The sequence below is a fragment of the Anomaloglossus baeobatrachus genome, chromosome 1 (genome assembly GCF_048569485.1).
Source record: "Anomaloglossus baeobatrachus isolate aAnoBae1 chromosome 1, aAnoBae1.hap1, whole genome shotgun sequence".
Classification (NCBI taxonomy): Eukaryota; Metazoa; Chordata; class Amphibia; order Anura; family Aromobatidae; genus Anomaloglossus; species Anomaloglossus baeobatrachus.
Window position 1 is genome coordinate 918,076,240 of NC_134353.1, and position 144,179 is coordinate 918,220,418.

The window sequence follows — 144,179 nt, forward strand, 5'->3', positions numbered from 1 at the left end:
AATGTAATGTATCTACACAGTGACTGCACCAGCAGAATAGTGAGTGCAGCTCTGGAGTATAAGGCTCTGTGCGCACTGGGAAATGGAATTTTCTTGAGAAAATTCCGCATCCTCTCAAAGATTACCGCACCCGCGGTAAAAAACCGCGGGAAACCGCACCCGAAAACCGCATGCGGTTTGCCGCGGTTTGCCGCGGCTTTACCGCGGTATTGTTCGCGGTATTGCCGCGGTTTTGCCGCGTGCGGGTTGGGATGTGCTTTATTGCATTCAATGCAATAAAGCACATTGAAGAAAAAAAAAAAAAAAAAATACATTTAATTCTGATAGTAGATAGACAGAAGAATAGATAGAGGGATAGATAGATAGATAGAGGGATAGATAGAGGGATAGATAGATAGAGGGATAGATAGATAGAGGGATAGACAGATCGCTGCATTTCCCACGGTCGGCAGTGAGTTCACATTACCGGCCGTGGGAAATGACCGGTAATTACCTCTGCTGTCTGCTGCATTCAGCCTGTGTCTGTGACACATCGCGGCTGGATGTTAGCAGCGCAGGACGCAGGAGCCGGAGCTGTGTGGATTACGCCGGAGCTTTGTTTGGGAGGGGTTAATAAAATGGTGAACGAGGCTTGTTGGTTTTATTTAAAATAAAGGATTTTTCGGTGTCTGTGTTTTATTCACTTTACTTACGGGTTGATCATGTCAGCTGTCACATAGACGCTGCCATGATCAAGCCTGGGGTTAATGGCGGTGGTCCCCCATCACCATTAACCCCTTGTATTACCTTGTCACCACTGCTACACGGTGGCAAGAAGAGCCGAGGACACGCCGGCAGTGCCGCATAATGCATGCGACAGTCCCGGGGCAGCTGCGGCTGATATTCTCGGCTGCCGGAGGGGGAGTGAGGCGGGGGACATTACCCCTGCCCCTCTCCCTCCCCAGCCTGAGAATACCGGGCCGCCGCTGTGTGCTTACCTCGGCTGGAAGGTAAATATACAGCGGAGCCCACGTTCTTTTTTTCCTATATTTCCGTTTTCTTTCTATGTGTGTTCTATGTGTCTGTGTCTATGTGATCTATGTCTGTGATGTGTTCTGTGTCTGATGTGTGTGTGTGTTTACTCTCTGCACGACTTCCTGTTCCTGTAATGACATCACTTCCCTGCAAAACCGCAAGCAAGTGATGTACATTACCGGAGGTAAACCGCAAAATACCGCAGGGAATAACGCAGGAAAATGCAGTGAACCGCACAGAATTTGCTGCCTGCGTTATTCCCTGCGGGATTTCATGATTAACATTGAGTCAATGGAGTGAAATCCCGCAGCGATGTGCGGAAAAGAAGTGACATGCACTTGTTTTTGCTGCGGGATTCCCGCAGCAAAACATGCAGCTGTCAAATTCCGCCCAGTGCGCACAGGATTTTTTTTCTCCATAGGATTTGCTGGTGATTCACTGCAGAGATGTTATGAACATTTTCTGCAGCGAAACATGCAGCAAATCCGCGGAAAATCCGCGGCAAAATCCGGTAAGTGCGCACATAGCCTTATACTGGATGTTACTCAGGATCAGTACAGGATAAGTAATGTAATGTATATACACACTGACTGCACCAGCAGAATAGTGAGTGCTGCTCTGGTGTATAATACAGGATGTAACTCAGGATCAGTACAGGATAAGTAATGTAATGTATGTACACAGTGACTGCACCAGCAGAATAGTGAGTGCAGCTCTGGAGTATAATACAGGATGTAACTCAGGATCAGTACAGGATAAGTAATGTAATGTATGTACACAGTGACTGCACCAGCAGAATAGTGAGTGCAGCTCTGGAGTATAATATAGGATAAAACTCCGTACAGGATATGTAATGTAATGTATATACACAGTGACTCCACCAGCAGAATAGTGAGTGCTGCTCTGGGGTATAATACAGGATGTAACTCAGGATCAGTACAGGATAAGTAATGTAATGTATGTGCACAGTGACTGCATCAGCAGAATAGTGAGTGCAGCTCTGGCGTATAATATAGGATAAAACTCAGTACAGGATATGTAATGTAATGTATATACACAGTGACTCCACCAGCAGAATAGTGAGTGCTGCTCTGGGGTATAATACAGGATGTAACTCAGAAAAAGTACAAGATAAGTAATGTAATGTATGTACACAGTGACTGCACCAACAGAATAGTGAGTGCAGCTCTGGAGTATAATACAGAATATAACAGGATCAGTACAGGATAAGTAATGTATGTACACAGTGACTGCACCAGTAGAATAGTGAGTGCAGCTCTGGAGTATAATATAGGATAAAACTCCGTACAAGATATGTAATGTAATGTATGTACACAGTGACTGCACCAGCAGAATAGTGAGTGCAGCTCTGGAGTATAATACAGAATATAACAGGATCAGTACAGGATAAGTAATGTATGTACACAGTGACTGCACCAGTAGAATAGTGAGTGCAGTTCTGGAGTACAATACAGGATGTAACTCAGGATCAGTATAGGATAAGTAATGTAATGTATGTATACAGTGACTGCACCAGCAGAATAGTGAGTGCAGCTCTGGAGTATAATACAGGATGTAACTCAGGATCAGTACAGGATAAGTAATGTAATGTATGTACACAGTGACTGCACCAGCAGAATAGTGAGTGCAGCTCTGGAGTATAATACAGGATGTAACTCAGGATCAGTACAGGATAAGTAATGTAATGTATGTACACACTGACTGCACCAGCAGAATAGCGAGTGCAGCTCTGGAGTATAATACAGAATGTTTTTTCCTTGTGATACAGCCTGTTTTCCCTCTGATGATAATGATATAGCATCATCTCGTCCTCTGTTTCTACAGTTACTATCGTTTGCTGTTTCTGATTGCCTTCTGAGCCTGAAATGGCTGATTTTTAGGGGTTTTCCCACAAACAAAGTTAACTGTAAAGTTGATTTTGATCAATAGATCTTGGAATAATAATAATTTCCACAATTGGATGTGTTTAAAAAAATAATGTTCCTGTGCTGAGATAATCTTATATATGTGTTCCTGCTGTATACTGTGTAATGGCTGTGTCTGACTGTACAGGAGCATGGTCTGATCATACCACATCTCCTGGACAGGGGACGACACAGAAGAGAGTATACAGATAGCACAGAATGGGATTACTGCTGATTCTTTTTGTAAGGTAAAATGTTTCCCTGCCTGTTTTTACAAAAATGTTTTATCTCAAAGAAAGAATAATTTGTGATCCCGTGCTGTAATGTTTGTGTTCTTTTTTACGATCAGACCATGCTCCTGTACGGTCAGACACGGCCATTACACAGTACACAGCAGGTACACATTTCTTAGATTATCTCAGCACAGGAACATTTTTCTTTAGCCATATTCTGTTGTGATAATTATTATTCTAAGATCCATTGATTACAATGAACTCTATTGGTGTGAAAACCCCTGTGATTGATGATTTGTATTACAGTGCATTTTATGTGTCCCTACAAAGCATGAGACCATAGACATAGGGAAGCGTCATTTCCACTTATCATGTACAGATTTTGATCATTAGCTTTTCTCTATCGTTTCATTGGGGGACACAGGACCATGGGGGACACAGGACCATGGTTATGCTGCTGTCACTAGGAGGCTGACACTAAGTAAACATAAAAAAGTTAGCTCCTCCCTAGCAGTATACACCCCGAGCCGGAGGCGGGCTCAGATCAGTTTTTAGCTTAGTGTCGTAGGAGGCTGATGTGGGCCGTCTCGGCCCCCCTCAGCCATGTATGTTTTTGCGCTTTTTTCTTTTATTTCGGCGCCGCTCATCGCTCTCATACCTGTCGTCTTCTTCTCTGCAGGTATTCGCTTCACTCATTCTCCGCAGCCCCGTGGGTACCGCTCCCCAGGGTCGCAGGGGCTTGAGACTTCGGGCCCTCTCCCCCGTCCGTCCCCGTGGTACCACTCCCGGGGGTGCGCGTGTGGGCAGGTTGTTTTGTGGGCACCCCTGATTCGCCCTGAGGTATCACCCCAAAGGGCGTACAGGGGAGTACAGCAGGGATGGATCCTCCGCAGCGTGTGTGATAGATGGGGCCCTGTCACGCTGCATTCTCCTGGAGGCGGCTGTCTACCCCCATCATGATGTCCACTACCCTGCCTTCAGCACGCTCTCCCCCGGAGCCTTCCTGGACGAGCAGCGCTGTTCACAGGCAGGGCCAGGGAGCCCTGCCTGCACCGCATCCATCGCTGAGCCGGCGCCGCCGATTGCAGGTAGGACCGACTTCCCTGCTCTTTCCCCCGGCCCTCTCCATAAATTTAGTCCCCGGTCTCGGCCTAGTCGCTCCTGCGTCCTAGCCACGCCCCCGCTGCAGCGCTATTGGCCGCCGGTCGTCTCCCTCTGTATCCTCCCACTGCTCTGCCTCCTGGCTGATGGTGGGGGCTGTGAATCCTCCGGTTTTTTCGCGCCGGAATCCTGCTCCTCCCCCAGCCTCCTCCAGCGTCCCCTCACCATTTTAGCCTGCCTCTGGTCCCCTGAGGCTGCAGCGCGCCGGCGTTCTGATTTTTCTGGCCAGCTCATTCCTGGACTCCACTTCTGGACTGGTGGGCAGCACGCAGGACCTGGGTAAGCTCTGCTCCTAAGGAGTAGCCCTCACTAGGTAGCATTCTCTGAGTTTAGGGACGAGTTAACCCTCTCCTGTCTCCTTCCTAGCAGCCACCAGGGAGAGTACCTGTTTGCACCATGCCTAAGGCTAAGCCCACCCAATCCAAGCAGGCCCCCTTTGCACTATTTTTTGCATGCTCCTCCTGCAGCTCCAAATTTTCCCAGGGTCAGGACGCCCCACTATGCTCTGTCTGTTCTACAGACGCGCAGCCTCCGCAGAACTCCGCGGCCGACGTTTCTGATACCGCAGACGCCACAGCGCCATATGCTGCAGGGCCCTGCGTCCCGCCCCCCCCCCCGACTGGCTAGCGTCCCTGTCCCAGTCCGTAGATTCCCTCTCTGAGGCTTCTCGGACCATCGCGCAAGCTCTACGCCTGCTGCCGACGCTCGCCCAGATTCCCGCAGACCCGGCGCAATTGCCTCCGGAGCAGGTGAGCCCCGTTGCAGGGTCCTCCTCTGCTGCTCAGAAACGGACCCGCCAGGTCTCGTCCTCAGACTCTTCCCAGGTTTCACCTTCATCCCCAGGTCCAGACCGTCAGTCCTCCAGGGAGGCTTCTGACTGCTCCGAGGATGATTCCGATGTGGTACCCCTGCAGGACTCAGAGCAGGCGGCCGATATTCGGCACATGGTAAATAGCCTGATAGAAGCAGTGAACCAGACCTTGAAGGTACAGGTGGACCCAGTCTCCTCCCAGAGCACCCAGATCTCCTTTAAGCGGGTGAAGCGGGCCCAGAACACATTCAGCGGACATCCAGAATTCGCTGAGTTACTGCGCAGCCACAGGCAACAGCCGGACAGGGTATTTACCAGCGGTAAGTCCATCGATTTGCATTATCCCTTTCCTGAGGGTCTTCGAAAGGATTGGGCAGGTTCCCCTGTGGTCGATCCCCCAATCTCCCGCCTGTCTTCTCACACAGTCCTTCCACTCACTAACGGTACGTCTCTCAAAGACCCTACGGACCGTACTATTGACAGGTTGGCCCGTTCCACCTTCGAGGCAGCGGGCTCATCCCTCTCTCCGGCCTTCGCCTCGGTTTGGGTTGCGAAGGCCCTGATGTCCTGGGCGGACACGCTACGCTGCGGTCTCCGCGCCATTCCTGCCAATCCGGACCTGGTTCCCATCGCCTCGCAGATTTCCCTCGCGGGTGAGTACTTGCTCAATGCAGCCCTGGCGTCTGCAAGTTGCGCGACCCAGGCCGCCAGCAACAATGTGGCCATCCGTCGAGCCCTTTGGCTCCGGTCCTGGAACGCGGATGCGGCCTCTAAGAAGTCACTAACTTCCCTTCCCTTCCTAGGGGAGCGTCTCTTCGGAGATAGGCTGGACCAGCTGATCTCCGATGCAACGGGAGGAAAGAGTACATCTCTCCCCCAATTGCGCCCCAAGCGCTTCCAGAATCGGCGCCCCACCGCTCGTTTCCGGCCCTTTCGCAGCTTCAGCTCCAATCCCCAGCCGCGGAAAAGCCGCTCTCCTCCGCGAGACAGGAAGACCCCGTCATTCAAGACCAATCCCGCCTGGCGTTCACGCCCCCGCCAGTCCACGAGATCCTCTTCTGGTTACCGCCGTCGTTCCTCCAAGTGACTCGCGGTCGGCGCGCAACAGCGCCAGACTTGTGGGAGGGCGTCTGTCTCGTTTTCAGCATGTGTGGATCCCCCTGACCGCCGATGCCTGGGTCAGAGAGATCATCACATCAGGCTACAAAATAGAATTCGAGGCAAAGCCACCGAGACGTTTTTTCCTATCTCGCCCTCCCGAGTCTCCCGCGCGGGCTCGCGCGTTCTTTCACTCCATAGACTCCCTCCTCCGAACCGGAGTCGTGGTACCAGTCCCTCCCGCAGAGCGTTTCAAGGGGTTCTATTCCAACCTTTTCGTGGTCCCCAAAAAGGACGGCTCTGTCCGTCCCGTCCTCGACCTAAAGCTTCTGAACAGGTCGGTGAGACCTCGGCCGTTTCGAATGGAGTCACTCCGGTCCGTCATCGCGTCCATGGAGGTAGGCGAATTCCTGGCATCGCTGGATATTCAAGACGCCTATCTTCACGTCCCGATAGCCACCTCTCACCAACAGTTCCTCCGCTTTGCGATAGCGGAAGACCACTTCCAGTTCACGGATCTTCCCTTCGGCCTCGCATCCGCACCCAGGGTCTTTACGAAGATCATGGCTGCTGCCATGTCCGTCCTGCATGCCAGGGGTGTCATGGTCATCCCGTACTTGGACGATATGTTAATAAAGGGCTCTTCCTTCGAGGACTGTCGTCTTGGGGTTCAGGTCACGATCGACACCCTTTCACGGTTAGGGTGGCTGATAAATCGGAAGAAGTCCTCTCTGATCCCGGCCCGTCGGATCACCTTTTTAGGCATGGTATTCGATACCATCCAAGGGCGAGTGTTCCTCACACAGGAGAAGATCTCCTCCCTACAACGAGGACTCCGCGCTCTCCGGCGTCAGCGCCAAGTGCCCATCAGGTTCGGCATGCGAGTCCTCGGTCGTATGGTGGCGGCGATGGAAGCGGTACCCTTTGCACAGTTCCATCTCCGGCCCCTCCAGCTGGCCTTGCTGAAGAAGTGGGACAGATCTCCCTTTTCTCTGGACCGCAGGTTTCATCTTTCGCCGGAGACCCGCCACTCCCTCCGTTGGTGGCTCAATCAGCGCAACCTCGCATCAGGGAGGTCTTTCCTCCCGCTCCACTGGAAGATAGTGACCACCGACGCCAGTCTCCAGGGCTGGGGAGCAGTGTTTCGACATCACACAGCGCAGGGCCGATGGTCACCGAGAGGGTTGCCTCCAGATCAACATTTTGGAGATAAGAGCCATCCGGCTAGCCTTGCAGCAGTTTCGGCACCTAGTACAGGGTTGCCCGGTCAGGATCCAGTCGGACAATGCGACGGCGGTGGCGTACATCAACCACCAAGGCGGCACAAGAAGTGACGGGGCGATGCGAGAAGTCAAGAAGATCTTGCACTGGGCCGAGTGTCATCACTCCCTGATCTCAGCGGTACACATCCCAGGCGTGGACAATTGGGCGGCGGACTTCCTCAGCAGGGAAGGCCTCGCCTCCGGAGAATGGTCCCTCAACCGGGAAGTCTTCAACCAGATCTGCGACAGATGGGGAGTTCCGGACGTGGACCTAATGGCCTCCCGGTTCAACCGTCAGGTTCCGCACTTTGTAGCGCGGTGCCGCGACCGCTTGGCTTTAGGAGTCGACGCCCTCACACTGTCATGGAGCCAGTTCAGTCTCCCGTACATCTTCCCTCCGCTCCCTCTAATTCCGAGGGTCCTCAAGAAGATCAAGGCGGAAGGGATACCGGTCATCCTAGTGGCTCCGGACTGGCCCAGGCGAGCATGGTTCGCGGAACTAACTCAGCTCCTCGCAGACGCTCCGTGGCGCCTTCCAGACCGTCCAGATCTCCTGCAGCAGGGACCTCTCTTCCATCAGAACTCACAGGTCCTAAATTTGACGGCCTGGCCATTGAATCCTGGGTTCTAGCTAAGGCTGGTTTTTCCTCAAGAGTGATTCAGACAATGATTAGGGCCAGGAAGCCATCTTCATCAAAGATTTACCACCGCACGTGGAAGGTCTTCTTCAGGTGGTGTGAAGAGCAGAATATTTCTTCTCCTCTCGCCTTCTCCCTTCCTTCCCTATTGGCATTCTTGCAGTCAGGCCTAGATGCGGGTCTCTCGCTCGCAACACTAAAAGGCCAGATATCGGCGTTATCAATCCTGTTTCAGAAGCCACTGGCCGCTCGTTCACAGGTTAAGAACTTCATTCAGGGAGTGGCCCACCTGGCACCGCCGTACCGTCGGCCTCTAGAACCGTGGGACCTTAATCTAGTCCTAGGGTCACTTCAGGGCTCCCCATTCGAGCCCTTGCGAGAATCTTCCCTTTCTCACCTGTCTTGGAAGGTGGTGTTTCTTGTTGCCATCACTTCTATTCGCAGGACGTCAGAGCTGGCAGCTCTCTCTTGTCGTTCCCCCTTTTTGATTTTTCACCAGGACAAAGCGGTTCTCCGGCCAGATCCCGCTTTTCTCCCAAAAGTGGTCTCCCCGTTCCATCTTAACGAGGAAATCGTCCTTCCGTCCTTCTGTCCTGGCCCCTCTCACAGCTTGGAGAGGTCCTTGTACACCCTGGACCTAGTGCGGGCACTTAGAATTTATGTCTCCAGAACCGCGCCGTTCCGTAAGTCAGATGGTCTGTTTGTTCTCCCTTCTGGTCCCAAGAAGGGTGAATCGGCATCCAAGGCCACAATTGCCAGATGGATCCGTTCCGCCATATCAGAGGCCTATCGGATTCGGGACAAGTCTCCGCCGCGGGGGGTAAAGGCGCACTCTACCCGCGCAGTGGGAGCATCTTGGGCGATTAGGCATCAGGCGTCGGCCGACCAGGTCTGCAAGGCCGCCACCTGGTCTAGCCTGCACACCTTTACTAGGTTCTACCAGGTTCACACCCAAGCATCGGCAGATGCTATTTTTGGGAGAAAGGTCTTGCAGGCAGCAGTTGCACACCTGTAATAGGGTGGCAGCATTCAATTATAGTGCAAGCCCGCCGAGGGAGGTTGTTGTTTTTTTTCCTCTGCGGGTTTTTCGGTATTCCCACCCAGGGACTGCTTTTGGACGTCCCATGGTCCTGTGTCCCCCAATGAAACGATAGAGAAAGTAGGATTTTTGTGTACTCACCGTAATATCTCTTTCTCTGAGTCTTCATTGGGGGACACAGCACCCACCCTGCTTGGTTTTTTGGTTGATTCAATTGCATTTGCCTGCTATTTTTTCAGTGGTCTTATGTTCATAGACCTCTTGTTTGCACGGCTGCATTGTTTTTAGTTACAACTTGTGTTTATGTATGGTGATTCTGGTACTCCTCCTACTGCTTGTGCACCAACTGATCTGAGCCCGCCTCCGGCTCGGGGTGTATACTGCTAGGGAGGAGCTAACTTTTTTATGTTTACTTAGTGTCAGCCTCCTAGTGACAGCAGCATAACCATGGTCCTGTGTCCCCCATGGTCCTGTGTCCCCCAATGAAGACTCAGAGAAAGAGATTTTACGGTGAGTACACAAAAATCCTACTTTTATCTTTGTCATTGTCCTTACAGCAATGGATGAACATGTACAAACCCATCACGTTCAGCCCGCTGCAGCTGTCCGAGGAGCCGGACTCTTTCATCAACAAACTGGACCCAAACAAGATCTTCAAGAGCAAAAACAAGACCCCAGTAACCAAAAAGAAATTGCCAGGACCCCCCACAGGGTATCCGAAGAATCCTCTGTCTTCCGCCAAAAAATCAGAGCAGTCTGGTATGCCCCGTAAGTGACCATTACCTGCCCCTCACTATGAAGGACTTTAGACGGTGGCAAAATAGAGGTGAGTATATAGATTCTCAGTTCCTGGGTCCAGCAGCCACATTAGTAGTCCATGCCTACTGGACGAGGGTCCTACAACCTGCTTCCTACCTGCCGTAACCCCCAGGGGTGCTTCTGATTTGTAGCCCCAAATCAACGTCTAATTTTTTTTATAGTGACATAGCCATGATATCGCGCCCCTACAAATCAGAAGAGGCGCCAGGGATTACAGCAGGTAGGAGGTGGTTCGAAGGCCTCCCGTCTGTTGGGCATAGACTGGGTCGTGAACGCGGACTTCTGACATAGCCACTGAGCCCGGGTCCTGTTAATCGATTCACCTGACCCTATGTCTGAAATGATCACTAATTCAAATAAAAATGGAATTTCACTACAAAGTTTTAGCATTAAGAATCAAAGGGTATTTATAGGGTTGTGGGTTTTTTGTTTTTACCCCTGACTTATTGTTAAAACATAGATTTGTCAGTAGGTTTTTACTACCTCATTGAGAGCACATAATGTAGGCAAAGAAACCCTGAATCCAACCAGGTATCACTTAGTTTCCTGGGTGCAATGGTTCTGAGACACAGTCAGAGTTTTTAGAATTAGTATGTAGCAAAGCTGAGAAAGCATTGCTGAACTCTGTGCCGTAAAACATCACAGCATGCTGCCTTCAGATAACACAGCAAAAACCTGCTGACAGATTCCCTTTAAATCCTAACATTTTGGATACCAGCAGTCATCACTAGTTGGAGCTTAAAGTTAATTACATAGTTCTTTTTAATCAATAGATCTAATAATAATAATTCCCACAATTGGATGTGTTTAAGATAATCTTATCTAAATGTAGAACTGGTGGAGGAAGGTTGAACTAGATGGACCTAGGTCTTTTTTCAACCTAAGTAACTATGTATGTAACTATGTATGTAACTATGTATATTATATACAGTATGTGCGCCTGCTATGTACTGTGTAATGGCCGTGTCTGACCATACAGGGACATGGTCTGATCATACCACAGCTCCTGGACCGGGGAGGAAGCAAAAGAGTATAAAGACGTTACAGCATGGGAACGCAAATAATTATTTCTCTATCGTTTCATTGGGGGACACAGGACCATGGGTTATGCTGCTGTCACTAGGAGGCTGACACTAAGTAAACATAAAAAGTTAGCTCCTCCCTAGCAGTATACACCCCGAGCCGGAGGCGGGCTCAGATCAGTTTTAGCTTAGTGTCGTAGGAGGCTGATGTGGGCCGTCTCTGCCCCCCTCAGCCATGTATGTTTTTGCGCTTTTTTCTTTTTTTCGGCGCCGCTCATCACTCTCATACCTGTCTTCTTTTTCTCTGCAGGTATTCGCTTCACTCATCCTCCGCAGCCCTGTGGGTACCACTCCCCAGGGTCGCAGGGGCTTGAGATTTGGGGCCCTCTCCCCCGTCCATCCCCGTGGTACCACTCCCGGGGTTGCGCGTGTGGGCAGGTTGTTGTGGGCACCCCTGATTCGCCCTGCGGTATCACCCCAAAGGGTGTACAGGGGAGTACAGCAGGGATGGGACCTCCGCAGCGCGTGTGAATCGATGGGGCCCTGTCACGCTGCCTTCTCCTGCTGGGGGGCTGCTTCCCCCATCATGATGTCCACTTCCCTGCCTCAGCACGCTCTCCCCCGGAGTCTTCCTGGACGAGTAGCACTGTACACAGGCAGGGGCAGGGCGCCCTGCCTGCACCGCATCCGTCGCTGGGCCGGCGCCGCCGATTACAGGTAGGACCGACCTCTCCGGCACCTTCCCCCGGCCCTCTCCATAAATTTAGCCCCCGGTCTCGGCCTAGTCGCTCCTGCGTCCTAGCCACGCCCCCGCTGCAGCGCTATTGGCCGCCGGTCGTCTCCCTCTGTATCCTCCCACCGCTCTGCCTCCTGGCTTATGGTGGGGGCTGTGGATCCTCCGGTTTTTCGCGCCGGAATGCTGCTCCTCCCCCAGCCTCCTCCAGCGTCCCCTCGCCATTATAGCCTGTCTCTGGTCCCCTGAGGCTGCAGCGCGCCGGCGTTCTCACTCTTCTGGCCAGCTTACTCCTGGACTCCCTCTTCTGGACTGGTGGGCGGCGCGCAGGACCTGGGTAAGCTCTGCTCCTAAGGAGTAGCCCTCACTAGGTAGCGTTCTCTGAGTTTAGGGACGAGTTAACCCTCTCCTGTCTCCTTCCTAGCAGCCACCAGGGAGAGTACTTGTTTTCACCATGCCTAATGCTAAGCCCACCCGACCCAAGCAGGCCCCCTTTGCCTTATTTTTTGCATGCTCCTCCTGCAAGACCAAATTTTCCCAGGGCAAGGATGCCCCACTATGCTCCGTCTGTTCTACAGACGCGCAGCCTCCGCAGGACTCCGCGGCCAGCGCTTCTGATACCGCAGACGCCACAGCACCAGATGCTACAGGGCCCTGCGTCCCGCCCCCCCCGACTGGCTAGCGTCCCTGTCCCAGTCCGTAGATTCCCTCTCTGAGGCTTCTCGGACCATCGCGCAAGCACTGCGCCTGCTGCCGTCGCTCGCCCAGATTCCCGCAGACCCGACGCAATCGCCTCCGGAGCAGGTGAGCCCCGTTGCAGGGACCTCCTCTGCTGCTCAGAAGCGGACCCACCAGGTCTCATCTTCAGCCTCTTCCCAGGTTTCACCTTCATCCCCAGGTCCAGACCATCACTCCTCCAGGGAGTCTTCTGACCGCTCCGATGATGATTCCGATGCAGCACCCCTGCTGGACTCAGAGCAGGCGGCTGATATTCGGCGCATGGTGAATAGCCTGATAGAAGCAGTAAACCAGACCCTAAAGGTACAGGTGGACCCCGTCTCCTCCCAGAGCACCCAGGTCTCGTTTAAGCGGATGAAGCGGGCCCAGAGCGCATTCAGCGGACATCCAGAATTCGCTGAGTTACTGCGCAGCCACAGGCAACAGCCGGACAAGGTATTTACCAGCGGTAAGTCCATTGATTTGCATTATCCCTTTCCTGAGGGTCTTCGAAAGGATTGGGAAGGCTCCCCGGTGGTCGACCCCCCAATCTCCCGCCTGTCTTCTCACACAGTCCTTCCACTCACTAACGGTACGTCTCTCAAGGACCCCACGGACCGTACTATTGACAGGTTGGCCTGTTCCGCCTTCAAGGCAGCGGGCACATCCCTCTCACCGAACTTTGCATCGGTTTGGGTTGCGAAGGCTCTGATGTCCTGGGCGGACACGCTACGCTGCGGTCTCCGCGCCATTCCTGCCAATCCGGACTTGGTCCTCATCGCCTCGCAGATTTCCCTCGCGGGTGAGTACCTGCTCAATGCAGCCCTGGCGTCTGCAAATTGCGCGGCCCAGGCCGCCAGCAACAATGTGGCCATCCGTCGAGCCCTCTGGCTCCGGTTCTGGAACGCGGATGCGGCCTCTAAGAAGTCACTAACTTCCCTGCCCTTCCTAGGGGAACGTCTTTTTGGAGATAAGCTGGACCAGTTGATCTCCGATGCAACGGGAGGAAAGAGTACATCTCTCCCCCAATTGCGCCCCAAGCGCTTCCAGAATCGGCGCCCCACCGCTCGTTTCCGGCCCTTTCGCAGCTTCAACTCCACTCCCCAGCCGCGAAAAAGCCGCTCTCCTCCGAGAGACAGGAGGACCCCGTCATTCAAGACCAATCCCGCCTGGCGTTCACGTCCCCGCCAGTCCACGAAATCCTCTTCCGGTTACCGCCGGCGTTCCTCCAAGTGACTCGCGGTCGGCGCGCAACAGCGCCAGACTCGTGGGAGGGCGTCTGTCTCGTTTCCAGCAGGTGTGGATCCCTCTGACCGCCGATGCCTGGGTCAGAGAGATCATCACATCAGGCTACAAAATAGAATTCGAGTCAAAGCCACCGAGACGTTTTTTCCTATCTCGCCCTCCCGAGTCTCCCGCGCGGGCTCGCGCGTTCTTTCACTCCATAGACTCCATCCTCCGAGCCGGAGTCGTGGTACCAGTCCCTCCCGCAGAACGTTTCAAGGGGTTCTATTCCAACCTTTTCGTGGTCCCCAAGAAGGACGGCTCTGTCCGCCCCGTCCTCGACCTAAAGCTTCTAAACAGGTCGGTGAGGCCTCGGCCGTTTCGAATGGAGTCACTCCGGTCCGTGATCGTGTCCATGGAGGTCGGCGAATTCCTGGCATCGCTGGATATTCAAGACGCCTATCTTCACGTCTCTATAGCCACCTCTCACCAACAGTTCCTCCGCTTTGCGATAGCGGAAGATCACTTCCAGTTCACGGCTCTTCCTTTCGGCCTCGCATCCGCCCCCAGGGTCTTTACGAAAATCATGGCGGCTGCCATGTCCGTCCTACATTCCAGGGGTGTTATGGTCATCCCGTACTTGGACGATATGTTGATAAAAGGTTCTTCTTTCGAGGACTGTCGTCTTGGGGTTCAGGTCACGATCGACACCCTTTCACGGTTAGGGTGGCTGATCAATCGGAAGAAGTCCTCTCTGACCCCAGCCCGTCGGATCACCTTTTTAGGCATGGTATTCGATACTACCCAAGGGCGAGTTTTCCTCACACAAGAGAAGATGTCCTCCCTGCAACGAGGCCTCCGCGCTCTCCGGCGTCAGCGCCAAGTTTCCATCAGGTTCGGCATGCGAGTCCTCGGTCGTATGGTGGCGGCGATGGAAGCGGTACCCTTTGCACAGTTCCACCTCCGGCCCCTCCAGCTGGCCTTGCTGAAGAAGTGGGACAGATCTCCCTTTTCTCTGGACCGCAGGTTTCATCTTTCCCCGGAGACCCGCCACTCCCTCCGTTGGTTGCTCAATCAACGCAACCTCGCGTCAGGAAGGTCTTTCCTCCCGCTCCCCTGGAAGATAGTGACCACCGACGCCAGTCTCCAGGGCTGGGGGGCAGTGTTTCGGCATCACACAGCGCAAGGCCGATGGACACCGCGGGAGAGTTGTCTCCCGATCAACATTCTGGAGATAAGAGCCATCCGGCTAGCCTTGCAGCAGTTTCGGCACCTAGTACAGGGTTGCCCGGTCAGGATCCAGTCGGACAATGCGACGGCGGTGGCGTACATCAACCACCAAGGCGGCACAAGAAGTGTCGGGGCGATGCGAGAAGTCAAGAAGATTTTGCACTGGGCCGAGTGCCATCACTCCCTGATCTCAGCGGTACACATCCCAGGCGTGGACAATTGGGCGGCGGACTTCCTCAGCAGGGAAGGCCTTGCTTCCGGAGAATGGTCCCTCAACCGGGAAGTTTTCAACCAGATCTGCGACAGATGGGGAGTTCCGGATGTGGACCTAATGGCCTCCCGGTTCAACTGTCAGGTTCCGCAATTTGTAGCGCGGTGCCGCGACCGCTTGGCTTTAGGAGTCGACGCCCTCACCCTGTCATGGAGCCAGTTCAGTCTCCCGTACATCTTCCCTCCGCTCCCTCTGATCCCGAGGGTCCTCAAGAAGATCAAGGCAGAAGGAATTCCAGTCATCCTAGTGGCTCCAGACTGGCCCAGGCGAGCATGGTTCGCGGAACTCACTCAGCTCCTCGCAGACGCTCCGTGGCGTCTTCCAGACTGTCCAGATCTCCTGCAGCAGGGACCTCTTTTCCATCAGAACTCACAGGTCCTAAATTTGACGGCCTGGCCATTGAATCCTGGGTTCTAGCTCAGGCCGGTTTTTCTTCAAGAGTGATACAGACAATGATTAGGGCCAGGAAGCCATCTTCATCAAGAATATACTACCGCACGTGGAAGGTCTTCTTCAGGTGGTGTGAAGAGCACAGTATTTCTTCTCCTCTCGCCTTCTCCCTTCCTTCCCTATTGGCATTCTTGCAGTCAGGCCTAGATGCGGGTCTCTCGCTCGCAACACTAAAGGGCCAGGTATCGGCGTTGTCAATCCTGTTTCAGAAGCCACTGGCCTCTCGTCCACAGGTTAAGACCTTCATCCAGGGAGTGGCCCACCTGGCCCCGCAGTATCGTCGGCCTCTAGAACCGTGGGACCTTAATCTAGTCCTAGGGTCGCTTCAGGGTCCCCCATTCGAGCCCTTGCGGGATTCTGCCCTTTCTCACCTGTCTTGGAAGGTGGTGTTCCTCGTTGCCATCACTTCTATCCGCAGGACTTCAGAGCTGGCAGCTTTCTCTTGTCGTGCTCCCTTTTTGATTTTTCACCAGGACAAAGCGGTTCTCCGGCCAGATCCCGCCTTTCTCCCAAAGGTGGTCTCCCCGTTCCATCTTAACGAAGAAATCGTTCTTCCGTCCTTCTGTCCTGGCCCCTCTCACAGCTTGGAGAGGTCCTTGCACACCCTGGACCTGGTGCGCGCCCTTAGAATTTATGTCTCCAGAACCGCGCCGTTCCGTAAGTCGGATGGTCTGTTTGTCCTTCCTTCTGGTCCCAAGAGGGGTGAATCGGCATCCAAAGCCACAATTGCCAGATGGATCCGTTCCGCCATATCAGAGGCCTATCGGATTCGGGACAAGTCTCCGCCGCGGGGGGTAAGGACGCACTCTACCCGTGCAGTGGGAGCCTCTTGGGCGATTAGGCATCAGGCGTCGGCCGACCAGGTCTGCAAGGCCGCCACCTGGTCTAGCCTGCATACCTTTACTAGGTTCTACCAGGTTCACACCCAAGCATCGGCAGATGCTAGTTTTGGGAGAAAGGTCTTGCAGGCAGCAGTTGCACACCTGTAATAGGGTGACAGCATTTAATTATAGTGCAAGCCCGCCGAGGGAGGTTGTTGTTTTCTTCCTATCTACGGGCTTCGGTATTCCCACCCAGGGAGCGCTTTTGGACGTCCCATGGTCCTGTGTCCCCCAATGAAACGATAGAGAAAGTAGGATTTTTGTGTACTCACCGTAAAATCTCTTTTTCTGAGTCTTCATTGGGGGACACAGCACCCACCCTGCTTGGTTTTTTGGTTGTTTAATTGCATTTGCCTGCTATTTTTAGCGGTCTTATCTTCATAGACCTCTTGTTCGCACGGCTGCATTATTTTAGTTACAACTTGTTTTATGTATAGTGATTCTGGTACTCCTCCTACTGCTTGTGCACCAAACTGATCTGAGCCCGCCTCCGGCTCGGGGTGTATTCTGCTAGGGAGGAGTTAACTTTTTATGTTTACTTAGTGTCAGCCTCCTAGTGACAGCAGCATAACATGGTCCTGTGTCCCCCAATGAAGACTCAGAGAAAGAGATTTTATGGTGAGTACACAAAAATCCTACTTTTTGTGAGGTAAAATATTTCCCTGCCTGTTTTTAAAAAATGTTTTACCTCAAAGAAAGAAGGATTATTTCTAATCACTTAACTGAACTCTCCGAAACATGATCATTTGGTGTCAGCTGGAAACCTAATCAAGACCTTTAATGGTGCCATATTATTACACCTAATAAGCCCAGCCAGAGGAATGACTTTATAGGATGACACTGGCCTATGAAAAAATTGTTTAAAAGAACTGGGAGTCCTCAGTGGTTGATACCTTTTAATGGCTAACTGAAAGGATGGTAATAGCAAGCTTTCTAGACTACTCCGGTCTCTTCATCAGGCTCCGTATAACACAAAATGTGAAGGGTCGGATATTTATACTCAGCAGGACATAGAATGGAGCAGTAAATAAGACAAGTTATGTGAAGCAGAACGATTACTATGGCAAGGGGACAAACTGTTGTGGCAGTAAATATTGCAGCAGTTCATAGATAAGGAGTGTGAAAGTTTTATTGACCTCTGATTGAGGTCTGGTCCATAATAAAGAAAACTAAAAACATTTATTAATGTGTTCAAAGTTATAGAAAATAAACAAGCATAAGTTAAAGAACAGCTTTTCCCATTTTCTTTGCCTTAAAAAAAAAAATCAAAAACGATAAAAAATGATTATCTCTCAAGACTGTAAAAGTTTGAGCTAGGTAAATATTATATTATTCATCTTGCATGTGTAATGACGTGACGAGGATTAAAAAAAGAATTCTAGAATTCCTGCTTTTGAGTCACCTCAACCCCAAGATATATTGATAATAAAATTCAGCAAAATTTACCTGTGCTCAAATAAAAACTGCAGCTGACCCCGCTAATAAACGCCCTGCAACCGATCCATCGACAGAAAAGTGTAAATGTAAGGCCAGGGTTACACTTGCATGTGACTTGTGCGAGAATCGGATTGCACTGCACGGACCGGCCGCCTTCTCTTCTGCCAGGAGCAGCTCCGCCGTATGTATTTCTATGATGCTGACCTGCCCCTGTCAGGAGAGCCGCAGCCGGTCCGGGCAGTGCGATCCGATTCTCGCACGACTCACACGCAAGTGTAACCCCGGCCTAAGTTACGGCTCTGCAAAAAAGGTGACACGAACAAAACATAATGTTTTGGGATTTTATTTCCCAAGAGAAATAGTTGTTTTTTGTTTTTTACTTTCATTAGTAGTAAAATGTAGCAGAAAAGTATACAATTATACTATCATGATGTCACTGACTCACAAATACAAATTAGGCTGCTTTCTCAAATCCGGTTTTTGCCGTCAGGCACAATCCGACGAAAAATCTCATGGGACGGATCCATTGAAAAAATTGACCCGTCACATCAGTTCCTTCAGTTTTTGGACGGATCCGTTGTGCTACTGAGCATGCTCAGTAGAAAAAAAACGCAATCCGTCGCTGTAATACGTTTTTTTTGCCGCATTACAACGGATCCGGCGCCCATAGGCTTTCATTGTACATGACACCGGACAGTTTTTTCGCCGCAGCCAAAAAACATTGCATGCTGCGTCATTTCCAGCAGCTGGACACAGTAATTTCGCCGGATCCGGCGCACGACGGATGCAACGTAAGGGCATCAGGCACAATCCGGCGCTAATACAATTCAATGAGAAAAAAACGGATTCGGTAACGGATCCGTTTTATCCGTTTTTTGCCGGATTGTGCCTGACGGCAATAACCGGATGTGTGAAAGCAGCCTTAGCGTTATTTTTAGTGTACAGGGTACATAGTAAAAACAGACCCCCACCCTCCAAAAAACAAACAACAATACACTTCCACCCCAAATAATAACAAATAATAATGGAGTACTGTTTTATGTTTCATTCCAACCCACATAGATTTTTTTTCTTTAGTTTTTCCATGTACTACAATGCTACTGTACTCGCTGTGTAAAACAAATCCATCATTGCATTATTTCTATTGTATTTGTGTTATTTATTTAAATTTGTATATACATTGTGGTTATTGGATGTAAATTTAATTTTTTTTTCTTCTAATTTATTTTCTATTTAAGTCGCCTAAAAATAAACATGACTACTGAGCAATGCTATTGTATTCTACCTTTCTGTATAAAGTCAGATGAGTGCATAGATCGCATATGTCAGGTACCTGCGCTGTAGGTATTATATCCATCTCGATTATTTTACGCTCTTGAATCATGTGATTGATTCAGCACTATAGGGGTTGATCAGACTTATTTATTATTTTCATTGAGCACTGACTTTTTTTTTTCTACAGCTTCACGGCACTGTCTTTTGAAGCCTAAGGTAGTCTAACATCCACCTCTGACTTCTCGTAGGCTGTGTCTCCATATTTTAGATTACGTTATTGATTTTTCTTAGAATTCTTCTTAAAGGGGATGTGCACTACTCATCAACTTTACTGTTTCGTCCTCTTCTCCTCTAGTCTTCTGTTGTGTCTTCTCCTCCTCTTCAGTGGTTTCCAGTGCCAGGGAAAGACCAGCTTGGCCTTCCTGTAATGAGGCGCGGGAAAACCGTGGCCAGCGTGTGCATATTTATGTTTTGGCTCTGCCCACCGTAAAACAGAGCGAAGTGCACCTGTGCTAGCCGGCAATGTCTCTGCATGGCTACATGGATGATGCAGATGACGTCAGCCACATCGTCGGGCAAACTCTCGCACCTGCACAGAGAACTCGCCGGCTTGTGCATGATGTTTTTGGCACTGCCCACGAAGTGCGCCTGCACTAGCCGACATGTCTCTGCACAAGCGCGAGATTTTGCCTTACTACATGAATGACGCAGGTGACGTCCTCCACATCGCCGGGCAAAATTTTGGATTCACCAGCTTGCACAAGCGCACTGATGTTTCCGTCTCTGCCCACAATATGGCAAAGTGAAGTGAACCTGGGTGAGCCAGCAGTGTCTCTGCGCAGGCATCAGATTTCACCCGGCTACGAGGTCTCATGCACATCAATCAAAGAACAACGGCGATCAGCGCTGAAAGAAGGGACAGGAGCAGCAAAATAGGACGCCCATCGGACCGGACCCAAGGATTAGCATACGTGGTGGGAGATATTATAAAGATATTTGTGGAGTCTACAAGGGGGAGTGAGTTACAAGATGCACCTTTATAGGATGCAGCACAGGTGCTGCTTGAAGGGCTAGTTTTGGTTTACAACTCAAAAATCTGGTGAAAGATTCCCTTAAAAAACATGTACTTGCCTCCTGGACTGGCACCATGCATCGATTGGCAACAGAATGTTACCATGATGTCTTGTGGCTAAGTTGGTGCTTGGAGAGAGTCTTGAGAACCGCCTCCTACCTGCCGCCATTTATGGCTCTTCTTTCGATTAACTGGCCTGGATGTATGACTCGCATGTGATGTTGCGCCAGGCCGGCTATTCAGAAGAAGACCACAAATGCCAGGAGATACAGTTAGGTCCAGAAATATTTGGACAGTGACACAATTTTCGCGAGTTGGGCTCTGCATGCCACCACATTGGATTTGAAATGAAACCTCTACAACAGAATTCAAGTGCAGATTGTAACGTTTAATTTGAAGGTTTGAACAAAAATATCTGATAGAAATTGTAGCAATTGTACACATTTCTTTACAAACACTCCACATTTTAGGAGGTCAAAAGTAATTGGACAAATAAACCAAACCCAAACAAAATATTTTTATTTTCAATATTTTGTTGCGAATCCTTTGGAGGCAATCACTGCCTTAAGTCTGGAACCCATGGACATCACCAAACGCTGGATTTCCTCCTTCTTAATGCTTTGCCAGGGCTTTACAGCCGCAGCCTTCAGGTCTTGCTTGTTTGTGGGTCTTTCCGTCTTAAGTCTGGATTTGAGCAAGTGAAATGCATGCTCAATTGGGTTAAGATCTGGTGATTGACTTGGCCATTGCAGAATGTTACACTTTTTTGCACTCATGAACTCCTGGGTAGCTTTGGCTGTATGCTTGGGGTCATTGTCCATCTGTACTATGAAGCGCCGTCCGATCAACTTTGCGGCATTTGGCTGAATCTGGGCTGAAAGTATATCCCGGTACACTTCAGAATTCATCCGGCTACTCTTGTCTGCTGTTATGTCATCAATAAACACAAGTGACCCAGTGCCATTGAAAGCCATGCGTGCCCATGCCATCACGTTGCCTCCACCATGTTTTACAGAGGATGTGGTGTGCCTTGGATCATGTGCCGTTCCCTTTCTTCTCCAAACTTTTTTCTTCCCATCATTCTGGTACAGGTTGATCTTTGTCTCATCTGTCCATAGAATACTTTTCCAGAACTGAGCTGGCTTCATGAGGTGTTTTTCAGCAAATTTAACTCTGGCCTGTCTATTTTTGGAATTGATGAATGGTTTGCATCTAGATGTGAACCCTTTGTATTTACTTTCATGGAGTCTTCTCTTTACTGTTGACTTAGAGACAGATGCACCTACTTCACTGAGAGTGTTCTGGACTTCAGTTGATGTTGTGAACGGGTTCTTCTTCACCAAAGAAAGTATGCGGCGATCATCCACCACTGTTGTCATCCGTGGACGCCCAGGCCTTTTTGAGTTCCCAAGCTCACCAGTAAATTCCTTTTTTCTCAGAATGTACCCGACTGTTGATTTTGCTACTCCAAGCATGTCTGCTATCTCTCTGATGGATTTTTTCAGCCTCAGGATGTTCTGCTTCACCTCAATTGAGAGTTCCTTAGACCGCATGTTGTCTGGTCACAGCAACAGCTTCCAAATGCAAAACCACACACCTGTAATCAACCCCAGACCTTTTAACTACTTCATTGATTACAGGTTAACGAGGGAGACGCCTTCAGAGTTAATTGCAGCCCTTAGAGTCCCTTGTCCAATTACTTTTGGTCCCTTGAAAAAGAGGAGGCTATGCATTACAGAGCTATGATTCCTAAACCCTTTCTCCGATTTGGATGTGAAAACTCTCATATTGCAGCTGGGAGTGTGCACTTTTAGCCCATATTATATATAGAATTGTATTTCTGAACATGTTTTTGTAAACAGCTAAAATAACAAAACTTGTGTCACTGTCCAAATATTTCTGGACCTAACTGTAGGAGTGGGTTCTCAGGACTTCTGTCTAGTGCTCAGAGATTAGCCACTGCCCTGGGTCCTACAAATCGATTTCCACCAACTCTACTTGTGACCACTGCAGCCAATCATTCTATCTCTCCCCTTTTGGAATTTTATAAAGGCTGTGGACACCGATGTGTTTTAGCGGTAACTTGACCTAACGTTGTTATGTGATCCCCAGGAGGCACATGCCGCAATCAGCTTAATGCCACCAATCTGGGAGGTAAGTATATGCTTTTTTATTTTTTTATGTACAGTTTAGCTGGTAAGAAGGGATTGCACAGAAGTAGACAAACCCTTAAAAATTTAGTGCAAAAAATTGTTAAAAATTAATGCTTTTTTTTTTAATGCTTTTTTTGTCGTCTCCTATGGGATCTCTTTCAGGAAAAAAAAAACTACTCCAAGAATACGTAACGTGTAAGCTCTTGATAGGAAATACTTCTTCTTATTAAATGTTCCATGTGTCCATTGCCATAAAATAAAAAAAAGTCAGGGCTCTTTAAGAAAAATGAACGCTGCCAACGATTTCACACAGGAATCTCTATGCTTACCCATTTGCCCGTTGATAACTGATCGGCCATGACGTCTCCAATGTTTGTATCACAGTAAACATTGGTCACTAAGGATATTGGACAAATATTGGGATGAGCGCCCTTGAGTTAACATGAACTTTTGCATATATAAAAAATAAATAAATAGCCGTAACAGTGATCCACATAGATCGGAAATGATGGTCCCCGGTGTCAGGAGACGGGATAGATATCCTATATGTACAGGGATCCATGCTGTCGGTGCCAATTGTATATAGTTTATACTGGCTCAAAGTTCTCCGTCCTCTCTGCTGTGTGTGTCCTGTAATCTTTTATCTGACAACCCAAGATATTGACTCTCAAACGTGAGCACCTGTAGCATGGAGGGCAGAAACCTTAAGAGTGAGCCACAGGCTGCACTGTTATATGGGAATGTATTATCTAAGAATCCAATTGGTATTCTTCTTTGCATGAAGGTATACAGTGGATGTAAAAAAGTCTAGGCACCCCTGTTAAAATGGCAGAATTGTGTCCTGTAGAGCAGTCATATGAAGAAGAATCCTTTCAGAACTTTGTACACCTTTTGCATCACCCATCTGTACAAATCTATTGATAACCAAAGTGAAAATTATTTTGAGAAGGAAAATAAATCTAAAATAATTTAGTTGCATAAGTGTAGAAACCCTCTTAAAATTGGGCATGTGGTTGTGGTCAGAATTATCCAAATACATGTAAGCTCATATTGAATAGTAAACAGCTTACACCATAGCATGGTTCAAAAAACAGCTTACACCATCGCATGGTTCAAAAAACAGCTTACACCATAGCATGGTTCAAAAAACAGCTTACAAGACAGCAAAGGGATTTTGTTGTTGAAAGTTATTAGTCAGGAGAAGGGTACAAATACATTTACAATGCATTAGATCTACCATGGAGCACTGTGAAGACGTGATCAAGAAATTGCTTAAATTTGACACAAATGTGACATTACTAAGAACTCAACATGCCTCAAAAATGTAGGAAAAGACAAGAAGAAAACTGATCCTGGAGACTACTAAGAGTCTTACAGCAGCATTAAAGGAGCTGCAGGAATATCTGTCAAGTACTTGTTGTATGCTGCAAGTGATAAAATTCTCCTATAGTCCCTTTATCCAATCCCGGTTATGCTTTGTAAAAAACCTACATCAAGTCGTCCAAAAGCATGTGGAAAATGTTATGGTCTGTTGACACCAACTTTGAATTTGTGGGTCATAATTCCAAAATGTATGTTTGGTGTAAAGTCAACACTACGCATCACCAAAAGAGCACCATACCCACAGTGAAGCATGGTGGAGGCAGCATTATGTTTTTGGACTTATTTTCGGCAGCTGCAGCTAGAGCTTTAGTTAAGGTGGAAGAAATTGTGATCAGTTTCAAATTTCAGTCAATTTTGCAACAAAACCTTCAAGCTGAATATGAAGATAAATTTGACATTTCCATATGACAACAACCCTAAGCATACCTCTAAATCAACAAAACAATGGCTTCACCAGAAGAATATCAGAGTTTTGGAAGTGCCCACCCAGAGCCCGGACTTGAGTCCAATAGAAAATCTGTGGGTGACCTGAAGAGGGCGCTGTACACAAGAGATGCTCTCACAATCTCACAGATTTAAGGCCCCGTTACACACGACGACGTATCTAATGATTTATCGCCGGGGTCATGGATTCCGTGACGCACATCCGGCATCGTTAGCGACGTCGTTGCGTGTGACAGCAAGGAGCGATTGTTAACGATGGAAAACACTCACCAAATCGTCCATCATTGACACGTCGTTCCTTTTCAAAAAATCGTTGATTCTTGAGTACCCAGGTTGTTCGTCGTTCTCGAGGCAGCACATATCGCTACGTGTGACACCGCGGGAACGACGAACTACAGCTTACCTGCGGCCGCCGGCAATGAGGAAGGAAGGAGGTAGGCGGGATGTTACGTCCCGCTCATCTCTGCCCCGCTGCTTCTATTGGGCGGCCGCTTAGTGACGCTGCTGTGACGCCGCACGGACCGCCCCCTTAGAAAAGAGGCGGTTTGCCAGACACAGCGACGTCGCTAGGAAGGTAAGTCCGTGTGACGGCTCTAACGATTTTGTGCGCCACGGGCAGCAATTTGCCCGTGACGCACAAATGATGGGGGCGGGTACACTCGCTAGCAATATCGCAAACGATATCGCCACCTGTAATACCCCCTTTAGACCTACTGCAAGGAAGAATGAGCAAAGATCACCTATTCTAGATGTGTCATGCATATTTATGCATTTCAACTATTTTAGTTCTTTTTCCATTCGAAAAGATGTCAGTTTATTTTTCCGTTAAATTGAACAGATTATGAGTGACATTAAAGGTGGAGAAAATTCTTAAATGATTCTTTGTGATAACTTTTTTTTTTGTATATGATAAAAACCTTGTATTTTAAATGGGATGTGTAGACTTCTTATACACACAGAATATGAGGCTGACAAGTTCGGAACAAAAGACTCCCCCCATCCAGTCTGTAGAATACTAGGCTCGTCTTTATAAGAGACCGGCAGTTGTACAATACACTGCAATACCTTAGTACTGAAGTGTATTTTATAAGCAATCAAGAAATTTACAGGTTCTCTAATGAATTCTATAACAACATTAAAAATATTTAAGAAGAAAAACAGATCAAAAAGTTGGACGCAATCCAGAATAGTGCAAAAAAAAGAAAGAAAGAAAAACAGCATATTTAGGTCTGTAAGAAACAAGCCCAGATACAACAGTCAACTATAAAATAAAAAAATGGTGACGGAAGGCTTTGTTTTTAGATTTTTAAGTAGTAAAGCAAAATATATACCGTATTTTTCAACTTATAAAGACGTATTTTTCCTCCCAAAAATATGGGAGGAAAATGAGTGGTGTGTCTTAAAATCTGGCTGCGGTGGGGGCTGTGCTGGCTGCGGTGTGGGCTGTGCTGGCTGCGGTGGGGGCTGTGCTGGCTGCGGCTGTGCTGGCTGTGGTGGGCGCTGTGCTGGCTGCGGTGGGTGCTGTGCTGGCTGCGGTGGGGGCTGTGCTGGCTGCGGTGGGAGCTGTGCTGGCTGCGGTGGGGGCTGTGCTGGCTGCGGTGGGGGCTGTGCTGGCTGCGGTGGGGGTCTGTGCTGGCTGTGGTGGGGGCTGTGCTGGCTGCGGCTGTGCTGGCTGTGGTGGGCGCTGTGGTGGGTGCTGTGCTGGCTGGGGTGGGCGCTGTGCTGGCTGGGGTGGGGGCTGTGCTGGCTGTGGTGGGAGCTGTGCTGGCTGCGGTGGGGGCTGTGCTGGCTGCGGTGGGGGCTGTGCTGGCTGCGGTGGGGGTCTGTGCTGGCTGCGGTGGGGGCTGTGCTGGCTGCAGTGGGGTCTGTGCTGGCTGCGGTGGGAGCTGTGCTGGCTGCGGTGGGGGCTGTGCTGGCTGCGGTGGGGGCTGTGCTGGCTGCGGTGGGGGTCTGTGCTGGCTGTGGTGGGCGCTGTGGTGGGTGCTGTGCTGGCTGGGGTGGGCGCTGTGCTGGCTGGGGTAGGGGCTGTGCTGGCTGTGGTGGGAGCTGTGCTGGCTGCGGTGGGGGCTGTGCTGGCTGCGGTGGGGGTCTGTGCTGGCTGCGGTGGGGGCTGTGCTGGCTGCAGTGGGGTCTGTGCTGGCTGCGGTGGGGGTCTGTGCTGGCTGCGATGGGGGCTGTGCTGGCTGCGGTGGGGGGCTGTGCTGGCTGCGGTGGGGGCTGTGCTGGCTGCGGTGGGAGCTGTGCTGGCTGCGGTGGGGGCTGTGCTGGCTGCGGTGGGGGCTGTGCTGGCTGCGGTGGGGGTCTGTGCTGGCTGTGGTGGGCGCTGTGGTGGGTGCTGTGCTGGCTGGGGTGGGCGCTGTGCTGGCTGGGGTGGGGGCTGTGCTGGCTGTGGTGGGAGCTGTGCTGGCTGCGGTGGGGGCTGTGCTGGCTGCGGTGGGGGCTGTGCTGGCTGCGGTGGGGGTCTGTGCTGGCTGCGGTGGGGGCTGTGCTGGCTGCAGTGGGGTCTGTGCTGGCTGCGGTGGGGGTCTGTGCTGGCTGCGATGGGGGCTGTGCTGGCTGCGGTGGGGGGCTGTGCTGGCTGCGGTGGGGGCTGTGCTGGCTGCGGTGGGAGCTGTGCTGGCTGCGGTGGGGGCTGTGCTGGCTGCGGTGGGGGCTGTGCTGGCTGCGGTGGGGGTCTCTGCTGGCTGCGGTGGGGTCTGTGCTGGCTGCGGTGGGGGTCTGTGCTGGCTGCGGTGGGGGTCTGTGCTGGCTGCGATGGGGGCTGTGCTGGCTGCGGTGGGGGGCTGTGCTGGCTATGGTAGGGACTGTGGTGGGGGCTGTGTTGGCCACGTTTGGGCTGTGTGGAGCAGGGTGGTGTGGCAGATGTCCCAGATGCTCTGTCAGCGGTGCAGGCTTAAAAAAATGGCACCGGTGTCGGCGTGTGCACAGATGGAGCTCTCGGCTCAAGATCTCATCTGCACATGCGCCGCCTCCAGACCATTGATCTCCCAGAAGCGAACATAACAAAAATGGCGCCCGGAGGTGGCGTGTGCGGAGATGAAATCTCAGCCTGTCATTGAGCCGAGATCTCAATCTGCGCACACGCCACCTCTAGGCGACATTTCTTTGAAGCCCACACTGCTGACAGAGCATGTGGAACACCTGCCACACAGCCTCCGCAGCCAGCACAGTGCCCGCAGCCTGCACAGCCCCCACCGCTGCCAGCACAGCCTCCACTACTGCCAGCACAGCCCTCACCGCTGCCAGCACAGCCCTCACCGCGGCCAGCACAGCCCCCACCGCGGCCAGCACAGCCGCCACCGAGGCCAGCACAGCCCCCATTGTGGCCAGCACATCCCCCACCGCAATGCCTGCAGCATCGCCCTACTCCACCACCGCCCGTGCCTCCTGTGAGCCCACTCCACCACCGCTGCCACCCATTTTTTTTACCTTTTTTATCTCTAGATTTGGAGTGCGTCTTATAAAACGAAAAATATGGTAGTTATTTTATGTATTTATTTTTTTACTTTACTACTTAAAAATAAAATAAAAATTTACTGTAGTAACCGATAGAACAAAGTTACCAGGTCATTTTTGTTGCAAAGTGAATATCATTAAAACAAAACCAAAAAGACGACAGTGGAATTAAAATCAGCCAATAAAAAAAAGACCTGTTTTATTACTTAGTTTATTTGAACAAAATAGAGGATACATAAATTATCTCTGCATGAAATACACGACGTCATCTGACAATATACAATTATTTACAATCCTTCCTTTCTTGAAATGCATCTCAAAATATAATAACCATCATCTTGTTCCTCGTTTGCTAAGATTTATCCTGATGTGTAATTCTGTAGGGAATATTCCCCACGTGTCCGGGGTCTGCACCGAGCTCGGTCAGGGGATTGGCAATTTAGGATGTGATGCCTGAACACCAGGAACTGTATCAAAATGTACAGAAAACAGTAACAGCCCCTAAGCTAAATCTTGGTGATATCACAGTGGCTCAGTGGTTAGCACTGCAGTCTAGTGGTGGCTCAGTGGTTAGCACTGCAGTCTTGCAGCGCTGAGGTCTTGGGTTCATGACCAGCTGAGGGAGGATTCTCCGGTCATGATGTCTGTGTAACCAAACCCCCTTATCCTCTAAAATTAAACACACGGACTGCATGCGACTTGGTTCAAATGGCCACAGCAGCCTTTTTTATTGCCTATTGTTTTACAGACTAGTACCTTAGGGACGCCGTCCAACGGGCGACCCAAAACAACCACATAACGGTAACAATAGACAATAACATTTACAATACCCCCCGGGGTAGGCCCAGTCCACTACTACTACTCCCCCTGTCCCCGGCCGCAACACACCGACCCAGAGACGAGGTGCCAATCACCCACGGATTGACCCCCACACTTTGGCAGAACCCCGTGCCTGCCACATCCCGGAAACCGAGAGCCACCATACCAAGACAATGACTCCCGGTCCAGCCACCAATCACTTCCAAACCTCTGGACCAGACCTACCCCCACCGCTACTGTGACAAAAGGTATCCCAACTACCCAAAAACATCTCCCACATGACAACACAAAGGGAGGGTGGGCGGGGATCGTTCGGCGTCCGGAAACAGAAGAGGAGGTAACTCCTTCCTCTCCCAGCTAACCCTTTCCCTGCTCCTCCTCTTCCTCCCCGGCTAAAACCATCCCCCAAAGCCATATTAGGCATATACCACTGTCCCTATTAACCCATCACTCCCTACCTCCCCCTTGGTCATGTCGCCCCTCCCCCCAAGTGGGTCCGTGGCTTTCTTGACCAGCTGAGGGAGGATTCTCCGGTCATGATGTCTGTGTAACCAAACCCCCTTATCCTCTAAAATTAAACACACGGACTGCATGCGACTTGGTTCAAATGGCCACAGCAGCCTTTTTTATTGCCTATTGTTTTACAGACTAGTACCTTAGGGACGCCGTCCAACGGGCGACCCAAAACAACCACATAACGGTAACAATAGACAATAACATTTACAATACCCCCCGGGGTAGGCCCAGTCCACTACTACTACTCCCCCTGTCCCCGGCCGCAACACACCGACCCAGAGACGAGGTGCCAATCACCCACGGATTGACCCCCACACTTTGGCAGAACCCCGTGCCTGCCACATCCCGGAAACCGAGAGCCACCATACCAAGACAATGACTCCCGGTCCAGCCACCAATCACTTCCAAACCTCTGGACCAGACCTACCCCCACCGCCACAGGACAGACCACGTGACACCTTACGTGGCCTGGACCCGCCACACACCAAAAGCACGCTCCACACCATCCTGCAGACCCAACGCCCATAAATCCAGACCGACCTCGTTGAGGTGCACACCATCACCCCTCCGAAATCGCCAATCAGCCGGCTCCAAATCCCTGTGCCGTACCACAATCCCACCATTCCTGGTCACAAACCTAGCCACTACCCTATTCACCTGGGCCCTGGCCTTATTAACCTTCTCCACCGACCGAGCCCCTCTCCATGCCAACCTGGTCACTATGTCAGACCATACGACCAGCAAACCAGGATACCGCTTCCACAACTGCAGTAAATCAATCTTTATGTCTCGGATCAAATCCCGCGACGCCCTGGCACCAAGATCATTACCCCCCACATGCAATACCAGCACATCCGGGAGCCGCTCAACTTTACAATGGAAACGAAATTCCGGGACCACCCTGCCCCACTCCATGCCCCGAACTCCGATCCATCGAACAGTCGCCTGCGCACGATCCAAACCCAGCTGTCGACCATTCGGGCGGACCTCCGCCCGACGGGCACCCCAAAATACGAAGGAGTGCCCCAAGATCCAGATCAGGCACTTCCCTATAACAAATAAAACAAAACGAAAATATCAAAACCAATAACAGCACAACCACCAACACATCAAAAAACACCCCTTTCCTCAAACCTTCCGCACGTAACCAAAGTCCCATGATGCTACAACAACTGCGGTCTCACATACCGCCGAAAACAAGAAGATTCCCATCTACCAATACGCTTTACCACCTCATCTCCAAGCCCCCAACGGGCTGCCTCCGTTGCTGCACCAATTCGGAATGAATGCGACCCGAATTCCTCCGGGCGCTCCCCCGCGTTACGTAGACTTAGCCGCAGCACCGCCACAAACTGAAACCTCGACAAAAACGACCCATTCAAATGCCGCAACAACGGGCCAGGTAAGCCTCCCCTCACGGCCATAAATCTCTCGACTAAACGCACAGGGCACAATTCCTCTCCTGGAACCGCATATAACACCACCAATCTACCACGGCCCAGCTGATCCATTTTTTGACCGGCGAATCCGGCACTCCACCTGACTACTGCTCACTTGCACGTCCTCAAACATCAAACCACCACCCGTCACCCTGGACGGGCTCACCAGCTCGCCTATCCGGAACGCCCCATAAAAAGCGAGACCGAAAGCCGTTGTAAATAGAACCGTCTCGTACACAGACTCACAAATGCCGCTCAGGCCACCCACCATCCGTCTCAACAAACCAAACGATACAGGGCGCCTCTTGTCCCTCTCCCGTACGCCACGGCGAAAGCCCCGCAAAGCCTGACGAACCCGAAAATCCTGTGAAACATCACGCTCCCCTCTCATTTTTAACCAAAATGCCACTGCCGACACCCGATGTGCCACAGCCGATGCCGATCGCCCGGCTGAAAAATCCGTACTCACCAATGACAACAAAGCCACCAAGTAATCCACGCTTTCCCCACCAAACATCAGACGCAACAACTCCTCCCATTCAGCCCACACCTTAGCATACCGGCACCAAGTCACCTCGGTCACCGAGTTCCGAATCAAGTCTGAGATCACCGCCTCACCAGATGCCACAAATCCTCGGGGCACTCCACTCCAACTTCGTCCGCCCACGGCAACAGCGCCCGAAACCTGCTGAACTGAAAACGAGACAAAGCATCAGCCACCTCGTTGTCAACACCCGGAACGTGCCTTGCCACTACCTGCACATTCAACTGCAGACATCTCAACACTAAATGCCGCAAATACACCACCACCGGCTCCGACTTAGCAGACAAGTTGTTAATCGCGTGCACCACCGCCTGGTTATCACAATGAAAACACACTTTCCTTCCGGCAAAGTGCGACCCCCATAGCTCCACTGCCACTACAATGGGGAATAGCTCTAACAGAGCCAAATTCCTAACCAAGCCGCTCTCCCGCCACGCCTGTGGCCACTGCCCGACACACCAATGACCTCTGAAGACAGCCCCAAACCCGGCCGACCCCGCCGCATCCGTAAACAGCTGCAACGCCCCGTTAGACGCCACCCTCTCCATCACCAGCGTCCGGCCGTTGAAATGCTGCAAAAATTGATCCCATACTTCCAAATCGTCCCTGATCGCCTTTGTGATCCGCACAAAATGCGCCGGCAACCGTACCCCGGCCGTCGCCGTCGCCAAACGCCTCGCAAACACTCTCCCCATTGGCACAATTCTGCAAGCAAAATTCAATTTTCCAAGCAAAGACTGCACCGCCTTAAGCCGCACCTTCTTCGCCGCTTTTACCCCTGACACTGCGGACCTCAAATCACGGACCTTCTCCGCCGGCAACCTGCATTCCATAGCAATGGTGTCAATTTCAATTCCCAGAAAACACATCACCGGCGCCGGGCCTTCCGTCTTATCCGGCGCCAAAGGAATCCCGAAACTGGCCGCAACTTTTTGCAACGCAAATAGCAAACCCGCACAAACCATCGAACCCGCCGGCCCGACACACAGGAAATCATCCAAGTAATGAATGATGGACGTAAGCCCGGACACGTCCCGAACCACCCACTCAACAAACGAACTAAATGCCTCAAAGTACGAACACGAAATGGAACAGCCCATTGGCAAACAACGATCAACATAATAACTGCCATCCCACCAGCAACCCAACAAATGCTGACTATCTGGATGAACCGGTAACAACCGAAACGCTGCTTCCACATCCGCCTTTGCCATCAATGCACCCCGCCCCGCCGCCCTAACCAGGTCCAACGCCTTATCGAACGACACATAATATACCGCCGACAACTCCGGCGCAATGCCATCATTCACCGATAACCCTTCCGGGTAAGACAAATGATGAATCAGCCGAAATTTATTCCGCTCCTTCTTTGGTACCACCCCCAACGGTGACACCACCAAATTCCCGCACGGCGGGGCGACATAAGGGCCGCCCATCCTGCCCAAAGCCACCTCCCTTTCCAGCTTCTCATCCACCACTTCCGGGTGATCCCGAGCGGAACGCAAATTACGATACGGCGGAACCGATGCATTAACAACCGACGGAATATGAAAACCATCCGAAAAACCAGAACTTAACAACGCCGCCGCCTCCTTGTCCGGATACCTATTTAAAAACGGAACCATCACTTCTACCTTCACCGGCGTCGTCCCTCTTACCAGCCCCATCACCAGCCTTTCCTTTTCCTTTTTTAAAACATTTGGACAAGCTATGTCCCCCCCCACATCCGGAGCATTCATGCTTAAAACGGCACGCCGCTCCAAACCTGCACTGCCCTTCATTGTACTGCCAACACAAACCTTTCTTGAAACTTGCCGGGGACCCGGCCCCCCCCGAACCCCCGGCGCCCCCCCGAAAGGGCTGAGCCGGTGCCGACATCAATCGCATCCATAAGGAAATATCCTTATGGTCCCAACGCATATCTGGCCGCAATGCCTTCCGCTGCCTAAATTGCTCGTCGTAGCGCAGCCACGCCAGTCCGCCATAAACTCGATAAGCCTCCCCTATCGCATCCATGTAGCCGAACAAAGCCGAACAATGCTCCGGCTCCTTCTCCCCGACCACGCTCGCCAAAATCGCAAATGCCTGTAGCCAGTTGGCAAAAGTCCGAGGAATAAGCCTATAACGGCGCTTTTCCTCCTCGTCCTTCTCCTTTTTGGAATCACTCGGCTTAACCCTATCCAAATTAAATTTCTCCAGGGGAAGCAGAGAAAATATCTCCACATATTCCCCTTTCCAAATTTTTTCCCGCACCTCCTTCTTTAAATGGGCCCCCAGCGGGCCCTCAAAACAAACATAAACTTCGCTTTTAGCCCTATCATCTAAGCGCACCACCTCATCCTCCTTCTCCTTTTCCTTCTCCTTTTCCTTCTCCTTTTCCTTCTCCTTTCCCCCCCCCGTCTCACTCCCCCCTTCGCCCCCCCCTCTACTCGCACCCGCTCCGTCACCCCCCGTCGCCGCCGAGGCCCCTAAACCGGCTGCACCCACCCACGCCGCCACCGGCGCCTGGGCCCCCTCCCCCCCCCGCTCCCGAAGCCGCCGCCAGCCCCTGCAACAGCCCCAACAATTGACTCCACACTGCGAAACCAGCGGGCGCTGCCGTAGCCGCAGCCGCCCCCCCCCCCGAAGCCCCCCGCCAGCGCAGCCCCTGCCGCCTCCGCGGCCGTCTCACCCGACCGCCGCTCGGCGTCTCCCGAGACCGCCGCCTCGCTGTCCTCCGTCTGTCGTCCATCCGACTCCTCCGAACCGAAAGCCTCTTCCCCCTCCTCGCCGCTGGCCTCATCTTCCATCCGACATCCGGGGGGCGCCGCCGCAGCACCCCCCCCACCACGGCCGCCAGACAGGGCCGCCGCGTGGGCAGAGTCATCCCCGCTCCATCTCTTGCCCCGGGGTGACAACCCAGGAGACCGTCCTGTCCCCCGCGCCGGCACCCCGGGCCTCGACCTCTTGCGCCCGCCCCCCTGCCGACTGCAAGGGGCCTCTGGGCGCGGACGACCAGACGCCCGGCTCCGGATCTCAGCCGTCGTCGCCTCTGGCCCTCCTGGGCTATTGCAGGCCTCCATCCGCCGAGTCCTCCCGCTCCCACGGGAGACTGCCACATCCGGGGGCTGCACAGCGGTACTGAGTGACCCGGCGGTTGCCGCAGGGCTCCCGCCGTCACTCCTTCTCTCAGCCGCACCGGGGTCAGGCACCGCAGACCCCCCCCCGGCGCCGGACCTACCGCCACGTGCAGCCCCGCGGTCCCCCCGCCGACTGCAGGGGGATCTGCTGGCCTCTCTCCTGCGCCGAGCGCGCTCCCGGCCTGGAGCCGCTGCAGTCTCAGTAACTCCAGCCCGGAGGCCGGGACCGGAAGCAGGCCCCGTGCTGGCCACTCCCACCTCCCGACCGCCGCGGCTGGAACGAAGATTCCTCCCGCCGGCCTCTGCAGCAGCCAGACGCTGCTGCTGCGCTGCACTCTGCGGAGGGTCCCTGGAGGGGCTCTTCCATCTCCTCCTCGCCCCCCCCGCGCCCGGGGAATACCTGCGGGGGGGCCGCGACTGGCGCCCGCCGCTGCTGGGGGGACGAGGGGCAAGCGCCGACGGGTTAACCCCGGCAGCCCTGATGTGGGTCTGCACTGCCAGGGGCCCGTGCGCTGCGACCGCTGCCTGAATCAGACGCTGGAGCTCCTGAAGATCTGCCATGGAGGTGCACGTGCAGATCGTTCGGCGTCCGGAAACAGAAGAGGAGGTAACTCCTTCCTCTCCCAGCTAACCCTTTCCCTGCTCCTCCTCTTCCTCCCCGGCTAAAACCATCCCCCAAAGCCATATTAGGCATATACCACTGTCCCTATTAACCCATCACTCCCTACCTCCCCCTTGGTCATGTCGCCCCTCCCCCCAAGTGGGTCCGTGGCTTTCTAATCCCACCAAGGACACCATCTGCAAGGAGTTTGTATGTTCTCCCCGTGTTTTGTGGGTTTCCTCCCACACTCCAAAGACATACTGCTAGGGACTCCAGATTGTGAGCCCCAATGGGGACAGTGTTGCCAATGTATATGATGTGCTGTGGAATTAATAGCGTTATATAAATGAATAAATATTACTATTATTTTTATATTGACAGTCTTGCTGACTGTTTCCAGATAATAACAACAAGAACTGTGAATGCAGCTCTAGAGTAAAAATACAAGATTTAAAGTATAATACAGGATGTAACTCAGGATAAGTAATGTAATGTATGTACACAGTGACTGCACCAGCAGAATAGTGAGTGCAGCTCTGGAGTATAATAGAGGATAAAACTCAGTACAGGATATGTAATGTATGTACACAGTGATTCCACCAGCAGAATAGAGAGCGCAGCTCTGGAGTGTAATATAGGATATAACTCAGGATCAGTACAGGATAAGTACTGTAATGTATGTACACAGTGATTCCACCTGCAGAATAGTGAGTGCAGCTCTGGAGTTTACTACAGGATAAAAGTCAGTACAGGATATGTAATGTATGCACACGTTGACTCCACCACCAGAATAGTGATTGCAGCTCTGGGGTATAATACAGGATGTAACTCAGGATCAGTACAAGATAAGTTAAGTAATGTATGTACACAGTGACTGCACCAGCAGAATAGAGAGTGCAGCTCTGGAGTATAATACAGGATAAAACTCAATACAGGATATGTAATGTATGTACACAGTGATTCCACCAGCAGCATAGTGAGTTCAGCTCTGGAGTATAATACAGAATGTAACTCAGGATCAGTACAGGATATGTAATGTAATGTATGTACACTTTGACTGCACCAGCAGAATAGTGAATGCAGCTCTGGAGTATAATACAGGATGTAACTCAGGATCAGTACAGGATATGTAATGTAATGTATGTACACAGTGACTGCACCAGCAGAATAGTGAGTTCAGCTCTGGAGTATAATACAGGATATAACTCGGGATCAGTACAGGATAGGTAATGTAATGTATGTACACAGTGACTGCACCAGCAGCATAGTGAGTTCAGCTCTGGAGTATAATACAGGATGTAAATCAGGATCCCTACAGGATAAGAAATGTTATGTATGTACACAAAGACTGCACCAGCAGAATAGTGAGTGCAGCTCTGGAGTATAATAACTCAGGAGCAAGAGTAGATAAGTAATGTCACTTATTTACAAAGTTCAGTGCCTTTTTGTGCAGATTTATTCTATATGTACACTGGAATATGCTGTTCAAAGGTGAATGAACGGTATTTATACTGTATCCAATAAAGGTATTTCATATATTACATATTAGAAGAGGAAACACGGCACATTTCTCACGCATTGGCTTTACTGTTATAGCATTGTATTTACACCTTACAGGAGATAATAGTTCCGTGCAGGTAAACATTATTAGCCTCCTGTATGGACTTTACACCAGTTTGCTCCCTCATATCATCAGTTACAAAGACAGAAGCTTAGGAAAAGAACCGAAGAACTGTAAGGCTTTGTGCGCACTAGAAATGTGAAGTTTCTCAAGAAAATTTCTTGAGAAACTTCTGGGAGTGGAAGATTTCCAGACCTCCGGAAAAAATCCGCACCAAATCCGCGGTAAATCCGCATGCGGATTAGCCGCGAATTTGCCGCGATTTTCCCGCAGGTTGTTCGCTGCGGATTTTGCAGGCTGTACTGAAAAAATCCGCAGGTACCTGCGGAAAAGAATTGACATGCTCATTTTCTCAAGAAATTTTCTCAAGAAAAAAGGAAATTTCTTGAGAAAAATCCGCAGCGTGCGCACAGCTATTTTTTTTTCTCATAGGATTTGCTGGGAAATGTCTGCACAAAGATTGCAGACATTTCTCAAGAAATTTCCGCAGCAAATCCGCGGGTAAAACGGCCTAGTGCGCACATAGCCTAAAGCAAATGCTACAAAGAGAGTAGCATTAGCCAAAAATTAGGCCATGTATTATTTCTCGTTCTGGGCCAGCTGGGTGACAGCGCTCCAAGAAGCAGCGAGGCCAAGCTACTGCTCGTCACCTTGCTTTACATGGAAAGAGGAATAAGTTAGACATTTGCTGTGAATTTTCTAGAGAAATGCAGTTTTAATGTACAGTGTTTAAATTAATCATAAATAAGGATGAGACCCCTCACATTTTTGTAAATATTTTATTATATCTTCTCATGAGACAACACTGAAGATCTGACCGTGTGATACAATGTGCAGTGTCAGTGTGCAGCTTGTATACCAGGGTAGATTTGGTGCCCTCTAAATAACTCAATACACAGCCATTAATGTCTAAAAAGTGAGTACTTAAAAATAAAAATGGCCAAATTGTGCCCAATGTCAATATTTTGTGTGGCCACCATTATATTCAGGCACTGCCTTACCTCTCTTGGCCATGGAGGTCGCTAGCGCTTCACGGGAACCGCTGGATCCTCTTTCATCCTCCATGACGATATCACGGAGCTAGGGGATGTTAAAGACTTTGTGCAGCTCCACGTTCCATTTGAGGAGACCCCATAGATGCTCAATAGGGTTTAGGTCTGGAGACGCTTGGCCAGTCCAGCATCTTTACCCTCAGTTTCTTTAGCAAGGCAATGGAGGTGTGTTTGGGGTCATTATCATGTTGGGGATTATGCTCTGCTTCATTATGCTTCATTATGACACCGTACATGTTGGCATTCATGGTTCCCTCAATGAGCTGTAGCTCACCACAGCCGGCAGCACTCATACAGCCCCAAACCATGAGCCTCCCACCACTATGCCTGACTGTAGGCAGGACACACTTGTCATTGTGCTCCTCACCTGATTGCCGCCCCACACTCTTGACACCAGCTGAACCAAAAAAGTTTATCTTGGTCTCATCAGACCACAGGACATGGTTCCAGTAATCCATGTCCTTAGTCTGCTTGAACTAAGAAAATTGTTTGCGGCTTTCTTGTGCATAATCTTTAGAAGAGGCTTCGTTCTTGGATGACAGTCATGTTTACCAATGTGATGCAGTGGGCAGCATATGGTCTCAGCACTGACAGGCGGACCCCCATTCCTGTAACCTCTGCAGCAATGCTGGCAACACTCATTTATATACTTTGAAAACACAACCTCTGGATATGACGCTGAGCACATGCACTCAACGTCTTTGGTTGACCATCGTGAGGCTTGTTCTGAGTGGAACCTGTCTTGTTAAACCTCTTTATGGTCTTATCCACCATACTGAAGCTCTGTTTCAGGGTGCTGGCAATCTTCTCATAGCCTCGACCATCGTTATGTAGAGCAGCCATTCTTTGTTTCCGATCCTCAGAGAATCTTTTGCGATGAGGAGCCATAATGAACTTCCAGTGACCAGTATGAGAGAGTGTGTGAGAGATAACACTGAATGTAACACCCCTGCTCCCCATTCACACCTGAGACCTTGTAACACTAATAAGTCACATGACACCGGGGGCAAGGGGGGTAATAGGGGACAATTTGACCATTTTCACTTAGGGGTGTACTCACTTTTGTTGCAGAGGTTTAGACATTAATGGCTGTGTGTTGTGTTATTTAGAGGGCAATAAATTTACACTGTTATACAAGCTGCACACTGACACTGTACATTGCATAAAAGTGTCAGATCTTCAGTGCTGTCCCATGAAAAGATACAGTATAAAGAAATAGTTACAAAATTGGAGGGTGTACTCACTTTTCTGATATACTGTATATACATTGTATGTACACTGAGACAGGGAGTATTATGGTAGCGGTCCTGTACAATATGACACATAGGTGCAGTAGTAATGTCCTGTAGTCAGGATGGGGGGGGGGGTCACATATAGTCATAGGTCGCCATCTCTGAATTCCCCTTCTCCATCTCGCTTAACTTCTTCTCCTCCACTTTCGGCTGGTGATGGAGCCCCACTAGCAGCTTGTACAGGAAGGCACCAGTGAGGCCACCCACCATAGGGGCTACAATTGGCACCCAGCACCAGTAATTCCCAGCCCTGGAAGAAATGACAAGCATTATATTATTACATTCTTCATCACCCTGGATCATTGTATTTTGGAAAGTTCTACAACTTTCTAATGTAGTTTCTATTTCATTTTCTCACCATTCTAACATTTCTGCTTGCTGGCAGGGTGCCACAATGACTTTGGGATAGCGAGGAAGTGGGGCTCCGAACCTGTCCCTCAAGCTAGGAGACCCTATGCTATCCCTAATATCAGGAATACTCTTGATGGTGGAGAGACCAGAGCCTCCTTCCTCGCCCTTCTCCGGAATCCTGATATGATTCCCATTGCCCCCAAGGAGGGACGGGATAGGAGTGTGTTGAAAACCACAGATTAAGATAGACAAGAGAAAAACCAAAACTCTTGTCACACAACATGCACACACAAACGAAAAAGACAATAAGAGATTAAGGAGGAAAAAGATGAGCAGGAGGGAATTACAAAACAACAGAGGTAACTCCACAATCGCGCCAAGTAATAGGCACAACTTAAGCACAACTTTCACCCCAGAGAGTCTAGGACACCTCACTTCACAGACCAACATAGAATTAACGATAGCTGGCATGAGTAGAAGGATTCCACCAACATAAATAGGAGGGAAGCAGATGTGATAGGCTCCCCACAACATGTGATTAAAGGAGCAGGCAGACTAGCAGATATTAACACTTGCTAGCCTGCCTGTGAATCAGTATACAGGAGGTTGATGCCTGAGTCTGCCTGAGTTGATCCCAGACACCAGGGAAACCATCTGGTAGCGTGTCAGAATCTGCAATGTGAACAGAGCCCGACACCGCCATGACACCGAAGTTTCTGCAAAATGCCGTATGACACCGGGAATGTGAAAATTGTCTTAAAGTTTATCTTGTCAGACTGACACAGGGCTTGTGACAGAGTCTATGGATGTAAGCCAGAATGGCATCATAGTGCTGTCCAATTTTTTCCATGTATACATTGCCTTCTAATGGAGAGTTTGATCTGATACTCAGGTAAAAATCAGACATTGCCTTGATTTTGTTTGGATAATTCTGTCTGCAATAATACACAGAACTCTGAGCAGCCCCATAGACTATAATGGGTATGAGTTCTATAGGTGACAAACACAGATTTTACTGGTACATGAAAAACATGTCTGAATGAGCCCTAACCTGCTTTTAATGAATATGGAGAACAATGTATTTTTTTTTATAAAATGTATGTGTTTTGGTCTCAAAGTAAAACACAAATGAAAGAGTTACAAATTCTCTGTCATAACGAACTCGCTGAAAGATATTCAGTTAACTCATTCTGTAGAGAGCAATGTGAAAGGAATCAAAGAGCCAAATGGTGCTAACTAGTTTTCAAAGAAACCGAAATGCAATTTTTTTTTTGCATTTATTTAAAAAGGTTCCCTTTAAAGTAATTGACAACCTGTCAGCAGGTTTTCCCCATCTAATGTATGGCCATTACCTTAAGTCCTCTTTTGCAACATTATAGTAGGCTACGTATGTTCCAAATGCCATATGCAGCACATAAAAAGACCTTTTATTATACTCACAGATAGCGCGGTCCTGTCCGATGGGCGTCCCCGGTCTTGATGCGGCGCCTCCTCTCTTTTTTCGATCGCCGTTCTCCTTCCCTTCTTTGTGTGGTTGACTCGTCCTACGTCATCCACTAAGTCTCTCTTATCGTGATAAGAGAGACTTAGTTCCTGTGCAGGCGCACTTCTCTCTCCCCTGTCAAGACCAGAGCAAAGTATTGTAGTGCGCATGCGCCGAGAAAGGCCAAAGAGCACCGATGACCCTCAGGTAAATCCGCCGCATGTGCACTGCAGTACTTTTATCGTACCTCGGCAGGGCAGACAGAAGTGCGCCTGTGCAGGAGCATCCACACAGAGCTGGGAAGGAGGATGGTGATGTTAAGAAGAGAGGAGGTGCCAAATCAAGACCAGCGATGCCCATCAATCCGGACCACGCTATCTGGGAGTATATTAAAAGGTCTTTTCTGAGCTGTGCAGAACAGATTGGGGATGTATACACAGCATACTAGTGTTGAGGATAAGAATTGAGTAACCAAAAATACTTAATTCAGCCATTCCATAGACTTAGGTATGTAGTTTAGATTGATGTAACCTAACACACATATTTATGAATGCTTTTGTTTCTTACTAACACATATATATCATATTCAGTGATTTTCCTTAAAGGGAACCAATCATCAGGATTTTCGTGTATAAGCTGCAGCCAGTGCAGTACTGGCACTATCATGCACAGTGTGTACATACCATCAGGGGGCAGCTCGGGTGTTTAGGCAGTGAAATTCATCTTTATAAAGTTTGAAATTTCGTGCACTTTTTGATTGACGTGTGCACCTCTGCAGATAATGTCCGGGCGGGTTATGCAGGAGTTCCCCGCCCCCCCACCAGCCTGTTCCTCCCTCTCTCCTGATGTCCGGGCGGGTTATGCAGGAGTTCCCCGCCCCCCCACCAGCCTGTTCCTCCCTCTCTCCTGATGTCCGGGCGGGTTATGCACGTGTTCCCCGCCCCCCCGCGCCGCCTGTTCCTCCCTCCCTCACTCTGGCTGTATGTAAATATCTAATCTTCAGAAACATGGCGCCGGAGTGGGCCTTTGCGCATAGCCCTTATCTCCGGCGCCATGTTTCTGAAGCCCGCATCACACAGCTTGGTGTTAGAGGGCGGCGCATGCGCCCTCGCTCCTTCAGATCCCGTTGTGACCGCAGGAGCGAGCGCGATCACAACAGGACTGCAGAACAGGTGATCGGAGGACGCGATTACCTGCTGCTCCTGTATCGTGCCGCCCCAGGACACCGGGCCAACACACCAGCCGGTGTGACATCGCTGTGGCGCCGCCCTCTCAGACACCAAGTTGTGTAATGCGGGGGCTTCAGAAACATGGCGCCGGAGATAAGCGCTATGCGCAAAGGCCCGCTCCGGCGCCATGTTTCTGAAGATTAGATATTTACATACAGCCAGAGGGAGGGAGGGAGGAACAGGCGGCGCGGGGGGGCGGGGAACACGTGCATAACCCGCCCGGACATCAGGAGAGAGGGAGGAACAGGCGGCGCGGGGGGGCGGGGAACTCCTGCATAACCCGCCCGGACATTAGCAGCAGAGGTGCACACGTCAATCAAAAAGTGCACGAAATTTCAAACTTTATAAAGATGAATTTCACTGCCTAAACACCCGAGCTGCCCCCTGATGGTATGCACACACTGTGCCTGATAGTGCCAGTACTGCACTGGCTGCAGCTTATACACCAAAATCCTGATGATTGGTTCCCTTTAATACAATATACCAGCACATGTAACTTAAAGATGTCTGCTGCATCCTGTCCAACGCCCAGCTAATGAATACCATATGGAAGACAGATGGAGTTTAGACTGACCAATCCAGCAGAGACTATGCAAATTCCTATACGTCCTGAGACCGTCCGGCACTACTTGATTGGACTATACTTTTGTCTACACCCCTTACTTCCTAATCCTAAAAAGGCTTTGTCTGGAAATAAAGAATTGAGTTGTTTGCGCCAGTCGTAAGAGAGAGAGATTCGTAATTGATCTAATCAATTATTATTTCCCTCGCGTGCACACACGACATTCTAGATAATTTGAAATCGGCAATTAGACCTTAAGAGACCCTTTATAGTCTCATCTCAACACTAGTATGATGTAACACAGGGCTTAAAGGTTCTGACCATACATTATAAACCTGGTGACAGGTTCCCCTTAATTTTGATGGGTCATCAATAGGTTGGGTCATAAATACCAGATCGGTGGGAGAGTGACATCCGATACTACCGTCTTTCAGTTGTTTCTGGATTCAGTGGCGGACATCAGATGTGATCACTTGGGGACCTGTTCAGCCCCATCAACTGTATGTATAGTGTCCGCATCCAGGGGTACTGCACACATGTGGATGTGCAATACCCATTCATGGCCACTGTACAGATAACAAAGCTGTGCTGTGCAGCTCCGCAACTGAGCACATCCAACCGGCAGCTGATTCTTCAGGGGTGTTGGGTTTTGCACCCCCACCAATCTGCTGTTGATGAACTATGTAAAGGATAGTCCATCAATATTAAAATACTGGACAATCCCTTTAAAAAAAAAATATACCCCTGACGATGTCTATATTGTGTAAGACCTTTGTGATTGACGGGGTCATAAAAATATAAGAACAGGATGCAGGGGACAACAGCTTTACTGGGTATTCTTAGACACGTATGGTGTATCACAAATGTCTGCTGCATCTGAAGGTCTCACCTCAGTGACAGGTGGTCCCTATCTCCTGTCAATGGAGAACTGCAAATATGGTACATGCTTATCTATTGCCATTAACCTCTATTAGGGGCACTTTGCACGCTGCGGCATCGCAGGCCGATGCTGCGATGCCGAGCGCGATAGTCCCCGCCCCCGTCGCAGCTGCGATATCCTTGTGATAACTGCCATAGCGAACATTATCACTACAGCAGCTTCACATGGACTCACCTGTCCTGCGACCGTCGCTCTGGCCGGCGACCCGCCTCCTTATTAAGGGGGCGGGTCGTATGGCGTCACTGCGACGTCACACGGCAGGCGGCCAATAGGAGCGGAGGGGCGGAGATGAGCGGGACGTAAACATCCCGCCCACCTCCTTCCTTCCGCATATCCTACGGAAGCCGCAGTGACGCCGGTAGGAGATGTTCCTCGCTCCTGCGGCTTCACACACAGCGATCTGTGCTGCCGCAGGAACGAGGAACAACATCAGACCATCGCGTCAGCGTAATCATGGATTACGCCGACGCTACACCGATGATACGATTACGACGCTTTTGCGCTCGTTAATCGTATCATCGAGCCTTTACACACTACGATGTCGCATGCGATGCCAGAAGTACGTCATTTTCAATTTGACCACACCAACATCGGACCTGCGATGTCGTAGTGTGCAAAGTACCACTTAGAGTTTTGAACAACCAATCAAGGCCAAGAGAAGCGTATATTCGGCTGTCTGTCCAAAGCAGGAGATGAGTGTGGATCTCAGCCAGTGAGGGGAAACTTTGTACCCTCTGAAAATCCCCAAAAATATGTGGATTTTCCACTTTAGGTGTTCTCCTACCGCTCTATTTGACTGACCCACACATTTGGAGACATCACCATGATATTAGTGGCCTGACGGCTCCTTTCCGTGAATGTTTTCTCCCTCCACAGTGATATCTCTGTGCCTACGCCTATCCTATCAGACACTACTTATCTCAGGCGGATTTCACGGAGGATCGTATGAGATGTGATCACAGCACCTTAAAGTAAACCTATGTCAACCCTTCTCTAGTAAATGGAAACACAATATTTAGTTGGCAGAGACTAATCGCACATGTGTGATAACACAGGCGTGACCACGAATTCATGGAGCAGGCATGCTGAGGGCACCAGGGCTCCTTATCCTGCGGCTGTGCGGCTGCTGTGTAATATCTGTCAGGGCGAGGACTCTGGTGATTGTTATTAACGACCCAATAAACACAATGCAAAGTCATGATTTACTAAGAGGAGGTGTTATCGCAATGTCAGAGCGTTCTTATGTAACTATAAAGAATTATATACATATATATTTTTATATATATATATATATTGTACTAGAGAAATGGTATACTGTAAGGCCCCTTTCAAACATCAGTTTTTTGCCGTCAGTCACAATCCGTCGAATATTGGAAAAAAAACGGATCCGGCGACTGATGCCGCTGGATTCGTTTTTTTCTCATCAACTCGTATTAGCGACACATTGCGACGGATGGCCTCACGTTTCATCTGTCATTCGACGGATCCATCAAAAATTGTTTGTCCGGCGGACGGAGACAACGGACAAAGTAACGTTTTTTTTGTGTACCTCGAAAAATCAGACAGCGAAGGATTCGTCGCCATCCGTCGTTTGGTAGAATGTAAGCCTATGGGGGCAGGATCCGTCGTAATCCGTCAAATGACAGAATCCGGCGACGGATTCCGTTTTTTTTTTAACTGAGAATGCTCCAATTTATCATTTAGTATCAAATTAGCCAGCCAGACCCCAATTAGGAAAGGTATATAAACCTGCCAGGTACGGCTTCACTCATCAATGTCCCAGTGAGCAAGCCAGCCAGCGGGAGTCCAGCCATCGGGAGTCCAGCCAGCGAGAGCCCAACCAGCGATAGCCCAGCCAGCGGGAGCCCAGCCAGCATGAGTCCAGCCAGCGTGAGCCTAGCCAGCGTGAGCCCAGCCAGCGTGAGCCCAGCCAGCGTGAGCCCAGCCAGCGTGAGCCCAGCCAGCGTGAGTCCAGCCAGCGTGAGCCTAGCCAGCGTGAGCCCAGCCAGCGTGAGCCCAGCCAGCGTGAGCCCAGCCAGCATGAGTCCAGCCAGCGTGAGCCCAGCCAGCGGGAGCCCAGCCAGCGTGAGCCCAGCCAGCGTGAGCCCAGCCAGCGGGAGCCCAGCCAGCGGGAGCCCAGCCAGCGAGAGCCTAGCCAGCAAGCCAGCCAGCGTGAGCCCAGCCAGCGAGAGCCCAGCAAGCAAGCCAGCGTGAGCCCAGCCAGCGAGAGCCCAGCAAGCAGGCCAGCCAGAGGAAGTGTCCAGGAAGCAATTTTTTTTCATTCATTACTGTCCTAGTATTTCAATAAAGAGCTGCTTAGCTTCTACTTTGTTGAGAGAAAAAAAATGTGAGTTAAAAAAAAATATTAAAATTGTTCCAAATCCTTGGCATCAGTAGTATTATTTTACCAAGGTAACTTTAAATTTTTGGGTTATGTCTGTGGTTATTTTGGTTAAAATGCAATACAGAAGTGTTTGATCTTCCATTTTTGCCACTTGCTCTACAACCTGTCAAAGATGGGGTGTAAAAACTATGTATATATAGGTTTCCAGTAGCCAATAACGTTTGGGAGCCTCCCATTGGGCGTTTTTAAAAAACGGATCCGTCGAAAAACGGAAGGAATGGATGAACAACCTGATGCGACAGAGCCATTTTTTTTGCCGGATCCGCTAGTCGGATCCGTCTAAAAACGGATCCTTCGCATCAGTTTCTCCATAATCTGCGACGGATCCGTTGATCCGTCGACCCAACAGATTGTGACTGCTGACAAAAAACTGATGTGTGAAAGAGGACTAATGGGGGCGGTGATGTCCTTCTCCGTTAAGGAGGTCCGCAGGAAGAGGGGCCATTGATCGGGAGCAGGCGGCTGTGTAAGGCTGCAAGGGTCTGAAACTCCTTGCAGATATCAAGCTGGTGCAGCACATCTTACAGACAATGCCTTATAAGAAGAAATTATGCAAATTAGCTATTGTCCAGGAGGAAGCAAACTGTTCTATTGCAATCAATAGGTAACTACCATAAGAGTCAATGTCAGACCCATTAAAAAGCCAAAACGCGGCGGGAACATCAAGGATTCCAGTATTATAAAGTTATCTGATCTGCAGGTCCAACAGCTGATACCTGATGATGGGCGAGCATGCTCTCCTCTGCTTATTATTCAATCGAGCATCGGGGTGCTCTGACGCAACTTGAGTACCGAGTATAATGGAAGTCACTGGGAAACTCCAGCATTTTCAAACTCTGATACTCAAGGCTCAATCGTGCGCAGATGTGGAAAAATAAAAATTTCTGTGCACATGCTGATGCCTCTCTGTCTTCACTGTAGTGTTTTTAATAAAATGGCGCCAGAGATCGCAGTGTGTGCATGCGCGGACTGTGACACAATTTTAATGCGCCGCCAACAACAGCAATGGCGGCCCGGCACAATATTCAAAAAAAGAAAAAGGGGCAAGCCTGGAGGACACTGGAGGAGGAATGAACAGCAAGGACCAGACCCACAAAGGCCCACACCCGTTGCACCTGTCAATCAAAGTGCAGTGCATTTCTGCAACTTTGATTAAAGGTATTTAATTAACCAAGCATCTGATCTTTCTACAGCATCTTACTGCCCTTACCTCATATAGGAAAATCCTGGTGGATGGTCCTCTTTAAATAGTTGCTAGTATTGCTCTTATTTTATTCTCGCAGCTCCCCGAGGTATTTTGTTTTTTGTTCATTTTAATTTCATCATATGGTTGCAGATCTGTAATCCATTTTATTTAGGCTAATTTTTATGATCTTTGCAATGGGGTGTGGGTCACAGAGTCCTCAGGGGCGTGTCTCACAGGATCCTCAGGGGCGTGTCTGCCAGGATCCTTAGGGGCGTGTCTTTAGTTTGTTCTGCATTATAACCCTGTGAGCAACATCTCTTGATAAAGACTCTTGAATTGTATGGCAGATTTATAAAAAAGAAAGTAGTAATCAGGGGAGTAGCAGGAATCATTTTTGACCTGGTGACAAGTCCACTGTAAGACTTTTGTCACAGTTTCTCGCATACACAGCATGATCCTAACTGGGTTTTCACACTGCACACAATAAACAGCTCAATGATAATTTCACCTCTGCTATGATCGGTCTTTACCTGAAAACTTCCACTCCCCATCCAGCAGCCGCAGTGAAGAGACGTGGCCCCAAATCCCTGGCAGGATTAATGGCATATCCCGAATTCATGCCCATCGACATCCCAATAACTGTAACCAGGAGGCCGACAACCACGGCTTGTGTTCCATCCAGAGCGCCATTGTTTTTTTTATCATTTATAGCCAGGATACATAACAGCAAGGCTCCAGTGCCAATCACCTGCAATAATGCAACAGTAACATAAGATAAAGGGTGCAAAACACAGAAAACTCCCAGAAACAAGGGACTGGAGCATCAAATATCAGTAGACACACACTGTATAGGCAGAGGCATTTCAGATTTGTTTGGTAGTTTTTGTCTTTCTAGTATTACAATAAATTACACATCACATAAACATATCAGATATTGTCATCAATAGTATCTATCTGCATAAAACAAATGTAGCCAATATGATTAACTAATGGGTTATTTACTCACCTGATCCAGAAAGCCACCCCCTATGGAAAGGTACGGCTGTGGGTAGGTGGCAAATATACTGGCCGTTTCCAGAGGACCTGACACAGTGAAGTTTCCTTTGCAGTACTCATACAGAGCCTCTGTCAGAAGAGAATAGCATTTTGGTCAAATATCGATGTACAAAATTAACACTATAATACTGCCCCTATGTACAAGAATATAACTACTATAATACTGCCCCCTATGTGCAGGAATATAACTACTATCATACTGCTCCTATGTACAAGAATGTAACTACTATAATACTGCCCCTATGTACAAGAATATAACTACTATAATACTGCTCCTATGTACAAGAATGTAACTACTATAATACTGGCCCCTATGTACAAGAATATAACTACTATAATACTGCCCCTATGTACAAGAATATAACTACTATCATACTGCTCCTATGTACAAGAATGTAACTACTATAATACTGCCCCCTATGTACAAGAATATAACTACTATAATACTGCCCCCTATGTACAAGAATATAACTACTATAATACTGCCCCCTATGTACAAGACTATAACTACTATTATACTGCCCCCTATGTACAAGAATGTAACTACTATAAAACTACCTCCTATGTACAAGAATATAACTACAATAATACTGCCTCCTATGTACAAGAATATAACTACTATAATACTGCCCCTATGTACAAGAATATAACTACTATAATACTGCTCCAATGTACAAGAATATAACTACAATAATACTGCCTCCTATGTACAAGAATATAACTACTATAATACTGCCCCTATGTACAAGAATATAACTACAATAATACTGCCTCCTATGTACAAGAATATAACTACTATAATACTGCTCCTATGTACAAGAATATAACTACTATAATACTGCTCCAATGTACAAGAATATAACTACAATAATACTGCCTCCTATGTACAAGAATATAACTACTATAATACTGCCCCTATGTACAAGAATATAACTACAATAATACTGCCTCCTATGTACAAGAATATAACTACTATAATACTGCTCCTATGTACAAGAATATAACTGCTATACTACTGCCCCCTATGTACAAGAATATAACTGCTATAATACTGCCCCTATGTAAAAGAATATAACTATTATAATACTGCTTCCTATGTACAAGAATATAACTACTATAATACTGCTTCTATGTACAAGAATATAACTACTATAATACTGAACCTATTAAAGAGAATATAACTACTATAATACTGCTTCCTATGTACAAGAAAAAAACTACTATAATACTGCCCCTATGTACAAGAATATAACTACTATAATACTGCCCCTATGTACAAGGATATAACTACTATAATACTGCCCCCTATGTACAAGGATATAACTACTATAATACTGCCCCATATGTACAAGGATATAACTACTATAGTACTGCCCCTATGTACAAGAATATAACTACTATAATACTGCTCCTATGTACAAGAATATAACTGCTATAATACTGCCCCTATGTAAAAGAATATAACTACTATAATACTGCTTCCTATGTACAAGAATATAACTACTATAATACTGCTTTTATGTACAAGAATATAACTGATATAATACTGCCCCTATGTACAAGAATATAACTGATGTAATACTGCCCCCTATGTACAAGAATATAACTACTATAATACTGCCCCCTATGTACAAGAATATAACTACTAATATTACCATAGTATAAGAAGTATACAATCACAGCAGCCAGGAATGCTCCAGCGATTTGAGAAATCATATAAATTGGGAGTTTTTTCCATGAAAGCTTTCCGAGGACGCAGTTGGTTAGTGACACGGCGCAGTTCATATGGGCTCCTGAAATAGACAATATACAGGATATTATTCTTTAAGTTTTTGCATTAGAAGATCTAACAATTGGGCTCAATGTGACGTACAGAATCTACAGATCTTATTACTGTGACAACTGCAGGAGGTTGCAAATTCATTGATTGATATTACATGCCTCCTATTCAGGCCTAAAACACACTTCCGCATAAAAAACGTCCGTGTGACACGGTCCGTTTTTCGGGTCCGTGTTCCGTTTTTTTGGGGCGTTTCTCCGGTACGTATGGCATCCGTGTGATGGCGTATGCGAGCCGTGTGTACGTGTAAAATGTCCGTGTTTGTGTGTAAAATGCCCGTGTATGTGTACGTGGAATGTCCGTGTGGAATGTCCGTTTGTGTGTTGCACAATGTCGTTGATACATGTCGGCTGACAGCAGACAGAGTTGCGCGATGAGAATGAACTCGGGTGAACTTCACCCGAATTCATTGTCATGCCGCGGCTCTGTCTGTGTGCCGCGTACTGATTAGCGGTCACCTGTGAAGGATTCACCAGTGACCGCTAATCCCCCGAGTGACTGAAGTGAGCAGCCCTCTCTCATACTTACCGCTCCCCGATCACCAGCGCGGCGAGGAACAGCTGTGCAGAGAATACGCGGCAACAATTACTTTGAATATGCCGGCCGCTCATTAATCAATCTCGTATTCCCTGCTTTCTCCACCCACAGACGCCTGTGATTGGTTGCAGTCAGACACGCCCCCCACGCTGAGTGACAGCTGTCTCACTGCACCCAATCACAGCAGCCGGTGGGCGTGTCTATACTGTGCAGTAAAATAAATAAATAATTAAAAAAAACGGCGTGCGGTTCCCCCCAATTTTAATACCAGCCAGATAAAGCCATACGGCTGAAGGCTGGTATTCTCAGGATGGGGAGCTCCACGTTATGGGGAGCCTCCCAGCCTAACAATATCAGTCAGCAGCCGCCCAGAATTGCCGCATACATTATATGCGACAGTTCTGGGACTGTACCCGGCTCTTCTCGATTTGCCCTGGTGCGTTGGCAAATCGGGGTAATAAGGAGTTAATGGCAGCCCATAGCTGCCACTAAATCCTAGATTAATCATGTCAGGCGTCTCCCCGAGATTCCTTCCATGATTGATCTGTAAATTACAGTAAATAAACACACACACCCGAACAATCCTTTATTAGAAAAAAAAACACTAACAAATTGCCTTGTTCACCAATTTAATAAGCCCGAAAAAGCCCTCTATGTCCGGCGTAATCCAGGATGGTCCAGCGTCGCTTCCAGCTGTGCTGCATGAAGGTGACCGGAGCTGCAGAAGACACCGCCGCTCCTGTCAGCTCCACGCAGCTAATAAAGGGAATAGCGCGATCAGCTGAGCTGTCACTGAGGTTACTCGTGGCCAACGCTGAATACAGCTGATCGCGCTATTCCCTTCATTAGCTGCGTGGAGCTGAAAGGAGCGGTGGTGTCTTCTGCAGCTCCGGTCACCTTCATGCAACAGAGCTGGATGTGACGCTGGACCATCCTGGATTACGCCGGACATGGAAGGTTTTTTTCGGGCTTATAAAATTGGTGAACAAGGCAATTTGTTAGTGTTGTTTTTCTAATAAAGGATTGTTCGGGTGTGTGTGTTTATTTACTGTAATTTACAGATTAATCATGGAAGGTATCTCGGGGAGACGCCTGACATGATTAATCTAGGACTTATTGGCATGGCAGCTATGGGCTGCCAAAAACTGCTTATTAACCCGAATGCCAATGCACCAGGGCAAATCGGGAAGAGCCGGGTACTGTCCCAGAACTGTCGCATATAATGTATGCGGCAATTCTGGGCGGCTGCTGACTGATATTGTTAGGCTGGGGGGCTCCCCAAAACGTGGGGCTCCCCATCCTGAGAATACCAGCCTTCAGCTGTATGGCTTTATCTGGCTGGTATTAAAATTGGGGGGACCGCACGCCGTTTTTTTTTAATTATTTATTTATTTATTTTACTGCACAGTATAGACACGCCCACCGGCTGCTGTGATTGGGTGCAGTGAGACACCTGTCACTCAGCGTGGGGGGCGTGTCTGACTGCAACCAATCACAGGCATCTGTGGGTGGGGAAAGCAGGGAATACGAGATTGATTAATGAGCGGCCGGCATATTCAAAGTAATTGTTGCCGCGTATTCTCTGCACAGCTGTTCCTCGCCGCGCTGGTGATCGGGGAGCGGTATGAGCCGGGGGAAGAAAAAAAACCGAGCGCCAATGTAAGTAATGACTGAGAACAGCAGAAAAAAAGGTAAGTACACTGAATTTAATTTAAAAAAAAATAAAAATAAGATCGCTAGTGTGAAAACGCACACGCACGAAACGTGCTGAACACGGACATACTCCGTGTGCGGTACGTGCAGGCACGGACCCATAGACTATAGCGGGTCCGTGTCTGCGTGCTGCCGGCCAAAAACGGACATGTCATCCGTGCAGAAAAGCGCACACACTTACTTACCACACGGACACACGTTGCGTGTGATTTTACGTGTGTGTACCATCTACCATTGAATAACATGGGTCTCTGTGTGTACGTGTCTCCGGTACGTGCAAATACGTACCGCACATGTACAAAAAAAACGGATGTGTGTTGCGGGTCTCACACGAATTTTGGAGCGGAATTTGTACCAAAGTTCAAATGAAAAACACTTTACTCTTTGAATTTTCCAATTTATTGCAATAGGAAAATATTATCCATCTTTGCTAGACAAACTGCTCCAAACTTGACTACTGCAGTAAAAAAAAATGCCCCATTGAAAAAAAAAAAAAGCACATAAAAGAAATTCACCAAAAAACTTGGGAGTGGCACATGAACTTCTTTTAATGCTTCTTTTGCTCAGATTCTGTGTCAAAATCCATGTTAAAAATAAAAAATACCTCCTCGTATCTGCTTGCTCTTACATTTGCCGATTGTCCACGTCGGATTTTTTTTTTCGAGTATTTTCAATGAATGATAAAAAAAACATCTATCCAATTCTTTAGTGCTTTTTTTTCCGGTTTTGTCACAATTTTTTATTGTTATTTTTGTGGATTTTTTGGCAAGTTTTTTTTCGACGGAAACAAGGCAAAAACACATTATATTAGAATGAAAAATGCATAAATGTATGTTCTTACCAAACTGCTGTAAATCACCTGGATTTTTGTTTTAGGCTATGTGCCCACGCTGCGGATTTTGCGCGGATTTTGCCGCGGATTTGCCGCGGATTTCCCGAAAATCTGCAGCAGCGGCACTTCCAAGCCATTTCAATGGCATTTTGGAAATGCTGTGTCCATGCTGCGGATTTTTCCGCTGCGGATTTGCCGCGGATTTTGATCCGGAAAAATCTGCAGCATGTCAATTGTTTGGTGCAGATTTGGTGCGGATTTTTGGTTTTGAATGGGGAAAAAAAAATCCGCATCAAAATCCGCGGCAAATCCGCGGGTGCGGATTTGCCGCGAAAGTCGTGGATTTTCAGGCAGAAAAATCCGCAGGTACATTCTACCGTGGACACATAGCCTTAGAGATGTAATGTGCACTTACTGCCAGTTTTCGATACAAATTATATGGATGATCATGGTGGGTTTTGAGCTGGAGGACATTTTCATTATCTCATAGGAATTGCACAAAGTCACAAACCCCTTTAGTGGTATACAGTGCCTTGAAATAGTATTCATACTGTCACATGGAGCTTTGCACAAAATTTGTCTACTGTCATGGCAGCCTTGGACTCTTCAGATTGCAGATTCTGACACTCCACAAGATGGTTTCTCTGGTGTCTGGGATCAACACAGGCAGACCCGGGCATTAATCTGCTGTGTGCTGATTCATAGGCAGGCTAGCAAGAGATCTCTGCTAGTCTGCTTGCTCCTTTTAATCATATGTTGTGGGGTGACCTATCATTTCTGCTCCCCTCCTATTTATGTTGATGGAATTCTTCTATCCATGCCAGCTATAGTTTTTTCTGTGTTGTTGGTCTGTGAGATGTAGTGTCCCAGACTCTCTCTGGTTAAAGTTGTGTTTAATGGAGCTGTTTGCTTGGAGCGGTTGTTATGTGTACTCCTTTTGTTTTGTACTTCCTTCCCGCTCTTGATTTTCTCCTGAGTCTCTTAATGTGTTATCATTTGTATGTGTGTGTGTGTGTGTTGTCTAACAGTTTTGTTTTTTCTTTTGTCTTTTTCTGTGGTTTCAACACAGTCCTGTCTAGTCCCTCTCTGGGGAAGGGGGAAGGCCAATTAGATCAGGACTGTTCAGGAGTAAAGCCAGGAAGGAGACTCAGGCCTCTCCACCATTAGAAGTATCCCTGAGAATTGGGATAATATGGGGCCCCCGTAGCTTGAGGGACAGCTTAGGTGCTACGGTTCCCCACTATCTCAAAGCCATTGTGACACATAACTCATGAACATGTCGCGGGCGGGGAGGAGGGTGTCAGCACACCGCGCTCACCCCTTCTGCTCGGGTCCGGCAGCTGCTCAGTGGTGGCTCGAGCTGTGGGCCGGATCCCGGGGTTTCTCGAGCGACACTCCTCGCCCGTGAGTGAAAAGGGGGGTTTTGTGGTTGGGTGTGGGGATTGTTATAGTTCGTGACGCCACCCACGGTTGTGGTGATTTCACCACCGCTGCTCAATATGGGGATCCCGGGGATGGTGATGCGGAGCAGCCAGTTGTTGTGTTGCCCCTCCGTGGGTAGGGGTTGGTGATCCCGGGGCCCGGTGATGGTGAAGTAGGTGCGGGGCCTGGTGGGCGCAGGGACGCGGGGGCAGCGCTGTGCCTTGCGGCACTGTGGTACTCACTCAGCCTGAGACACGGACACAGTTTGTACGGTAAACCAAACGGCTGGTAGGACGATCCCACAGACGGCTGCACCTGCACTCCCGGTAGGTGACGGTGATGTCCCTCTTCCTTGCACCTATGTTTGACTTGTGGTAGCGGTGGATTCCCTCCGGTTACCCGCTCCCCGACTGCAATCTGGGCCGGAGGAGCTCTACACTTTGCCCGCAGGCGCTGGCCCTGAGAAACTGGTGCCGTGGCGGTGGCGGTGTCTCTCTAATACGGGTTGGGCTGTTGCCTTCAATCGGGACTTGGTTGTTGGGGGATCTGCGTCCCCGTCACTGACGGATTCGGCAAATTTGGCGACTCCTAGCCTTGCCGGGGTCCGAGAGGCCCCTGCCCTGGTGCTGACTGTCCTTCGGAACACTGCTCCAGACCACCGGGCACACAGCCAACGGGGTCCTTCCAGGAACTTCCAAACGGTCCCCCTCCAGACAGTCACCGCCGTCGCTGACCTTGCTGATCTGGCCCTCCACAAAGCTGGACCCTTCAGGCTGTCTTTCTCTTCTGTCACTTCACTTGCTTTCCTCCTTTTCCACTTTTACTTTCACTCTCACTTTGCTGTTTACTTTCGCCCTGTCTAGACTACTCTTCCACTCCTTCCACTTCCTCCTCCCTGACTAGACTGCCTGGTTTCTTCCTGCCTCCAGAGTTGTGAGCTCCTCGTTGGGCGGAGCCAACCGCCTGGCCCACCCCCTGGTGTGCATCATCAGACTCCTGGAGGAAGGCAACAAGGATTTGTGGTTAGCATTGATGTGCCTACCTGGAGTGTGGGGTGTGGTGGTGTTGTGACCCGTGTCCCCTGGCTTGCCCAGGGCGACACAAACATTTCCACATTTTTTTCAAGTTACACTCACAAGCTTAAATGTATTTTATTGGAATTTTATGCTGTTAGAGATATCCCCCAAAAGACTTGCAGCAGTATCTGCAGCAAAAGGTGGTCCTACAAAGTATTGACTCATGGGGGCTGAATACAAATGCACATCACAATTTTCTGATTTATTTTTTTTAAATATTTTGAAAACCAGGTATCATTTCCTTTACACTTCACAAATAATTTCTACATTGTATTGGAGCATCTCATAAAATCACAGTAAAGTTTGTTGGTGTAACATGAAAAAATGTGGGGTATGAATACTTTCTTTAAGGCACTGTAGACAGATCATATTTAATGTTCCTTATTTTACATGATACAAGGTTTAGAGTTAATCCTCTGCAGTAAGGGGGACAGGCGGTGCGGCTGTGTCCTATCATGCATGTCACCGCTGTGCGAGCCTCCCTCAGATGTAGTATTAGATCTTAATTGTGGCACTCACCAGACACTCCACCGGCCACGTGGATTCCCATTGTGACTCCAATCCCGAAGGATAAATTAATGCTCAGGTATTGTCCGAATGCGTTCTTACCGAGAACCACCTGCGCCACCGCTCCCAAACCGAACATCTGAGAAGATCGACATAAGCAGTTATTAAATAGTGTCCATCTCAATCTATGGCAAAAAACCCACCCAAATCTACAATGAGCACATATATTAGTTCTCTTGCTTCCCACATCTGGTAAAGGGTCGCAATTGGATTCATTTTGTAAATATCCAATGTCCCAGCTTCTTTAAGCTTGATTAATAGAGGAGCTACAATTCAGATGGGCTGTCTCACCCTAAAAAAGGCATGTGGATGTCTTAGAGGGTCTTATGCTACTCAGGATGCCCCTCTGTTTACCAGAATAGCATTAACACATCTAAATGTTCATGAATTACATTTATTATCATTCATTTGAATAATCACTATGTAATGCTAGGTTTCCCCAGCTGAAGATGCAATATCTACTGCTTGATTGATCACAGAGGTTTAAGGAGGTCTGATCACCAGGCTAAATTCTTTCCAAAATGTATATCGTACATTTTTGGTGTCTGCTGCCATCTATTGCAGGTTATCTCCCATAACCTTGCCTGCTTTGCTGTAAAGACTTGGACAGTATGAGCAGAGTCATCACAATAATATTGTTACATCTCTACAAGGACCTGCTCCTGCAGCATCTTCTTCTGTCACAAGGCATCACCATTTTTACTCTGTGTGCAGTGCTAGTGATAGTGGAGATGTTAGAACCAAAAGTTCTGGACAGTACAGGCTCTGTTCATCCACTAAGGTTAGCGTGGCTAGTACCCGTAGTACTTTCCAGTCTGACATAGTGAATGTGTGTGCTGTCCATCTGAAGTTGTCCACTCTTGGTTTCAGCCTAAAAGAAGGCACCGCAGCCTTCTAAAGCTTCCATCTTACTGCTGAAAGCTGCCAGTTATAGCTTCGGCTTCCCTGGTTTTGTTCACCTACTTAGTATTGGTGTTTTTCTGTTTCACCTCAGCTTGTTATTTGACGCGTCTTCTTCCTGACGATTTTGTGTCTTGCTGCCCTCTTAAATTTGACGCGGCTCCCTTACCACCCGGATGGATCCTGATTTTTGTCCTTTTCATGACTCCCAGCTTAGACCCTGCTTGGCAATTATTCCTGCCTCTGGTATCTGTTTTCAGCCTGTGGACGTTACATTATATCTAGCCCAAAATTATGAGTCCCCCCCCTAACAGGCCGTTGAGTCCAAGTTCTTGCAGAGCGGATTTAGCATCTTTAATCCACTCAGGCCCAAGACCCTGCAGCATCTCCTTTAGTTTTCCCCGACCGTTTTTCAGTTGACCAAGGTTTTTTTCCTTTAAGGAAAACTGTTGTTTGTTTTTCAGGCTCCAACCACGTAAGCCTGGTTCTGAGATCCAGCTTGTGGATCCAACGTGTGGGTCATGGCTTGGGCCATTTTCCTACCACCAGACGCTGCTGAACTCTCATCTGTAGACTCGTTTTTTGAGACCATAGGGCTCCTGTATGATGAACCTGACCAAGTAACTTTCACTGAAAGTAAATCAACTGTAATCCGTCACGGGCTACGTCCTGCTGAGGATTATTGCACAAAGGTTTGGGCTCCATTCACAAAATGGATTGACGAGACACTTCACTATTGCTTTTGCTCTGGACTCGGTGACCAAGTTAAGAATATATTAGTTCAATTTCCTTCTACTGATTCTCTTGATTCTGCCATGTCCCGAGCAATCCATCTGCATAGGCATTAGCGCGAACACAGACAGGAACACACTGATGATGCTATGCATCCTCCTAAGACCTACAAGTGCACCTGCTACCTGTGCTGAGGAGCCCATGCAGATTTGGGGAATTCACTCCCATCAACTTCAAGGGATCAAGCAACACAAGCCGGTTATGGTAACCACTGTGGAGAGTCTGAACAAAAGAAGTCTTCCTGCCCAAGAACAGGACGCCAACCGCACCAAGGACTCCCTGATCCACTGGAACCGGGACTCAGGGTCAGGGAGAAGCAAGCACCAGGGGGAGTAAGGAGCACAAAGTGGGAAGAGCAGGTTGACCTAGTGAGAGTAGTGAACCAGTCGGTGGCAGCGGCTGGGGGCAACAGCTTGGATCACACAACACAACTACAACAAGAAGAGAACAGCTACAGACACCGAGCTGAGCAAATGTGCCTCAAGCAGCTCTGTGGGCCAAGGCGTTCAACACGGTCACTGGGGAGAAGCAGGCAGCTGCTTTCACAGGACCAGCGCTGTCGGGGTACAGAACCCTAGGGCAGGCATACTTCACGTTGTCTACCAACTCTGCACAGGTCGCGGGGAATGACTAGAAAAGTCAACGGACCTATCCCACTGAGTCTGGAGCCAAATAGCATATAGGATCCGGGGGTTAAGATCCTCGACCGGCCACACATCGGAACCGCGCTATCAGCATACAGGATGGGACACTTTACTGACACAGGGATTCCCAAGTGCTTCACGCCACGGGAGTCTGATACTCTGATACTGATAGGAGGAAGGGCCCATAGACTGACACACACCGGACTTGACCTTTCACAGATCCAGGATCGGCTGGAGCCCATCGTGGCGGAGATCGGTACTTTGGGGCAGCGCCTGAGCTATCAGTGAGTAAAAGACCTGGAACCTCAGCCCCTGTCTCTTCCTGTCCTTTACAATCGCCGTTGCCCAGCTCTGCGCCACCAATGGGCACTACTACCACCACCGTCCTCCCCCCATCATCCTCCCCGGGGTAATCCCGCTTCGCCTGTAGGGAGGGACTCCATCCTGGCTGCGACCCTCACCATCAGCCTCGGACAGCAGCAGCCGCAGCGGTGGCACATCTCTGGCCGCGTACCACAGGTGGTGTCACGATCATAAAAGACTTTCCTAACCGTCACTACCACCCCCATCCTCCATCCTCCCGTATACCGCTTTCCCCCCCTTCTGTATGTCTTGGGATCACAAAACCGGGCCAGGCCAGCCCGTGATGACGTAGAGAATCTGCACCCCCGGCCCAGCGACGTGTCGGGTGAAAATCCCCTCGACACCGGGGTGTTATATTGGGGCTTTACATTTTGAATCTTTGTCATTTTTTATCCTTGAAAACCTGTCGTCAGCAATGATCTTAAGTATGCCTTGGTTACCTAAACATAACCCGGTCATTGACTGGCACCAGGCTGATATGTGCGTTGGAGCCCTGAGTGTCAGGAGAACTGTATGTCCTTATCTGCGAAACTGACTAAAGCCACACCCAATGATTTACCTCATGTATTCAGAAATTTTGCTGATGTTTTTTCTGTCAAATCTGACAAAAAATTTCCACTCAGGGTTATGATTGTCCCATAAACCTGGTACCAAACTCCATTCTCCACAAAGGTAAAATATATAATCAATCTGGTTCAGATCATCAGGCCATAAAAGATTATATAGCAGACAGTCTGCAAAAAGGTTCATCAGACAGTCCACATCACCAGTAGGTTCTTTAGTGTTGATAAAAAGAGATGGTAGTCTTAAGGCCCCGTTACACGCAACGACGTATGTAACGATATATCGCCGGGGTCACGGATTCCGTGACGCACATCCGGCATCGTTAGCGTAGTCGTTGTGTGTGACACCAACGAACGGCCGTTAACAATCAAAAATACTCACCTTATCGTTGATCGTTGACACGTCGTTAATTTCCAAAAAAAGTTGATTGTTGCCGGACGGAGGTTGTTCGTCGTTCCCGAGGCAGCACATATCGCTACGTGTGACACCTCGGGAACGACGAACTACAGCTTACCTGCAGTCACCGGCAATGCGGAAGGAAGGAGGTGGGCGGGATGTTACGGCCGCTCATCTCCGCCCCTCCGCTTCTATTGGGCGGCCGCTTAGGTTCGCCGGCAACAGCGACGTCGCTAGGAAGGTAAGTCCCGTGTGACGGCTCCTAACGATATTGTGCGCCACGCGCAGCGATTTGCCCGTGATGCACAAACGTCGGGGGCGGGTGCTTTCACCAGTGATATCGCTCCATGTAAAGCCCCATTTAGACTATTATCGATTATTGCCAACTTAAGGCTGAGGCCACAAAGGGATTTGTGCGAGTCCTCGCATGACACTCGGCTCACACTCGCAGCACAGTGGGAGCCGAGTGTCATGCGAGTGTCATGCGACTGTGGTCCAATCGTGCAATCAGACCACAGCTGTGGTGGGCCGGCGCTGCGGAGGTGAGGGCGAGCGCTGCTGAGGGAAGGGCCAGCGCTGTGGAGGGAAGGGCCAGCGTTGTGGAGGAGAGGGAGGGATTTATCTCCCTCCGTTGCCAGCTGATGCGGGAATCGCACTGCACTCGTGTTACACTGGTGTAACGTGAGTGCAATGCGATGTTTTTCTCGCCCCATAGACTTGAATGGGTGTGAGTGGAACTGTGACGCTCTGGCCTATCAGGTCGTCACAGGGTATTGTGCAATCTGCCCTTCTGCACAGTATGCGAATCCTCCTTGGTTACGGATCCCTGTTCTTTGGTGTTGCTAACATCAGAGCCAGTCAAAATCCTAGGAACACTTTGCACCACACCCACCAGACACGCCATTGGGGGGCCTGAAGGGAAAAGGGCCACCCACTTGGGGGGTTGGTATGGGGAAGTGAGAAGTGTCAAAAAAAGAGAGAGAAAGGAGAGGAGAGAGGAGGTCAAGAGCTGGGCTCCTTGTAGAATACTGAGTGGCAGACGTTGGTCTGGGCCTGGTAGGAGCTGGAACCCCGGTCACAGGGGATCATGTCAAGGGGCACTATTCTGTCTCTTCCTGGTAGCTGTGAATCCCAACCGCTCTAATTATCAGTCCCTTAGATAACTATGATTTTACTCACTCTACCGGCATCCACAGATAGCTTTAACTCAGCCCAACGATGACTTGTAGAAAGACAAGGAGAAACGCTGTAGTTTTCTTCTAGAATCTTGTATTAAGTACAAAGTAAAGGCAGGTGAAAAGGAATAATCTGTACAGGGTTACAGACATGTCTTCAGCAATGGTTCCTCTCTAGACTAAACTGAAGGAGAAGGGATGAGCTTTCTATACAGAAGCCAACTAAGGGAAGAACATAGGGACAAACTTCATACAGTCTAATCTACCTAGTAACAATAAGGAATTTCCTGATAGGAGGAAAAATATGCAATGCAAGAAATATAAACAACAGGTTGTTCCCATTCATGGGACATAACACTCCCCGTCTGAAATCATATGATTTCACAAGTCTTTCTACAACGTAAAGAGTCAATCCTGTCCCTCGATGTCATAAAACCTGTAACGAGAAAAGAGACGAACACAAAAAATGCAACGCTAATGCACTGAATTCAAGTCCATGCTTGGTTGATGACGCATAGTCCTTGCATAAAAATGTAAAAGTAGAAAAATGGAAAAACTGAATTCAAGTTCAACAAACCCATCTTCAGATTGGGGAAGCCGCAAACATGCCAACTCTTCCTCCAACCTAATAATCCAACGGTAAAGTTTTAGTTCAAAGAAAAAGTTCAAGGTTCAATTGGACACGGACAGTTGTGTCTCAGTACATCAGGGGTAAGGAAAGGTACGCTCCCCGCCGTGGCAGTGTCCAACGACAAAGTTAGTTCATGTAACGTCCTCCTTCGGTAAAAGTAGCACGAGTTTGATGACATCAGGATAATTCCCCCACATGTGCCAGCCGTGGCACGTTGCAGACTTGTAGAAACAGTGAGCGATGTGAATAAGACGAGCTACGGCTCGCACCGCAGATGGCCAACTTGAGAAGCGCTCGAAGCGATGAGGTCCCAACTTCTGTTTTGATGTCACTGAAGTGTAGCAAGCGGAGACGACCAGTCCAATTTCCCTGTCGGATACTGGTTCCACCAGCTCGTACATGTTGCCGGCGTAGTTATCGCAGGTCTCCTCGTATAAGATACTTGGAGGTGTCAGCCACATGTTGTCGCCGAGTTTGGATGCAGCAATGAGTCTCGTTCCTCGTTCAGCTGGGTTTTGTTCGGTGGGAATGTGGTGCCACTGTTCGGCATGATCTCTGTCGAGGATATTTTGCGTAATCTCGACAAAGTGTTTCTCCATCTCTGGTTGTCTTTTCAAGGTGCGTTTTAGAGGGGAGAACCTTGCGGTTGCTTGCTGGGAGTTGTTTGGCAACCTTGGCCTTGGAGACCGAAAGGGTAATGGGGCTACCCAACTGTTAGAGTCGTTTTGAGAGAACTCTTTATCCATAATCTTTATGAATTCTTTGTCTTCTCTCATCGGTGCCAACTTGTTGTCTTCATTTGTAGACTCAAGTAAAATATATCTTTGTACCGTGTTAGCCAGTAGAGATAAAAAAATTGTTTAAAAGAACAGAGTCCTCAGTGGTTGATACCTTTTAATGGCTAACTGAAAAGATGGTAATAATTGCAAGCTTTCGAGACTACTCAGGTCTCTTCATCAGGCATGGTATAACACAAAATCTGAAGAGTCACATATTTATACACAACAGGACTGTTGTGTATAAATATGTGACTCTTCAGATTTTGTGTTATACCATGCCTGATGAAGAGACCTGAGTAGTCTCGAAAGCTTGCAATTATTACCATCTTTTCAGTTAGCCATTAAAAGGTATCAACCACTGAGGACTCTGTTCTTTTAAACAATTTTTTGTAGACTCAAACACTGTTGACCCGAAGTTGTCATCCCAGAGATGGTATGCGTACGCGCAGTCGGGCGGCTGCTGTCGCCACCTGGTGTCGCTCAGCCTCTCTTTCACCCAGTAGTGATGTGGACATGGCTGAAAGTTAGTGCCGCAACTGTTTGGGAGGATGTGCGTCTTGTAGGAGGAGATCATGGCGGGACTCTTCATTTTGCCTACGCAGACCTTTCCTATGATCACCCAGCCTAAGTCATAACGTTGAGCGAATGGCGTGTCGTGTGGCCCGTTGATGTGTTGGTGTACTTTGTGTAGCCGGAGGATGTCCCTTCCAAGCAGAATCAGGATTTTTGCATTATGATCAAGAGCTGGGATCTTGCTGGTGATACTTCTCAGGTGAGGGTGGTGAAGAGCTGCCTCAGGTGTCGGAATCTCTTCCCGGTTAGCCGGTATCTGGTTGCACTCGACGAGTGTCAGTAAAGGTATCTCTACGGTATTTTCAAGAGATGTTACCACAAGACCATTGGCTTTTCTTCCGCAAGCTTCTGAGATGCCGCTGCAAGTACCTAGTGTGTAAGGGTAGGCATTTCCTTTTAAGCCAAACAAGTCGAAGAGTTGAGACCTGGCAAGTGACCTGTTGCTCTGGTCGTCCAGGATGCTGTACACCTTCACGGCTTTTTCTGGGTGACCTTTGGGATATACCCTTACTAGGAATATTTTCGCACAAGACTTGTCCCAGAGATCTTCTCCACAGACTTCGGTGCACGAGGAGGATACTGTGAGGTGGCTTGCAGCTTGGCCTGTACTCTCCCCGCCATGACTTGTGGTAGGAGAATGTGTAGGTGCAGGATCAGGCTGAGATGGGTGGAGCGCTTGCACGTGATCCGTGCTGTCACACTCCATGCACTTAATTGTAACCTTCCAGTCCTTGGCAAGGTGTTCTGTAGAGGCACAACACCTGAAACATACCCCAAACCTCTTCAAGAGTTCCTTTCGTTCTTGGAGGGGTTTCTTCCTGAAGCCAATGCACTTCTTCAGGGGGTGTGGCAGTTTGTGAATAGGACACTGGCGGTTCGGATTTTCTGCCTTCCCGCCTTCATTGCCGTTGTCTGGTGCTGACGTTGGTGTAGGTGGTAGAACATCAGTCTTTTTGACTGATACTGGGCCCCTACGTTTTCTGTCATTTTGATGAGTGCTCTCATACCTGGGAGTTGGTGAAGTGGAGTCAGTGGGTTATCCACAGGGGAAGCTGGGGTCTGCCTTACGTTCCACAATGCCGTTGATAAACTCTCAGAAGTAAGAGAATGGAGGGAAGGAGACTTGGTTCTCTTTTTTATAGTTTGTTCCTACCGTGGTCCACCTTTCCTGCATGTTGTAAGGTAACTTGGCGACTATGGGTTTCACCCCACGAGCGGTGACCAGGTAGCTGAGGCCAGGTAGGTGTGTGTCTGTTTTGGCCAGCTGGAGCTCGGACAGCAGGTCGCTGAGTTCCTGATACTTTGAAGCATCCTTGCCAGATATTTTGGGAAGGTCGCATAGTTGTTTCAGCAATGCGTCTTCAATTGCTTCAGGACTGCCGAAGCCTTTCTCTAGTCTGTCCCATGCGATTGCGAGACCAGTTGTTGGGTCGCTGATGTAGATGGATCTGAGTCTCTTGATTCTCTCAGTAGACCATGGCCCTAGCCACCTGATTAGCAAGTCCAGCTCTTCAGCAGCCGTAATGCCGAGGTCACGCGTTGCGGTTTTGAAGGCACACTTCCACCCTCTCTACTTTTCGGGCTGGTTGTCACACTTTGTGGGACCGGTGTTGGTGAGTTCTCGACGGATCATGTACCTCGCAAAGTCGGACATGTCTGATCTTTCCGACATTTGGGGCACATTTGCTGACTGCGTAGTACTGGTTGCGTGGTAGCTAGCTTCGTGGTTCGGGAACATGGGAAGGTATGGAGTGGCGTAGGCATTTAGACCAGTGACCACCGGTTTGGTGTGTACAGTCTCTGTTGTATGCGGGGCTGGAACTACACAGTTGTTGGGAGTGTAGCGCCTTGCCGGCATGTTAGGTTGCATGTAGACATGGGCATACGGAGGTTGCTGATGCTCAGGGAGTGGCTGTGCATTGGAATATGAAGCAGGTTTAGGCTTGAAAGTCTGAGGTGCATTGGACTAACCTGGACGGCTGGAAGCTGTAGGTGGATCAATGTCTTGAAGCTCTGGAGAAGTGTTAGTGCTAACGGGAATGTTGATGGTAGTTGGCAGTTCGTCGGCTTGGCTCAGCACGTAATCTCTTGTATGCTTAAGTGAGTCTTCTGTGTCGAGATCACACAAACTGGCGCTGCCTTCTTGGCTCCCACCCAGAGCTTGCTCAAAGACCTTTAGCCTTGCCATGGCTGCTACATGTTCACATTCCTTCTGAAGGGCTTCAAGTTCGGCTTTCTTGCGTTGAGATTCTGCTTTCATCTCTGCTTCTCTGTGTGCAGATTCTGCTTTCATCTCCGCTTCCTTGCGTGCAGATTCTGCTTTCATCTCTGCTTCTCTGTGGGCGACGATGGATTGTACTTTCGTTGTTTCTGCTTCGGCGCGCGGCTTTATGAGCTGCTCGTTGAGGGTTGAGTACCTTGATGAGCCTGATTTGAGTGAGTACCTTGAGCTCTTAACGGACATGGATTTGTAAGATGCCGCTCCTGACATTTGCGCAATTTTTGCTCCAGTCTTGCTCACAATGTCGCACACTGTTTGGTCTCCTTCAACATTAAGCTGTTGGAAGTCCTGTAGTTCTTTTTGAGACTCGGACGTATTTGATCTCAGCAGGGTAGAGGAATATTTTTTACAAATCTCTTTGTAGGACTGGTATGCTGAGTACAGTTGTTCAAGAGCTCCCTCTGATGGTAGCTCATGAGCACCAGGGGGCGCAGATAAAACAGTCACTTGTTTTTGCACTCTTTGCCACAATAATGCTGTGTGGGTGTGCAGTTCACTTCTGGCTGTTTCTAGGTTCTCTTTAACCTTCCATGTTGATCTGATCAACCGCTTAGATCTTTCGCTGTAATTTGATTGTGAGTCCATGTCTTTCTCTTGCTGCTTTAGAGCAGGTAGTGAAAGGGTTCTCTTTACCTCCATCAGGAAGGGTGAATGCTGCTCTGCACTGGTTGTCAGGGAAACCTATACAATGTTGCAATCTCTGCAGCCAGCAGTCTGTGTTTGCAGAATGTATTTGCAGAGTCTCTGCTGCAGCTTACAATTAGTTTATGGGTGATTCTAGGTTTATAGCTGCACACAGTTCTGATAACAGGTTAATACTTTACAGGGCACTTTGTCTGAAGCTGCTATAAAGTTTTATGCTGTGGCTTGTTATCAGCCCCTTGGGGTAATCCTTTCTCTGGATTGTATGCAGTATAGCACTCCTGGAAACAGGTTCTTTACTGATATATGTATACTAATCCCGGTCACAGCTAGTCCTTTTCACTGTTCTGTCTCTTCCTGGTAGCAATGAATCCAGCCGCTCTAATTATCAGTCCCTTAGATAACTGTATGATTTTACTCACTCTACCGGCTTCCACAGATAGTGTTAACTCAGCCCAACGATGACTTGTAAGAAGACAAGGAGAAACGCTGTAGTTTTCTTCTAGAATCTTGTATTAAGTACAAAGTATAGGCAGGTGAAAAGTAATAATCTGTACAGGGTTGCAGACATGTCTTCAGCATCAGCACTGGTTCCTCTCTAGACTAAACTGAAGGAGAAGGGAGGAGCTTTCTATACAGAAGCCAACTAAGGGAAGAACATAGGGACAAACGTCATACAGTCTAATCTACCTAGTAACAATAAGGAATTTCCTGATAGGAGGAAAAATATGCAATGCAAGAAATATAAACAACAGGTTGTTCCAATTCATGGGACACAACAGGCCGGATCTGCCGAGAAGGGCAGCCGGCGGCCTTGAGCCATCTCTGGGCAGGGGCCAGGGCACGACGGGGTACATGTACCCTAGGCCGGGAAGTAGCTTCACGCAGCCCGGTAATTTACCCGACGGGGGTGAAGTCTTCAGGATTCCTCCCTCACCAGCTCCAAAATCGGGGTACTAGAGCACCAATGGGATAGGACTTTCCCAAACACAGTCCAAATTCCGAACGTGAACCCTGAGAGCAAGCTCACTCTGTTAGCCATACGGGTCAGCAGAACCTGACTAGTTCCACACTACGGGGTCCAACTAGTGAAGAAGGTGCCACGGAAAAAGTCACAGGCTAACAAGCAACACCAAGGGCACGGATCCAAGCATGCTCCCTCCTTGCTGCAGTGGTGCTCAGAATTCTGGTTTACAAGCTGTCGGTGTCAGTATTCTTGGACTGAGTGAGTACGCAGAAACCCTCTCCTCCCCAACGGCACCCCTTCACCACCATCACCGGGCTCCCGGGGCAAAACCCCCCTACCCACGGAGGGGTTAACCATCTTGCTGTCTTACCACCGCCACCGGGTATCCCTAACAGCAGCGGTGGTACCCTGTCTTACCACTCACCGTCTGTAGCGTCACGAACGTCTAAATCCCACTGTACATAGCCCCCTTCATCGAGTGGCCGCACGACCCCTGGGTCCGGAGACCTCTCGAGCCACCGCGGATCTGGATCCGAGAAGCGGCCCGGCTGCTGGCACAGGGGCGGCACAGAACAGGATTGCATTCCACCCACAGCATGCTGCGACTGTTTTCTCGGTCCAATTAGGGCTCAGAAAAAAAACCACTCATGGGAGCTGCCCCATAGTTATATTGGTCCGACTGGAATGCGGATTTTTTTATCGTATTCCACTCGCTCCGTTCTCCTCGCCGTGTGTGCTGACCATGACTCAACTACTGTGAAGAATCGGTATCCTCCGTCACTCATCCCTGATCTGTATAACCAGCTCCTAGGAGCCCGTTGGTTCACCAAGCTTAATCTCAGGGGGGCGTATAACCTGATCTGTATCAGAGAAGGAGATGAGTAGAAGACGGCATTAAACACCAGATGGTCATTATGAGTATCTTGTGATATGAACCTACAAAGTATAAAGGGGCTGAAACTGACTTATAAAAAAATCGCCTTTATTGAATACAACTGTTATATCAAAATATCAATACATCACATATAACAAATCCCCTCATCAGGGATCCAGAACACACAGACAAAATATTGTGAAAATAAGGCATCACACTATTTAAATAATGGCTGTAGCAGCAAGGACGACTAATAAAATATTGCATCTAGCCCCATATTGCACAATGATATTTTGCTAATATATATAGACCTTCAAGTTACAATAAATAATGGTAAATACCCCCAAATGCATGAGGAGGATTTTCACAACAGAAGTGGCTACTTAGCAATAAAGCATTAATTATTGCAGATAGGAGAGTGGCACGAATGTGTATATGCATCAATAGACTAGAAAGATATAGTGTGTGAAATACCTAAGCTTGTGCTTGTCTGAACGTTCCTTAAGAGCTGAATATTATATACAGAGTGCCTATACAAGATATGCCATGATAATGTAAATGCACCCACTACATACCTGAAACCATTATAAGGATGTGCCAAGTGTGCCCTCAGTAACGCCCACCTCGACGCGCGTTTCGCCTCATGTGCAGTTTCATCAGGAGGTCATCTTGTGATGCCTTTTAGGCTAAGCAATGCACCGGATGTTTTTAAAACTTTAGTTAATGACATATTCAGAGATTTCAGTGCTCAATATGTGGTTGTCTATTTAATTGACATCTTGATTTATTCACCTATTATGTCACATATCCAACATGTACGTGGAAGCCTGAGGCAATCTGTGCCTTCTCTAACCTAAAGTAATGTTTATGGTCTGATCTGATATTGGCACTGCCCAATTTTAAGCGTCTTTTTTTGTGGAGGTTGATGCCTCTGAGGTTGGTGTTGGATCTGTGCTATCGCAAGGTACCCCATCTCTCACTCAACTATATACATGCACCTCATTTCACGAAAATGATCATCTGACAAGAGGAATTACGACATTGGGAATTTTGAATTGTTGCTTAATGTTGATTAACTCCTGCGCCTTTCAGTTGCCATAAAGCCCACACACCATATTGCACTGTCTATATAGACAGTATGGGAAGGAAATGTATACTTTGACAGATAAAAAAATTTGTGTATAAGGCTACCCCCTGCAGCTTTAAAGAGTTATTTACATCGAGATGGATATTGTTGGATAGTGCTAGTCAAAATAAAACTTTAGTAATTTACTGCTTATTAAAATTTGCAGCTATTCTTTAGATATTATTTATCACTTTTCTTTTGCGTACAGCCCGTACTGTTGTCTACCTTGTAAGAATTTCAGTGAAGCTGGCTGGGATTAGGATGTATCAGCGTGTTCCAGCAATCCCATCCAGCTTTTAAACAGTGCTTACAAGCTCAATAACAATGAACCAGTAAGCACTGCACAAGTTCTGAGGTTTAGCAGTGGTGGTCTGTCTCCAAGGCAACACAATGTAAACAAGAGAAACGTGTTAATATCTTAAGAACGGTTGAGAATTTTAATAAGCTCTAAATTGCCAAATTGCTTGTATTTACGCGCACCATCCGTTAATGTCTATTTATGAAGATGACAAAAAACATTTTAAGGGCTGTTCCCATATGGGCCATTTATGACATATTGTCAGGAATGCCATAAATATCCAATGCTTAAAGGGATATTCCAATCTCAAAGACCCTATTACAATATGTAGTAGGTGTGCTAATAGTAATATTAGCAGATACCTCCAATTGGAAATGTAGTATAGTTCTCCTGATATAGCTATGTCTCTTACCTCATGTTCAGGGCATTACACTAGCTTAATTATCCATGGTTTTGAGCACGAACAACTAACTAACTGTTACTGTATGAATTGAGGTAACCATGGAAACTGAAGATGCAATGCCCTGCACATGAGGTAAGAGAGTTTAATATATCATAACTATACACTATTTCTTTTTGGAGGTATTTGCTAATATTATTATTATTATTATACCTACTAGACAATGGGATAGGAATTTGGAGATGGGAATACCCCTTTAAAGGAAAAAGGTTCTCATGGCCGCTACTAATGGAGAGGACCACTAATTTGCGGCAGTCTCAATTCCATTTTTGGACCGCCAATTAAAAATGAATTTAAAGTGCCAAGCGGGTGCATATAAACATTTATCGGACATTTATGGCATATCATATACAGTTAGGTCCAGAAATATTTGGACAGTGACACAAGTTTTGTTCTTTTAGCTGTTTACAAAAACATGTTCAGAAATACAATTATATATATAATATGGGCTGAAAGTGCACACTCCCAGCTGCAATATGAGAGTTTTCCCATCCAAAATCGGAGAAAGGGTTTTGGAATCATAGCTCTGTAATGCATAGCCTCCTCTTTTTCAAGGGACCAAAAGTAATTGGACAAGGGACTCTAAGGGCTGCAATTAACTCTGAAGGCGTCTCCCTCGTTAACCTGTAATCAATGAAGTAGTTAAAAGGTCTGGTGTTGATTACAGGTGTGTGGTTTTGCATTTGGAAGCTGTTGCTGTGACCAGACAACATGCGGTCTAAGGAACTCTCAATTGAGGTGAAGCAGAACATCCTTAGGCTGAAAAAAAAGAAAAAATCCATCAGAGAGATAGCAGACATGCTTGGAGTAGCAAAATCAACAGTCGGGTACATTCTGAGAAAAAAGGAATTGACTGGTGAGCTTGGGAACTCAAAAAGGCCTGGGCGTCCACGGATGACAACAGTGGTGGATGATCGACGCATACTTTCTTTGGTGAAGAAGAACCCGTTCACAACATCAACTGAAGTCCAGAACACTCTCAGTGAAGTAGGTGTATCTGTCTCTAAGTCAACAGTAAAGAGAAGACTCCATGAAAGTAAATACAAAGGGTTCACATCTAGATGCAAACCATTCATCAATTGCAAAAATAGACAGGCCAGAGTTAAATTTGCTGAAAAACACCTCATGAAGCCAGCTCAGTTCTGGAAAAGTATTCTATGGACAGATGAGACAAAGATCAACCTGTACCAGAATGATGGGAAGAAAAAAGTTTGGAGAAGAAAGGGAACGGCACATGATCCAAGGCACACCACATCCTCTGTAAAACATGGTGGAGGCAACGTGATGGCATGGGCATGCATGGCTTTCAATGGCACTGGGTCACTTGTGTTTATTGATGACATAACAGCAGACAAGAGTAGCCGGATGAATTCTGAAGTGTACCGGGATATACTTTCAGCCCAGATTCAGCCAAATGCCGCAAAGTTGATCGGACGGCGCTTCATAGTACAGATGGACAATGACCCCAAGCATACAGCCAAAGCTACCCAGGAGTTCATGAGTGCAAAAAAGTGGAACATTCTGCAATGGCCAAGTCAATCACCAGATCTTAACCCAATTGAGCATGCATTTCACTTGCTCACATCCAGACTTAAGACGGAAAGACCCACAAACAAGCAAGACCTGAAGGCTGCGGCTGTAAAGGCCTGGCAAAGCATTAAGAAGGAGGAAACCCGGCGTTTGGTGATGTCCATGGGTTCCAGACTTAAGGCAGTGATTGCCTCCAAAGGATTCGCAACAAAATATTGAAAATAAAAATATTTTGTTTGGGTTTGGTTTATTTGTCCAATTACTTTTGACCTCCTAAAATGTGGAGTGTTTGTAAAGAAATGTGTACAATTCCTACAATTTCTATCAGATATTTTTGTTCAAACCTTCAAATTAAACGTTACAATCTGCACTTGAATTCTGTTGTAGAGGTTTCATTTCAAATCCAATGTGGTGGCATGCAGAGCCCAACTCGCGAAAATTGTGTCACTGTCCAAAGATTTCTGGACCTAACTGTAGATATGTCATAAATGTTCCAGATTGGAATATCTCTTGAAAAACACATCTAATAAATCAATATAGAAGACTTGCCCTTTAAAGAGTTATTTCTAAAATATCAAGTTTTCCCCTATCTATATCCATAGGATAGAATACACAGAATAGGGGATAACTTGGCAAGCGTTGTTTTCAGTAGGTCCACATAGAATGATTCGAGCATAGCTTAAACATGCACACCTCCGCTCCATTCAAGATGGTGCTATATGGATCTGAGACAACTTGCTATTTTAGGAATAACCCTTTAAAGCGCACCAATCACCAGGATTTTCCTATATAACCTAAAGCCAGTGCTATACTGGCACTATCAGGCTGATTCTATACATACTGTTAGTTGTCAGCTCGGATGTTTAGGTTTTGAAACACAAGCAAGTAAAGTTTGTAAAATCAGCATCTTTTTGAGTGGCAGCAGCTGCCGATCAGCTGATAGCTGAGGTGGATATTCATAGTGATCCCCACCCCCCTGCCTGTCATCCTCCCCCTGTTATTTATGCTAATTCTATTATAGAATAATTTTACTGACTAGAAGGACCTGTGCTGATGTCATACTAATGTGACCAGAAGGGGCGGGGCCTCAGCCAACATAGCTGATACCAGGAAGCAACATTATTTTTCTGTTGGCTGAGGCCCGCGCCCCTTCTGGTCACATGGGTATGACATCAGCACAGGTCCTTCTAGTCAGATAGTAAACGATTCTATAATAGAATTATCATAAATAACAGATAAAGGGAGAATGGACAGGCAGGGGGGTGGGAATCACTATGAATAGCCACACCAGCTACCAGCTGCTGCCACTCAAAAAGCTGCTCATTTTACAAACTTTACTTGCTTGTGTTTTAAAACCTATACATCCGAGCTGACATCTAAAGGTATGTATAGAATAAGCCGGATTGTGCCAGTATAGCACTGGCTTTATGTTATATAGGGAAATCCTGGTGATTGGTGCGCTTTAAGTATTGGAAAGTACTTATTCCTGCTTGGTCCCTATTTGAGCTGAAGCCCTGAATACTGTGATACTGATAACGAAATGGAAAAGTGTATGATTAGGAAGCCATTCTTTACCAACCGGACTGAACATTTTTTTTCCGCAAACCTTTTATTTACATGTTCACCTGATGGAGCAGATGACGGCACTGAGACCTTAAGAAGAGCTAATGAGCACTATGTAAAATATAGGTAAATACAAAACATGTCCCAGCAGCAAATGCAGGTCATAACAAGGGTAAAATATTGTCATTTAATGAAGAAAAATGCCAGGAAATGACACATCTTGGGGAAAGGTTAATGGACTCAATCACGAGAGATAACGCACAAATCCAAATACATTGTGTGTCCGTGTGACATTTGCTCTTCAGCTGTACAAACCTGAAGAGCACTAATACTATAGGTGTAAAGTGATATATTGGAGGCGCACACAGTGCGCAACAGAGTCGTGTTTTTTTTCTTATCTCTTATTTTTTACTCTATATTTATGAATGTGTCTTAAAGGGCATCAGTCAGTAGGACCGACCCTCCTAAGTCATCTATATGGGCACACAGGTCATAGAAGGTTGAATGAAATGATACCCTGTTATCTGTGAATCAATGTTTTAGTCCAGAAAAATCCACATTTTCCTAATATGTAAATGAGCTATTAATATCTATGGACCGGACACAGATCTCCCTGAGAATCTGCCTCCAGAGCTTATTTTACATGAAAGGGGGAGTTACGAGTGTGAGACATGTAGATCAAGAGAGCAGACTATAGCGGGCTTTACACGCTACGACATCGCTAGCAATTGCTAGCGATATCGAGCGTGTAAGCACCCGCCCCCGTCATGGATGCGATATTGTGTGACCGCTGCCGCAGCGAACATTATCGCTACGGCACCGTCACATGCACTTACCTGGTCGGCGTCGGCGCTGTGACTGTTGAACAATCCCTCCCTCAAGGGGGAGGGACGTTCGGCTTCACAGCGACGTCACCGCGACGTCACTAAGCAGCTGGCCAATCAAAGCGGAGGGGCAGAGATGAGCGGGACGTAACATCCCGCCCACCTCCTTCCTTCCGCATTGTGGCCGGCGGCAGGTAAGGAGACGTTCCTCGCTCCTGCGGTGTCACTCATAGCGATGTGTGCTGCCACCGGAGCAACGAACCACATAGATAATCAACCATTACCGATTTTTGGTTTTGGGACGACCTCTCCATGGTGAACGATTTTCACCATTTTTGAGGTCGCTTAAGGTCGCTGGTAAGTATCACACGCTGCGATATCGTTAATGACACCGGATGTGCGTCACTAACAACGTGACCCCGATGATAAAACATTAACAATATCGTAGCGTGTAAAGCCCCCTTATCAGTCATTACATGTCTCATACTGATAACGCCCCCTTTCATTTAAAATTTGCTATAGTTTATTGTTTAATGATCTCATTTAATAGTTTAATGATTCTCATTTGATATTTGAACTGCTAAACATACAATCAACAAATTATTTTATTTAAAGAGGTTGGTCACTGCTTTCACATTGATGGCCTATCCTTAGGATAGATCATTAATGTCCAACACCTGGCCCTCACGCCGATCAGTTGTTTTCAGTGCCGCTGCCGGCAGCCTGTGGCTGGAAATGCTCAGTTCCCAAGCTGCCTCATAATCTGATAGATGCACATCTGCCTCCTATTGATTATTGAATAGGAGGCAGATGTGCAGTACCCGGCCACTATCAGAAGACGGGGCAGCTCTGGAACTGAGTATTTCCGGCCTCCGGCTTCTGCCGCCAGCACTAAGAAGGGCTGCGGGGTTTCGGACCCCGGCCAATTAGACATTGATGATGTATCCTAAGGATAGGCCATCAATGTTAAAGTAGTGGCCATCCCTTTAATAATTATGTTGACTTGTGACGCCCTGGGCAAGCCAGGGGTCACAGGTCATAACACTGAAGCGACCGGTGGTAGGGCCGCGGGTGTGTGTGTATGCTCTATTCCAACAAAATCCCCATACTCAGATTTTACCGGTAGTAACATTTCTTTACTAGGAAACATATTTATAATACAATCAACCGAACTATATGCGCACATGTGTATAGTGGAGTCCCCGGATCTTCACTCCTTCTAGGTACGCAGCAAGAGAAAAAAAAAGAAAAAGAGAAAAACAACAAAGAAATGGCGGCAACTTTCCCTAACTTTCCCTACAATCACGTACCAGTCTATCCCAGAAGAAGATGCCGCTCCCACGTCGCAGGCCTGGAGTCTCACGATGATGGGTCCCAGTGCAGCGCTGAAGGGATGCAGCTCCTCGGTCTTTTCCTTTGATCTTCTCCCGCTGGTAACGGATTATAGTCAGTCTTTTAGTCCCGGGGCACACCGAGCAGAAGGGAGGTCACGGCCCCTGTACTTGCACTCAGGGTGCGATGCTCTGCAGTCCGGGGAGATCCTCGGGGATGGCAGGAACCACTTCCACAGGGTGATTCCTCCAAGAATCCGGTGGCAAAAGAGCCCTGTGTTCAGAGAGACCACACGCAGCTCTCTCCTGGCTGAGCTCCGGGGCTGAATAATCTTCCCGCACTTTCTCTTCCTTGTTAGAACACACCAGCTCCTGTAGGGGATTTCCCACCTCTGTGTTTGTGATTGCACAGTCTGACACTGCCCCCTTGTGGGCAAGGGCTGAAGCAATATTCAAATCCATTTCTACATTAATGATGCAGTCTGAATTGTTGATCCCATTACATACCCCCCTACTTAAAGGTTGGCAGTCCCTGTCAACTACCGTCGGCTCCCAGGCAGCGATGACTGCAGATGTCACAGGGGTTGGTTGAGAAGTGGGCCATACATACTGGTCCCTGTAAGACCGGCCGGGCGGGATCCCAGCAGTGGTGTGGTCAGTGCGTCTCAAGGGTCGGTTGTTCCCTTCCCTGTCACTGTCTTTACGACCCACTTCAGTCAGCACTCCAGGGGAAGAACTGGGTTGTGTAGGTGGGTCACCGGTCTCAGAGTCGCCGTGATCACTATGCTGGGAAACGTCCGTGACGTCAGTCGTGTTGGCAGCGTCACCCCCTCCGGGTACTGTGGTAGGGGAGTCAGGCTGGGATCGGCAGGGACGCAACATATTTCGGTGCACAGTGCGAATGTTGCGACTGTCTTCACCCTGCACTCGGTATACATGCCCGTTGGGATAGGGGCGTTCGATTACCCGGTAGACTTCAGTCTCCCACTTGGCTCGAAGTTTCCCTTGTGGCTTCTTGATACGGAGCAAGACTAGCTGTCCTAACTTCAAGGGTTGCTCTTGCACGGGGAGTGGGTCAGCATGTATCTGGCCCCGGATTTGTTGGCTCACCATCCAGTGTACAGTCTCCATCTTCTGGCGGTGAGCATTTAGCCAGGAGGGGTAGTTATGGCAGACATCATCTCCAGGGCGGAATAGGTTCAGGTCACGGACCCCTTTTCCGGGGCGGCCAAAGAGAAGGGTGTGTGGGGTGTAACCAGTCACGGAGTGGACCTGGTTGTTGTAGGCCCATACTAGATCGGGAAGGAATTGGGGCCATTGGTCTTTCTTATCATCGGCCAAGGTGCGGATCAGCTGGAGTAGAGTCCGGTTGAAGCGTTCACATGCACCGTTCCCTGGGTGGTAAGGAGTGGTCCTCGACTTCTGGATCCCATACATCCGATGCAGCTCTTCGATGACTCGGCCTTCGAAACAAGCCCCCTGGTCGGAGTGCAACCTCTCCGGGCACCCGTAGACGTGGATGAACTGTTGACAGATGGCCCGAGCAGCCGATTCAGCCGTCTGGTCTTTGGTAGCGACAGCGACAGCGAATTTTGTGAAGTGATCCACCATGACCAGGCAGTACTGATAACCACTGCTCGCCGTCCCAATCAGCAGATAGTCCACCATCAACAGCTCAAGGGGCCTGGATGTTTTAATTGTCTGAACAGGTGCACGCTGCTCAGGGGACTTGTGTAGTTCACAGGTGCGACAGGTCTAGCAGACGTCTTCAACCAGCTTGCGGAGCCCCGGACAATAGATGGACTGTTGAATCCACCGAAAGGTCTTGTCTATTCCGAAGTGTCCATTCCTTTTGTGGGCTTGGGCCACCATCTCACGGGCCAATTGATCAGGCACCACAACTTGTGTGCATTCCTCCAGCATGTGCGACAAGAGAACATTCCGGTATAGCACTCCTTCTCTCAGAATCAGCCGGTCCCACTGACTGAGCAGGGTCAAGGTCCCGGTAGACAGTCGTGCCCGTATATCGGCGGGAGGCTTCTGCTGCCGCTTCACCCATTGTTTGAGTAGAGCCCATTCAGGGTTCTGGTCCTGGAGCCTGCACCACTCCTGGGGTGGCAAGGCGACCCCCACTGGAGTTCCAGCTGCGCCCACAACGAACTGGCGGTACTCCACCATCTGTTGGGCGAGCTTTGCAAAGTCAGGCGTCTCGTCCCCTTCTAATTCTTCATCCCGGTCTCGGTTAAGTAAGGGGTATGACACTCTAGACAGGCTGTCCGCATTTTGATTCTCAGCTCCAGCCCTGTATTTGATCTTGTAATTGAACTTGGAGAGCCGAGCCATCCAACGCTGCTCCATGACTCCGATCTTCGCATTTTCTAGGTGGGCCAACGGGTTGTTATCGGTCAGGACTAGTACTTCAGCCCCCGTGAGGTATCCTGCAAATTTCTCTGCCATAGCCCACGTTAGGGCCAACAGCTCCAGCCGGAACGAGCTATAATTGGTGGGGTTCTTCTCGCCCTCATGTAGGGACTGACTGGCATAGGCTATGACCCGTTCCTTGCCTTCTTGGACCTGTGAAAGTACTGCCCCTAGACCCTGTAGACTGGCATCGGTGTGTAGTTGGAAGGGCAAGTTGTAGTCCGCATATGCCAGGATGGGGGGAGACGTTAAGGCACCCTTTAGGGCTTGGAAGGACTCTTCCTGGCTGGGTCCCCAGCTGATGGGTCGTCCTCTGGGGCTGTTGGTGGTCCCTCGAAGCAGGTCATGCAAGGGTGCAGCAAGCCGGGCGAAGTTTTTGACGAACCGGCGGTAGTAGCCGGCCAACCCCAGGAAAGCCCTGACCTCCTTGACGTTTGTGGGCTGCGGCCAATCCCGTACGGCGGCTATCTTCTCTGAAGATGGCTGGACACCTTCGGCCGAGATCCGGTGGCCCAGGTAATTGATCTCGGGCTGCAGAAGACGGCACTTGCTGGGTTTCAACTTCAGGCCATGTTCTCTCAACCTACTGAACACACGGCCCAGCTGCTGCAGGTGTTCTTCAAATGTGGCCGAATAGACTACAATGTCGTCCAGGTAGATGAGGGTGAAGTCGAAGTTGAAGTCTCCCAAGCAGCGCACCATCAGCCACTGGAAAGTCCCCGGCGCGTTGTTCAGACCAAAGGGCATCCGGTCGAACTCGTACAGGCCCATGGGTAGGATGAAAGCAGTCTTCTCTCTATCTTTCTCGTGCATAGGTACCTGACAATATCTGCTGGCCAGATCCAACGAAGAGAAGTATTTGGCTTTCTTCAGGGCTGTCAGGGATTCTTCGATCCTTGGCAAAGGGTATGAGTCCCGGATGGTGCAAGCATTCAAACGGCGGTAGTCCACACAGAACCTCAGGGACCCGTCCTTCTTCTTGACTATCACCACCGGTGCAGCCCTGGGGCTCTGGCTTTCTCGTACCACTCCAGCGTGTAGCATGGAATTCAGGAGATTTTTCACTTCTTGGTATTGCTGGGGAGGTATTTGGCGGTACCTTTCACGGATAGGAGCAGTGTCACCTGTGGGGATTTCGTGCTTGATACTGGTGGTGCACCCAAAGTCGGTGTCATGCCGGGCAAAGGACGCCTGATTCTCTTGAAGTAGCTCTTCCACCTGGGACACCTCCCATTTGGAGTATTGGGATACGTCCAACTGACACTTCTCTCGTAGTTCTCACCCCGCGTTGGTGTCACCCGCGACAGCGGTCATGGCAGAGACCGTTACTGTCCAATCTCCCTCTGTAGACGGTACAAACTGGAGGGGGCTCATAGGGTTCACCTCTTCGGTTAGAGCGTAGACTCGGGCGAGCTGTGTCCCAGCTTCTAGGTCAACGCTCACGTTAGCCGTGTTGCCCAGCCTGACAGGAATTCTTCCCTTTCTCACTACTGCTAGAGTTCGAGCGACTAGTGGATTCAGCTTCCCTTCCTTCGGGGTGCGCGGCTCAATCAGCACCTCCACGCCTTCAAGCTGTCTCGTGGTGCTAAGGGGTAGTGAGATAACTGTCTCTTTCCCAGCCGGTAAGGTGATCCTAGTATGGCGGGGTACGGTGACCGTGGCCAGCGGCAGTTGTTCTTCAGTCATTCGCTGGAGGTTGCAGGTCCGGACCACTTGCTGAAAGGCACGGCGGGTGGCCCTATGTGCGGTCACTTCTTGCCAGTACTTGGGCCCCTTCTTGGTAAACAACACCAGATTCAGGTCTTTCAAGATGTTCATCCCAATAATCATGGGCGTTTCTGATCCAAAGCCTTCCCTGACCACAATTATCCCTCTCTTCCCGAGATCTTGGCCCCAGATTTCGGTGTTCATCCAGGCAACTCCCGTCACCGGAATGGGTAGATTATTGGCTGCTTTGATCTTGATGGCGGTATCAGGGTCATAGGCAACCCGCGGCTTTAGACATTCTTCGTAGAACTGCTCGGAGAAGGTGGATACCTGAGACCCAGTATCCATTAACCCTTGTACGGCGATCCCTTCCAGTAATACTTCCAGGGTGGGGCTATTTGATGCAAGTTTGTTCCGTGGCTGGCTCTGTTTTCCTACACCCCTCTCTTTGGCGTCCCCTGCCGAGTGAGCCTCTTTGGCAGGGGCATCTAGTTTAAAGGCGGCCGCTGTTGTGAGACATGACTTGCTGGTTCTGGTAGATCGGACTGTGGATGAACTTGAAAGTTCTGGGGGCAACGGTTGGCTCTATGGCGGGGATCGCCGCATGTCCAGCATCTTCCCATCGGCCGGCTGGGTTGTTGTCTCGCTTGCCGGCCCGCCTGTTGGTCTAGGGTGAGCTGTAACACCTGTTTCTGCAACGCTGCCACCATCTGCTTCAGTTCTTCCGTGTTGCTGTTCGGAGTCCCGATACCAGATATGGACCTGCAAGCCGCGGTATATGTCTGTGTCTCCACGACAGGTCCCCTTGAACGTTCTATAGCTTCTTGTTTGACCTCAGCGAACGTAAAGGCCGGATTTATCCGGAGTAGATCTTGCAATGAGCGGTTAAGGTACGGGTCTCTCAATCCGGTCACGAACTGATCTCTCAACACCAGGTCACGGGCACCCGTACTAGCTATCTGTTCTTCTTTTCTACAGGCTTGTTCTAGCAGCACTTGCAGGGCATTGGCATATTGAGGAATGTCCTCCGACTCGAGCTGAGTATGCCGGAAGAACATATAGCGCAATGTTCCCGCATATGTGGTCGGCCCATAGGTGTTCTCCAGCACCCGCACCAAGTCATCCAACGTACGCTGGCCTCTAACCGTCTCCAGCCTGACTGTCGTCCACGCTTCCCCCTCTAATGTTAGCATGGCCATTTCTGCTAAGGTCTTAGGATCAGTGTTAGGCTATGTGCGCACGTCGCGTAAAAACATGCAGTTACGCTGCGCTTTGTAGCGCAGCGTAACTGCATGCGTCCTGCGTCCCCTGCACAGTCTATGGAGATTGTGCAGGGGCCGTGCGCACGTGGCGTTTAAGAGCGCAGCGCTTCGGCTACTGCCGAAGCGCTGCGCAAAAAGAAGTGACATGTCACTTCTTTCCTGCGCTTTGCCGGCAGCTCCTGCTCTGTCTATGGCAGGAGCTGCAGGCAGAGCGCATGGAATCGGCGCTCACTACGGACATTGCTGCAGCGATCTAAAGCGCACATGTGCTCTTCAGATCGCTGCAGAAATTTCTGCAGGGCTTGTACGCAACGTGCGCACATAGCCTTATACATTTCCCCCACTATCTTAAGTTGTTCAGTCCATTCAGTTACAGGATAGTTCCGTCCGTCAAACTTTCTCACCTGATTGACAATAGACAGCGGGGGAGCTGTCCGGTTATAAGTTACTACCGGGGGGTGATTTTGTTGGTCACAGATCCTGCCGACTACGCCACATGAAGCGACCGGTGGTAGGGCCGCGGGTGTGTGTGTATGCTCTATTCCAACAAAATCCCCATACTCAGATTTTACCGGTAGTAACATTTCTTTACTAGGAAACATATTTATAATACAATCAACCGAACTATATGCGCACATGTGTATAGTGGAGTCCCCGGATCTTCACTCCTTCCGGGTACGCAGCAAGAGAAAAAAAAAAGAAAAAGAGAAAAACAACAAAGAAATGGCGGCAACTTTCCCTAACTTTCCCTACAATCACGTACCAGTCTATCCCAGAAGAAGATGCCGCTCCCACGTCGCAGGCCTGGAGTCTCACGATGATGGGTCCCGGTGCAGCGCTGAAGGGATGCAGCTCCTCGGTCTTTTCCTTTGATCTTCTCCCGCTGGTAACAGATTATAGTCAGTCTTTTAGTCCCGGGGCACACCGAGCAGAAGGGAGGTCACGGCCCCTGTACTTGCACTCAGGGTGCGATGCTCTGCAGTCCGGGGAGATCCTCGGCGAAAACAAAGTCCTGCAGCCCGGGGATGGCAGGAACCACTTCCACAGGGTGATTCCTCCAAGAATCCGGTGGCAAAAGAGCCCTGTGTTCAGAGAGACCACACGCAGATCTCTCCTGGCTGAGCTCCGGGGCTGAATAATCTTCCCGCACTTTCTCTTCCTTGTTAGAACACACCAGCTCCTGTAGGGGATTTCCCACCTCTGTGTTTGTGGTTGCACAGTCTGACACTGCCGCCTTGTGGGCAAGGGCTGAAGCAATATTCAAATCCATTTCTACATTAATGATGCAGTCTGAATTGTTGATCCCATTACAACACCACCACACCCTACACCCCAGTTAGGAACACCAAGGCTAACCTAAAATCCTTGTTGCCTTCCTCCAGGGGCTGATGTCCACACCAGGGGGTGGGCCAGGCAGTTGGCTCCGCCCACCGAGGAGTTCACAGCCCTGGAGGCGGGAGAACCAGGCAGTCAAGCTAGGGAAGTGAAGGAGTAAACAGTGAAGTGGTAGAGGTGCTTGAGAGAAGGAGTAGAAAGTGACAGTTTGTAAAGCCTGAAGCTGGTCCGGGTGTGTGCCCCGGACTGAGACAGCAAGGTCAGCAGACGGCGGTGACTGTCTGCAGGGAAGACTGCTTGGAGGTTGCTGGAAGGATTGCGGACGGGTGGTGGCCCGGCGGTACCGGAGCGGTATACGAAGAGCAGTCAGCACCAGTGGCAGGGGCCTTTCGGATCCCGGCAAGGCTAGGAGTTGCCGTGAATTTGCCAAATCCGTTAGTGAAGGGGACCTCTGGGTCTCCCAACAAGCAAGTCCCGATTGAAGGCAACAGTCCAACCATTACAGAGAGACACCGCCACCGCCAGGGCACCAGTTTCTCAGGGCCAGCGCCTGCGGGAAAAGTAGGGCTCCTCCGGCCCATATCCAAGCCGGGGAGCGGGTTACCGGTGGGAACCCATCAAAACCATCATCATCTTAGGTGCAGGAAAAAGGGACCGTCACCGTCAACTACTGGGGAAAGCAAGTGCAGCCGTCCATGGGAACCGTCTTTCCAGCCGTGTGTTTTACCGAGAACTGTGTCATCGTCTCAGGCTGAGTGATTATCACAGTGCCGCAAGGCACAGAGCTGCCCCCGCGTCCCTGCACCCCACCAAGCCCTGCATCACCCACCTCATCACTGGGCCCCGGGACAACTACCCCCTACCCACGGAGGGGAGGACTAACATCTAGCTGCTCCATACCATCACTCCCGGGATCCCCATACAGAGCAGCGGTGGTGTCAACAAATCACCACAACCGTGGGTGGCGTCACGGACAATAAAGTATCCCAAATCCCAATCCCCTTTCACTCACGGGCGAGGAGCGCCGCTCGAGTCCCCGGGATCCGGACCATCGCTCGAGCCACCGAGCAGCAGCAGCAGGTCGCAGCAGCCGCAGCGGCAGCCGGACCCGAGCAGTGGGAGAGCGCGGCGTCCCCTCCTCCGCCCGCGACAGACTAGCCTGCCAAAAAATTAATCCAAAGTGCTGGCCACTAGGTTTCCTTCTGCGTTTCTCGCTGCCTGTCATCAGGTGTAATCCGCCTCCAGCAGCAGAGACATGTAGACGGATTACAGGAAGTGGAGGCAGAGCTTTGTCTCTACTCCTACTTTCCTATTTGTCAAACTACATACAGGCCTAACAGCAACAGGTTAGATTTCCGATCAGATCAGGCAAAGCATTGTCACAATGGCGCATGTGCAGCCGGTTCAGGTACACGGTGCCTGTGGAGAAGGATTCACAACCGGGTCTCCCTGCCTATACTGATTATATCCAATCAGTGCTGCCAGTACTAGTCTGTGCAGAGACACACCCCTTTGGCAATGAGCATGGTAACACCCATTATTTATGAATTTCTAGAGTGACATTGCAGAATTATGGAATCAGATGTTCCAGAATTGTTCTGAGACATCAGGAGACTGGCAGCTCTGCGGTAATAATCAGCTCTGTGACCCAGTCTTATTTTTTTAAAGAAACTTGACACTGTCTTCTCCTTTGGAGGAATGCAACGCAAGGTTAGTTGTTTTTTTCTAAGAGAGGTCAATGTTCCCATGAACATATCCGGAGTTATTGTGTGGAAACAATCACACATTACATCCACGTGTTCTATATAAATAATCATGAATGAAGGTCCCATATTCCGCACATGTCTGACCGGGAACAGTATGTGACAAGTGGTTGGATACCATCAGGACGGCTTTTTCAGCTGTCAGATTTTTACCCACAACATATGATCCTAGAAATAAATGATATAAGCCCCTCTGCAGCCGAATGAGAGAACAAATCCGTTCCATGACATCACCAGATTTGATGTTGTCTTGTCCTTATAAGACTTTAGAAAAAAGAGCAATAAGTTTGTATAAACCTAATTCTTAAAGTCATACATCAATGTAGGGGCAGTAACTGACAGTCTGAACTGAAACCTACAAGCTGTATGTCGCAAAGCATGTAGGCAGAAGAAATTCTCTCATTGACAACAGTGCAGCCTGTAGCTCACTGTTAGTGTTTCTGCCGTCCATACTACAGTTTCTGAGTTTTAATAGAGATGAGCTAAAAGAAGAAGATGGGAATGAAATACTTTACATAAATATAAAGAGGTATCTTGTGAGCACAGTCAGATGCACAGTTCTGCGTTAGAATTGTCACGGGTGACAGACAGTCATCTGGTTTCTGGCCATAGAAGATCACAGTGTTTGGCTGCGCAGAATGCTCCCTGACTTTCCAATGTTCCTGCTGTCAGTATTCATTGGTATAGGTAGCTTTCCCTCCCTTTGGACCCAGCAGGAGCTCGCCTTCCACCCAACTGCTGATCATCAGCATTATCTTGGTGTTTATATACCCTTCCTTCCTTGGCCTGGTGCTGGTGATATTTTTCAGTTCCTTCAAGCCTCGGTTGCAAGCAGGTGGCTTGTACTCATCTGTGGTATCGTTGCTGAAAACTTTGCTGAACTTCTACCTGAGTCATCTGTGGATAAGTAGTTCGTGCATTTTCGTCCTGTGTGTCCTCCTTGATTCGTCTATAGCGTTTACTGGGGTTGACAAAGAGCTTATCCCACCCGTTCCCTATTAAGGACCTAGCACTGGGGATACCTAGGGTCAGGTATCCAACTCGGCGCATAGGTGCGGAACCTATCTAGGGTGGTGAGGGACCCCAGGGACTAGCTGTAGGTTTGGTCAGGGGTCTCCATTTCACCCTTCCCTAGACACATGGTTTCCCTTCTCTTTCGCTGTTTGCTTGGTACTTCCCCGTACCTAACGTGTCAAGAATACAGCAGAGAAACTGCACAGAATATGCACAAAGCAGCAGCAAATACTGTCACTTATCAGCTCACAGGTCCCGTGCTGCTGCATAGGTGGTCATGTTGTTCCTATAATATTGAAAACACAGCAACCAGCTCCGGTATTATAGGACACAGTCCTTACACTACCGTTCTCTATATATGTATAGCTATACATTGTGTGGCATTGCGGCTCAGTTCCTTTCACTTCAATGGGGCTGCAATATCCAACAGTCGTGTCAATGCTTTCAGAGGAAATCAAACCTTAAAAATCAAACTTCACCTTTGTAGACACTTGAAAAAAAAACATATTAGTGCATTGCATAAGTGGCCGCTCCCTATTATAACGTTATCACACATGCTCACATTAGCCAACAGCCATCTCGTAATCATTACTGAATCAATGACGACTTGCAGTTTGTTGTATCTTACGATCCTTCGGTTCAAACTTTTTATTTTTTTTTTAAATAGTCAAATTAAAATAGTAAATACTCTCTTTTTTTAGGAAGGGTGAAGAATTACAAAGGACTCCTATGTTATTTTTCCTCTTCTGAACTCCTCTAAGGTGATGTATGACCAAATCAAAGTTCACTTGGCTTTGTTGTGGTCATAAATCACCACAGAAAAGTTCAGGAGGAGAAAGGTAAGGGCTAAGAGATGAGTGAATACCGAAATATTTGTAATCGCTATACTCATAATGAGTACTTTGTAATACTTGTGTATTCGTTCCTGTGACAGGGTCCTTCTCCGATATCACACAATCAACAGAGGGAGAGATGGATGAGAACATTTATTCCGAGCAAGTCAAACGGTCCATAACATAATCCACCATACAGAGGGTAAAATAGTCCAGAAACACAAATTTAGTCCAGTAAGCGATAAGTGTCCAGGTCTCTCTGGGGAGCCGCAGCTTTTGCCCACAGAGGATGAATCTTTGTGCTTCACTCTTTAAGTTCTCAAACAGACTGACTAATCCCCCAGGTAAACAGAGAGTTTAGGTGGATCCCACGCCACCTCCCCCAGACCTAGGGACAGAAGCACTGTAAGGGGATATAACCTGACTTAACAGGACAAACAATAAATTGAATAGACAGACCACCACCCCCAAAACATGAACTCACATAAAATGGTACATAACCCACAATATCACACCATCATAGTTCAAAATAGCGAGTACAATGCAAGTCATGGGAAATACAAGTAATTTTCTGCTGGACCCAACAGAGAGGTCTGCTGGCCTGAGGAAAAGGCTGAAATGGATGGGAAAGTGATGAAACTGAATGGGGAGAGCCTGGAGAATATGGCTGCATTCATTTCTGATTTACTTATGTCTCTCTCTCTCACTGGGGCGCAGGTCGGAGCCCTTTTCTCAACCCCTTTAATTGGTTGAAAGCTATATTTTTCATACCACAAATGCTGTCCTTTTTTATTGCCAGTAACCAGTTTTGCATAGTGATTAGAAATTGGGCAAATATTCTATATTCACCTCATTTTTCTTGAATAAGTAAAAGTGTGCCAATAGGGGACAAGGAGGGGCATACCTGAACATCCCAATTGCATGCATAGAAATCACAGGGCTCCTCCCCTCTATAAGCCCCCCCCCAAAAAAAAATTGGTGTAGTAGGTGGTCATACCTCCTAACTTTTAAAATCATAAAATCAGAGAGAAGAACACATATTATAGCAGGTACGCAATAATTGTGCCAATACTGAAGCCCCTTAGTGTCCTCATTGACTACTCTACTCCTTTTATGACCCTTGTAGGAGTATAATGCCTTAAAATGCCCCCCATACTTACATAATGCCCCCACAGTTAATATCCCCCACAGCCCCCCTCCATGCACATTATGATGACACCACAGCGTCTCCAGAAAAGTATGATGCTGCCACAGTAACCCCAATACAGTATACGGTGGCTTGCAAATGTTTGGGCACCCCTGCTCAAAATTACTGTTATTGTGAACAGTTAGGAAGTTGAAGATTAAATGATCTCAAAAAGTGTTAATAAAGTGTGATATTTGCCGAGGGGGTGATACTAGGTACTAACTATACAGGGTGCCTAAACTTTTGCATTGACCCAAATTTTTTTGCTAATTTAAAAATGTAAAAGATTATTTATTTATTTTTTTGCCTAAAATACAAAGAAAATGAGTCACCTTTAACTTTATGCCTTTTAGAGATCATTTCATCTTCAACTTGCTTTACTGTTCACTATAACAGTAATTTTGACCAGGGGTGCCCAAACATTTGCAAGTCACTGTAATTCCTTCCACAGCATATGAAGTCCTTAAAGTGCTCCCCACACAGTATAATGGGCCCACAACTCCCTCATATATAGAATAGGGGCCCCCCAGCTACCTATACAAAGTATGATGGTCCTCACAGTCCACCACAAAGTATGAGGGCCTGTACATACAATATGATGTCACCCACAGATCCCACAGGTAGTGTTAGGGTCCCACACACAAACTGAAATGGCCACCAGAGCCCCGCACAAAATATATGATGTCGCCTACAGCTCCAACATGCAGTTTGGGGGGCCCCCACAAAATATGAGGGCCCACACACACAATATGACGGCCCCCACAGCCCTCCACTTAGTATTGGAACCCCCAAAAACAGTGATAGTCCTGCAGAGAACGCACACACCATACTCTCCTGTGGGGTCCCCAGTACTATGAATGACATATTATCTTTGGGGCCTTTGAAGTGACCAGCCAGGGAGGCCTCTGGCTGTGTAGTCGTGGCAGCACTATTTTCAAGGCACATCCCTGACTCCATCACTTCCTTAATGTTGAGAGAGTGTATGTCTGTATCTTTATCGGCCGATGCACAAAGAGGCTGCAGGCAACAGTCCAGATGCAATAAAATCGACATTTATTCACAACGATAAAGAGAAAAACACTCCGGTCAGCGGATTTCGGCAATATTAGTGGAGCTGGGGACGACCTGCCCAAACGCACCCTCTGATGGGGATATGCCCAGAGTACTCCTCCCACTCTTCAGCCAAGCATACACCGGACCCACACCGGCAGAATAGGCTTCAAGGTTGCGCCACTGGACTCCCACTCTTCAGCCAAGCATACACCGGACCCACACCGGCAGAATAGGCTTTGAGGTTGCGCCACTGGACTCCCACTCTTCAGCCAAGCATACACCGGACCCACACCGGCAGAATAGGCTTTGAGGTTGCGTCCACCTCCTTATCTCCGGTGTCCCCTGATGTTCCGCTCACACAATCGCACTTGCCGCTCCAGATGTTCACACTCCGCTGACCCGGATCCTCTCCCCCCACACACATTCAGACCTTGCCTAGATATCCGGCCGACTCCTCCTCCCCGGTGGCAACAGCCGTCCCACCCGGCCACTAGGGGGTGCCCTAACACATCACATAGCAATATAAAATTCAACACTTTTAATAATCACAATGCCGGGTAACTATGCTAAACTAGTAGGGGGTAGGCCCACCCACTACATGCCTCCCCTCTTAAAATCCGAGCCTCCCGGCAAGGCTCTTAAACACATAAAAACATAAACACATAAAAACCTTTCGGTTCAGTCCTCAACAGCGGCACCAGTTCAGCGGCGCTCCCGATCTTTAGGGACGCTTAATGGCGCAGCAGCGCTCCCGGTCTCTGGATAGCGCCCGGAGGCTCAACAGCGCTCCCGGTCTTAGATGGCTGCCCGGAGGCTTCAGTAGCGCTCCCGGTCTTCGCTGGAGGTGCCCGGAGGCTTCAAGAGCGCTCCCGGTCTTTGCTGGGGGCAACAGGCCCGTAAAACTTTACAACAACAGAGGAACTTTCTGCCGGTCTGGAACAACACCGGTCTCGGCAAGTGCTGGAGGCAACAACTTACTCTGGGGGCCAGGCTCTCTTCCATTCTTCCGCTTGAGCCTGGATGTAGGCCCCCAGAGATTGTCCCGGCTGGCGGCGGATTCGCCTGAAAGACACCGGGGCGTAGGGCGGTTCCTCCGGCACAGCTGCTGCAGCTCCTCTTGGCGGTGACGGTGTTCCTGCCCGGGATGGTGGTGGTGCGTCCAGCATAATGACCGGCTTATTAGTCACGTTTTGGGTCACCGCTACCACGGCTGGGAACTTCTCCGGATCAGGAGCCGGTTCCATCACGGCCTCCGGGGCAGCAGTCAGGACGCGCCGGGGCTGAGGAGGCGCGGGCGGGAGCGGTTTGGCATGGCTCCGGCGCCGCTCTTGCTGCTCCTCCCACTCTATCTCCTCCTGCCACTGCTCCGCTTCCCGGGTGGTCGGCATGCGGGAGACGCAGACGGCAAACAGGCCGCGGCTACCGGCATCCGGCAGAAAGGTGACTTTTTCACCCGGCCAAAGAGTGTGAAGTCGCTTAGGGAGTCCTTCGACGTCGAGATGAACCCGGTTATAAAAATAATCATCCCCGGTCTCTACTTCTCGGATGAAGCCGTATCCCTCTTGCTGGTTAAACTTGACTACCACCCCGGTCACAAACTGCTGTGCCAGCTCCTCGCCACCAGAGCCGGACAGCATTTCCCGGACGATGGTCTCGGCCAGGAGACGTTCCTGGACGGGGTCAGGTTTCGGGGTCGGGACTCTGGGGCGCGCCTTCTCCGGCGAGATGGTGACTGGGTCCCAGAAGAAGCCCAGGTGATCCTTCTCTAGACGGCCGGCTAACTCCTCGGCCGGCTCTGGCGCCGGAACAAATGGTGTGGCGGCGGCGTTAAGCTGCGGAGTGTCCCATGGAAAAACAGCAACCCCCGGACGACTGGGCATGGGCGGGGTAGCATAGGTCGCCTTCACCTCTGTGATGGTGCTCCCGGTTTGAGCATCCCATGAGGTCTTCCAGGAAACCTTGTCTGGCCTCGTAGAGCCTCCCGGTCCAATGGGAAGGTCCACTATCGCGGCCTCGCTAGCAGGGGCGAACCGAGGTCGGCCTCGACCGAGGCTGATGAGGGCCATCGTCGTCGCCAACTCCGCAGGTTGCCCAAAGTTCTCCATCTCGGTTTCCGACCGAATCGCTAATAATGGCGGCGGTGTCGACGCGGAGGCTGGAGGAAGTGGAGGCGGGTCTTCATTTCCCGCTCTTAAACGAACTCCACCCCCAGCCTCACGCATCATCTCGACTCCTCCGCTGAGGTACTTCTTTTTCTTTTTCTTCTTCCATGCCCTGGAGCTGGCGCCTCCCCTCTTTGGGCGGAGTACTCCATGCCTTCTCTTCGGCACCAGCCAGCCCCAGGCTCTTCTTTCGGCGCCAATTTTCCGCGCCTTTTCTGTTTCTTCACAGACGTCGGCCATCTTGCCGCCATCTTGTGCCCGGTCCAACGCCTTGGGCACTTCTTCCTCCCACCATGGGACTGGGAATCTTCTTTCATAATCCTAATTCCGTGCTTCAGGCACTACTTGGTCTTCAGACTCCTGGTTCTCCGGCAAGGGACTCGTATCCTGCCGACTACGCCACATGAAGTGACCAGCCAGGGAGGCCTCTGGCTGTGTAGTCGTGGCAGCACTATTTTCAAGGCACATCCCTGACTCCATCACTTCCTTAATGTTGAGAGAGTGTATGTCTGTATCTTTATCGGCCGATGCACAAAGAGGCTGCAGGCAACAGTCCAGATGCAATAAAATCGACATTTATTCACAACGATAAAGAGAAAAACACTCCGGTCAGCGGATTTCGGCAATATTAGTGGAGCTGGGGACGACCTGCCCAAACGCACCCTCTGATGGGGATATGCCCAGAGTACTCCTCCCACTCTTCAGCCAAGCATACACCGGACCCACACCGGCAGAATAGGCTTCAAGGTTGCGCCACTGGACTCCCACTCTTCAGCCAAGCATACACCGGACCCACACCGGCAGAATAGGCTTTGAGGTTGCGCCACTGGACTCCCACTCTTCAGCCAAGCATACACCGGACCCACACCGGCAGAATAGGCTTTGAGGTTGCGTCCACCTCCTTATCTCCGGTGTCCCCTGATGTTCCGCTCACACAATCGCACTTGCCGCTCCAGATGTTCACACTCCGCTGACCCGGATCCTCTCCCCCCACACACATTCAGACCTTGCCTAGATATCCGGCCGACTCCTCCTCCCCGGTGGCAACAGCCGTCCCACCCGGCCACTAGGGGGTGCCCTAACACATCACATAGCAATATAAAATTCAACACTTTTAATAATCACAATGCCGGGTAACTATGCTAAACTAGTAGGGGGTAGGCCCACCCACTACACCTTTATTATAGATTTTGTATTAGAGCTCTTGAGGTTTAAAGGGGTTGTCATAAAGGGGTTTTCCTAAAAATACCAGTCACTGTCCTTGGATCGCTGGGGGTCCCAACTGTTAGTCCTCCACTGACTAGCAAGTATCTTATCGATATAGAATAACTTGCAATTTCTGAAAATATCCTTACAGCTCTTTGTCAAGATGTCACCTACATAAGGGGACACGGAGTGCTTTCCATGACGTATCCCTGGCAGGTCGGCAGCACACGTGTCAGACACTGTTTATACACACACACTCCGCAGGAAAAACATTTATCTGTCTGTAACAATTTAAGACGAGCAGCAATGTAAAGAATGGAAGCAGAGGTTAATAGATAACAGCAATGTAAGAAAGATATAAGTGCAGACGCAGCCACCGACAAGGAAAACACCGAGGATATGACCACAGATGGTGACAATAATAGTCATTTTGTATAATTCCAAGATATTCCGCAGCACGGTACAATTCAGAGGGAACATGTACAGACAGTATCACACAGTACACAGTAACACATAATTCAACAACTCATACAAGAGGAGCTAGGGCCTTGCTCTCAAGAGCTTGCAATCTAAAAGGAAATAAGACATAATGTAAAACATTCCTGTAATTTATGGTCCAGCCAATGTTATAAGATAATTATTAATGTAAAGCTGAATGATCTGCTCAACAGCCTGTATCTGTGTATGTACTGTATGTGATCCGGTCACCAGCCTGTATCCGTGTATGTACTGTATGTGATCCGGTCACCAGCCCGTATCTGTATATGTACTGTAAGTAATCCGGTCACCAGCCTGTATGTGTTTATCTACTATATGTGATCCAGTCACCAGCCTGTATGTGTGTATGTACTGTATGTGATCCGGTCACCAGCCTGTATCTGTGTATGTACTGTATGTGATCCAGTCACCAGCCTATATCTGTGTATGTACTGTTCATATATCATCAAGTCACCAGCCTATATCTGTGTATGTACTGTTCATATATCATCAAGTCACCAGCCTATATCTGTGTATGTACTGTTCATATATCATCAGGTCACCAGACTGTATCTGTATATGTACTGTACATATATAATCCAGTCACCAGCCTGTATCTGTGTATGTACTGTACAGATATGATCTGGCCACCAGCCTGTATCTGTGTATGTACTGTACAGATATGATCTGGCCACCAGCCTGTATCTGTATGAACTGTACATATACAGTCATATGAAAAAGTTTGGGCACCCCTATTAATGTTAACCTTTTTTCTTTATAACAATGTGGGTTTTTGCAACAGCTATTTCAGTTTCATATATCTAATAACTGATGGACTGAGTAATATTTCTGGATTGAAATGATGTTTATTGTACTAACAGAAAATGTGCAATCCGCATTTAAACAAAATTTGACCGGTGCAAAAGTATGGGCACCCTTATCAATTTCTTGATTTGAACACTCCTATCTACTTTTTACTGACTTACTAAAGCACTAAATTGATTTTGTAAACTCATTGAGCTTTGAACTTCATAGGCAGGTGTATCCAATCATGAGAAAAGGTATTTAAGGTGGCCACTTGCAAGTTGTTCTCCTATTTGAATCTCCTATGAAGAGTGGCATCATGGGCTCCTCAAAACAACTCTCAAATGATCTGAAAACAAAGATTATTCAACATAGTTGTTCAGGGGAAGGATACAAAAAGTTGTCTCAGAGATTTAAACTGTCAGTTTCCACTGTGAGGAACATAGTAAGGAAATGGAAGAACACAGGTACAGTTCTTGTTAAGCCCAGAAGTGGCAGGCCAAGAAAAATATCAGAAAGGCAGAGAAGAAGAATGGTGAGAACAGTCAAGGACAATCCACAGACCACCTCCAAAGACCTGCAGCTTCATCTTGCTGCAGATGGTGTCAATGTGCATCGGTCAACAATACAGCGCTCTTTGCACAAGGAGAAGCTGTATGAGAGAGTGATGCGAAATAAGCCGTTTCTGCAAGTACGCCACAAACAGAGTCGCCTGAGGTATGCAAAAGCACATTTGGACAAGCCAGTTACATTTTGGAAGAAGGTCCTGTGGACTGATGAAACAAAGATTGAGTTGTTTGGTCATACAAAAAGGCGTTATGCATGGAGGCAAAAAAACACGGCATTCCAAGAAAAGCACTTGCTACCCACAGTAAAATTTGGTGGAGGTTCCATCATGCCTTGGGGCTGTGTGGCCAATGCCGACACCGGGAATCTTGTTAAAGTTGATGGTCGCATGGATTCAACTCAGTATCAGCAGATTCTTGACAATAATGTGCAAGAATCAGTGACGAAGTTGAAGTTACGCAGGGGATGGATATTTCAGCAAGACAATGATCCAAAACACCACTCCAAATCTACTCAGGCATTCATGCAGAGGAACAATTACAATGTTCTGGAATGGCCATCCCAGTCCCCAGACCTGAATATCATTGAAAATCTGTGGGATGATTTGAAGCGTGCTGTCCATGCTCGGCGACCATCAAACTTAACAAACTTAACTGAATTGGAATTGTTTTGCAACCAGGAATGGTCAAATATACCTTCATCCAGGATCCAGGAACTCATTAAAAGCTACAGGAAGCGACTAGAGGCTGTTATTTTTGCAAAAGGAGGATCTACAAAATATTAATGTCACTTTTATGTTGAGGTGCTCATACTTTTGCACCGGTCAAATTTTGTTTAAATGCGGATTGCACATTTTCTGTTAGTACAATAAACCTCATTTCAATCCAGAAATATTACTCAGTCCATCAGTTAATAGATATATGAAACTGAAATAGCTGCTGCAAAAACCCAAATTATTATAAAGAAAAAAGGTTTACATAAATAGGGGTGCCCAAACTTTTTCATATGACTGTATAATCCAGTCACCAGTCTGTATCTGTGTATGAACTGTACATATATGAAACGGTCACCAGCATGTATCTGTGTATGTACTCTACATATATGATGTGGTCACCAGCCTGTATCTGTATGTGCTGTACATATGTGAGCCTGTCACCAGCCTGTATCTGTGTATGTACTGTACATATATGATCCTAGCACCAGCCTATATCTGTGTATGTACTGTACATATGTGATTTGGTCACCAGCCTATATCTGTGTATATATTGTACAAATATGATCTGGTCCTCAGCCTGTATCTGTGTATGTACTATCCATATAACCAGCCTGTATCTGTGTATGTAAAGTACATATGTGAATATATGATCCAGTCACCAGCTCATATCTGTGTATGTACTGTAGATATGTGATCCAGTCACCAGCTCATATCTGTGTATTTACTGTACATATGTGATCCAGTCACCAGCCTGTATTTTTGTATGTCCGTGTATAAAATGTTACTAAGTGCATAGAGGGAGTGGGAACAGATTATGGAAGAACCAGAATTTGAGTAAAATGTAGGAAGTGAGAAGAGAGAACAGTTAACTAGTGATGTGATATGATACATCTGCCTAGAAAGGTGTGTTTTTAAGGGATATCTAAAAGAAGTAAATGGGCTCCTCTGGGGTAGTGCATTCCGGAGAACTGTTGCAGCACAAGAGAAGTCTTGCAGATGGGAGTGGGAGGTTTAGATTATGGAGAAGTTGGTCTAAGGTCATTAGCAGGAAGGAGAGCACAAGATACTGTCATACATTATGGGCTTAGATACAGGGGTTCAGCAAATAGTATCACACATGTAGGCTTTGATACACCAGTTCAGAAGATCGTATAATGCATTAAAAGATTAGATGCACCCGCTCATCAGACAGTATCGCATATGATGCAATTAGAAATATTAGCATGGCACTGTTGGCATAGCATCATACATCATTAACTTTGGGTACAATGTCTAATCAGACAGTGCTACACATTTAGATACATCTATTTAGATGATTGACAAAGATACACTTATTTAGCACATAGCTCAGATACACCAGTTCATCATACATCATAGGATTAGATACCCCAGCTCATCGGATGCTAACTTATTGAATAGTGAATAGTCATACATGATAGGCTTATAAATAGCAGCTCAGCAGTGCAGTATCATACCTATTGACTTAGATACATTAACTGAAACAGTACCATGTGTTATATTCATAGATACAGAGCCTCCATAAGACAGGGAAACACTGAGAAACTTAGATACATTGGTTTAGTATAATATTATAACACATGATAGACTCACGTACACTCGCTTATCAACCAATCACGTATAATGGGCTTAGATGCATCAACATAATAGACAGTAGCTCACACAATAGGCTTAGATACACTGGTTCATCAGACAGTATTATACTTTAGGCTGAGATGCTCAGCAGCACAGTGTCACATAATAAGCTTAGATATACTGGTTCATCAGACAGTATCACACATGATTGGCTTAGCTACACATGCTTAGCAGACAGTATCGTATATGATAGGATTAGATACACCATCTCAGTGTCCCTGTAGACTGTCACATCACATAATTGGCGTTCCCTGACATGATGATATAGTTTTAACCCCATGTTTCTTACCATCATCACAAACGTGGACAGCAGTTCTGCCATGGCCTCTCGCACCCATTGATTGCGGATGGATATAGCTGAGCGGATCTTGTTGGCTATGAAGCTGCCGGTCTTCATGGTGATGGCAGGCCCTGTGCCGGCTGAAGTGATGTTTTAACGTGTTACCTATTTGCAGTGTGGGTTAAACTCTAAGACACGTGAGGAAGAGAAGACCCAGCGCTGCTTAAAAAGTTACTGGAAGGAAAATTATTAGTGCAATCAATATGCTGATCAGGCGGGGACGCTCCACCCTCCGCTCCTGATAGCTCCAAGGGTCAACGCTCCTTCTATTGACAGAGATACAGAGCTTTCCACAACTTGGAAACATTTATAATGACACACCGTGGTGACAAAATCCGATCACTCCCTCCTGGATCCAGCACAAGTATAAATATAGAGTCACTGGTCCTGGCCGACCACGTGCCGTGTGATCGGTGGTATCAGGCGTCTTATAAAGCACGCTCACTGAACAAACCTACTGAATGGAGAAACTGTAACTGGGATCATCATTGAAGTCTAAAATCAATGACACTGACACTGGGGGTACAGGATAATGACACTGACACTGGGGGTACTGTCGCGGGCGGAGGAGGGGACGCCGCGCTCTCCCACTGCTGCTCGGGTCCGGCCGCCGCGGCTGCTGCAGCCTGCTGCTGCTCGGTGGCTCGAGCGGTGGGCCGGATCCCGGGGACTCTAGCGGCGCTCCTCGCCCGTGAGTGAAAGGGGGTTTTGGGTGTTGGGATAAAGTCTATTGTCCGTGACGCCACCCACGGTTGTGGTGATTTGTTAGCACCACCGCTGCTCGGTGTGGGGATCCCGGGAGTGATGGTGTGAAGCAGCAAGTTGTTGTGTTGCCCCTCCGTGGGTAGGGGTTAGTGATCCCGGGGCCCAGTGATGAGGTGGGAGATGCAGGGCTTGGTGGGCGCAGGGACGCGGGGGCAGCGCTGTGCCTTGCGGCACTGTGGTACTCACTCAGCCTGAGACGTTGACACAGTTCTCGGTAAAACACACGGCTGGAAAGACGGTTCCCACGGACGGCTGCACTTGCTTTCCCCAGTAGGTGACGGTGATGTCCCTTTTCCCTGCACCTGATGTTGTTGATGGTCTCGATGGGTTCCCACCGGTAACCCGCTCCCCGGCTTCAAGCTGGACCGGAGGAGCTCTACTCTTTGCCCGCAGGCGCTGGCCCTTAGAAACTGGTGCCCTGGCGGTGGCGGTGTCTCTACTGTACTGGTTGGGCTGTTGCCTTCAATCGGGACTTGGTTGTTGGGGGATCTGCGTCCCCTTCACTGACGGATTTGGCAAATTATGGCGACTCCTAGCCTTGCCGGGGTCCGAGAGGCCCCTGCCCTGGTGCTGACTGTCCTTTGTACACTGCTCCAGACCGCCGGGTCACCACCCGTCCGCGGTCCTTCAAGGAACTTCCAAACGGTCACCCCTCCGGACAATCACCGCCGTTGCTGACCTTGCTGACTCTGTCCTGCACACAGCTGGACCACTTCAGGCTTTCCACTCTTTCTTTTCTGTCACCACTCTTACTTTCCTCCTTTACCACTTTACTTCCTTCACTTCACTACTGGTTTACTCCTCCACTTAGCTCCTCACTCAAGCTCCCCCTGAGCTGACTCTTCACTCAAGCTCCGCCTGAGCTAAACTTCACTCCTTCCACTTCCTCCTCCAAACTCTATCTGCCTGGTTCTTCCCGCCTCCAGAGCTGTGAACTCCTCGGTGGGCGGAGCCAACCGCCTGGCCCACCCCCTGGTGTGGACATCAGCCTCTGGAGGAAGGCAACAAGGATTTTGGGTTAGCTTTGGTGTTCCTAACTGGGGTGTAGGGTGTGGTGGTGTGATGACCTGTGACCCCTGGCTTGCCCAGGGCGTCACAGTACAGGATAATGACACTGACACTGGGGGTACAGGATAATGACACTGACACTGGGGGTACAGGATAATGACACTGACACTGGGGGTACAGGATAATGACACTGACATTGGGGGTACAGGATAATGACACTGACACTAAAAGTACAAAACAATGACACTGGCACTTGGGGTACAAGATAATGACATGATGGGCAACAGGCACCATACTGGATACTTCTCACATCTGACATAGACTTCAGCTTTATGATTACACGTGGCGGCACACAACATAGTGTTATGCTCGTGAGTGAGCACTGTATACGTGGGTCCACTTGACCAAAGGTACTGTTCATTTGCCTGGGGGAGCAAACTGGATTGGCCACTGAGTCTTCAATACTGCCACCGGAGGTGGCACAGCTACACACAATGGTATACAGCTGTCAGAGGGAATCTGCAGTACCTCGGCAGCTGGCGCCACGGACACAGTATAGTCACTGTAAGTAGTGACAGCAGCAGCAAACAAAGTAGTGGATCCGTCCAGAATGGATGGGTAGATACGACAGCAGAGACCGACGTGAATACTCGCAGTGGCAGGTATCGTGGTAGCCAGCGTCGATTGTAGTGGCAACAGCAGATCAGCAAAGTGGCAGAGTACTGAAATATAGATAAGTGTCAGCAGCAGCACTAAGGGACCTGAGAACTAGCAATGTAACTAATTAATTGCCCAGGCACCTTCCTAAAGGGGAAGGTTCCTTAATTACCAGAAACCTTTCAGCTGACCTGAGAGGCACTTCTGGGTTGGGGTACGCTGGCCCTCTAAGTAAAAGGGCGTAGCCATGGGTGCACCCTTCGGGCAGAGCTAGGAAGCCTGTGATGTGTACACAGGCTCTGAGAGACAGCAGGATGGACTGGGAATGGGGCAGACACCGCAGGACGGTCGGTCAGGTGAGATAACCGAAGTTCCCGCCAGGAGACGAGGGCAGGATAGCGCGGGGACACTGGTATGAGCGTCACAGTACACCCCCTTATGCCCTCCCTTTTACAGGAATCTCTTAAGGAGAAGAGGGGCATTAATATTCTCCTTTGGTTCCCAAGACCTCTCTTCAGGATCAATCCCCTTCCAGTCTACCAAATGATAGATTTTACCTTGGCTCTTTTTAACAGCAAGGATGGCCTTTACCTCAATGGTGTCTTCATCACTGAGTGGAGGAGGCGATGTATGTCAATGTCCCTGTAGTAGTGGCTCAGGATCACAGGTTCGAGAGGGACACATGGATTGAGTTGTGGATGAGTAGAGAGGCCAGGAGCTTCAGCTTGTAGGACACCTTGTTAATCCACTGGAGCACCTCGAAGGGACCAATAAAACAGGGACCCACCTTGTAAGAAGGATGGACATATCTGGAAGACAGCCATACACTGTCTTCGAGCCATATGGATAGAGGACTGCTCCAGGGAAGACTTGGTCTCTGCTCAGATATCGGAGAAAGTCTTGATGAAGGAATCGGCCGCAGGATTGCTGGAGGTGAGCGCCGCTGGGAATGGAATTCTGGGTCGTTGTCCATACAATATCTGAAACGGAGATTTGGCGGAGGAATCACTCACATGAATGTTATAAGAGAATTCTGCCCAAGGAAGGAACTTGACCCAGTTACTGTGATGCTCATTGATAAAGTGCCGCAGGAAGTCGAACACAATGTAGAGCAGTGGACCATTGAACCAGAAGATGTGCTGAATGACACCTGATGAAGTGGGTAAACCAGTCACTGGTGTGAAATGGGCCATTTTCGAGAATCTAGCACTACCCCAATGGCGGTGAAACCGGAGAACTTCGGCAGGTCTGTGATCAAGTCCATCCCAGTATGCTGCCAAGGAGCAGATGGCACCAGCAAAGGAAGCAATGGACCAGCAGGGAACTTCTTTGGGATCTTGTTACGGGCACGAGAGGGACAGGCGGAAACAAACTCCAAGACGTCTTGTCACAGCGTAGGCCAATAATGGCAAGAGATCAGCTGCAAGGATTTCTTCTTTCCTGCATGGTCGAGCAGTCTGGAGGAATGACGGCAGTGAAGAACTCGCTTTCTGTCTGCTTCCATTGCGAATGTCTTACTGGGGAAAACCTGGAACACATCTATAAGGGCCACCATCACCATCCAGGAAGGCTTGATAATGTGCTGACACTCCTCCTCCTGATCAGCCAACAGAAATGACCATGACAGTGCATCAGCCCTAACATTCTTCTCAGCAAGGTGGAAATGCAGCACGAAGTTGAAGCGAGCAAAGAACAGTGGCCACCGGGCTTGGCGTGGGTTCAACCTCTAAGCCAGGTTCTTGTGGTCAGTGAAGATGATGACTGGATGCACCACTCCCTCCAGAAGGTATCGGCACTCCTCCAAGGCAAATTTGATCTCCAGCAATTCTCAGTCACCAATTGACTAGTTTCGTTCTGCCGGAGAGAAGGAACTGGAAAAGAATCCGCAAGTTGCAGTGTTACCCGTAGCCGACTTCTGCTAGAGGACCACACCAGCAGCAGATGATGAAGCATCCACCTCCAGTGTGTCCACCCATATCCTGTCCACCGCCATTAACTTGAGAATGGCGGCAGCTATAGGAATAGAAGTGGTGTCTAGGTATAGTAAAGTAGCCATGTGCTACGCAATGAAACTACCTATAGCGCCACCTGGTGGAAAACAACGGAGTTAGCATTTTTATCTCGAAAACGGAACGAGATAGATAAAAAAAGTGAATTAAAAAATTGTAGGGCATCATCAATTCAATACGAATCAACACCTTGCATACAGAAATGCTTTGATTAGAACGTGTAAAACTCACAAGGCTGCGGAGATGAAGCAATACCTCATGGAGACTTTCCTACAAGTCATTGGGTATGGTGGCTGCGTGTAGTGGCCTCCGCGCTCACCTGACCTGACTCCATTGGACTTCTAACTGTGAGGTCACATCAAACAGCAGGTGTATGCGACCCCTCCACCAACATTGCAGGACCTACGACGACGTATTACAGATGCTTGTGCAAACGTGTCACCTACCATATTGCAAAACGTGCAGCAAGATACAGTATGCTGTCCAGAGTCCAGATGTGCATTGCATCAGACAGTGGCCACTTTGAGCATCAAAGTTAAATGAGCGCCATATGTGTGTGACCAGCATTCAATGTTTTGGGGGGGGTCATGAGTTTCATATCATAGCATTTCTGTATGCAAGGTGTCGATTCGTATTGAATTGATGATGCCCTACAATTTTTTAATTCATTTTATTTCTCTATCTCGTTCCGTTTTCAAAATAACAATGCTAACTCCATTGTTTTCCACCAGGTGGCGCTATAGGTGGTTTCATTGCGTAGTGCATGGCTACTTTACTATACCTAGACACCACTTCTATTCCTATAGCTGCCGCCATTCTCAAGTTAATGGCGGTGGACGGGATATGGGTGGACACACTGTATATCATTGACAAATTCCTGCAAGACCGCCAGGGCACCACTAAGTCCAAATGGCATCACCAGATACTCATAGTTGCCGTCATGGGTGTTGAAGGTCGTCTTCCATTCATTGCCCTACAGTATCCAGACCAGATTGTATGCACCACGGAAGTCAAACTGGAAGAATATCCTGGAACCTTGGAGTCGGTCGAACAATTCCGGTATAAGTGGTAGCGGGTACTTGTTCTCGACTGTGATTTGATTGAGCCCACTGTAGTCAATACATGGCCGAAAAGACCTGTCCTTTTTTTTGACAAAGAAGAAACCAGCTTCGGCCAGTGAGGAAGACTTTTGAATGAAGCCTCTTGCCAGTTTCTCCTTTATGTACTTGGACATAGCTTAGGTCTTGGCCTGAGACAGAGGATAAATACGACCGTGGGGAGGAGTGGGTGATAGGACTGTCATTCTGTCTGTGTGGTGGCAGAGTTTTAGCCTCTTTCTTGTCGAAGCCGTCCACATAGGGCCAGTAGCAAATAGCAGACCCGGAAGGTTAGAGGGTCTCACAGGCGGCCGAGCAGGTTGCACAGAAACAAGACAGCTTTCATGGCAGCCATCACAGAACGGCCAGGAAGGTGAGGAAACCGATATCCCCACTGGGGGAGGGGAGCAGTACAGTGTGGGGACCCTAGTGTGGGCATTACACATAGTTTCTTTATGACAATCTCAAGATTTAGGATACTTTCTCTAAACTCCCACGCTAGGCTGGCACCCATCAGTCCACCACTGTTACAGGAGAACACTCTCACCCACAGCAGTGTCAGGACTCCTATCCTGCAGCTCTACTCCACCAATGTTTTCACTATTCCTTCAATTTGAGTCTCTACCTTATGTCCCGCTTAAGCTGTACACAGTTTTATTTGTATCAGTACTTCTGCCACTCTAAATCTTTCTGTTTTCTGCAGAACTTGCTGTCACTAACATCTATAGCCCCTTATATAACCTATACAGCCGTTATACAACCCCTGGCAAAAATTATGGAATCACCTGGCTCTGAGAATGTTCATTCAGTTGTTTACTTTTGTTTAGAAAAAGCAGATCACAGACATGCCACAAAACTAAAGTGATTTCAAATGGGATCTTTCTGGCTTAAAGAAACACTAAAAAAAATCATGAAAACATAATGTGCTAGCCAGTAACGGTTACTTTTCAAGACCAAACAGGGGAAAAAAATTAGGGAATCACTCATTTATGAGAAAAAAATATTCAATCACCCTGTAAATTTTAATTCCCAAAACTAATACCTGCATCAAATAAGATCTGCTCGTTAGTCTGCAACTAAAAAGGAGTGATCACACCTTGGAGAGCTGTTGCACCAAGTGAACTGACATGAATCATGGCTCCAACACAAGAGATGTCAATTTAAAAAAGGAGAGGATTATCGAACTCTTAAAAAAGGGTAAATCATCACGAAATGTTGCAAAAGATGTTGGTTGTTCACAGTCAGCTGTGTCTAAAATCTGGACCAAATACAAACAACATGAGAATGATGTTAAAGGTAAACATACTAGTAGACCAAGGAAGACATCAAAGCGTCAAGACAGGAAACTTACAGCAATATGTCTCTAAAACAGGAAATGCACAACATAACAAATGAGGAACGAATGGGAGGAAACTGGAGTCAATGTCTGTCAAAGAACTGTAAGAAACCTCCTAAAGGAAATGGGATTTGCATACAGAAAAGCTAAACAATAAAAAGATGACTGCCTGAAGAGAACATGTAAATTTCCACAGTCATTGATGATATGGGGCTGCATGTCAGGTAAAGGCACTGGGGAAATGGCTGTCATTACATCTTCAATAAATGCCCAAGTTTACATTGAAATTTTGGACACATTTCTTATCCCATCAATTGAAAGGATGTTTGGGGATGATGAAATCATTCATCAAGATGATAAAGCATCCTGCCATAGAGAACAAAACTGTGAAAACATTCTTTGAAAGAAGACACATAAGGTCAATGACTTGGCCTGCAAATAGTCTGGATCTCAATCCAATTGAAAATCTTTGGTGGAAGTTGGAGAAAATGGTCCATGACAAGGCTCCAACCTGCAAAGCTGATCTGGCCACAGCAATCAGAGAAAGTTGGAGCCAGATGATGAAGCGTACTGTTTAACACTCATTAAGTCCATGCCTCAGAGACTGCAAGCTGTTATTAAAGCCAGAGGTGGTGCAACAAAATACTAGTGATGTATTGGAGTGTTATTTTGTTTGTTTGTTTTTCATGATTCCATAATTTTTTCCTCATAATTGAGTGATTCCATAATTTTTCCCCCTGTTTGGTCTTGAAAATTAGGCGGACAGACAGGATCATCTGTCGCCGAGACCGTGAATGCCAAACAGTGTGTTGTCTGCCGGGTGCTCGGGTTCGGCATATTGTGGATCGGAAAGACAGATTGCTGGGTGGGGCTGGGGAAAACCCAGCGGTCATGGTGCACATTGGTACTAATGACAAAGTTAGAGGCAGGTGGAAGGTCCTTAAAAATGATTACAGGGAACTAGGAGAGAAGCTGAAGTCCAGGACCTCCAAGGTGGTGTTTTCAGAAATACTACCAGTGCCACGAGCATCACTAGAAAGACAGCAGGAGCTTAGGGAGATAAATACGTGGCTTAGAAATTGGTGCAGGAAGGAAGGGTTCGGGTTCTTAGAGAACTGGGCCGACTTCTCAGTCGGCTACAGGCTCTACTGTAGGGACGGGCTGCACATCAATAGGGAAGGTGCAGCTGTGCTGGGGGAGAAAATGGTCAGACGGATGGAGGAGCTTTTGAACTAGGATCTGGGGGGAGGGAGGGTAGTGGAGCAAAAAAGGGGATAGATAGAGCAGATAGAGAAAGTGAGACGGTAGGGGTCAATGAAGGATTAGGGGGGGATGGGACATGAAAGGAACGTAGGGAGGCTAGGAGTAATAAAGGTGTTAATAGGATTAAATGTCTACTGGCAAATGCAAGAAGTCTTGCAAACAAAATGAATGAATTGGAGACTCTTATGTCAACCATGAATTATGATGTGGTGGGCATTACGGAAACCTGGCTGGATGAAAGCCATGACTGGGTGACAAACATACAGGGTTATAGTACATTTAGGAGGACAGGAAAGACAAAAAAGGTGGTGGGGTGTGTATATTTATCAAATCTAACCTAAAACCTGTGTTGAACGATGACATTGGGGGGAACTGCAACAATGTAGAGTCAGTATGGGTAAATGTACATGGGGAGGGGAATAATGGAAAAATGCTAATTGGAGTTTGCTATAAGCCTCCTAACATACCTGAACAAATAGAGGGTGAAATGCTGGAACAAATTGAAAAGGCAGCTAATAATAATAATCGGGTTCTTATTATGGGGGATTTCAACTATAAAAATAGCAACAAAAAGAGGACAATGTCCTCCAAAAATTTAGTATTACTCACAGCAAGTTGGGCTGTAGTGTGTACATCGCCCAGGCCAAAAACTAATGCTCTACCAGGATACAGCTAAACCCCCACTAATGTGGAAGCGTCACAGGTGCAGGAGAAGCAGATCACACACACACACACCTCCATGGAATGGAGGGGAGGCGAATGCTAGATAATAAAACTGCACACAAGTGGCTTGCATAGAGCGCTGTTCACATGCAGATGGCACAGTCACAAACCCGCAGCCTATTAGGTGACGCCCTTCTATTAGATCAGGCGGGCTGCCAAGCCGTACCCCACTGTGCATCATGCACGGACAGACACTCTACAATGCAAGGCCCAACAGAAAGGGGCCTGGCTGTATCCTGTACAAACTAAAAAATATGAGGTTTTTGTTGGTATTTATGGCCATAAAACGTAAGCCTACACCCTCGTCACGGGACCTCATGTCTGTAGGTCCCTACACTAAATATAAAAATAGCAACAAAAAGAGGACAATGTCCTCCAAAAATTAAGTATTACTCACAGCAAGTTGGGCTGTAGTGTGTACATCGCCCAGGCCAAAAGCTAATGCTCTACCAGGATACAGCTAAACCCCCACTAATGTAGAAGCGTCACAGGTGCAGGAGAAGCAGATCACACACACACCTCCATGGTCCCGTGACGAGGGTGTAGGCTTACGTTTTATGGCCATAAATACCAACAAAAACCTCATATTTTTTGTTTGTACAGGATACAGCCAGGCCCCTTTCTGTTGGGCCTTGCACTGTAGAGTGTCTGTCCGTGCATGATGCACAGTGGGGTACGGCTTGGCAGCCCGCCTGATCTAATAGAAGGGCGTCACCTAATAGGCTGCGGGTTTGTGACTGTGCCATCTGCATGTGAACAGCGCTCTATGCAAGCCACTTGTGTGCAGTTTTATCATCTAGCATTCGCCTCCCCTCCATTCCATGGAGGTGTGTGTGTGATCTGCTTCTCCTGCACCTGTGACGCTTCCACATTAGTGGGGGTTTAGCTGTATCCTGGTAGAGCATTAGCTTTTGGCCTGGGCGATGTACACACTACAGCCCAACTTGCTGTGAGGGATTTCAACTATCCAGACATACAGTGGGACATAGAATCTTCTGATTGTGCTAAAAGCTGTAAATTCTTATCTACTATTCAAGACAATTTCCTCTCTCAGATGGTAGATGAACCGACCAGGGGAGATAATTTGCTAGATCTGGTCCTGTTAAATACACCGGATACAATTTCAGCTCTACAGGTCCGAGAGCACTTGGGCACCAGCGATCATAATATGGTAAGCTTCAACGTAATATTCAATAGAACATTTCAAAGGGGAAATGCTAAAACCTGGAATTTTAGGAAAGCTGATTGCAACAAATTAAGGGAAGAGCTTAAATGTGTAGATTGGGACAAAGTCATGGTAACTGGGGATACCGAACATAAATGGGGAAAGTTTAAAGATATACTACTAGAGTCCTGTAAAAAATGTATACCCTCTGGTAATAAAATGTCCAGGAATAAAAAGAAACCACTATGGATAAATAAGACTGTGCAAAGTACTGTATTTTTCGGACCATAAGACGCACTTTTTTCCCCCCAAATGTTGGGGGAAAGTTGGGGGTGCGTCTTATGGTCTGACTATGGGGCTGCGGCCGGGAATGAGGGTGCTGCGGTGGAACGGGTCATCGGGGGCACGAGCAGGCTGTAGCAGCCTGCTGTGACCACGTGGGCCCGCTCATTACATATGCACGCCCATTCTCCCGCCCATCTCTCAGCGCAGAAGCCGGCGCTGACAGGTGGGCAGGAGGAGGAGCGGGGACGCGCGCATAGTAAAGAGCCGGCCCACATGATCACTCCTGGCAATTACAGCCTGGAGTGATCATGTGCGGCTGTATTCACTGCCCCCCGCGCGTCATCATCAGCACGGGGTGCAGTGAATCAGTACACTCACCCGTCCCCGTGTGTGGAGCCGCCCCCCTGCAGCACGCGATGTCTTCCTGTCTGTGCCGGTCAGCTGATCTGTGCTGATCAGCTGATCGGCACAGACAGGAAGACATCGCGATGCTGCAGGTGAACGGCTACACACACACACAGGTCAGTGGCGCAGAGAGGAAGATGATCGGTGCTGCAGTGAGTGAGGAACAGGTGAGTATAAACGTTTATTTTTTTTCTATGTGCTATAGGATACAGGCCATATACCAGTATGGTATATGAGCACGATGGGGGCATATAGCAGGATGGGAGTATATGAGCAGGATGGATGGGGGGTATATGAACAGGATGGGGGTATGTGAACAGGATGGGGGTACATGAACAGGATGGGGGTATATGAACAGGATGGATGGGGGAATATGAGCAGGATGGGGGTATATGAACAGGATGGGGGTATATGAACAGGATGGGGGTATATGAGCAGGATGGGGGTATATGAACAGGATGGGGGTATATGAACAGGATGGATGGGGGAATATGAGCAGGATGGGGGTATATGAACAGGATGGGGGTATATTAGCAGGATGGGGGTATATGAGCAGGATGGATGGGGGAATATGAGCAGGATGGATGGGGGGTATATCAATAGGATGGGGGTATATGAACAGGATGCATGGGGGAATATGAGCAGGATGCTGGACTATGAGCAGGATAGGGGTATATGAGCAGGATGGGGGTTTATAGCAGGAGGATCATTACCAGGATGGGGTACCTTAGTAGAGAATTTGGGGACATTACCCCCATAACAGTGTCAGCAGCAGATCCTCGCCCCATAACAGTGTGTCATAACCACATTGTTTTGCTTAAAGTTTTATTTTCCTATTTTCCTCCTCTAAAACCAGGGTGCATCTTATAGTCCGGTGCGTCTTATAGTCCAAAAAAATACGGTATAATAAAACAAAAACAAAGGGTGTTTAAAATCTTGAAGGCTGAGAATACAGACATAGCATTTCAGGAGTATAAAGATATCAATAGGAAATGCAAAAAAGAAATCAAACAAGCAAAACTAGCTACTGAAACAAAAATCACCAATGACATTAAAATAAATCCCAAAATCTTTTATAAATACATTAATGCCAAAAGGAAAAGAAAGGATAGTATTGGTCCCTTAAAATATAATAACAAGTTAGTTATAGAGGACAAACAAAAGACTGAGATATTAAATAGGCATTTCTCATCTGTGCTCACCAAGGAACTGACTGTACCAGGGATCATTCAACAAGTGAAAAATCAAAGTTCACCACCCAATATAATTAATTTAACACAAGAAAAAGTACGCCTACGTCTGAGTAAATTTAACATTGACAAATCCCCAGGGCCAGATGGCATTCATCCACGAATATTGAGGGAATTGAGCTCTGTAATCAACAGACCGCTGTATCTCATCTTTGTATACTCACTTGTAACAGGGTTGGTGCCTCAGGATTGGAGGATTGCTGATGTGGTACCGATATTTAAGAAAGGTAAGAGGGTAGATCCAGGCAACTACCGTCCAGTAAGCCTGACATCAGTAGTATGCAGAGTTTTTGAGGGCATTTTAAGGGATGACATGCAAAAATATGTTGCAGAAAATAATATAATAACTGACAGACAGCATGGATTCATGAAAGATAAGTCGTGTCTAACCAATCTGTTGGGGTTCTATGAGGGGGTAAGTGTAAACCTGGATATTGGTAATGCAGCTGATGTGATTTATTTGGACTTTGCAAAGGCATTTGATACTGTACCACATAATAGCTTTATACTAAAGCTCCAGAAGCAAGGACTAGGGGAAACTATATGCAACTGGGTAAGGAATTGGCTAAAAGATAGGAAACAAAGAGTAGTCATAAATGGTACATTCTCTAAATGGGCTATAGTCAGCAGTGGGGTGCCGCAGGGATCTGTGCTAGGACCGATTATTTTTAATCTCTTTATTAATGACCTTGTGGATGGGATTGATAGTAAAGTGTCAGTCTTTGCTGATGACACCAAACTATGTAGGATATTAAAAACTGACCTTGATAGTACAATATTACAAAAAGATCTGGATAAGATGTCAGAATGGGCAGATACTTGGCAAATGAGATTTAATGTTGATAAATGTAAAGTAATGCACCTAGGACGGAGTAATCCTATAACTGCGTATACATTAAATGGAAGTAAACTCGGGACTACAGAACAGGAGAGGGACTTGGGTATTCTCATTACAAATAAGCTGAGCAGCAGCACTCAATGTCAGGCAGCAGCTGCAAAAGCAAACAAGATTCTAGGGTGTATAAAAAGAGAGATTAGATCCGGTATCCCAACGTATTGTTACCCCTCTATAAATCACTTGTAAGGCCACATCTGGAATATGGGATCCAGTTTTGGGCTCCACATTTTAAAAAAGACATTCAGAAGTTAAGTCGGTTGAAAGGCGGGTAACTAGACTATTACAAGGAATGGAGGCCGCCCGTATGATGACAGGTTGAAAAAGTTAGATATGTTTAGCTTAGAAAAAAGACGTCTCAGAGGAGATCTCATTTATATGTATAAATACATGTGTGGTCAATATAAAGGACTGGCACATGACTTATTCCTTCCAAAGACAGTACTAAGGACCAGGGGGCACTCACTGCGAGTGGAAGAAAGGCGATTCCGACAGCTAAATAGGAAAGGGTTCTTTACAGTTAGAGCAGTCAGACTGTGGAATGCCGACCACAAGAGGTAGTAATGGCAGATACTATAACAGCTTTCAAAAAAGGTCTGGATGATTTCCTCAGTACACAACATTGTAAGTTATAAATGACTTAGTGACCAAATGTAGAACTGGTGGAGAAAGGATGAACTAGATGGACCTAGGTCTTTTTTTCAACCTAAGTAACTATGTAACAAGGCTCCAACCTGCAAAGCTGATCTGGCCACAGCAATCAGAGAAAGTTGGAGCCAGATTGATGAAGAGTATTGTTTGTCACTCATTAAGTGCATGCCTCAGAGACTGCAAGCTGTTATAAAAGCCAGAGGTGGTGTAACAAAATACTAGTGATGTATTGGAGTGTTATTTTTGTTTGTTTTTCATGATTCCATATTTTTTTCCTCATAATTGAGTGATTCCATAATTTTTCCCCCTGTTTGGTCTTGAAAAGTAACCGTTACTGGCTAGCACATTATTTTTCATGATTTTTTTTAGTGTTTCTTAAAGCCATAAAGTTGCCATTTGTAGTGACTTTAGTTTTGTGCCATGTCTGTGATCTGCTTTTTTTTAAACAAAAGTAAACAATTGAATGAACATCCCCAGAGCCAGGTGAGTCTATAATTTTTGCCAGGGGTTGTACAACCTGGAAGATACTACACCTCTTAGCTTTTAAAGACGTTTTTTTGATAATGGAAGACCACTGTCAACTTCAGTTTATTTAAAATAAATCAACTGTGCTTTACTCACCTTTCCCGGGTCCGGCGCTGTGTCTCCGCAGCTGCGGCTGCTGCCTAGTATTAGCTGCAGAGCTGAAATCATGTCGACAAAGCTGCAGTCAGCGAATCCGTGAGCTCAGCGGCACTTACAGAGTTGAGATGAGTAACTCAAAGCTTCTGAGCTCAGCGATTGGCGGCAGCGCTGTCAACATGACAATAACCAACACTGAGAAGCAGTATAGCCTCAGCAATGGACCCAGGGAGCGTGAGTATTTGATTGGCTGCTTTAGTCATATGATAACTGCATTTAATTGAAATCTGAGAGAGTCAGCGATAGATAAATGGGGCGAAATATGTAAGTAGTGTTTTTTGATGGTTTTTTTGTATATATAATATTGTAGCTGTTTTGAAATCATTTTTGTAAGTTGAATGCCTGCAGTCTGATATGACACCGCAGACATGACACTGATAATGTATGAATAATACCACCATATTGTTACAAAACAAAACCTACCATTCCACGATCAGGATCACCAGTAATGTCACTATATAATAAGCGAATAATGCCACCACATAATGACCGCTACCATTACTAGCAAACTGATAAAGAACAAAACCCACCGTCTATGTTCACATGTTGCGTTTTTGCTACATTTTGTCTGCAGCCAAAACCTGTTCTCTTTGCAGTAACAATAGCTGCTTCCAAAAAGCAGGGTTTTTGGCAGCATTTTTGGTGTTTCATTTGTCTACCGTACATGTTTAATAAAGTTAGTTTAATTCATCACAAATATCACATGATGTTTGGCTCTAAACTCGCTGAGTGTCATGGTGGCATCTGACGCTGTTCACACTGAAGAATCTGACACTCTACACTATACTTTCTCTGGTTCTTCTGAGTTGTACCTACAGGTTCGTGCGTCGACCAGCTGCGTGCTCATTAGTGATCAGGCTTGCAGGAGTTAATTTCTGCTAGCCTGCTGGTTACCTCTTGCATCACAGTTACTCCTCACCTTTTTAAGATGGTGGAGCCTGTCTTCCCAAGTCGACTGTAGCTTTTGCTAAACCGGTCCGTGTGCTGTTGTAGTGCAGATCTGTTGCTGAGTATATTACTTTGTGCATGGGTTTGTTGTGGAGTTCTCTCGTCTTGTTGTTTCCTCCCTGCTCTTATTTTCCTCCTAAACTTTTTTTGTATTATACCTCTATGTGTGTGTGCTGTGAGATAGAGATTTGGTTTCCCATGTTTGTCTATTTCATTTGGCTTTAACACTCCTGTCCCGGCCCTCTCCAAGGGATATAAGGTCAGGGCAGGTCAAGAGCAGAGCAAGGATGGTGGCTCAGATATCCTCACCATCAGAGGTAACTCTGGGATTAGGGATAGCTAGGGTCCCCTAGCCTGAGGGCCAGTCTAGGAGCCCCTGTCCCCTGCTCTCCACCTACACCGTTACACAAAAGCAGCAAAAACGCAGTGGTTGCCATTTTTCACTATCTATTTGCTTTCAATTGTAAAAAAAATGCTGGAAAAATGCTAAAAGGATTGACAAAATAAAAAAGCAATTGTGTGCATGAGATTTCTGACATCTCATATCTTTTGCTGGCACTTTAACAAGCAGCTTTTAGTTTGCTTAAAACACACAAAAAATGCTGTAATAAAAATCAGCAAAAATACAACGTGTGAATGTAGCCTAGCATTACCACCAAAATGTGACCATAATGTGCAGGCAGAGACCTTGATTCCAGCGATGTATCACTTAGTGGGTGTTGTTTTGATATAAGCACAGTTTTATCAGCAGGACCATATTACTAGAAAACTAGTAAACCTGCTGCCAGGAAGTTTGTCATAGTCATGAGCTCTGTATAACTCCGCCAACATCACTGATTGGCAGCTTTTTACCTATGCAAAGTGCACATAGAAATCTGCCAATAAGTGGCATGGATGGAGTTATACAGAGCTCAGCATTCAGAGAAATAGTAGATCTGCAGCAAACAAAATGTCATTAAAATTGCAGTAAGCAGCTCAGTAAGTGACACATCTCTGGAATCAGGGTCTCTGTCTCTATATTTTGCTGCTCTTAGATGGGGGAGTGTCACAAACCACCGGGGGGGTCACTCAGAAATCCCCCGCGCTGGCTACCAGTACGTCACAATCGGGGGGTAACAAGTGGGGTCACCCCTCCTTTATACCTCCCGACCGACAGACAGAGCACGTGACGCGCTCTCTAGCGCCCCTCTTATAGTCAGGCCAATTATGGAATTGCCCGACAATAAGCAAGGAGGCCGCTATACTACTTATGCCGATTATTGAAGGGTCCCCGGTGAGAGTAGGGTATATGTTCCCCCGACCTCCGCGGGCGGAATATATAATATCTTCCCGAATCTCACTGGCCTCCCCACAATAATCCTTGGCACAACTCGCTGCCACCAACCGCTTCACGGTAACTATTAGCCGAACACACAGACGTGGGATTCGAGATCGAGATAACAGAACAGCCCAAGATTAATTATATAATTTAATCGCCTAAAGCACACTAGAAACTACAATATATACAATAGGGAATCTACAGAATATACAGTTATGTCAGAGTACAGTTACAATCAAAGCATGGGTTACAAACAGGCATACACAGTTCCGGCAGTTACCTTGTTGCGTCTGGCCACAGGGGGGCGCTGTAGACCAGGTTTCCAGGAACTCCCACAGATGTTTCCTACACGTGCCCCCAGCGAGAAGAACACTGGAAAATGGCCGAAGTAGGGTTATCAACCTGGGCAGATCCAGGTCCCCTCCTACCTTAGTGACCTCACAGGGAAGCACTGCCACTCCCCCTGCATGGATCAGAATTATCCAGCAAAGGGGATATTGGCCATAACTTTGCCTGGGAGCGTCGTAGGCGGACGCCAATGCTCTCATTGTGACAGTTATGAATTTAGCTACAGAACGAGGGGACTCATGACCTGTCTGCCTGTTCCCCATTGGCTGATATCACGCCTGGGGCATTTCCCAAGCTCCCCCTTCCATAAAAAAGGTGTGCCAGCATCGTCCGCCTGCGCAAACACCATTTTTATGGTTGCCATATTTATCGGAGATATGGCTTGCGAGATATGAACCATTTTTTACTGGAGTCGTTCTGTCTGGCTACTTCCAAGCCTTGCTAATGAGATACAACTCTTGTTACAGGGTGACGGCAGGGAGTCATCCTGGGTCCATTGTCCTCACATCATCTCATCTCCATATCAGAGGAGATGGCTGTTGGAGGTGTAAGTGGGATGTGACACCTTCACAGATGCTGGACATTTGAGCACAAGAAGGGAGGGGGGGCACTGCCAGGGAGTGATGAGAGCAATTATGACTTCTAGTCATAATTCCTCTTCATATCCCAGGATTTACCTCACACCTCCCCCCTTTTGAGGGCGCTAGGGGGCAGCACACTCCGGTGTTCCCCCGTGCGCCCGTCCGCGACCTCTCCTTGTCGGGACAGCCCGTCTGCGTTACCGTGGTCACGGCCCCTTTTGTGGCGAATGGTGAAGTCGTATTGCTGGAGCGCAAGGCTCCATCGCAACAATCGCCCATTCGTCCCAGAGACGGTGTGCAACCAGCTGAGGGGATTGTGGTCCGTCTCCACGATGAAGTGGCGCCCGTATAGATAGGGTTGCAGACGCTGCAGGGCCCACACTATGGCCAGGCACTCCTTCTCCATTGTAGAATAGGCCACTTCCCTTGGTAACAGCTTCCTGCTCAGGTACAAGACTGGGTGCTCTTGGCTCGCAGAGTCCACCTGGCTGAGCACCGCACCGAGGCCGAAGTCACTGGCGTCGGTCTGTACTACAAACGGCCGCGTGAAGTCGGCTGCCTGTAGCACGGGCGGGCTGGACAGGGCGTCCTTTAGGGCCCGGAAGGCTGTCTCGCAGTCCATTGTCCAATCGACTGCAGAGGGCAGCTTCTTCTTGGTGAGGTCCGTCAAGGGCTTTGCCAGGCTACTATAGCATGGAACAAACCTCCTATAGTACCCAGCGGTCCCCAAGAAGGACATCACCTGCTTCTTGGTCCTGGGGGTGGGCCAGGATGCGATGGCTTCCACTTTCTCAGGCTCGGGCTTCAGGGTTCTCCCACCTACCCGGTGACCGAGGTACTGGACCTCGCTCATGGCCAGCTGACACTTTCCCGGCTTGATGGTCAAACCTGCCCGGTGGATCCGCCTGAGCACCTGTGCTAGATGCTCTAGGTGGTCCTCCCAGGTGGGACTGAAGACGGCAATGTCATCCAGGTACGCGGCCGCGTACCCTTCAAGTCCCTTGAGCAGGGTGTTGACCATCCGCTGGAAAGTGGCAGGGGCATTCCTCATCCCGAATGGCATCACCGTGGACTCGTACAGTCCAAATGGGGTAATAAAGGCAGAGCGTTCCCTGGCCTTGCGAGTCAGGGGGATCTGCCAATATCCCCGGCTCAGATCCATGATGGTCAGGTACTGAGCCCCGGCCAACTGATCGAGCAGGTCATCGATGCGTGGCATTGGGTACGCATCGGCGACCGTGACCGCATTGAGCCCCCTGTAGTCCACGCAGAACCGAGTGGTTCGGTCCTTCTTAGGGACGAGGACTACAGGCGAGGCCCAAGCGCTGTTGGATGCCTGGATCACCCCCAGCTTCAGCATCTCGTCAATCTCCTGGCGCATGTGTTGCTGCACCTCCAGGGAGACCCGATATGCTGAACGCCGGATCGGGGGATGATCCCCAGTGTCCACGTGATGGACAGCCAAGTCAGTCCTTCCGGGCTGGTTGGTAAACAACCCCCGGAAGGGGTGTAGGGTGGCCCACAGCTGGGACCGTTGGTCCTCCAAGAGCTGGTGGCCAACCTCCACATCCTCAATGGATCCGCCTGCCCTAACCTGGGCTAGCATATCCAAGAGGGTTTCCGCTTCTCCCCCCTCGGGCAGGTTGCACACGGGGAGCGCACATGCCTCCCGCTCATGATGTGCCTTCATCATGTTCACATGGAAGGGCTTCCGCCTTCCACGGGCAGGGTCCAGGGTGACCAGGTACGTTACAGGGTTGAGCTGCTGGTACACGAGGTATGGGCCTTCCCAGGCTGCCTGAAGCTTGTCCTGTGGTACGGGGACCAGTACCCACACCTTTTGACCCACTTGGTAGGTCCTCTCACAAGCGTTCTGGTCGTACCAACGCTTCTGATCGGCCTGGGCTTGAGCCATATTGTCGTGTACCAGTTGCGTCAAGGCCTGCATTTTGTCCCGGAAGCGCATGACATACTCGATAACCGACACTCCAGGGGTGGCCAAATCCCCTTCCCAAGCCTCTTTCACCAGAGCCAGGGGGCCCCGCACACGTCGCCCGTACAGGAGCTCAAACGGTGAGAATCCTGTTGAGGCCTGTGGAACCTCCCGGTAAGCAAATAACAGGTGTGGGAGATACCGCTCCCAGTCACGCCCATGGGAGTCGACCAACATCTTAAGCATCTGCTTTAAGGTGCCATTGAACCGCTCGCACAGGCCATTAGTCTGTGGATGGTACGGGCTGGCCACCAGATGTCGCACCTGGACTTGCTTACAGAGGGTCTCCATCAGCTGGGACATGAATTGGGTCCCCCGGTCGGTGAGCATTTCCTGGGGAAAACCCACTCGGGAGAAAATCTCCAGCAATGCGGTGGCCACCTTGTCAGCCCGAATGGACGACAAGGCCACTGCTTCTGGGTACCGGGTGGCATAGTCCACTACCGTCAGTATGAAGCGTTTCCCGGAGCTGCTGGGGATGGCCAGCGGGCCGACCAGATCCACAGCCACCCTCCTGAAAGGCTCATCGATGATGGGCAGAGATACTAGTGGGGCTTTGGGGCGTGGCCCCGCCTTCCCCACTCTCTGACAGGTTTCACACGAACGGCAGTAGGCAGCCACATCGGCCCCCATTTTTGGCCAGTAGAAATGCTGGTTTAACCTGGCCTTGGTCTTAGCGATCCCTAGGTGTCCGGCCATCGGAATCTCATGTGCGATCCGCAACAACTCCGTCCGGAACGGATAGGGTACCACCAACTGTCGGTCCCTGGGCCACGCCTCCGGTGAACCCTGCTGGACCGTGGCCCGGTACAGCCGTCCTTGGTCCCAGACCACTCGCTCCGGGTCCGAGTCCGAGGGAGGCTGTGCCGCCTGCTCCTTAAGAGCTTTCAGGCTGTCGTCAGCTTCTAACGCTGCCTGAAACCCCTGACTAGATGTGGCCAGAATCGACGAGACTGTCACATCTTCAGTCAGTACCCCGGGACCTGTGTCCTGGCCTCCACCTGACTCGGCTGCCACTTGGTCAGAAGGGGAAGAGCTATCGGACCTCCGGGAGGCCCCTTGGCTTCCAGCACTCCCACTGCGGGTGACAGCGGCCACAGCCGCTGCGACCGTGGGTCGTGCCTGCTCCTCCTCCGTTCCTGACCAAGTCGCCGGTTCAGGCAGACCGACCTGGCTTCCTGACACCCCGGTTGTGGGGGAACCATGCACCGAGATCTTACCTGGGAGCACTTCCGCTCCTGGACCGGCCCCAATCTCACCTGCCTGTTCCCCTCCTGCAGCAACAGAACCCCGCTGTGAAATCTCTGGGGACCCCACATTTGCTGTGGTAGCCCCCACCCCACACACTGGTCCTCCCCCTGCAGCACCCTGCTCTCTGCTTATCCCTGCAGAGGGCAACAGATCCCAGCTCACAGGCTGGTTACTTGTAGAGGCATTGTCACACCTTTCTCTGACCCCCTCCCCTGTCACAGCTGCAGCTGAGTGTGTGTCTATGGTGTCTATGCAAGCAGAAATATCAGAGTTCACTCCCTCCTCCCTTACATCATTCATAGATAACACATTAACATTGTTAGGAGTCATGTCAGCACGGGCTGAAGGTTCAGCCCTTGGGGCGGGGCCAAACTGGGAGGTTATTTGCCCCAAATCTGTCCCAAGTAGCACGTTTGCAGGGATCCGATCAGTTACCCCCACCTCTCTCACCCCTCGCCCCGCGCCCCAGTCCACATAAATGTCAGCAACAGGCAGCGCCGGGTCAATGCCTCCAATCCCGGAGACAGCGAGGGTTTTTCCAGGGATCAAGTCTTGGGGGGACACCATCTCAGGCCGCACCAGAGTCACTTCCGAGGCGCTGTCTCGCAGTCCTATGGTCACAGACTGGCCGACGGTGACAGGTTGGAAGCTGTCCAGGGACCTACCACCACCCCCACCCACACAATACACCTTGGGCGGCCCTTGGGACGGGGACGGAGCCGGGGCCTTGGGACGCTGAGGGCACATGGCCTTGAAGTGTCCAGGTAGGTTGCACTGGTGGCACCGTCTTGGCTCTGCCACGGGCCTGGAGAGGGGAGTTGAGGGGGACACCCCCTGCAGTCTAGGGGCAGGTGGGGCAGTCGCAGAGTTCATCTTACCCCCTCTCCAGGTGCTGCTGGTGGCTGCTCTCCTGGCCTCAGGAGCCCGATTGTTGGTGTAGTCATCGGCCAGGGCAGCTGTAGCCGTGGATCCCTTTGGCTTCTGGTCTCGGATGAACTGGCGGAGATCCTCAGGGCAGTTCCACAAGAGTTGCTCCGTGATGAACAAGTCCAGGATCTCCGGTCCGGTGGAAAGCTGCAGGCCTTGGGTCCAGTGGTCGGCAGCTCGGGCAAGTGCCCGCCGGTGGTCAGCCCAGGAGTCCTTTGGTCCCTTCTGCAGCGTCCGGAACTTCTTGCGGTAGGACTCCGGGGTGAGGTTGTACTGTTGGATCAGGGCCCGCTTGATGGTGTCGTAGCCCTGATCTGCCTCAGCAGGCAAGTCCCCAAGGACATCCAGGGCCTTACCCCTTAAACGGGGGGTCAGGTATTTGGCCCACTGGTCCTTGTTCAGATGATGCTGCAAGCAAGTCCGTTCAAAAGCAGTCAAGAAAGAGTCCAAGTCTCCATCCTTCTCCAGCACTGGGAAGTCCTCAACACGGACCTTTGGAAGTTTGGTGTCTGGAAGGTCACGGGTGGCTGATGAGGGCCGGAGCTGAGCTAGCTGCAGCTGGTAGTTACGCTCTGCCTGGCGCTCTTCACGCGCTGCTTGCCGCTCACGCTCGGCCATGAGTTCCTTGTAGCCCTCCCGGTCTCCAGCCTGGCGTAGGGCCATAGCCATTTGAAGAAGGCTATCCGAGCCTCCCAGGCTCGGTGGAATGGCACGTGGTGATCTGCGGCCCGCTGCGGAGCCTGGTGCTTCACTGTCCATTGCAGAGCGGAGGGCTGGCGTCTGGCTCGTTGAGGACCCTTGGGCGAGCTGCTCCTCATCTTGTCCAGCAGTGCCCGGTTGTGCAATGTCCTCTGCAGAGCTGTTTTCTGGCGTCGAGCTCCTGGAGGACTCGTGGACAACCTCCTCATCGTCTCTGGCCTGAGCATCGGCCATTCCTTTGGCTTTGCTCTTGGTGCTCTCAGCCATTCTTGCAGACTTTTGGTCACTGACACAGAACTGACACCTGATGCCTCCACACACCTTACAGTATCTGCACTCTGACACTCTAGTGTTGAGCTAGTCTGAAGACCCCAGCAGCCACAGCTGCTGCAGGCAGTCTTTAGTGTCTGGGAGTATGGGTCTCACACTCACACACACTATTATCTCGATCCCACCGCTTGCCACCAATATGTCACAAACCACCGGGGGGGTCACTCAGAAATCCCCCGCGCTGGCTACCAGTACGTCACAATCGGGGGGTAACAAGTGGGGTCACCCCTCCTTTATACCTCCCGACCGACAGACAGAGCACGTGACGCGCTCTCTAGCGCCCCTCTTATAGTCAGGCCAATTATGGAATTGCCCGACAATAAGCAAGGAGGCCGCTATACTACTTATGCCGATTATTGAAGGGTCCCCGGTGAGAGTAGGGTATATATTCCCCCGACCTCCGCGGGCGGAATATATAATATCTTCCCGAATCTCACTGGCCTCCCCACAATAATCCTTGGCACAACTCGCTGCCACCAACCGCTTCACGGTAACTATTAGCCGAACACACAGACGTGGGATTCAAGATCGAGATAACAGAACAGCCCAAGATTAATTATATAATTTAATCGCCTAAAGCACACTAGAAACTACAATATATACAATAGGGAATCTACAGAATATACAGTTATGTCAGAGTACAGTTACAATCAAAGCATGGGTTACAAACAGGCATACACAGTTCCGGCAGTTACCTTGTTGCGTCTGGCCACAGGGGGGCGCTGTAGACCAGGTTTCCAGGAACTCCCACAGATGTTTCCTACACGTGCCCCCAGCGAGAAGAACACTGGAAAATGGCCGAAGTAGGGTTATCAACCTGGGCAGATCCAGGTCCCCTCCTACCTTAGTGACCTCACAGGGAAGCACTGCCACTCCCCCTGCATGGATCAGAATTATCCAGCAAAGGGGATATTGGCCATAACTTTGCCTGGGAGCGTCGTAGGCGGACGCCAATGCTCTCATTGTGACAGTTATGAATTTAGCTACAGAACGAGGGGACTCATGACCTGTCTGCCTGTTCCCCATTGGCTGATATCACGCCTGGGGCATTTCCCAAGCTCCCCCTTCCATAAAAAAGGTGTGCCAGCATCGTCCGCCTGCGCAAACACCATTTTTATGGTTGCCATATTTATCGGAGATATGGCTTGCGAGATATGAACCATTTTTTACTGGAGTCGTTCTGTCTGGCTACTTCCAAGCCTTGCTAATGAGATACAACTCTTGTTACAGGGTGACGGCAGGGAGTCATCCTGGGTCCATTGTCCTCACATCATCTCATCTCCATATCAGAGGAGATGGCTGTTGGAGGTGTAAGTGGGATGTGACACCTTCACAGATGCTGGACATTTGAGCACAAGAAGGGAGGGGGGGCACTGCCAGGGAGTGATGAGAGCAATTATGACTTCTAGTCATAATTCCTCTTCATATCCCAGGATTTACCTCACAGGGAGCAAAAACTTAGTGACAGATTCCAATTAAATTTGTATAAAATGTGTATAATTTTCAGATATATTCATTGACTCTCCTGTGATGTTCTGATTATAGTCATTAATTTTCTCTTTTTTGTTCATCTTTACAATGTTATGAACATAAACACGCTCACAAATGGGAAATAGAAAAAGGGAAGACCTATTGCAGGGAGACGCCGCATCACTACCCAAATGGTCCCTGTACAGACTAGAAAGACCCTAGCCGCAGAACTCAAAACACCTCCTGACTCCCAGACAAGACCTGATTCCCTTAAAGGCCATCTAGGGGTTTCTCGTACCTCCTGAAGGACCAAAAGGGGAGGCCATAACAAACTTCCAACAAAGTGAGAGCAAGGTGTGCATAAAAATACAAAGATCCAGAGGGAAAAAACAAAAATACATTCATATAAGGTAGAGAGGGGAAGCTAAACAGAGCTGCAAATGAGTGGACCAAGTAAAACCTCTCAGAAACCAAAAACCGGTGAAAGGAAAAGGAAAAAAATCTGACTCAATGCATGATCTAAACTGGTGTTTACCCAATGATCTAAACCCCCTCAGCTGCAGGGCTGAAACTCCTAAGCACAAGTCCACCTAGAGGCAGAGGCGTATCTGTGCGGCTGGCGGGGCATGTGCCCTGGGCGGAACGGTCATGGGGCGCCATTGGGCTGCCTGATGCGATGGTCTGGGAGTCTCCTCAGCTATTTTCTGACAGTTGAGACTCAGAGAAAGGTCCCACTGATCAATTGAACTCATGTCTTTCAGACACAAGGACAATTGAAGTGGTGACCGCCGGCCCTGACTGGTCAGGGCGACATCAGCAGTGTGATTAGGTCAGCTGATCACACTGCTGATGTCACTCTTCAGGAAAGCAGGGGTGGCTGGCAACGCTGATAAGTGCTCCAGTCGAGCTGAAGATACCGAAGAGGAACAGTATGGGTTGAGGGAGGGAGTAGGTATGGACACAGTATGGAGGAGAGAGGGTGGGAAGAGGGAAGTATCTATGGACACAGTGTGGGAAGAGAGGATGGGAGGGGGAATTATCTGTGGACACAGTATGGTGGGAGAAAGGATGGGGAGGGGGAAGTATCTATGGACATAGTATGGGGGAGAGACGAGGGGGAAGTATCTATGGACACAGTATGGGGAGAGAGAGGGTGATGGGTGATGTATGGGGAGAGAGGGTGAGGGGTGATGTATGGGGAGAGAGGGTGAGGGGTGATGTATACAGACATAGTATAGGGAGCGAGGGGGAAATGTATACAGACATAGTATGTGGAGCAATTAGGGGAATGTATGGCAGGAGTGCCAGGTGCCAAACCCTGGAAAATCAGACATTGTTGACCTATCCTAAGGTAAGGGCATCAGTGTTAAAGTAATGGACAACCCCTTTAATAAACTCTTGTGTTGTCTGACAAGTTAAGGGTTACTATGTTTTTATTTGTTAGGAGCATTAAAGGGGTTGTCCAAGTTTGTGATGAGTCTACAGTCACTCTGTGTGTCACGCTATGTGACTGCAGACTTCTGAATTCTCACAGCGCACACACTGCAAGCTGTCAGGATTCTCTAGTGCCGGCGGTGAGAGTGGGAGGTTACGAAGAAGCAAGTATGCTATTTGTGGTCACATGCCAACTAGACATGCATGACCTCGGTCAATGAAAATGAATTGAATGAGGCCGGGCACGTCAAATCAGAATGCGGCCAGAAATATACAGATCGCATACTTGTGCTTGTCACTTTTAGGAGAATTCTAAAAGTGTATGCTGTGAGAATTCAGAAGCCTTCAGTCACATTGAGTCACTGCAGACTTTCATCTCAAACCTGGACAAGCCATTTAATTATAAAATTAAGCAGTGTAAAATCCTTAGTTCTAACAGCGTGTAATATACTCACTGTCAGAATTCAGCTCTGCTTGCCGGTTCCAGCAGTCACCACATGGCCACTCCACTCATGTGTGATTTTCATGCTTACATGTGACAACTGGCTTTTCTTCCTACGTTTCTCATTGAAAATTGAGAGAATTATTAAAAGCAGGTCGTCATCACGTGACTGTAAAGGGTACTTTATACGCTGCGATATCGGTGCCGATATCGCTAGCGAGCGTACTCGCCCCATCGGTTGTGCAACACGGGCAAATCGCTGCCCGTGGCGCACAATATCGCTAACCCCCGTCACATGGACTTACCTTCCCTGCGACATCACTGTGACCGGCGATCCGCCTCCTTTCTAAGGGGGGAGGGTCGTGCGGCGTCACACGGCAGCCATCCAATAGAAGCGGAGGGGCGGAGATGAGCGGGACGTAACATCCCGCCCACCTCCTTCCTTCCTCATTGCTGATGGAGGCAGGTAAGGAGATGTTTGTCGCTCCTTCGGTGTCACACACAGCGATGTGTGCTGCCGCAGGAACGACAAACAACATCGTACCTGTCGCAGCAGCGATATTAAGGAAATGAACGACGTGTCAACGAGCAACGATTTTTCCCTATAGTGTGCAAATCACATATGAATGATTGGTCATATGATGACAACCCAAACTGCTTGGTGTGGGGAGGGGGTGCCAAACTGAATTCTTGCCTTGGGCGACGGAAAGCCTAGATACACCTCTGCCTAGAGGTATAGCCAGCAAGGAAGTGCAGTGAAAGGTGAGCATATGAAAGTGCAGACCAAAACAGGAAAACAGAAAGACCTGGAGAGGAGCAAACCAAGAAGGGAAAACAAAGACAATTGGAATCATCAACATATGGACAACGAAGAAAAGGCAATAGCCCGGGAGACAGCAAAACCGGCCATGCAGCAACAGGTCACCAGATCGAATCCCCAAACCGAGCCACGATACCCAAGACTTTCTGGTCAATTTCTTCCATTCACTTGTTGTACCTGTAGTATGTAGCAGACAGACTTCTTTGGATCATTGATTTTCCAGTACACTCCCCAAGTGTCTGGAGCTTTACCTACATGTGGTGGGTCCCCTGCAGCACATGCTGTCATACCCCACCTAGCGCTGTATTCTTACAGTATTCAGTTGGACATTCCTACAGCCTGGCAGCCTTTACACAGATATCCTTGATAAAGACCTTGAGGAGGTCGAAACGTTGGATGTGGATTTTTCTTTTTGCAGAATTCATGAACTCTATTGGTCTCATTTGGTGCTGAGGGTACATTCTATGACATTGAAGACTATATCCTTTCCTCGAGCACAATACCATATTTTCAGTGTGCCGTACTTTTTTCTACATTTCGTCCACCTAAACTGACGTCCCAAGCAAGAAGAGCACCAAGAGTTCCATAGTTATATAGGTTGAAAAAAGACCCAAGTCCATAAAGTTCAACCTTTCTCCCCTAGTTATACATTCTCTATCCCAAATTATTTATAACCCACAACGCCATTTGTTATGAGAAAAGAACTGTTATATGTGTGTCTGACATTACTACCTTGTGCGGTAGAGCATTCTACAGTGTGATTGCTCTATGGTAAAGAACCCTTTCCTATTTAGCAGCCAAATTCGCCTTTCCTCCACTATTAGTTGTGTACTCCATAAATCTTGTCTTTATTGAAGAGTGGCAAGAAGAAGGCCATTTTTGAAAGCAAGAAGCTATAAAAAATCCCTTTAGCAGTTTTCAATAAGCCATAAAGGGGACACAGTGAGCTTGTGGAATAAGATGCTCTGGTCAGATGAGACCAAAGTAGACCTCTTGGTGCTATACAAAACGCTATGTTTAGCGGAAAACTAACACTATACATCACCCTGAAAATACCATCCCCACCTTCACACATGGTGGTGGCAGCATCATGATGTGGGGAGACTTTTCTTCAGCAGGGGCAGGGAAGCAGGTTAGGATTGATGGAAAGATGGATGGAGCCAAACACAGTGCAATCCTGGAGGAAAAGCTATTTGAGGCTGTAAAAGACTTGAGACTGGGGCGTAGATTTATCTTCCAACAGGACAATGACCCTCAACATACTGCCAGAGCCACAATGGATGATTTAGATCAAAGCATATTCACGTGTGTGAGTGGTCCTGTCACAGTCCAGACCGATATCCCATTGAAAATTTGTGACAAGAGGGGAAAATTGTTGATCACAGATGTCTTCATCCAATCTCACTGAGCGGGAGCTTGTGTGCAAAGAAAAAGGGGCAAAAATTTCAGCCTCTAGATGTGCAAATCTGGGAAAGATGTTTCCCAAAAGACTTGCAGCAGTAACTGCAGGGAAAGGTGATCCTACAAAGTATTTACTAAGGGGGGCAGAATACAAATGCAGGTCACAAATTTCAGATTTACATTTTTCAAATCTTTAGAAAACCAGGTATCATTTCCTTTACACTTCACAAATACTTGCTACTTAGTGTTGGTATATCACATAAAATCCCAATAAAACACACTTAAGGTGGCTTTACACACTGCAACATCGCAAACGACATCGCTGTAACGTCACCGGTTTTGTGACGTAATAGCGACCTCCCCAGCGACATTGCAGTGTGTGAAACACATCAGCGACCTGGCCCCTGCTGTGACGTTGCTGATCGCTACAAATTGTTCAGGACCATTCTTAGGTCCTTTGTTTCCCGCTGTGCAGCATGATCGCTAGAAAGTCTCAGTGTGTAAAGGGGACTTTACAACGACTTCGTTAGCGACTTCCCTTTCAAAAAGCTGCTTTACAACGTCCCCAATGACTAGCTAGGTCGTTCTTCACATCCGGATCGCTGTTGCGTCGTTGCCAGGTTTGCCTGTTTGACAGTTCACCAGCGACTCACCAGAGACTTTGTAGCGATCCCGGCCAGGTTGGGATCGCTGGTGGGATCGCTAGAAAGTCTCGGTGTGTAAAGGGGCCTTTACGTTTCTGGGTGTAATGTGAAAAAATGAGGAAAAGTTTACAGGGTATGAATACTTATTCAAGGCACTGTAACTGCCAGTGATTGACAATGGCATTTAAGAGGTTAACAGGAGAGATCAGCACGCACAATGTTCGCCGCTATTAACGGCAGATGTCAGCTATATGATACACCTGGCATCTGCCCTCCATGTAGCCGCTATGCTTCTGAGCCCACTCCAAGGTCCCTGACCAGCTCCATGACGTATATATTAGTTATGGAGCGTGAAGGAGTTAATTGCAAACTGTATTGTAGTATTATATGTGCAGTATATGGCAGTATTGGCCTAAACATCGTGTGGGTATCCCACTGGTGTCGATATCTTGGTGGAACAGTTTAACTTGCTCTTCACTGTACCAAGGTTTTCTGGGAAACAATCCAAGTGGCTATGGAGATAATGCACCTTGATACTCATTGTACAGCCAAGTTGATGGAAAGAAGATAGCAGTGATAGTTCAGTGTAACTATCTACTTTAGATTTCCCAAGAAAATTCTGAACAACCATAGTGAAAGGATACAATGTATCTGAATCATGTATAACCATAGTAAAAGGAGACCATGCATCTGCCTCAGTTCCGGTCGTGCGCACTACTTCAGTTTGAAGTGAAGACACTTCCTTTAGGCCGAAAACACACATCCGTTAAAACCACGTCCGTGTAAAACGGGCCGTTTTTCGAGTCCGTTTTTTAGGTCCGTTTTTATGGTATGTGTGGCCTGCGTATGTATCCCGTATGCTAGCCGTATGTGCGTGTGAAATGTCCGTGTGTGCGTGTGAAACTTAACTGACATGTGTTTGTGTTGTCCATGGAATGTCCGTGTGTGATGCAAAATGTCGTTTACTACATGTCGGCAGACAGCAGACAGAGTAGCGCGATGAGAATGAACTTGGGTGAACTTCACCCGACTTCATTGTCATGCCGCGGCTCTGTCTGTGTGCCGTGTACTGATTAGCGGTCAACTGTGAAGGATTCACCGGTGACCGCTAATCCCCCGAGTGACTGAAGTGTCCCCCCCTCTCTCATACTCACCGATCCCCGATCACCGGCGCTGCACGGCGTTCACACTGCTCCGGCGGCTTTTTCTAATTTGAAAAAGCCGGCCTCTCATTAATCAATCTTGTATTCCCTGCTTTCCCCGCCCACCGGCGCCTATGATTGGTTGCAGTGAGACACGCCCACACGCTGAGTGACAGGTGTCTCACTGCACCCAATCACAGCAGCCGGTGGGCGTGTCACTATGGAGTATAGAAATAAATAAATAAATAATTTTAAAAAAACGGCGTGCGGTCCCCCCCAAATTTAATACCAGCCAGATAAAGCCATACGGCTGAAGGCTGGTATTCTCAGGATGGGGAGCTCCACGTTATGGGGAGCCCCCCAGCCTAACAATATCAGTCAGCAGCCGCCCAGAATGGCCGCATACATTAGATGCGACTGTTCTGGGACCGTACCCGGCTCTTCCCGATTTACCCTGGTGCGTTGGCAAATCGGGGTAATAAGGAGTTATTGGCAGCCCATAGCTGCCAATAAGTCCTAGATTAATCATGTCAGGCGTCTCCCCGAGATTCCTTCCATGATTAATCTGTAAATTACAGTAAATAAACACACACACCCGAAAAAAATCCTTTATTAGAAATAAAAAACACAAACACATTCCACACGCCGTTTTTTTAATTATTTATTTATTTATTTCTATACTCCATAGTGACACGCCCACCGGCTGCTGTGATTGGGTGCAGTGAGACACCTGTCACTCAGCGTGGGGGCGTGTCTCACTTCAACCAATCATAGGCGCCGGTGGGCGGGGAAAGCAGGGAATACGAGATTGATTAATGAGCGGCTGGCTTTTTCAAAAGAGGAAAAGCCGCTGAAGTTTAGAGAACAGCCGTGCAGCGCCGCGCCGGAGATCGGGAAACGGTGAGTATGAGAGGGTGGGGGAACTGACCGATAGACAGCGAGAGGGACAGATAAGACAGAGAGACCGACCGACAGACATAGAGAGAGACCGACCGACCGACGGACTGAGGGAGAGAACAAAACAGAAAAAGAAAAAAGACCGACATCACATGAAAAAAGCACAAAACGTACAGGGAGCAAACAGAGATGCGTCCGTGTCAATCGGACGTGCGCATAGACCCATTGACTTTCATTGGGTCCGTGCTGCGTGTTGCGTGCTGAAAACGGACATGCTTCTGTGCAAAACGGAGACCCAAACGTAGCACGCACACGGACCCACGGACCTTAATGAAAAACGCACGTGTCCTCAAACATTAAATAACATTGGTGCACGTTTAGCCGTGTCTCCGGTATATACGGAAACGGACCAAACGCGCACGTGTATCACGGATGTGTGTTTCAGGCCTTAGAAAAAGCCTGTGCGAAACAGCTGTTAATGTTTACTTTTGCCTCCAGAACGAGCCTCATACACCACGAGGTAATGCAATAAGCTCTTTTGAATTTAATGCAAGGTGCCTTCTACTCTCCTGCGTACTCCTTCTGCCTTTGGTGTTTTCCACTACTCAGTGCGTTTATTAATATTTCAGCCATTAGGCAGAGTTGTGGCTGCTGAGATTGGGTTTCATCTTGCTTATCACCAATGTTTCTATGAGGGGTGCATGATTACTTACATGCCCGATTACAGGTGTATGTACACTTAATTAATTTTTTAACGTGCACCCCCATAGATCCTTTGAGCCCTTGCATATACCTCTTACATTGGTAGTCGTTACATCCTGACATTGGTGTATGCATAGTTTATGACTTGTATATATACAGTGCCTACAAGTAGTATTCAACCCCCTGCAGATTTAGCAGGTTTGATAAGATGCAAATAAGTTAGAGCCTGCAAGCTTCACACAAGAGCAGGATTTATTAACAGATGCATAAATCTTACAAACCAACAAGTTATGTTGCTCAGTTAAATTTTAATAAATTTTCAACATAAAAGTGTGGGTCAATTATTATTCAACCCCTAGGTTTAATATTTTGTGGAATAACCCTTGTTAGCAATTACAGCTAATAATCGTCTTTTATAAGACCTGATCAGGCCGGCACAGGTCTCTGGAGTTATCTTGGCCCACTCCTCCATGCAGGTCTTCTCCAAGTTATCTAGGTTCTTTGGGTGTCTCATGTGGACTTTAATCTTGAGCTCCTTCCACAAGTTTTCAATTGGGTTAAGGTCAGGAGACTGACTAGGCCACTGCAACACCTTGATTTTTTCCCTCTTGAACCAGGCCTTGGTTTTCTTGGCTGTGTGCTTTGGGTCGTTGTCTTGTTGGAAGATGAAATGACGACCAATCTTAAGATCCTTGATGGAGGAGCGTAGGTTCTTGGCCAAAATCTCCAGGTAGGCCGTGCTATCCATCTTCCCATGGATGCGGACCAGATGGCCAGGCCCCTTGGCTGAGAAACAGCCCCACAGCATGATGCTGCCACCACCATGCTTGACTGTAGGGATGGTATTCTTGGGGTCGTATGCAGTGCCATCCAGTCTCCAAACGTCACGTGTGTGGTTGGCACCAAAGATCTCGATCTTGGTCTCATCAGACCAGAGAACCTTGAACCAGTCTGTCTCAGAGTCCTCCAAGTGATCATGAGCAAACTGTAGACGAGCCTTGACATGACGCTTTGAAAGTAAAGGTACCTTATGGGCTCATCTGGAACGGAGACCATTGCGGTGGAGTACGTTACTTATGGTATTGACTGAAACCAATGACCCCACTGCCATGAGATCTTCCCGGAGCTCCTTCCTTGTTGTCCTTGGGTTAGCCTTGACTCTTCGGACAAGCCTGGCCTCGGCAAGGGAGGAAACTTTGAAAGGCTGTCCAGGCCGTGGAAGGCTAACAGTAGCTCCATAAGCCTTCCACTTCCGGATGATGCTCCCAACAGTGGAGACAGGTAGGCCCAACTCCTTGGAAAGGGTTTTGTACCCCTTGCCAGCCTTGTGACCCTCCACGATCTTGTCTCTGATGGCCTTGGAATGCTCCTTTGTCTTTCCCATGTTGACCATGTATGAGTGCTGTTCACAAGTTTGGGGAGGGTCTTAATTAGTCAAAAAAGGCTGGAAAAAGAGATAATGAATCCAAACATGTGAAGCTCATTGTTCTTTGTGCCTGAAATACTTCTTAATACTTTAGGGGAACCAAACAGAATTCTTGTGGTTTGAGGGGTTGAATAATAAATGACCCTCTGAATAAACTTTTCACAATTTAAAAAAAAATAAATAAAAAAAGAAATAACATTCTTTTTTGCTGCAGTGCATTTCACACTTCCAGGCTGATCTAAAGTCCAAATGTCACAATGCCAAGTTAATTCCGAATGTGTAAACCTGCTAAATCTGCAGGGGGTTGAATACTACTTGTAGGCACTGTAAGTAGTGTGACGGGTCTACATGATTTTGTGCGCCATGGGCAGCGATTTGCCCGTGACGCACAAATGATGGGGGCGGGTACGCTCGCTAGCGAGATCGCAGTGTGTAAAGCGGCCTTTAGTGTTGGCATATCACCAAAAATCCCAATAAAACATATTTAAATTTCTGGTGTAATGTGAAAAAATGAGGAAAAGTTTACAGTATATGAATACTTATTCGAGGCACTGTAACTGCCAGTGATTGACAACGGTATTTAAGAGGTTAACAGGAGAGATCAGAAGGCACAATGATCGCCGCTGCTAACGGCAGATGTCAGCTATATGATACACCCGACATCTGCCCTCCATGGAGCCGCTCTGCTTCTGAGCCCACTCCAAGGTTCCTGACCAGCTCCATGACATATATATTAGTTATGGAGCGTGAGGGAGCTAATTGCATAATGTGTTGTAGTATTATATGTGCGGTATGTGGCAGTATTGGCGTATATATGTTAAGGTAATATATATTGTAAGCCCAAAAATAAGTATACAACAAACTACTGCGGTAACCCCAAGTTATCAGCTGTAATTGGTGGGTGAACCAGTCATGTGTTAGCATTTTTGTGTTCTATTTCTGTATAAATATAGCAAGATATTAAAAAGTGAAAAGAATTGAAACAAAAAGTGTATCAGGAAGTTGTAGTAAACTTTTCTATTTAATTTGCTTTATGTGCGTTAAACTGGAATCACCATTAGTTGACATTACCCTAAAATGAGCACCAGGTGGCAGCAGATGATATATAACACCGGGGAACGGTAACATTGGTGCATGAGAAATGTAACCTGTTTTTAGGTCAGTTCTTGTCGTTGATTCTAAATCTGCCTTTATTTTGCTTCCATAATTTCTAGTTAATGAGATGTGATATACCTTATGTATATGCATAAGACCGATCGGAAAATTTGGACTGCTGTCTACTAAACATTATTTTTGCCTTCTTGGTTGTTAAAACAAACAGACTTGTAGATTTATTTTATTTATGAAGAATTTACATCACAGAATAAGAATTAAACATTGACAAACTTGTCAATCACTATGATACTTAGTAAAAGTGGCCCTTTAAATATTTCTTGTAGTGAGTTGGGCCAGGGCAATAACTTTGAAAAGATAAGCAGTAATCCAACATCGTGTGGGTATCCCACTGGTGTCGATATCTTGGTGGAACCGTTTAACTTGCTCTTCACTGTACCAAGGTTTTCTGGGAAACAATCCAAGTGGCTATGGAGATAATGCACCTTGATACTCATTGTACAGCCAAGTTGATGGAAAGAAGATAGCAGTGATAGTTCAGTGTAACTATCTACTTTAGATTTCCCAAGAAAATTCTGAACAACCATAGTGAAAGGATACAATGTATCTGAATCATGTATAACCATAGTGAAAAGAGACCATGCATCTGCCTCAGTTCCGGTCGTGCGCACTACTTCAGTTTGAAGCCGGGACGCGTACACCCGGCTTCATAGTGTGCATGACCGGAACTCCGGGGTCATGCGCACTGAGCTAAAATCCAGCGTTGGACACGATGGCGGCGGAGAGGTGAGTGAGATCATCCTCTAACGCTGTATATTCATTAGTATGATAGCACGCCCACAGGGGTGTACTAACATGCTAATGCAGCTGACTAGCCAGGGGAAGTAACGCCCTTGGGACTAGTCCCCGTGATCATTAGCATACGGTAAAAGATCTTTACAAATACTTTTTCTAAAGATCTCTTTATCTATGCTAGTGTATACAGGGACGGTTAGGCAGGGATTAGCAATATCCACCCAGAACTGCTCATGGTCAGGGCCAGATTAAGGTTGGTGGGGGCCCCTGGGCAGAAAATCTGATGGGGGCCCCATAACGTTAACATTTTTAGCCATAACAGTAGAGCACGAACCGTAGCATTTAGATATAAATCCAATGAACATTTATCTTATCCTGTTCTGCCACATTCAGATTTACAGCACTACAATACAGATACAGTCCAGGATAAATCACAGCTGTCCACTTACACACAGAAAGTAGAGTTAGGGCTGCTTTACACATTTCGATCTCGTATGCGATCGCACACGCCCTCATCGTATGTGCGGAACAGGCAATTTGTTGCCCGTGTCGCACAAACGATTAACCCCCGTCACACGTACTTACCTTCCAAATGACCTCGCTGTGGGCGGCGAACATCCACTTCCTGAAGTGAAAGGGACGTCACACAGCGGCCGGCCAATAGAAGCGGAGGGGCGGAGATGAGCGGGACGTAAACATCCCGCCCACCTCCTTCCTTCCGCATTGCCGGCGGGACGCAGGTAAGCTGTGTTCATCATTCCCGGGGTGTCACATGGAGCGATGTGTGCTGCCTCAAGAACGATGAACAAAGACGTTCAATTTTTAGAAAATGAACGACATGTATGCAATCAACGTTTTAACGCACAATCAGGGTCGCACGTAGCTGTCACACACTACAATATCGCTAACGATGCCGGATGTGCGTCACTTACGACGTGACCCCGCCGAGACATCGTTAGATATATTGTAGCGTGTAAAGCCCGCTTTTGTCACATATTTTTTATTGATCCCAATGTTAAGGCAGCCAGGGCCAGCTCCAGGGTTTTGTGGCCTCCGGGTGAGTCTCAGTGGGCCCCATCCACACACAGACATGCACACACACATACAGGCATGCGTATATACATATTTGAAGACAAATTCAGAAAAATACATATAAACAGACAAATATATGCACAGTTATATACACTGACACATGCAGACACAGATGCATTAGGGCTCGTGCGCACGTTGCGTAATTACATGCATTTACGCTGCGTATAGCACTGCAGTGTAAATGCATGCGTCCTGTGTCCCCTATACAATCTATGTAGATTGTGCATGATACGTGCACCCATTGCTTTTATGAACGCAGCGATTTGGGTGCTAAAATGTTGACCCAAATCCGTGCGTTCATAAAATGAGCATGTCAATTATTCCGTGCGCTATGGATGCAGCTCCCGCTCTGTCTATGGTGGGGGCAGCAGCCAGAGCGCAGGAAATCGGCTTTTTTTGTACAGAAAAACTGAATCCATTATGCAGTGTTTCTGCAGCGATTTGACGCGCACATGTGCTGTCAAATCGCTGCAGAATATTCAGCAGTTACGTGCGCATGAGCCCTTACAGGTATTAATATGGGAAAGTCGCCAGCAGCCTCACTCACCTCTCCTGCTTGTTTCCGTCCAGCTCCTTCAGGACATGTGGCTGTTTCACGATGGCTGTCACTAACACACATGACTGCACACTGACAGCACTGCTGTATATACATCACAAGAGGGGCTGGGGGCTACAATATATACATTACAGGAGGGGCAGGGGGCATAGACGTTACTGGAGTGGCAAACAGCTCTGGTGGTGTACTCATCACTGCGATGGGTGACATAGCGCTCTGGGGAACCCATATAGTTCTGGGGGGGGGGCGCACAGACTGCTCTAATTCATATATACACACACAGTACTGCTTCTTACACACACATCTCTGACACACACACACACACACACACACACTACAATGCACCCCCCATCACCCCCTACACACACACACACACACACACACAATACAATGCACCCCCCATTACCCCTACACACACACGCACACACAATACAATGCACCCCCCATTACCCCTACACACACACACACAATACAATGCACCCCCCATTACCCCTACACACACACACACACAATACAATGCACCCCCCATTACCCCTACACACACACACACACACACACAATACAATGCACCCCCCATTACCCCCCCCCACACACACAATACAATGCACCCCCCATTACCCCTACACACACACACACACACACACACACAATACAATGCACCCCCCATTACCCCTACACACACACACACAATACAATGCACCCCCCATTACCCCTACACACACAATACAATGCACCCCCCATTACCCCTACACACACACAATACAATGCACCCCCCATTACCCCTACACACACACACACACACACACACAAATACAATGCACCCCCCATTACCCCTACACACACACACAATACAATGCACCCCCCATTACCCCTACACACACAATACAATGCACCCCCCATTACCCCTCCCCACACACAATACAATGCACCCCCCATTACCCCTCCCCACACACAATACAATGCACCCCCCATTACCCCTCCCCCTACACACACACACACACACACAATACAATGCACCCCCCCATTACCCCTCCCCCTACACACACACACACACAATACAATGCACCCCCATTACCCCTCCCCCCGCACACAATACAATGCACCCCCCATTACCCCTCTCCTCACACACAATACAATGCACCCCCCATTACCCCTACACACACACGCACACACAATACAATGCACCCCCCATTACCCCTACACACACACATACAATGCACCCCCCATTACCCCTCTCCTCACACACAATACAATGCACCCCCCATTACCCCTACACACACACACACACACACAAATACAATGCACCCCCCATTACCCCTACACACACACACACACACACACAAATACAATGCACCCCCCATTACCCCTACACACACACACACACACACACACACACACAATACAATGCACCCCCCATTACCCCTACACACACACACAATACAATGCACCCCCCATTACCCCACACACACACACACACACACACACACACAATACAATGTACCCCCCATTACCCCTCCCCACACACAATACAATGCACCCCCCATTACCCCTCCCCACACACAATACAATGCACCCCCCATTACCCCTCCCCACACACAATACAATGCACCCCCCATTACCCCTCCCCACACACACACACACAATACAATGCACCCCCATTACCCCTACACACACACACACACACACAAACAATACAATGCACCCCCCATTACCCCTCCCCACACACAATACAATGCACCCCCCATTACCCCTCCCCACACACAATACAATGCACCCCCCATTACCCCTCCCCACACACAATACAATGCACCCCCCATTACCCCTCCCCACACACAATACAATGCACCCCCCATTACCCCTCCCCACACACACACACAATACAATACACCCCCCATTACCCCTCCCCCTCCCCCCACACAATACAATACACCCCCCATTACCCCTCCCCCTCCCCCCACACACACACAATACAATGCACCCCCATTACCCCTCCTCCCCACACACAATACAATGCACCCCCATTACCCCTCCCCCCACACACACATTACCCCTCTCCCCACACACAATACAATGCACCCCCCATTACCCCTCTCCCCACACACAATACAATGCACCCCCCATTACCCCTCTCCCCACACACAATACAATGCACCCATTACCCCTCTCCCCACACACACACACACACACAATACAATGCACCCCTCATGACCTCTCCCCCCACACACAATACACCCTCCATTACCCCTCCCCCCCACACACAATACAGTGCACCCTCCATTACCCCTCCTTCCACACACAATACAATGCACCCTCCATTACCCCTCCCCCCACACACAATACAACCCTCATCACCCCCTACACACACAAATTACACTGCTCCATCCCTACACACTCCTGCCTCCCCCCCTCCCTCGGAATACAGTGCTCCTCCTCTGCCTGTCACAGAGCTGTGTTCCTTCACAAATGTTCACCGTTGTGTCCTCAGCCCCTCCTCACTCATCCCCATTAATTACACCTGTCTCTTCAGCTCCTTCATGGAGCGCTCGCTTCCTCATGTCCCCAGTGTGGCGCCGGCAGCACTGTGATGACGTCAGCAAGGTGCTGATCTCATCACGTTGCTGCACGTCGGGGGCGGGGCCCAGTACCGGTGCGCTGTTCAAATGTATTTACGTCTGAAAGACGCAAATACATTTGAATAGGAACGGAAACAGGAAGCTGCGGTCATTGGCTCTGCTGCGCTCCTCTGCAGTGTACATGCCGGCACACAGCAGAGCCGGCGCACAGCAGAGCCGGCGCACAGCGCGCTGCCTCCTGCTCCTGCTAGTGTGCCTGGCATGTAAGGAGCGCAGCGGGGACAGCAGACAGCGGCCCACCACACCGTGCCCCTGCTTCTAGGTACGGCCGCAGCACCTAGCAGGGAGCATTAGCACACCTCTGACCCCGGAAGTTCAAGCGGCCGCTGGTACTTCCGAGGTCAATCAGCGTCCTGTGCCCGCAGTTTGTTTTTGCGTCTTAAAGACGCAGATGCAAATAAATAGCGGTGCCCCTTCCCCCCCCCCCCCGAAAACACAGCTGATTTATTAGACTGTCTTTACGGAGGGGGAGAGGGTGTGAAAAAAAAAAAAGCTGACAGGTGCCTAGTGCCAAGTATGGTGGGGGCCCCCTTGGAAGCTCTTTTGGTGGGGGCCCCTGGGCTCCAGCCCCGCCTGCCCCGCCTATAATCCGGCCCTGCTCATGGTTCTGGGTGAAACACCTGACAGGTTCCCTTTAATACCGCTGTCGAGGAAAAAGGGGTTTCCAGTTCAAAGCAATGATGAAAGATGAAGCGCTCCGTTCCCTACTCCATCATTCACCAACTGTGTCTGCAATGACGCCAGTACTGCGCACCTGCTGTGCTGACATGTGCGGAGCTGCAGACCACTCACCAAGAAGACCGGAGCAGCGAGGGAACGGAGGAGAGGTGAGTATTTTTTTTATTTATTTATTTTTTTTAAAATCAATTGAGTACAATGGTGACCATAATACTGTATGGAGGTTTTTGGGGTGTGCATTATACTATTTTTAAGACTATTGGGGTGTGTTATATATGGTGTCTATGCTGGGTGCATTATAATATATGGAAAACTTTGAGCGGTGCATTATAAGATTTGAAGGAATATAGGTGCATTATAATATATGGAGGGCTATGGATGGCTCATTTTTAATATATGGAGAACCATGGGAGTGCATTATAATATATGGAGGACTATGAGGGTGCATTATAATATATGGAAAAGTATCGAGTGTGCATTATATTATTTGGAGGACTATGTGAGTGTATTATAACATATGGAGGACTATGGGGGTGAATTGTAATATACGGAGGGCTACGGAGGGGCATTATAATATCTGAAGGAATATCGGCTGCGCATTATAATATTTAGAGGACTATAGGGGTGAATAATATATGGAGGACTATAGGCGTGCATTAGAATATTTGGGGGACTATATGGGTCAATTATAATATATGGAGAACTATGGGGGCATTATAATATATGGAGGTGTAAGGAGAGTACATTATCCTATATGGATGGCTATGGGGAGTGCATTATACTATATGAAAGGCCATGTAGCTCTTATACTACATGGAGGTTCTATGGTAGGGATGCATTATACAATAGGGAAGGCATTGGAGGGCACAATATACTATATAGAAGATTATGGGGTGCATCATACTAAATGGAGAACTATGGCGGGGTGCAACATACTATATTGAGGACTATGGCGGGGTGTCTCATACTATATGGTGGACTATGTTGAGTCAATTATACTATATAGAGGGCAATGTGGGGCCCATTATACTATATGGAGGACTGTGTGGGGCCAATTATACTATATGGAAGGGTTTGTGGGGGTCAGTATACTATTTGGAGGGTGAAGTGAGGGCCATTATAATATTTTGAGAGCTATGAGGGAGGCTTTATACTTTATGGAGGGCTACTTGAGGGTTTTTATACATTATTCAAGCAATTATACACTGTGAAGGTTTGTGTGTGGTCCATCATACTGTGCGAAGGGCTGTGTGGAGGCCATTATACTGTTTGGAGGGCTAGTCTGGGCCATTATGCAGTTTTTAAGAGGTGTGGGAGCCATTACAATGTATGTAGACCCATTATACTACATGGAGGGCTGTGTGAGGGTCACAGTTCGGGGATAATACTGTGTTGGGGGATTATCTGATTTACTGAAGATTTTAGTAAATGCCCTATGATTAGAGTTTCTCTGATTACTCAGTATTTTTTTTTTTAATTTACAGAAAGGAAACCAACTACTTAGACAATGACCTTCCAACGCTGATAAAGAGATCATAACACGCTTATTGCCTAACCCGACTTTAATTTTATTAGCTGGTGACAGACAATGACCTTTCCCCACCTAGTATTCCTGCTGTCTGCAGAAAACACACACACTATTAGTTTACTAATTAAAGGGATTTTCCAAACATTTTTCTTCAGGAGCACAATGCTCCTCTACCTCCTAGCTTCCAGCTTGTCGGGGGTGTGACGCTCCTGAATGATTGACAGTTCAGTTCAGCAGCATCCTTGTGTCACTGTGCACTCTTCAAAGCTGCAACCAGAAACAGCTTTGCCTCTGCGCAGCGGAGGAATGCAATGGCATAGGAACTAATAGGATCCTGATAAGGAACAAGGGGAAGGCAGAAAAGGGGATTTAAAGTGCATGTATTAAATATGTACATCAGGGATTGGTGAGATAGAGAACAGCAGGTTACTAAAGGGAATCTGTCAGGTGATTTTCTGTACAATACTAATCAGGATCAGAAGCTTTTATTGCTCTAAGTTATCTTGTTATCTTGTGGAAAGCTCCATAGAATTAAGTGTGATGCAGTAGCTAGACAAGCATATGTAAATACAAACTGCACACAGTATGTACACCCCTTTCACCTTTCAGTGTGGGCATCAGTGATAGTAAATCTGAACTGAATTTGCTCCGCTGCCCCCACTCATAGGGGTGCTTCACACACAGCGAGCTCGCTGCCGAGATCGCTGCTGAGTCACGCTTTTTGTGACGCAGCAGTGACCTCATTAGCGATCTCGCTGTGTGTGACACTGAGCAGTGATCTGGCCCCTGCTGCGAGATCGCTGCTCGTTACACACAGCCCTGGTTCGTTTTCTTCAAAGCCGCTCTCCTGCTGTGACACACAGATTGCTGTGTGTGACAGCAAGAGAGCGACAAATGAAGCGAGCAGGGAGCAGGAGCCGGCGTCTGACAGCTGAGGTAAGCTGTATCCAAGATAAACATCGGGTAACCAAGGTGGTTACCCGATATTTACCTTAGTTACCAGGCTCCGCAGCTCTCACGCTGCCTGTGCTGCCGGCTCCGGCTCTCTGCACATGTAGCTGCTGTACACATCGGGTTAATTAACCCGATGTGTACAGCAGCTAGGAGAGCAAGGAGCCAGCGCTCAGTGTGCGCGGCTCCCTGCTCCCTGCTCACACTGGTAACTAATGTAAACATCGGGTAACCATACCCGATGTTTACCTTAGTTACCAGTCTCCGCAGCTTCCAGACGGCGGCTCCGTGCAAGCGCAACGTCGCTTGCACGTCGCTGCTGGCTGGGGGCTGGTCACTGGTCGCTGGTGAGATCTGCCTGTTTGACAGCTCACCGGCGACCATGTAGCGATGCAGCAGCGATCCTGACCAGGTCAGATCGCTGGTCGGATCGCTGCTGCATCGCTAAGTGTGAAGGTACTGTCTCTCACCTATCAGCAGTGATAATGAATGCACTGGGAGATGGATGGAGGGGAGCAGTGCATATGCAAATTGTATTTACAAACACTTGAGACTTCAGTGTCTCCTGCATCCTAGTCAAGAGCATAAAGCAAGATAACAGTATTAGGTAGAACAATAAAAGTTAATGATCCTGAAAGGTCTTCTTAAGGCCTGTTTAAAAAGAACATTAATATTGTACTAGAAAATCACCTGACAGATTCCCTTTAAATTAATTTGTCCATCTGTCAGTCATCAATATTAGCTTTCGGCACAGAGAGCATGGACCTTAAATCCATTCTGTGTCTACCTTCCCCTTCTGCACTTTTCTATTGTGGGAAATCAATGTTGCTATAATTTTTAATCAGTTCTCAATTTTTTTTTACAAATACTAGAAAAGAAATTGAAAACTTGATTGTGATTGGATCCTGTAATGCCTGATGTCCATATGATAACACTGATCTGCTACAACGCTCATATATTCTTAAGGCCGCTTTACACGCAATGACATCGCTAATGAGATGTCGTTGGGGTCACGGAATTCGTGACACACATCCGCCCTTGTTAGCGACGTCGTTGCCTGTGACACGTACGAGCGACCGCTAACGATTAAAAATACTCACCTTATCGTTGCTCGTTGACACGCTGTCCAGTTCCCAAATATCGTTACTGTTGCAGGACACAGGTTGTTTGTCATTCCTGCGGCAGCACACATCGCTACGTGTGACACCGCAGGAACCTCACCTTACCTGGGGCCGCCGGCATTGAGGAGGGAAGGAGGTGGGTGGGATGTTCGTCCCACTCATCTCCGCCCCTCCGCTTTGATTGGGCAGCCATTTGGTGACGTCGCTGTGACGTCGAACGAACCACCACCTTAGAAAGAAGGCGGATCGTCGGTCACAGCAAAGTCGCTAGCCAGGTAAGTAGTGTGACGGGTCCGAGCGATGTTGTGCGCCACGGGCAGCGATTTGCCCGTGATGCACAACCGACGGGGGCGAATACGCACGCTAGCGATCTTGCTAGCGAGATCGCAGCGTGTAAAGTGGCCTTTACTTTGCAGATATATGTCGCAACCACATAATCCTTTGCCGTGTCGTGTGGACACCCTTCAGATAGTCAAACATGCTTTTATGTGGGCCAGAGCTGTGACCCTGCTCCCCATAGTTTATTCTCAGAACTGTAAAAAGGACCTGGTGACATTATTGTGTAGAGGAAAAATTACACTATTATAGGAAAGGCTTCTTTACAGTTAGAGGAGGAAAGCCAAGGTATGATCTACGTGTTAATAGTAATCGCAGATACAATGACAATATTTAATAAAGGGAAGAGAAAGAAGTCAATTTTTCTGATACTTTTTTTTTTTTGTACTATTGATTTATGAAATTAGAAGGAAATCACAATTACGCTTTAAGTGATACAACCATATTGATTTTCCAGCCTCACTGTGACAGGTCATCACGTCTGACCCCCGAGGTGCAAGATACTAATGACACATAATGAGCGTCAATCGGGAAATGGCAAATCACTGCAAGAAATAAAAACATAAAGCGATGTTGACTTATTACATTGTAGCCGGCTGGTATATCTGATCGATGCTGTGTACACAGTCCTACAAGGAACAGTAAATGTCTGAGCGTGTCCTTCCCCCTGTGACCTGATTGTGTACTTATCACTCATATAATGGACTCTTTATTGCGGCCGCACATTATTACTGCGCTATATGAGTATTTGTATGGGGTCATTAAGCACGCGTCATTTATGGAACAATTACATATTGATTTTATGATAAGTAAAGCTGTATAGGAAATCCTGGACTGTTGGACTGTTCATAAAGAAAATACTAACGCCAATAATACCACAAAGCGACTGAGCCGCATAGCAGCAGTTTGTCAATGTATGTGTCATGAGATATCTGGGTCCGCACACGCAGGTTACTACTACGGTGTCGGACTCTGTTCACATTGCAGAGTCTGACAGGCAATCCGGTCTCTCAAGTGCTCAGCTTCGCTGGGCATCGGCTGAGTTGTTTCACTGATCCCGGCCATTCAAGAGTTAATCCTTTTTGGAGCAGTGTGCAAGTCTTCTGAGTGCCGGGTTGCTAATTTCCATCCACAGCTGGTCTCTTCATATTTATGCCTGGGGAGTGTAAGAGGAGATCGCCAAAGATGGCTTCAGCTCAGCTCCAGCGGTCCCAGTCTCAGTGGTTATTCTGTTCATGGTGTGTGAAGCCCCGCCGGTGTTGTGTCGGTGCATTACCTTCAGGGACTCCACGTAGCTGGTGCTGGTCACAGGTAGGGAATCTTCGGTTTTGATCGTGACGCCACTCTCAGTATTGCGGCCAGTAGGGACCGCCACTGCAGGTTGAGGGTCGCCTGGGGCTGATGGTGTGTGCAGTTAGTTGGAATAGCCTCCTGAGAGTGAGGCAAGCCCCAGGGCCCAGTGTAGGTTTGTAGTACCACAAGTCGCAGAATGACTCACACAGGCAGAACTGTCTTTCAAGGGCTTTTACTCACATTTGATGGCAGGGTGAGTAGCCCGGGCCTAGCTGGGATGAACCAGATGGGAACCAGGTATCCTTCCGGCTGACTTTATGAGGGTGACTACTGACTCGCCTTCCTTAGCCCTTGATGGTTTGGGGTGACCCCGACTTTGAGTCCCTATGGGGGTCACCCAGGGAAGATGCTGCAGCCTCTCTCCCCCTTTTGTTTGCCGTTTGCTTGTTCCCCGGACCAGGCCACTCCAGCTGCTTGCCTCCTGTGACCTATGGGCCCTCACTGCGGTTACGTGGCTGCGGCTTTTGTGGTGTTGTGGTGTGGGCTTTGAGAGCCCCACACCGGCAGGTTTAGCAGAAGAAAGCTGGATCTATCTTCGCTTCGGGATCTGCCGCCCGGTTGGGCCTGGTGCTCTCTAGCAGTCTCCTTACTTCCCACTCCGTGCTTTCTCTCTAGCTGAAGCTGGCTTTCAGGTAGCACTCCTAGTTGACCGTTCTCCCCCGTCAGTAGCCACTGCGCGGGCGCTGTTAGACAGCCACAGCCCCACAGGTCTGCTCCTCACTGAGCCCTATGGAGTTCTCTGCTCTAACTGACTCACTGCTCCTCCTCTCCTGTTCTTGCCTACGCCACCTAGCAACCAGACTCTCTTACCACACCCCTTGAGAGGAGATGGAGGCTTTTGGCCCCCTCCACTATTCCAGTGAAGGTCAAGGCTTTGCCCCCTCCTGGGATCCCCAGGGGTCCTCTCATGGGTACATGTGTGAGACCTGATCACTATGCGCCTGTGTTCCACACCCCGGTCAGCCTTCTGGATTACCTGTATTGTACTGTCCCCAGCATGGGTGCAGTACTCAGTGGTGCCTGACCAGGTCAGGGGCGCCACATTCCCCCTTAGTTATCACCAGCACATCCTCGGGCTGCAAGACAACATTTTAAAATGCATAAAACATTAAAACATGTAAAAACATTTTTAAAAGCACCAGGTACCATACATCACCACCCTCCACCCACAAGTCCGTTAACCCACCCAAAACCCTTTCACGTTGGCCGCGGCTTCAGCCACTTCTGGCAGGATGTAGAGGCGGCTTACATGGGCTGGTGGTTTCAGGGTATACCTGGCCTGGTGGATCCGCGCCTTCAGCCTCTTCTGGCAGGATGCAGAGGCGGCCTCCACAGTTGGTGCTGACCAGGTACCCTCTTTGTGGTGGTGAGCCAAGGCCCCATAAACAGGCGTGCTCTCTGGTCGCAGGTGAGCCAAGGCCCTATATACGGACGGGCTCCTCCTGGTTGCAGACGAGCCAAGCCCCTAAACAGGCTGACTCTGGTGGCGGTGGTGCCCTCTGGTGTAACTATTTACACTGCGAGAGTTTGTGGCTATAGCCAGTTCATAGCCTTAAGGTTTATGGTTTTCTCACAATAGTTTTTGTGGGCACATGCTTGAACGTGAACGTTGCAAAACAAACTTTTTCAAAACTTTAACTGGTAACTTCTTTCTTTACTTTACTTTTACTCCTCTTTACCAGGGCTTGAGCCTGTATGGCGGTGGCACCTGCTGGTTTCTTGATCTCTGTCGTCGTCTGTGGTTGTTTCATCTGTAGGTTCTTTTTCTCTACTTTGTCTTCCTTCTCTTTCTTTAGGGCTTTGTGTTACGTCCAGGGCATACAATCCTCTTTCGCCTTGATGCATAGTAAACTGGACTGAATCTCCCATCTTTAGATTTCTGCTAGGGTGTCCTCTAGGCAGATTAGCTCTGACGTCTCTCCGATTGACAAATATCCCTTCTTTGATACCAGGTGCTACGATGAATCCATATCCACTTCTCAGATTAAAATCCTCCACTACTCCTCTGAAAAGGGGTCCTCTGGCCTGGGCTTTGGACCTTCTCAGGGCTCGTTTTTCTTGCAGGTCTCTGGCGGTGACTTCTCTCTGCTCTGGAGATGACGGTGCAGAGGATAGTTGCATTCTGTTGCGGTGTGTCTTACGGGCTGGATTCTGTAGGGTGCAGCTCACAAACTCCCAGGTAAGGCTTTTGGGCAGTTCTTCTTCTGCAGATGGTGTCAGGTCTTCCTCATCCCAGCGGGAATAAGGCAGCATCTCTGGCTCTGGGTATGGCTCTGGAGTCAGCTCCTCAGCTTCCTGGCCTCCTCTCCCCCTTAGTTCTTCTTGGCACTCCTTTGGTGGCAGTGCTGGGGATGGGCTTTCTTCAGCTGGTCTGGGCGGTGGACTCTCTGGCGCGGCTGCAGGGGTTGCCTGAATCTCCTTGGGGGTATGCGGAGGGAGCAGATACCGATCCACCATCTCTTGTGGGAACTGGGCCTCTAGGTCAGCCTTCAGCTTCCAGTATTCGGGGTCCTCTCCTATCAGGGTCTTCCTAGCAGGGACCTCTCTGGACTGGGGAGCGGTGTCTGCTCTGGCCTTGCAGGCCGGGGTAAACGATGAGGTAATCTCTTCTTGGCGGGCCGCGCCTGGCATGGCGGCGGCCTGGTCTTGGCGGGCCGCGCCCTGGATGGCGGCGGCCTGGTCTTGGCGGGCCGCGCCCGGCATGGCGGCGGCCTGGTCTTGGCGGGCCGCGCCCGGCATGGCGGCGGCCTGGTCTTGGCGGGCCGGGCCTAGCAGGGCGGCGGCCTGGGTCAGCGTTACGCCTGCGACGCGGATGAGGGTCGCGGTGGCAGCCGGTTCTTTGCGGGCCGGACTGGGCGTTGCTGCAGGGACCGGGTCTTGGTAGGCCGAGCAGGGCACCGCTGCGGCCGCTAGGGCTTGGAAGGCCGCACCTGGCGTGGCTGCGGCCTGCTTCAGCGTCGCCGCACCGGACGCCTCTTCGGGGACCGCGGGCGTGGCAGCAGGGGTCGGGGCACTTGCGCTGGCCGGGGCATCACTCGACTCACCCACCGGTGGCAGCATCGGGGTCTGCGTCATCGCCGTCCTGTCTGGCACTCGGCGCGCGGCTCTCCTTTCATAGGCCCGAACCGCCGCGGTCATCTCCAGCATTTCCATTCGTTCTTCCCGGATCTGCTCCACAACCCGGTTCTCCAGTCTGTCACAGAACTGGGCCAGCTCCCGATACCACCAGGCAGCGGAGCCCGGTTCTGGATTTCTGCGGTCAGACGCCATTTCTTCTGCGCCCTCTTCTGCACGACTCTCCAGCTGTGGACTCGCCGTTGCCTCTGATAGCAAGCTGTTCAGTTTCTGCTCTGCCTCTTTCAGCAGCTCCTCTCCCAGCAGCAGGCTTGTGGCTCCCTTTCTGTCCCGACGTCTCTGGACGCTTCCACTCTCATAGCTGGCAAGGTCAGAACTCTGCAGAGGATCTCTGGGTAGCCACACCTCTTCGTGGGCGGTAACTTCTTCCAGCGCGGGCTGCTGTTGTTTTTCAGCGCGCTTTTCATGGTGGCAATATGGCGGCGCTTCCAATTTTTCAAGCGGACCGCCTAGGCACATGGTCACCTGTCTGAACAGGTCTAGTCCTTATCCTGTTCGTGACGCCAGATGTGAAGCCCCGCCGGTGTTGTGTCGGTGCATTACCTTCAGGGACTCCACGTAGCTGGTGCTGGTCACAGGTAGGGAATCTTCGGTTTTGATCGTGACGCCACTCTCAGTATTGCGGCCAGTAGGAACCGCCACTGCAGGTTGAGGGTCGCCTGGGGCTGATGGTGTGTGCAGTTAGTTGGAATAGCCTCCTGAGAGTGAGGCAAGCCCCAGGGCCCAGTGTAGGTTTGTAGTACCACAAGTCGCAGAATGACTCAC

At 48.7% G+C, this 144,179-nt stretch overlaps 2 protein-coding genes across 3 annotated transcripts in view; one reads left to right on the forward strand and one right to left on the reverse strand.

Moving 5' to 3' along the window:
- TPGS2 (tubulin polyglutamylase complex subunit 2) overlaps positions 1–11,100 on the forward strand; it is a 53,255-nt gene extending 42,155 nt beyond the window's left edge. For both annotated transcript variants that reach the window (XM_075327754.1, XM_075327746.1), the window contains exon 8: positions 9,739–11,100. In XM_075327754.1, the coding sequence (XP_075183869.1) occupies positions 9,739–9,957 (219 nt within the window). In that variant the 3' untranslated portion in view covers positions 9,958–11,100. The remainder of the gene's footprint in view (positions 1–9,738) is intronic.
- Positions 11,101–37,284: 26,184 nt separating this feature from the next.
- LOC142302066 (aquaporin-7-like) lies at positions 37,285–95,395 on the reverse strand. Its single transcript, XM_075343147.1, has 6 exons — positions 95,110–95,395; positions 55,902–56,028; positions 49,618–49,755; positions 47,913–48,031; positions 47,437–47,654; positions 37,285–39,001 (listed from the first exon to the last, which is right to left on the reverse strand). The coding sequence occupies exons 1-6, from the start codon at positions 95,215–95,217 to the stop codon at positions 38,827–38,829; spliced, it is 885 nt and encodes a 294-aa protein (XP_075199262.1). The 5' UTR covers positions 95,218–95,395; the 3' UTR covers positions 37,285–38,826.
- Positions 95,396–144,179: the final 48,784 nt, after the last annotated feature.

Bases quoted from the DNA above. Each gene is read 5' to 3' on its own strand.
- LOC142302066 (XM_075343147.1), bottom strand. From the start codon at position 95,217: ATGAAGACCGGCAGCTTCATAGCCAACAAGATCCGCTCAGCTATATCC. The intron at 56,029-95,109 runs GTAAGAAACATG...CGATCTTCTCAG, and splicing joins TGTCCACGTTTGTGATGATG to ATGTTCGGTTTGGGAGCGGT. The intron at 39,002-47,436 runs GTAAAGACCGAT...CATTTCTTCCAG, and splicing joins TGGGGAGTGGAAGTTTTCAG to GGCTGGGAATTACTGGTGCT.